The sequence below is a fragment of the Drosophila novamexicana genome, unplaced genomic scaffold (genome assembly GCF_003285875.2).
Source record: "Drosophila novamexicana strain 15010-1031.04,08,12 unplaced genomic scaffold, DnovRS2.1 tig00000739-arrow-arrow-pilon, whole genome shotgun sequence".
Taxonomy (NCBI): domain Eukaryota; kingdom Metazoa; phylum Arthropoda; class Insecta; order Diptera; family Drosophilidae; genus Drosophila; species Drosophila novamexicana.
This window is the reverse complement of record NW_020824819.1, coordinates 322,703-455,000: the sequence shown is the minus strand read 5'-3', so window position 1 is coordinate 455,000 and position 132,298 is coordinate 322,703. Positions and strand designations below refer to the sequence as shown.

Sequence of the window (132,298 nt, the reverse complement as noted above, 5' to 3'; positions counted from 1 at the left end):
TTCATAAAAGTTTGAGATATCTCCACAAAAGGGACAGTCAGTCGACGTCTGTGACATAAAATTTCCCATACGTAAGATTTTGCAATCAAAACAAACAGGCTTTTCGCAGCAGATTCAAAGTTTTTGTGATTTTGTTTTTAATACACTTTTCAGCAGATTGAGAGATTCAATTCTCTTGAAGACATTTGCCTTATGTGAGCACAGTAAAGCTCGTAAATGCTAGGGCTTAAAAACTATCAGAAAATATTGGTGTCTACAAAATTAGTATCATTATTTTAAACAACGTTGTTTCGGCTGACTACATTTCCTTTAAATACTATTTTAATAAATATGTATTATCACTAAAGCTCTTTTTATACCCTTGAAGAGAATATTATAATTTTACCATAACAGAAGGAGATATCTCTAACTCCATACATATTATTGAACAATAGCAGCAGACAAGTCGATTTAACCATTTTTGCCCATCTGTTTCTATGTTTCTCTGTTTTAAATCTGCCGTCTTTCTGTTGTAGACAAAACATATAGCTACTTAGTAACGATCGGTCGATTAAGAATCAAGTTCAAAACAACTTTTTTGTTTTTCACGATATCGTGACTAGTTTACATGTATAAATGTATGCCCAAAATGTTATAAACATCAGTCGACTATATCATAGCATATTGTATCCATTTTAAACGTTTCGAAAAAGTTTGAAAGGATAGTTTATGGTGCTACTTTCTAAACGTATTTAACTAAAATCCATCATTTCAAGCAAGAATGAATTAATATCTTCCGGGTTTCGAACACTAAATACTCTTGCAGGCAAGGTACGATATAATATTCAAACCTTGGCCGCAAATGTCTGATTGTTTTGTGATAGGGGTATATGTTTATATATGATTGCTTAGATGTAATTGGCTAATTTGATAGTTTTTACTTTCAAAGTTTCAAGATGGCTAAAAAAACAGAGCTGAAATTTTAACATCAGACTGACATGACTGGCTTTGACTGATTAGGAAAATAGGACATACTTTAGTGTATCTGACCTTTATTTAGTGCTAAAACTATAAAAAATAAACTGCAAAGGTCTTCTGGCTTTGTCTTAACTATGTTTGGAACTTACCCTTAAATAAGGGGCATAGCTGGCCCAGTGCTCCGATGGGACCTCGGCCCGTGTATTGGCCCACAGATAACTCCATAAACAGCAGGGGTATGCTGCATATGAAGAGTATTATGCAATAAGGTACTAAAAACACACCTGCAAATGACGATAGAATAATCAAGGAAAAGAAAAAATTAGACTCAAGAGACTCTAAATGGAACAGCTAAATAAACAAATTAAATTAATTATAAATATTTGAGATCAACAATTGCAAATTGTGTAAGACAAACAGTCACATATTCTCCAGTTGCCAGTTGGGTTGCTCATTATACTTATGTGTAATGTAAATGGGGCCTCTGGCTTCTGAGAGTGAGAGCGTGTAAATGAAGATGGACGTAGGCCGCCAAGTGGCTTGCGTGTTTCGTACTGAAGGGGGGCTGTGGGGGATTGTGGGACAGTCGAGATACTGTACAGATGACAGTGACCGCTTTATTTACGTCGGGCTTTCATACTTTTGCGCTGAGCTTGAACAAATTTTAAATTATGACTTTGTAGCGCTTACAGCGGAAATGTCGCATAAAGCACAAAATTTAAAAAAATAAAAATTCCTTTCTAGCGCAAAGGCACACGTCGAACGTCGCGTTAAAAGTTGTCGCATGGAATCAAAGTATTTGACGTAATGCTCCACACGCCCTTGTGACTTCCGTTAAGATTTGATTGGGCCTTTCAGGGGAATTTCACTTACCGCCGCCGCTTTTGTAGCACATGTAGGGAAAACGCCAGACATTGCCCAGGCCCACCGAATAGCCGATGCAAGCCAAGACAAACTGCATTTTGTTGGCCCAATGCTGTTGGCGCGGCTTCAAATGGGCCGCCTCGTCGGACATGTCCATGAAGCTGTCATCGTCATCGATGCCCAGCGGCCTGCAAATACAAAGCATACACATAGTTTACACATAGGCATATCAAGAGGTGCTTTTCGCTTTTCATAGTCATTTGCATTTTAGTCAGCGAGCCGCATCTAATTGCTGTCAACACTCGCCCAATGCACGAGATGGCATTGTCTGGCCCGGCACCAAACGGAACCCCAGACAGTATAGTCGCACAGATTACATGACCATCGCCACGACACGACCCCATCCAACATTTCTGGTGCGTCAAATAGTTTAATTGTAGTAATCACATGCCAAATGCAACAATAGCTTTGTCCGAGGTGCCAAATGCCAGTTCATTGTTAGAGGTATGATTAGAGATTATGGGGATGTTTGTTTATGTTGGGGGACGGCTGGTTTGATGAGGTGTACGGTTGTGCAAATTGAGTTTTATGAATTATGTAAACTGCAAAGAATAATAAAAGTGCTAAAGATACTTAGTTGACCGCAGTTAAACATTTTATTGTAACGTTGCTTTGCATAGACGAAAATAATAACAGCTCCTTGAATTTAATGCATTATGCAAACTGTAAAAATAAGTAAACAAGATGGTAGTGCTAAATAACAGGTTTTAAAGTCTAACTTATTCGTTGCTAATTCGACTGTGAATGTTTATTCTGTGGTGATGCTTTGGGGTGATTCAAACTGTCGCATGTTTATAAAATGCTAATTTCAATAAGTTTTTCTACGAAGTATAAAAAAACCAATCAATTTAAACATTTTGTTTCTATTCACAATAGTAATTGGCTTGACCAAAATTCAAAGAAAAATTAAACATGAAAGACCATTTTTAGCATGGTTTACAGGAGAAAATAAAATATTTTCCATAGTTGATTCGATCATATTTCGGCATAGATAGTATACTGCCTGTAACAAGAAGAGGTAGAAGAAAATTGGGGACAAGCATATCAGCTGTTGCTACTGCATACGAATATATATATATATATTCCTTTACCTGGGTATAAAAATATATATAGAAATAAAATTGTATAAGTAATCCTAGAAATATATTCATCAAAACAACCGTGCCCATGTAGCCATATCTGTTCGACCGCTTTTCTGTTTCTATGCAAACTTATCTCTTCATTTTAAAGCTATCTTTAAGAAAATATAAATAGAATTGCCTTTTTGCTGGACGCAGTACATTTTTTGTTGAAGTTCTTCAGATCGGACCACTTTTGGTCACACACATTTTTTTTCCAAGGCAGAAGTTTTATTCTTCATGATATTTGCATGATTTTTCAATTATTCATTTCATAATGTTCCGACCATATAGTTAATCTTTTCTCATTCATTTTGTTAATAATATATAAGATTTTAATTTTAACTTATTAAAACGAGAAATACTACTCTAGTCGGGAGTGTCCGACCAGTAAATTCCCTTAGCCCATTACAAATCTTCCAGCTCTTTAATGTACACAAAAACGCTGCGCTATTTGGTTTTTTCCCGGTTTTAGTCTTTTGTTCTTACGCACATTTCAATGAATATATATGGCATGAAAATTTCAAAAATAGCCGTCAAAAAGTGAAATATACCCTGTGCAGGTAATAAGAAGGTCAACACATCAAAGTAGAGGTTTCCCGTTATTGAAAACTGGATTTCAATATCGATTCTGAGCGATATCGTCAAAAACAGATTCGTTTTGGGCAGGACGAACAGACAGACAGACGGATATACATAGCTAGATCCGATTAGCTTGGCGTTCTTATCAAAAATATATATAATTGTTACATACATTTGCACAAAACCATAATGCCCTTTTGCCCATTTTCAATGGGTTTAGGGTGCAAAAAATGTCTTTTACACGTGCCGCATTTGCATGATATACAGTGAACATAAATAAATTGTATAAATTATATGGTCAGCACAAGTTTGAACAGGCTACTTATCCATTAAATAAACGTTAATATTCAATCAGCGGCGTTTCGCTAATGACCAAAACAAACACGACAATCATAATGGGCCATCAAAATTTGAATTGAAAGCTATTAGCTTGGCACTTGGTCAAAATGAAATGGCACGATTTATTGGTTACATAAGAACGAGGGCGCTACGCTTACACTTTGGCCACGCGATTGAAGCGAAAAAAGGACTGCTCCGAGTGCTTGGAGGACTGCGCATCCGGATCGTTGCGATAGGGCATCTCGCTGAATTATTATAATGTACTCTCAGGATATAGGCGACTATATGCGAGCTAATAATTTAAGCTTGTTACACGTTATCCATGCGTCCATTGATGATATGCACTTTGGTAAGGATTCGTTTTAAGTCGGATCTATGGAACAACTGCACCGATCGTAGGTCGCTGCTTAACTGACTACTGTCGGGCGCTTGGAGCTTGGGACTAATCTTGCGAATGGAACTGTTTGAGCACTGCGATAGGCGTAAATTGTAAGAGTCAATAGTTATACTTGGCTACTTATGTAGATCTATTGATCTCGTTAAGGAACATTGCTTAAAAATAGCTGCGATCCGTCCCAACTTATTCACGTTTCATGTCAAAGGCATCATGTGCCCCACGCACAGATGGTGTTAAAATTGTATGTTTACCAACACGTAAATATGTGTGCGTGTGTGTGAGTGTGTGTGGTTGGGTCTGATAACATTTGCCTTTTATGCTCCGGCGTCGAATGGTGCCAAAATTTGCGATGAATATTTAAGCGTTTTATGTGGGTGTCAAATGGTTTGTCAAGGGGCGCGTTTTTGAAATACTAATGGAGAAAGGAATAGAAATTGTGTGAAAGAAAACCCGATCGATGTTAGCTTAAATGGTTTAAATAGACTAGAAACTGGAAGATCTTTTATCTTTTATTGAGCACAAAGCTGAGGACTTAGCTAGGCTAAATTATCTGCGATATGGGGAACCCTTATTTTATTTTGTAATGAACCGAACATTTAACTAAGCCAGATGTCAAACAAATAGCCGAACAGAAACCCAAGCTCATTAATTTCGGAATGCAGGAAAAACAGACCCTTGGTACAACTTGAACCCCAGGGATTAATTAAATGTTTTATCGTTTAATGCAAGTTTCGACAATGTTTCTAAGGCAGAAAACTAAGTTCACGAACCCAACCTAAGGGCAGGGAGTTGATACAGGTTCTCCAATCTGTTATCTATATTGTTGAACTTACGGTGGCGTTTGAGGATTGACCATGTCGAACAGCTCATTAGCTGTGGTCGGTACGCGTCGTATGACCAGCTTTCGTCCGTCGGTGGAGCCAATGCCAATTGAGGCCAGCGAACGCACCGATGTCACATCCGAGTAGATCTGATTGCTGGCCAGGTCGTGAAAGTGGGAGGAACTGCCGCTGAGCGAGGCCTGCGGCTGCATGTAGAGCGGATTGGGTGGCTGCAGTCCGGTTGTTGCGGCCGTGCTGCCGGCGAGATTGTGACTGCTGTCGCTCAGGCCGGGCAGGTATGCTGTGGGCGTGGCATACAGAATAAAGCCACCTAACAATAGAAGCAACAATTCAACTCACCTGACACCACCGAGCGCATACTGCTGTGATGGCTGCCCAAGCGCGAGCGCAGATCATAGCTGAGTGGGGAGACGGCCAATGCATCAAGACCAGCCATTGTGGTGGTGGTGGTGCTGGTCAGCGTTGCGGGCGTGTGGTGGATTACTGGAGCAGCCGCAGCCGCACTCCCACCCGCTGTATCGTAATCGTCAATGGTAAAGGTGACCGTTGATGTGGACGCCGCTGGCTGTTGGAGCGGCTGCAGTTGCAATTGCTGCTGCAGCTGCGCCGGCTGTATGACATCCGAGTTGGGACGCGACTTGACCGAGGGCTGACGTGGCGGCTGCTTGTGCATTGCCGCTGCCATTGCCACCAGTGATGTGCTGGAGCTTGTCTGGCGAAATGGCAGCTGTGGGGCTCCAGCCGTCGAGGTCACCGGCGCGCCGGGCGTGGCTGGTATAATGATATATTTGTGTGGCCGCACGGAAGGGCCGCGAATAAGTCGCGTCTGCTCGTCCCCATCGCCGCAGCTCTCGGCGCCGCTGTCCGACAATTGACTTAGCCGCAGCGGCGATAAAGTTGTTGCCGTGGTGCGCTTCGGCACGAGATGAAGGGCAGTGGGTGAGGAGGCTCTCTTGGCCAATGGCGGCTGGTCTTCGCCTTTTGGGGCCTTGGCGCTTGCATCTTGGGCAATTTTATCTGCCATTTTGGCCTTAGGCTGTTGCTGCTTTTGCTGTGTTGCTTGCTCTGCTGCTGAAATTCGTTTTATTTTTGTTGTTGCTATTGTTGGCTCAATCATAAAATCATGTTTGCCTTATGTGGTTGTTGTGTGCACTTGTTTGTTATGGCTGCTATTGTTGTTGTTGTATTTGATGCTGCTTTCATATGCGTATTTATCATTTTAATGCTCATAATTTGTAGCCGGTGCCGCGAAACTTGTTGCTGATAAAGTACGTTGTTGTTGTTGTTGTTGCTGCCGCTACTGCTGATGCTGCGGTTGTCATATTTTTAAATCACATTAAAGCCTTGAACATCACAATGCCATTATTATTATGATTGTTGTTGTGTGGCTGTGTGCGCGTTAAAGCTTTTAAATCATAATAAAATGAAATTAAGAGAAAACCAAGAGATGATATTTCTTTTTGTTTATTATCACTGTATTTTATATGCTCTATCTAATTTTAAATTTTATCACACTTGGATGTTGTGCAATTGTATCTAACTGACATCGGGTCGATCACAATCAAAAATGTTGCAAGAACTTTCGATCTTTGCTTTGCCTGCATCAGCGCGATGATCCTGAAGACTTTAAAATTTAGAGACTTCAGTTTCTATCTCGATAATTCTAAAATCGATAAATATGTATGTGCTTTCTTTTAAAGAGATTTATCCCCCTTGTGCGTTGTTTAAAATACAAAAATAACTATTAAGCAAAATCTTTATGCACTTATTAAATGTTTCTGATTGAGCTTTGTTTTGCATTTTTTTTCTCCCTCGAATCCGATTTTTCATTAATCATGCATTGTACTGCCAAATTTTATGTGTTTGTATCTGCTATCACATTATATTGCAAAATATAATTGTGTTAATAAATATTAAAAAACCTTAAGATTTTTAATTATTAATCAAAACTGTTTTAAGATTCCTGAAAAGCTGAGAAATTCGGCTATATGCCTACATATATTACCAGCTGTGCAATATAATTCTTAAGTATGTATTTGGATATAAAATATCTTCTTTTGTTGGGTCTTTAATTTTTGATAAACACCTGCACAAATTATCGCTCATAATTAATTTTGCGCTTTGCTTTGTATCTCGTCTCAACAATTCATTAACTTTTCTCATGCTATTTACTTTTGAATTTTAAATATAAACAAACAAGCACATGTTCCATGTACCGTGCTTCGTTTTCTTTTTATTTTATCATTGTGACAGAGAGATAAACACTCATATCTGACCGAGTCACACTTCAGACCCCATCAAAGTCACTCGCAATTCACTTACAAAACTGTATCTTATCGGGTTGTGCTACACTTTAAAGGTTAGCCCCCTCCACATTTCATTGTTGGCTTTCATTTTTTATGGCTGTTAGTGTCTTGCTTATTTTTGGCTGAAATATACCTCGCACCGCTCAGAAAATTTTCATAAATTCCGGCAGTATGTCATGATCTTGGCGATGATCAATGCTGATGGCGCTATGCTCTAGTGACTCTTTGAGCGGGCGCAAAGGTCATTGAAATGGGTTCAAAATGATTAATTACGCATCTTATAACGACATACTACTATCGACTACAGACAACAAGTAACTTGTATGCATTGCACATGTCATTTTATGGGGCTTCATTGTAATAGAACAGCCCCATTTTCCGACCATGTGATATGTAAATTTTTATACGCTCTTAATGAGCGCGACTTACAGAGAATTGCATGAGCTAAGTTTTGAAAATTGTGTACCTATTTTAAATTTCATTTTTAACGATTATCTTAAAGAGACAGAAATGCTGGGGAAAATCAATAAAATTTCAACTATACCAGTTAAATGGTTGTTAACACGCGCACAATTTATTAATAATTGTTTGTAAGGGTATTTTAACTTCGTCACCTTAAAGTTGTCTGTGTTCTTTTTGTTTTTAACGAATTATAAGGTAAGATGCATGGGTAAGAAATGCATTCCCAGGTCTTGAGCTCCATATTACCATAAAGTTCTGATTAGATTAGGCACTTTATAAGCTGGCAATACCTTTCATATAACGTATTGAATTGAAAGCTCCCAAATTATTTATTTTAACATATTAAAAATGCATCTACTGAACACTTTTTGCGGTTATTCTATTCTACATAAAAGTTTATAATTTCATGAAATATTTAATGGCTCATTTTAAGCAAACGGCTTTCGCGTTAATTAAAACCAGCGTCCATACTTAGCAAATATTCAAGGGAAGCGAAAAAAAATATAAAATTTGCCATTATACAACGTAACGTGTTTTTATGTACGCGTTTTGTGTGTTTTCTCAGTTGTTGTTTATCAGCGGCAAACACAAACAATAACAATGAAATAAAAAATTAAATTTGTTGAATTTTTTGTTGCACTTTCTGACATTGATTATCCGCGCGAACAGCCAAAAAAATTTCACGAACACAAAAACAACCAATAATTGTCAATGTAATAATGACAGTGGTTATTTAAATCATTTTCTTCGCTTTGTAATATTTTATTAATATAATCAAAAATTTGCATTGATTTTGTGGCACTTTATTTGTTCTTTAAATTGAACTTTATTTGCAATTGGCTTAATTCAGTTTCGCTCATTGCAGTGGGCATCCCTAACAATGGCCCAAGCTCTATTTCAATTTTAATCATAATTCATAATCGTAATAGCATAATCAACACTTGGCACGCGATTGCTATATCAATTACCCGGTGGCTCAGATATCGCTACGCATACGCAATGCGTGGGCCGAATGCGCCTTTCGCCAAATTGAATAATTTAAACTATTTGCAGTTTTACAAAAACACGCATTTCTGTGTCAAACATGTTTTTAATGAGCGCACCAAATCCACGATTTATGTTTGCCAGCGTTTCTCCACGTTTCTCCAATCGTCAAGCCGTCGAACTTTAATGCCGCCAGAGCTGTAAGCCGTTTAGCCCCCTGAGAAACGTGCAAGCACGCGCGCTGTCAAATGTCAACTGATCCACGTTTGTGAATATCGTTTACACTTGATGTCGCTTGGGGCTTTAGAGCTTGGATGCCTGCGGCTCACGGCTTGCTCGACCGCTGGTCCGCTCGCTCTCTTTCTCTTTCTCTCTCTCGTTTGCTCAACCCGGCGTTTATTCGTTTGTTTCGAGTAAGTATTTGCGGGTTTTAGTTTTTTTGTGCGCTCGCCTGGGCTTTCCGGCGCGGCATCTGATAGCAGTTTGTGGCAATCACCATAACCGCAGCCGCGTATTCTACATGCTGATAGACTGCTTTATACCCTATGGCTGCTTTTAAATAAAAACAGGGGACAGAAAATTTGCTCAGATTTTAGATCGCTTTAGTTATTTAATAAATTGGTCTAATTTGATATATTCCTACATATGCCTTTTACAAAAATACGATGGTGTGAAGGTAATCTTAGGGCTGAAAGAATGTTCAAGCAATCTTAACTTCTACAATTTTAGTTTTTCATAATATTTTAAAGTTCAAAGAATGAGTTAAGCATTCTGAACCCATTAAAGTTTCGCTTAAGCTAGTATTTTCTAACTTCCTGTCTGTTTCCTTATATATTTGATTGTCACATTCGCTGTCATAATAAATTTACCCTTTAGCCATGGTTCACAGGGCATTGCAAGAGAACCCGAAATCAAATGAAGCTCTAACTGCTCTCATATTACTACAATTTTTGAGCTGTTTATGTTAAGTGTTCCTTTTTTTCGTGATCGCCTAAAGATGATTGCATTTTTTATTACTTAGCGGGGCAGACGCTGTGATAAGCTGATTGATATTGACTACGGGGAATAGATTTGCAGCGGCATATGTCAAGGTAAACGGGCAATATGTGAGACATTTTTTATATGATCATCAAACAGAATATAAATGTCACAATGTAAATCATGCTACCTGTTTTAATTTAAAATTGGATTTAGAGTTTTTATGGATATTAATGTACACTGACTGTCGTTAGGGTACGCCTGATTTGAACATAAGCAAGAATAAATACAAAGAGCAGAGTTCTTAATTTTTAAATTCATTTTTGCTGATTCATTTGATTTGATTCATATATAGATAGATGCTGCAATCTGGTTCGCTTCGCGATATCAAATTTCAATATTTTTTTACATTTTCTTTATTTATATTCATTTAATTTTTATTAGTTTACAATAAGCGATTAAAATTATATGTTTTTTCTTGTTTCGTTTTAAATACAATTTATTATAATTACAATTTAACTATTGTTTTCTTTTTACAATTCTTTTTTGTTTCCTTTATCAATATTTGCTGCCAGTGCAAAAAGTTTTGTCAACTTAATTCTAGTTGTTTGCGGGATACTTGTTAAGCTAAGCGGTTTTATAAAGAAAAAATAAAAGTTTTTATTGTTATTTGCGAGCAAAATAGTGTTCAAGTTTTAATATTTTGATTGTTTTTTTTTTTTTTTTTTTTTTTGTGATTGAAATCAGAAAATAATTTTATTTCTGGCATGTTACTATTGCTGGACAGAAGTGTCTGAAAGTTTAGAAACCTATACACAAAAATGCGCTATTAAAAATACCGTCGATTTTTTGCCTGTATTGTATTATTTACAAGTGGTTTCTTACTGTGGGTGTGTGTGTAAGTTGTGCGAGTTCTCATGGTATTTCCACTGTAAAAAAGTGATTTCACGTTCGGCTTAAAGTAGTGACTATACATTTTGTTTATGTTTAATAATATTAATTTAAAACTTCATTTTAGATAATTTAAATATAGCGGCGTGCATCTCGCATCCCCCCAAGCGACAGTTGCGCGCTGTGAACAGGCGCCAGAAACAAAAAATTCGCTGCATAATTTCAGGCGCGTTAACAGCTGCGTTCTGTGCTTGGATGGATGCGCGGGTCAGAAAACACGCCGATTCGTTGCCTTTTTAAAGTACTTGCTATACTTTTCGCGTTATTAGTTATTTAGTGGAAGTATTTCGTTTGCATTTTAAAACAATCACAACAATTTAATATTAATTGACTAAAAAACTACAAAAATAATTGGTTAATCATAGTAGTATGTAGTAGAGTTATAGTCATAGTTCAAATCCTCCATTAGTCGGCGTTGCATTTAAAATTAAAACAAACCTTAAATATTTCTCCTATGCATTAATCTTTTGTGCGCTTTTGACGCCTTCGTGGCAGTTTTTTTTTTTGTTTTTCATATATTAATTTTTTTTGGAGCAGCCTTAACTATGCCCAAGTTCATTTGTTTTTTGTGGTCTATCTGTGTGTGTGTGAATGTGCTGAACTTTTTTGTTTCAATATAATCCGTGAAAGACAATCGTTGACATATTGTCCTGTGATTATATTTTTTTGGCTGTGGAAATTCACTGCTCCATTTTAAGCTTACGTTTTGCTAAGGAGTATTTTTTGTTTTGTTTTTGGGTGCATTGTTCGTTTAGTGTAGTGGAAAATTAAGGCAGTTTTCAATTTTGAAGGCGAGCTCATTTCCTAAATTACACAGGAAGTAGTAGTGTGTGTGTGTTTGTGTTTACGTGTGTATTTGTGCTATAATACAAAGTGTTGTTGCTACTACCCACACCCTAAACATTTATAGGAAGTCTTTAGCTATATTTATAATATGTCTGTGTATATGTATGTATATAACAAAATATCAATATGTAATTGTAATCGACTAATGAAGAAGTTGTCGTTAGAGGACGAGAATTCGTTTGTAGCTGCTTTTTTAATCTAAACCTTCTCTCTGTATTGATCTGTTTCTCATAATTACTTTTGGCAGTATCGGTTCTAAAATTCTGTTGCATTTAAAAAAAAAATTACTGTTTTCGTGCGACTACGCGAAATTCTCATATTAGTAAGGAAAAAATACTAAAATGTTAATACAAAATAATAAAATTATTTTCTTAAGTTATTAAATAAATTTCTGCAATGCCTTTTGTGGCATTTATCTTATTGTCGTTTTTCTTTTTACAATTCATTTAATGCTTCGTTTTTCGTCAACGTTTCATAAACGCCAACGAATATATTTTCTGCTCACAACTTTACTTTTGTTTTTTCTTTCATATCATTGCATTTTTTGCGCGAAATTTAATTTCGTTTCTAGCTTTTTGCACGTGCTTTTCAAATATTCATCTTTTCTGTTTTTACATACTATTATTATAGCTAGGTGTTTTTGTTTTGTTTTGTCTGTGGGTGTTTTGTTTTTAGTTACATTACGGTTTAGGAGATATAGTCCGGTGTTGGTTCGGGTGCCGCGTCTGCATTGGCAAACAGTGGATTGGGGAACTCTGGCGGGTGTGGCAATGGCGCCAATGTTTTGGGCCTTCTTCTGTAGGCCATGAGCCAACAGGAGACCGCCACGGCGACTGCGACAAGTGCAAGCAGCGCCGTGATAACCAGAGCTATAATCAAGCCCACCATTGAGACACAAATATCCTCAACGCGCTGGGCCGCCGGTTTGACTGCATTTGAATAAAGAAATATCATATTAGAAATTGGGCCTTCTGAATGTGTGACTGGGTAGAGGTACTCACTGTTGGCATCATTCAGACCTGAACCGCTGCGTTTCTCGAATGTCAATATGGCATTGGAAGAGATAGTTATCTCCTCGCGCAGCTGACCCTCGACACCTGTACTGGTGGCAATGGCTGTCGTATCGGTGGAGTTGTCCGTAATGGAGCGACGTCTGCGTCCAAAGGCATTATAGCCACCACAATTAACTGGCTGACATTTTCCAAAGCATACGCGAATGTTACACTGGAAACGTATGTTGTCACTGGAGGGAAACTTAAAGGCATTGAAGCTGGCCAGCAGACTGTTGGTATCCGGATTGTACTCCCAGTTGCCAAAGATGCTTGTGTCTGTGGCACAGCCGTTCTCATCGGTTACAAGATATTCGTTTTGCACATTATCCTCCATGGTCTTAGCTATGCAAGAACGCGCGAAGCCGCCATAAATAGCTAATGAAGAATGTAGAAAAATTTAGAATTAGGGTCTAGATTACAGTCATAACTTTAAGCTACTTACTTGCTGGCTCAACGTCCACTTGCAGACGTAGATTGTCACCAATCTCGGCTGAGTTGATCTCCTCTCCCTCATTGGTTATGATTCGCATTTGACAGATGGGCGGTGGTCCAGTATTGGCAATTGTTCCGGCAGTTGTTAGCATGGATACGTTAAAGCCTAGGGTCACATTCTTCTCGCCAGTCTGGTAGACGCACTTGATGTTGTAGGCCTGCGCCTTATAAGTAACTAGCTTGGGATGCTTCTGTATGACCAGCACAAAACTGGCAACATCCTTTACGGCTTGCATGCCGCAGCTACCAAAGTGGACACGGAAGATTTCGGTGCGTGGCACCGTCTCGCCAGCCAAATTGACAACGCGACGGCACTCCTCATCCTTGCTGTGTCCCTTTACATATAACACGCCATTGAAACCCGGCTCGGTGATATGAATCTCAACTTGAACACCATCAGCTAAGCAACTGACAACCATGTCGGGTCGGGGGAAGTCGGTACGGAAATTGGTGTGATTGCAATGCAGCTCCGGATTACCTGTATAGCCGGTGATGCACTGGCACTGGGCCCGATGATTCACCGCATTGCAGAAGGCATTGACACCACACGTTTTGGTTAAGCAGGGATCCTCGCAGGTCTTTGATTCTGGATTACAGTAGCGATTATCCGCGCACTGCTCATTACTCACACACTCAGGTTGCTCCACGGGCTGGCACTCACCCAGAGGTGTCAGGCGATAGCCCAGCTCAATTGGACAAGTGCAGCTACCACGCTCATCAATTACCATGCCACGTTCCAATGCGCATACGCAGTGGCCGCTTTCATCGATGCGATAGCCCTGCTCAACCAGGCATGGTGTGCAGTACTCATAGATATCAAGGGCGCTGCCCGGCGGGCATACGCACTGACCATCGACATCGCGCACAAATCCTTTCTCGATGACGCAGAGCGAGCGCTTGTCGCACTGTACAGCTGCATTTCCGGTGTAGCCTTCGAGGCATTCGCAGATCATGGTGCGCACGGGCAGCGTGTCTAGGACTCGGCATTCGGCATTTACTCCGCAGGGTTGCGTAGAATTGCAAGGATTCACACACTCGCCGCGCAGACAGGCGCGTTGAGTTGGGCAATCGGCATCGCTGATGCAGATAGGCACCACTCGTTCCTGTTCGCAGCCCCTGCGACCAGGCACAGTTCCTGGTGGGCACGCGCATTGAGGCTTATGTTGATAGACCAAGCAAAGCTCATCGTTGGCGCAAATGGCCGTAGTCTCGCAAGGATTTGCGCATTTGCTATTTACACAAGCCTTATCCGAAGGACATTCATCGTCGTTGCGACAGCCAAGCGGTGTGCAGCCCAGACGTGCGTTTCCGCCATGTCCAGGGGCGCATTCACAAACGGCTCGATGATTGATAGCTAGGCATTCGGCATTGGGTCCACAAAGCTCGCCCTGGCAGGCGGGCACGCAGAGCTGGTTACGGCAGGCATGTGTGGCCGGACATTCTGAATTAATGGTGCATTCGATCTTGGCGCACTCGAACTCGGGATTGCCCTCGTAGCCCTGACGACAGGTACAAACTGGCTTGTGGTCCTTAATGCGACACTCAGCATTCAGACCACAGTTGCACGGATCTCGGCAAATGCCGCTCACGCAAGACTTATCAGCGGCACAGTCGGTATCTGAGATGCAACCGCCCACCTTGACCACGCTAGTGGTAGGCTTGCAGCTGCCGCTGCCACTGCTGATATAGCCATCGGGACAAATGCAGATCATGGTGCGTACAGGAGCCGTTGGTGTCACCTGGCACTGGGCGGGTCTTTGACAGGGCTCCAATACTAAGCAGGGATCGACGCATTGCTCGTTAATGCAGGCCAGGCGCGCTGGGCAGTCCGTATCCAGTTTGCAAACGGGCTGTGGTTGTGGGCGACAGTCCACATAGGGATTACCCAAGAAGTTCGACGGACAGCGGCACACGGCCATATGATTTTGTGGGCGACACTCAGCGCGTTGTGCACAGACATTGTGATACACGCATGGATTAACGCATTGCTCATTCTGGCAAGTCTTATCTGTGGGGCAGTCGTTGTTACTACTGCAACCAATGACGCGGCAGCGCTCGTATGGATTGCCGCGATAGCCGCTAAGGCAGCGGCATTGGGCGCGACTGGACTGTACATAGCACTCGGCGTTGGGGCCGCACGGATCCTTGAGTAGACAAGGATTGATACAATTGCCATTGATGCAGGCCTTTCCAGAGTCGCATTCGCCGTCGACACGACAACCAATGGAGCGGCAGGCGGCATAAGGATTGCCCTCGAAGCCATCCTGGCAGCTGCACACGGCGCGATGTTGTTGAACATGACAAATAGCGTTGGTACCGCAGTTGCAAGGATTGCGGCATTGACGATTCACACAGGCCTCCTGTTCGTTACAATCCAAATCGCTTTCGCAGCCGGGAGGACTCTGTAACACCAGCTGGCGACACTCCCCGCTGGCATCCGGTACTTGTGACTCAGGGCACTCACAAACCATGGTGCGCACAGGCACGCTGTCCAGCACGCTGCAGTGGGCACTGCGTGCACAGGGTGAAAGTTCGGTGCATGGGTTCTTGCATTTAGCATCGATGCAGGCCAATCCGCTGGGGCAGTCACCATCGTCGCGGCACACTGGCTCAATTGGTCGGCGTTCGCAGAAGGCATATGGATTGCCTAATGGCATTTGCTCTGGGCACCGACAGACGGCGCGATGATTAAGCGCCTGACAGATAGCATTTTGAGCGCAAGGGCTCTGAGCGCAAGGATTCACACACTGGTTAGCAACGCAAGCCAAGTTGGAGGCGCAATCGTGATCGGAGTGACATTCCAGTCGTACACAACGCACAAATGGATCACCCTCGAGGCCGACGGGACAACGGCAGCTAGCGCGATGATTACGGCCATAACACTCCGCGTTCAAAGCACAAGGATCGGAAACGAGACATGGATTGATACACTCACGATGAACGCACTGCTTGTCGCCCAAACACTCATCGTCCGACTGACAGCCAATAGGTACGCAGCCGAACTGCGCATTGCCTGAATAGCCGGGCTTGCAGTAGCATATTGGATGATGATTCTTAACAGTGCACTCGGCATTGGGTCCACAATTGCAAGGATTGATGCACTGCGCATTGATACACGCCTCCGAAATAGGGCAGTCGGAATTCGACTTGCAGCCTACTGTGATGACATCCGAAGCTGCAATTAATTGAGAATTAAAAGTTTGTTTAAGGTAATAGACTACTGCATCGACTTACGTGGCAGACACCGTACGCGTGCATCACCAGTATAGCCAGGCGGGCAACGGCAGACGGCGGCCCGATTTTGTACATGACAGTAGGCGCCCAGACCACAGGCATCCGCTGCGCATGGATTCACACAGCGTTCGTTTTGGCAGTTCTTATCACGAGGACAGTCATCGTTGCGTGTACACTCGGCGCCCGGAATTTTCGGGATGGCTATGTCTGTTGTGTAGCATTCGATGCGTGGATAACCTTGGTAACCAGCCGGACAACTGCATTGCGCGTAATGATCACGCGCGTTACATTGAGCGTTAACGCCGCACCGTTCCAGGCGACAGGCGTCCAGACAGCTGCCATGCAAACATACCTCGGAGCTAGCGCACTCTGCATTATGCTGACAGCCGCCGGGGACGATGACAGTTTGGATAGGCACACAGTTGCCAGAGTTATCGGAGACAGTGTCGCTGGGACACTTGCAGATCATGGTGCGCAGTGGCAATGTGTCCAGGACTGCACAGCTTTGCTGTGGACTGCAGACATGTGGTGTGGCGCATGGATTTTCGCAGCGCTGATTAATACATGCCAATTTCGATGGGCAGTCGGCGTCCTGTGTACACTGCGGCTGTGGATCACGCTTGGGTTCCTGGCATAGCACGAAGGGATTGCCTTGGTAGCCTGCACGGCACTCGCATTGTGGCTGATGACGACGTCCCACACAAAGGGCATTCACGGCGCAGGTGTCCTGCTCGCAAACTGGACGGCAAACGCGATTCAGGCGATCGCAGGCCTCATTATCGGCACAATCCTCGTTATACTGACAATGTCCAGTAATGCAAGCGATGAAGGGACTGCCCTGCGTGCCGGCGGGACAGCGGCAGACAGCCTGGTGATTCTGTGGTAGGCATTCGGCACCGCTGCCGCAACGCACCTGACCATGAGTACACGGATTGACACAGTTTTCATTAAGGCAAGCCTTATCATAGGGACAATCAGCATTAATCTTGCACTCCGCTGAAAATTTTTAGAGACGATTAGACAGGCTTACTAAATATAGCTCGACAGTATTTACGTTTGAAACATTGAACTTGGGGATCACCACCCCATCCAGGGGGACAGTAGCAGGTAGGTCGCGAATTTTGCACGCGACACTCGGCATTGCCAGCGCAAGGATTGGCCTCGGCACAAGGATCCTGGCAGCGTTTATTGATGCATGCCGTTGTGGGCGTACATTCCGAGTCGTGGGCGCAACCAGCTGTAATTTGTGCTGTAGCAAATGAGTAAAAAACTGGCTTATAACAGAGCTATGTGGGATAACGTGAAAGGGACATACGTGGCTGATAGCAGTTGGTGAATGGATCTCCTTGGGTACCCTGTGGACAGCTGCAGATGGCGCGATGCTGTTGCGCTAAGCATTGAGCGGTGCGCGCACAGGGTGATGCATCCAGGCAAGGATTGACACAGTTGCCAGCGCGGCAGGACTCTGTATTTTGGCATTGATCATGTGACACGCACCCTTGGTCATGTGTCGGTTCTAAATAAAATGAAAGCGATTAATTAAATATGAGTTGAATTAAATTGAATAAGACGCTTTATGGTGATAGTGCTATAGTTTCATAAAGGTTATAGAGTGCATATACAATATACGGTGTAAAAGAATAAATTGTGCAACTCTGTAAACGGATAAAAGGGGGGAGCATATTGAACATAATATTTATATTTAACTATTTTCAACTTAGCTGCAATGAAATAAGCAAACTCGACATAAAGCAAAAATAGGTACAATCCCAAATGGAATTTTTTATTGTTACCCACCTTTGCGACATCCAATGTCAGCATCACCAACGTAACCAGGCTCACAGCGACAGATCATAGTACGCAAGGGCAGTGTATCGACAACCTCACAGATGGCATTGGCGCCACATGGATGGGTCACATCGCAAGGGTTCTTGCACTCTCCATTGAAGCATGCCAGTTTGCTGGGGCATTCGGCATCCATAGTGCAGCCTTCAGGCTTGACGGGCAGCAATTCACAACTTACTGCTGGATTGCCGCTATAGCCGGCCGGGCATCGGCACTGGGCGCGATGGTTATCTACACGGCACTGAGCGCCAATACCACAATTGCAGGGATCTTCACAGCGCTCGTTGCGGCACGCCAAACGGAAGGTGCAGTCGTCATCGCTTCGACACTCGGGTCGCTCGCAGCGCAGTAGAGGATTGCCGCGGTAGCCATCGGGGCAGTGGCAGCGGGCTCGATGATTGAAGTCGGTGCGACAGATGGCTCCTGTGCCGCACTGGGTAAAAGTGCACGGGTCCACACACTGCTCATTAATGCATGCCTCGGTTGGCGCGCACTCACTATCGGAGCGACAGCCTAAGAGGTAACAGTGTTGCAGGGCGTTGCCAGTGTAGCCTTCATTGCACACGCAGAGCGGACGATGAAGCTGCACATGGCAGCGTGCTTGCTGTGCGCACAGATTTGATTGCTCGCAGGGATTGCGGCAGACCTGATTGATACATGCTTTGTCGTTGCTGCATTCGCCATCACTGGTGCATTCGGGCCTTGGTGGATCCAGTTGAGGCACTTGGCGCACGCACTGCGCGTACGGTGAGCCATAGAAATCTGGAGGACAACTGCACACGGACTTGTGATTAATAACACGACAAATAGCGTTGAGACCACAGGCGTGCAGACATGGGTCATGGCATTTCTGACTGACGCAAGCGCGATCCCGGGAGCAGTCTTCGTTAGTAACACACTCCGGATAGCTGCATGTGGCAGCGCCATTTTGTACGCGGCAGATACCATTGCTGCGACAGGGCGATGGTTGACAGGGATCGACATCGACGGTACGTGGCGCTTCGCATTGCACGAACGGATTACCAACCATGTTGTCAGGACAAGAGCAAATGGGACTGTGATTGATTGTCTGGCAGACGGCGCCGTAGCCACAAACTCCAGCACAGGCGTCAACGCACTTGTTGTTCACACACGCACGATCCTTGGCACAGTCTGAGCTGAGTGTGCACTCAGGTCGACAGCCCTGACCCAATGGATTGCCAAAGAAGCCGGGCAGACATTCGCAGACAGCCTGATCCCGCTGCACACGACACACAGAGTTGAGGCCACAGGGCGATGGATAGCATGGATCCGAGGGTGGCAGTGGTGTCACCTGTCGCGAGCATTGCATAAAGGCATTACCCGTGTAACCTTCCGGGCAGGAACAGATTGGTATGTGGTTGTTGACATTGCATAGCGCATCTTGGCCGCAGGTACCCGGGCAGGGATTGGCGCACTTGTTGCGTATGCAGGCGCGATTGGCTGGGCACTCAGAGTTGCCAACGCATTCGGGACGGCAGCCTTCATAAGGATTGCCAATATACTCCTGAATGCACTCGCAGACAAAGCTTTCGCCACGCAAACGGCACTCGGTGTTACTGCCACATGGTGATGGATTGCAGGGATTCTTTGGTGTAGGCAATGGTGTTGGCAAAGCTGTAAATGAATATGTAAGATTAAGATTATATATAGTTGTTGCGGTGGGTGGGGGAGAAAGGTTGCCCTGCCTATATACAATATGCAAACTTGTTGGGTTGGCCGATTTGTTCTTACTTTGGGGTACTTGCTGGCAGAGTCGGAACGGATCACCCGTCATGCCCGCTGGACAATGACAGTTGGGTGTGTGCAGGGTAACTAGGCACTGGGCATTTTGGCCACAGCTACCGGGGCATGGATCGCGACACTTCTGACCGATACAGGCTAAATTATTTGCGCACTCATCATTGTAGGAACACTCAGGCCGGCAGTTGGGCGGCTTCCCTTGGAATTCAACCAGGCAACTACAACGCGCTTGACCATTATCGTTGTTGCACTGCGCATTTGATCCACATGGCGAAGGGTAGCATGGATCGTGGGCTGTTTCCGGTTTGCGCTCCACAACGATGGGATTGCACAGGCTGTAGGCGTTGCCAGTGTAGCCAGCGATGCACTCGCAGTGGGCACGATGCTGCACAGCCTGACAAACAGCGTTGAGGCCGCATTGTCCAGGGCAGGGATCCACACACTTGTTATTGATGCACGCGTGTTGTTGGGAACAGTCCGAGCTGGTGTAGCACTCTAAACGGCAATTGGGCGGCTGACCCAAATATCCAGTGATGCAGGAACAAATCGCATTTCCATTGCGCTCAATACACTGTGCATTGGTTCCACATGGCGATGGTTGACATGGATTAATTGGGGGCTCGTCGCGCACAGGTGTGCAGGCAACAAATGCGTTGCCCGTCATGCGCTCAGGACAGCGACACATGGCAATGTGATTGATCGCATCGCAAAGAGCGTTCTGGGCACAAGTTCCGGGACAGGGATCAATGCATTTGTTGCGTACACAAGCGCGATTTCTTGGACACTCGGAGTTTAGCACGCATTCCGGACGACATCCAATGTAGGGATCGCCCTGATATTCCGGCAGGCATGAGCATTGGCCACTGCGGCACTGCGCATTGCTTCCACACGGTGAGGGATTGCAGGGCTCGGCGGGCGCTGTGAAATAGTTGGGGTCAGGGTTAGGAGAAAGCAACACCTTATGTAATAGAGGGGGCATACTCGGTGGTGTTGGTGGCGGTGTGGGCGGCAACAGCCGACAGCTGCTGAATGGATCGCCTGTGTAGCTAGCGGGGCAAGAGCAACTAGGCGTATGGTTGATTACATTACATTGTGCTGCAAAGCCGCAGGCACCTGGACAAGGATCACGACATTTCTCATTGATACACGCCAAATTGCTGCCGCACTCTGCATTAATGGTGCACTCAGGCCGGCAGTTGGGTGCTGCACCAACAAAGTTTGGCAAGCAACTGCAACTGGCGCCGCCATTTACTTCACGACACTGGGAATTGGGTCCACATGGTGACGGCACACATGGCATGGCTGGCTGCGTAGGTGGCTCTGCCTGTTTGGGTGGTAGCGGCAAGCAGCGGATAAAGGCGTCGCCGGTGTAACCAGATTGGCAGGAGCATAGCGGACTATGGTTGCGCACATGACATTGGGCATTGACACCACATGTGCCTGGGCAGGGATCTTGACACTTCTGATTTATGCAGGCCTTATCCGCGCTACACTCGGCACTGATAACACACTCGGGACGACAGGCGGGCGGAGTACCTATAAACTGTGGCAGGCAGCTGCAAATTGCCTGACCCTGCGATTCTCGACACTGTGAATTGGCGCCGCACGGTGATGGCTCACAGGGATTTACATAAACAGGGGGCGTGGCTAAACGGAGTGAAAATTAAGATTAGTTTCTGTACATATTTGAGGGTAATTGCGAAGCAAAGCGTATTCTAAAAGCACAAAGCAATTCAAAAGCGTTTTTAACTAGTTTAAGCAGTCTTGAAGCAGTCTTGCGTTTACGTGTTGGATAATGTGGTGGTTAGCTATAGTTTATTACTGTCATGTGGTTGCAACTCCTGTATAAGTTTGGTGACGCAATAGTTGTAAAAGGACAACTCGAGAGAGAAAGCACAACCAGAGCTTAGATTACAATATTGAATAATGAAATGGTTGTAGAGTCGATTTGTAACAAGGTAGGGGAAAAGAAAACAAGTCGTAAATTTGTTGATGGTCAAAGAGCAAAAATATCACTAATATCTAGAGCTTATGTAAAGTGAGCTTTGATGGACATCTTTAGTTTTTAATAATGAGACCTTATAAATAGAACTCAGAAGAAAGGGTAAATAGTGGAATTGAGTACTGCATTGTTGCTGATTACTAAGCAAAGAACTCGCGGAAGGGTATTTGGTTTTAGTGGCATAGATTTAGTTTGCATGTTCTTATAGTTTTTCTTACGTTCTTGCGTCATTAGATGACAGCTGTGATAGGGATTGCCCACATGATATGGTTGGCATTCGCAGATGGGCGCATGATTGACAACTTGACAGTATGAATTAATGCCGCAGACACCGGGACAAGGATCGCGACATTTCTCGTTCACACAAGCTCGATCGCTTGTGCAGTCCGAATTGCGAGTGCACTCGGGTCGACAAATCTCGTAGGGATTACCATAATAGTCGGGCAGACACTGACAGACGCTTTGGGTATATTGCGGCTGGCAAATGGCATTCACACCACAAGGATTCGGATTACATGGTATGGGCTTGGGTAAAACTGGTGCTGGAGGTGGCGTGGATCGCACGCACGTGGTATACGCATCGCCCATATAACCTTCGGGGCAGTAGCAGTTCGGGCTGTGAGCTATGACGCGACACAAGGCCAGCTGACCGCAGCTACCGGGACAAGGGTCGATACATTTGTGATTATAGCAGGTCTTGTCACTTGCACAATCGGCGCTGCTAACACACTCGGGACGGCAATGCGGTGGTGTGCCTATGAATTCTCCGAGACAGTTACACTGGGCGCCTTGTGGTGTGGCCACACACTTTGAGTGGGGACCGCAAGGTGATGGGTGACAGGGATTCACTTCGACGGGGTCTTTTGTGGGTGCTGGCGGCATAACTGAAAGAACTGCATTAGAGATTGCTAACGTGTTGATGTTTTGCGGCATACCTATGGGTTGACAGGCTACTAGGGGATTACCCGTAAGCGGGGGTGGACACACGCATATGGGACTGTGGTTCTGCGCGTGGCATACAGCGCGTAAGCCACAAGCGCCTGGACACGGATTTCGACATCTGAGGTTCAAGCAGTACTTGTCAAGAGCACAATCCGAGTTACTGCTACACTCCGGACGGCATGAGGGTGGTGTGCCCTGATAACCAGGCAGACAGTAGCAAATGGCTTGCTGCTGATATGTGCGGCATTGTGCATTGGGGCCGCACGGCGAGGGCTGGCAGGGATTAATTGGTATGCGTGGTGGTATAATGGCAGGAAGTGTACTGGGAGTTGAGGAAGGAGTTGTCATTGCCGGTTTCGGTACTGGCATTGGGTCACAGCGCACAAAGGCGTCACCGTGCATTTGAGCTGGACATGTGCAAGAGGGAATATGATTATAAGTATTGCACACAGCATTTAATCCACAAGTGCCCGGGCATGGATCCTCGCACTTTTGCCTCCTACACGCCTTATCCTTGGTACAGTCCGTATTCAGCACGCATTCCGGACGACAGCTCACATAAGGATTTCCATGATATTCGGCCAGACAACTGCAGATGCCATTATTGCATAAAGCATTTGCTCCACAAGGTGACGGATAACAAGGATCCTTCGCTGCAGTTGGTTCGTGTTCCACGATGGGAGGCTCCGGCGTCCGTTCGCATGAAACGAAGGGATCGCCGGTGTAGCCAGCCGGGCAAATACAGTTAGGCACATGGTTGTGCACTCGGCATAGAGCGTTGTAGGCACAAGAGCCTGGACAAGGATCGCGACATTTTTCATTAATGCATGCCAAGTGAGCAGGACAGTCGGAGTGCACGACGCATTCTGGACGGCAATTTGGCGGGGTTCCAATGTAATTGGGTAGACAAATACACGCGGCTACTCCAAAACGATTGTGGCATTGCGAGTATGGGCCACATGGAGAGGGATAGCACGGATTAATCTCTGCACTTGGTGTCAAAATATTATTGATCGGACGTGGGGTGTTAGGTGTTGGCTGTGCAGCTGATGGATTGTTGATGATTTCTGGCATGGAATCTGGTTGTTTTACTGGGTAGTTAACATCATACGCCGGAGTTATAGGAGTAACTCCCACTGGAGTTGGAACGAATATAGGAGGCTGTGGAGCTGGAACCACTGGCTGTGGATCTGAAGGAATATTTAAAACTTCAGGTTTTCGAGAGGGATGAGGCGATGAGGAAATAACGTTGATCGGAGGTTGAGGTGTTGGGTATGTTGGTACAGATGGTATATTGATAACTCCCGGCTGTGGTGTAGGTGTCAAAGATACTGCAGATGGAATGAATATAGGAGGTTGAGGAACTGGTGGTACTGGCCGTGGGATGGAAGGAATGTTCACAGCTCCTGGCGTCTCAGACGTTTCTGGGGTTGGATGGTTCACATCATACTGCAGTACTGTTGGATACGTAGGCTGAGCTACTGAAGGAATGTTTATTACTGCTGGTTGAGGAGCAGGTGCAAAAGTTGCTGGAGGAGATGGAACGAATATAGGAGGCTGCGGTACTGATGGGACTGGCTGTAAAACTGAAGGAATATTCACAGCACCAGGTATTGTAGCTGGTTGTTCATTCGGGTAGTTTACATCATATACTGGAAGCTGAGGTGTCGGATAAGTTGGTTGTGGTATAGATGGTACATAGATAACTATTGGTTGTTGAGCAGGCGTTGAAGCTGACGTTGCAGGTGACGGAATATGAGCAGGAGGTGTAGGTGTTGATATAATTGGCCGTGGTAATGATGGAATATTTATAACTCCAGGTATTTGTGGTGGCGGTGGATAGTATACATCGTATATAGCTGGATGCGTTAGCTCAGGAGTTGGGACTGGTTGAGGTGCAGAATGAATGTTGATAACTCCAGGAACTGCTGGCTGCGTAGGTTGTGTTGGGTAGGTAACATCAAAAACTGGAATCGGCGGTGATGGTTGTGGCGCGGAAGGTATATTTATTATCCCAGGTTTTGGTGCTGGTCTTGAAATTGGAGGTGATGGCTCAAATATAGGAGGCTGTGGAGTTGGTGTCGCCGGTTGTTGAACAGAAGGAATATTGATCACTTCTGGCTTATGAGTCGGTTGCGGTGTTGGGTAGTTCACATCGTAGGTTGGTGGCTGAGGTGATGGATAAGTTGGTTGTGGTATGGATGGTATGTTGATAGTTCCCGGCTGTGGTGCAGGAGACGTTGGACTTGATGAATGTACAATAATGGGCCCCTGTGTTGTCGGATAAATCGGTTGAGGCGCTGATGGAATATTAATGACTCCTGGTTCGGGAGGTTGTGGCTGCTGTGGTGGATGGCTTATATCATGTATCGCTTGTTGAGGTGGCGGATATGTAGGTTGAGGTACTGATGGAATGTTAATTAATCCTGGTTGCGTTGCAGGTGTGGAAGGTACTGAAGGTGAAGGCACGAATATGGGAGGCTGAGAAGCTGGTGGCACCGGTTGTGGGAACGATGGAGTATTCACTACTCCTGGCTTATGCGTGGGTTGTGACGTTGGGTAGTTCACATCGTAGACTGGAGGCTGAGATGATGGATAAGTTGGCCGTGGTATGGATGGTATGTTGATAGTTCCCGGCTGTGGTGCAGGAGACGTTGGACTTGATGAATGTACAATAATGGGCCCCTGTGTTGTCGGATAAATCGGTTGAGGCGCTGACGGAATATTAATGACTCCTGGTTCGGGAGGTTGTGGCTGCTGTGGTGGATGGCTTATATCATGTATCGCTTGTTGAGGTGGCGGATTTGTAGGTTGAGGTACTGATGGAATGTTAATTAATCCTGGTTGCGTTGTAGGTGTGGAAGGTACTGAAGGTGAAGGCACGAATATGGGAGGCTGAAAAGCTGGTGGCACCGGTTGTGGGAACGATGGAGTATTCACTGCTCCTGGCTTATGCGTGGGTTGTGACGTTGGGTAGTTCACATCGTAGACTGGAGGCTGAGATGATGGATAAGTTGGCCGTGGTATGGATGGTATGTTGATAGTTCCCGGCTGTGGTGCAGGAGACGTTGGACTTGATGAATGTACAATAATGGGCCCCTGTGTTGTCGGATAAATCGGTTGAGGCGCTGACGGAATATTAATGACTCCTGGTTCGGGAGGTTGTGGCTGCTGTGGTGGATGGCTTATATCATGTATCCCTTGTTGAGGTGGCGGATATGTAGGTTGAGGTACTGATGGAATGTTAATTAATCCTGGTTGCGTTGCAGGTGTTGAAGGTACCGAAGGTGATGGAACGAATAAAGGATGTTGGGAAGCTGGTGGCACCGGTGGTGGGAATGAAGGAGTATTCACTATTCCTGGTTTATGGGTGGCCTGCGGTGTTGCTGATGGTATATTAATAATACCCGGTTTCGATTCATGTGTTGTTGGCACTTGGGAAGTTGTGGTATATGTTGTAGCTGGGTACGATGGGGATACCGGCTGTGGCCCAGAGAAAATATAAACCACACCGGGTATGACAATTGGATAGGGTGGTGCTGGTGTATCATAAATTGAAGGTCTCACTATTGGGGGAGCTACATTTTCTGAAAGATGATTATTAAATGGACTGTTGCAGTTGACAGCTGTATCACATTGGATCTTACGTCTTTGACTCTCATAACAGCGAGTAAATGGATTTCCAGTGTGCGTTGGCTTGCAGAAGCAAATAGGGCTATGGTAATGGACTCGGCATTCGGCATTAAAACCACAGGCTCCTAAACATGGATCGGTACACTTAAACTGCACACAGGCCCTATCGAAGGCACACTCAGAGTTTAAGGTACACTCGGGTCGGCAATAAGGTGGGCTACCATAAAAGTCAGGGAGACAAGAGCAAATAGCTTGCTTATTGCTTTCAAGGCATTGTGCATTAGGACCACAAGGGGATGGATCGCAAGAATTGATTTGATCTACGGGTGCTACAAGGTTAGAAAAAAATATGTAATGTTGACACATGATATAGGAATTGTTTGGGATGTTTCGCTTACATTGCTGTATCGCCGGCAGAGGGGCGCAGTGTTTCAATGGGTTGCCGGTGTAGCCGCTGAAGCAGCTGCATTGGGGCAGGTGGTCGACTACAGAACACACTGCATTTAAACCACATGTGCCAGGGCAAGGATCACGGCACTTCTGTTGCACACAAGCTCTGTGCGAGAGACAATCGCTGTTGAGTACACATTCTGGACGGCAGGCTTCATAAGGATTGCCATAATAATCAGGCAAACAGATACAAGAGCCAATGCCGTGATGCTGACTGCAGAGCGCATTGGCGCCGCAAGGATTGGGCTCACAAGGATTACCCTCAGTCTGCTCATATTGCGGTGTTTTTATAACAGTCGTTATAGGAGTCGGCGTGGGTGGGGGCGGTAATTGACAGGCAGTAAACGGATTACCAAGTAAACCTGGTGCACACACACAAATTGGCTGGTGGTTGCTGGTGCGGCATATGGCATTGAAGCCGCACAGACCAGGGCACGGATCCTGACACTTCCGATTAATGCATGCACGATCGCTGGGACAGTCGCTGTTGGAAATGCATTCGGGACGGCAATAAGGAGGCACGCCTATATGCTCTGGTTGGCAACGACAAGTTGCTACACTTTGATCACTGCTGCACTCGGAGTGAGGGCCACAAGGCGAGGGGATGCAAGGATCAAGTGGTTCACGTTGGACTACAGCCGGAGCTGGTCTAATAGGCTGGCATTGTGTGTATGGACTGCCTGTGTAGCCTGTGGGGCAAACACATTGGGGTCGGTGGCTTATCACATGACACTCAGCCTGATGGCCGCAGACTCCCGGACACGGATCGCGACAGTTTTGATTCATGCATGCCAGGCTCAGAGGACATTCTTGGTTGGTGGTGCACTCGGGGCGACAGGTTGGTGGACTGCCATAATAGCCTGGCAAACAACTGCAGATCGCTTGATCTCCAACTGAGCGACAAAGCGCGTTCGCACCACAAGGCGATGGCTGGCAGGGTTGCACTGGTGGTGCTGGCAATGTCTGCAATGGCGGTGTTTGGCATAAAACGAATGGATTGCCCTGCAGACCGCCGGGGCAATGGCACATGGCCACATGGTTGTGCACTTCACATATGGCGCTATATCCACATGTGCCAGGACAGGGATCAATGCAGCGATTGCGCACGCATGATCTGTCTAAGGTGCACTCTGTGCTTAACACACATTCGGGCCGACAACCCACGTACGGATCACCCGTGTATAGTGGCAAACAGCTGCAAATGCCGCCCGCACACTGGGCATTAGCACCACAGGGCGATGGCTGGCAGGGATCTTCGGCAATTGGAGTGGGAACAGGTGTTGCTGGATAACAGCGATAGAATGGATCGCCAATATACCCGCTGGGACATGTGCAGCTGGGCACGTGATTTAAAACACTGCATTGAGCGTATAGCCCACAAGCGCCCGGACAGGGATCTCGACACTTTTCATTAATGCACGAACGATGAGCGGGACAATCGGAGTTGAGTATACATTCGGGTTGACAGTGTGGTGGCGTACCATAATACTCAGACAGACAGCTGCAGATCGCTTGGTCATTGACCACACGGCATTGCGCGTATTGTCCGCAGGGTGTGGGAACGCACGGATTACGATATGGTTCGCGCGCCACAACGGGCTGAGGTTTGGGTTGACAACGCACCAACGCATCGCCAGTGTGGCCGGGGATGCAAGAACAATAAACTCGGTGATGTAGTGTTTGGCAGATGGCATTGTATCCACAACTACCAGGACAGGGATCTCGACATTTCTGATTGACACAGGCCTTATTTATAGGACACTCCGAATTTGTAGTACATTCGGGTCGACAGGCGGGTGGTGTACCAAAGTAGTCGGGCAAGCAACTGCAAATTGCTTGATTATGAGATTCCTTACACTGAGCATTAGGACCGCAGGGCGAGGGTTCACAGGGGTTGACGTAAACCACTTTAATGGCTGTGGGAGATGTGCAAATGGGTGCAAATAATATATTGTTGGTTGGGTTAGTGCAAATGTCTGATAACATCTGGAAAGAATGCTTACGTTCTGACTGGTGCAGCCGGCAATGGCGATAGGGATCACCAATGTGGCCGGGATAGCAGCTGCATATGGGAACATGGTTGACGACTTGGCATTGGGCGTTGGGTGCACAGCTGCCAGGACAGGGATCACGGCAATGTTGATTAAGGCACGCCAAATGGCTCGAGCAGTCGGAGTTAAGGACACATTCGGGTCGGCAGCCTTCATAAGGATTGCCATAGTAGTTGGGCAAGCACTGGCAGGAACCAACTCTACCCTGTTGCCTGCAGACGGCATTGCTGCCGCAGGGACTAGGTGCACATGGATTAATTTGATCCCGCTCGAGTGTCGGGCGCGGATAACACTTGGTAAATGGATCTCCAATATAATCAGCTATGCAAACGCAGGATGGCACATGACTGATCACCTGGCAGATGGCGGCCTGGCCGCACACACCAGGACAAGGATCGCGACACTTTTGTCCAATACAGGCCAATTGGTTGGAGCATTCCGATGAAGTAATACATTCAGGCCGGCAATTTGGCGGGGTTCCAATGTAATGTTCCAGGCACTTGCACTGCGCTTGGTTGCCATCTGGTGTGGAAGTGCACTGTGCATTGGCACCGCACGGTGAGGGCTGGCAGGGATTGACTGGATCACGTTGCAAAATTTGGGGCGGTGGTAGACGTTGGCACAACGCATATGCATTTCCCGTGTAGCCTGGCGGGCAGCTGCAATGGGGCGTATGACGTATAACCTGACAGAGCGAGTGTTGGCCACAGGCACCAGGGCAGGGATCGCGGCAGTGCTGATTCTGGCAGGCCAAATGAGGCGCACAGTCCGAGTTGATGCTGCATTCTGGTCGACATAGCGGTGGTGTGCCAAAAAAGCCGGCCAGGCAGGAACACACTGCCTGGTCATTTGCCACAAGGCACTGTGCATTGCTTCCACAGGGTGTTGGACGGCATGGGTTAACGGGCACGATTGGATCAGCTAAATGATTGGGTACACAATTAAGTTTTGACAATTTTGAGGTACTACAGCAAAACCTACGTTGTACTAAAGCACACTGTACAAATGCATTGCCGGATGTGCCCGGGGGACAGTGGCACATGGGCACATGGTTGCGCACCTCGCAAATAGCGCCTACGCCACAGGCGCCCGGACAGGGATCTACACATTTACTGCGCTGGCAAGCCTTGTCACGTGCGCAATCCGTGTTAAGCACACATTCGGGTCGGCAGCCAATGTAGGGATTGCCATGGAACTCAGCAATACAAGTGCATTGCCCATTGTTGCAAATAGCATTTGAGCCGCATGGCGAGGGATTGCAAGCATCGCGTGGCGGTGGGTCATGTGATGGTGGTATTGGTGCGCAGCTAACGAAAGGATTTCCTTCATAGCCTACGGGACAGCTGCAAATGGGCGTATGATTGATGGCGTTACATCGTGCTGAAATACCACAGGAGCCAGGACAGGGATCGCGACACTTTTCACCTATGCAGGCCAAGTGAGAAGCGCAATCGGAGTTTATTAAACACTCCGGTTGACAGTTAGGCGGAGCACCATAGTAACCGGACAGACAGCGACACACGGCTTGACGGCTTTGAGCATGACACTGTCCAAAAGTGCCGCAGGGTGACGGCACACAAGGATCATGGTTTGTATCCTTTGGATAGTCGTAGCTAATGGCGTGTGCTAAAAATATTGTTGTGTTTAGATAGTTGTAAGCCAAACTCATACTGGCGGCAAGATCTTACTTATTGTTCGACAGCCACTGAAAGCATCACCCGTAAAACCTGGCAAACAGCTGCAGTGGGGACTATGGTAAATCGTATGACACGCGGCATTGCGGTCACAGACTCCTGGACAGGGATCAACACAGTGGTGATTTTTGCAGGCTTTGTCAAGGGAGCACTCGCTGGAGATGGTACATTCGGGTCGACAAGCTGGTGGAGTGCCTATAAAGTCTGGCAGGCAACTGCAAACCGCCTGCTGATTTGCTTCATGGCATTGGGAGTTAGATCCACAGGGTGAGGGCTGGCAGGGATGCAGCGGAGCAGGTTCATGCAGGGCTATTATAAAAACGTTATGTAAAAACGTCGGGTAAATACGATGAGTGGAAGATATACCATATTTGAGTTGCTTACGTTCAGGTATGACATTGCAGTAGCTATAGGGATTGCCCTCATAGCCATTGAGGCAATTGCAATGCGGCAGATGATGGCGCACATGGCATATGGCATTGGGACCGCAGATACCCGCGCATGGATCGCGGCAGTGCTGATTGACACAGGCCAAATTGCTTGGGCAATCCGAATTCAAAATACATTCTGGTCGGCAGCCGTCATAGGGATTGCCAAAGAATTCAGGCAAGCACTCACAGGCGCCAGCGCCATTCAATTCGCTACAGATCGCATTTGAGCCACAAGGACTTGGTACACAGGGCGAAGGTGATTCAATAATATCACGCTGTACATCGCAATTAATGAAGGGATTGCCAGTGTAGCCTTTTAAGCAGACGCACATGGGCGTATGATTGATGACGTAGCATTCGGCATTGTTACCACACACGCCCGGACAAGGATCACGGCATTTTTGGTTAAAGCATGCCAGATTTGTAGGGCAGTCAGCGCTGCTAGCGCATTCAGGCCGACAGTTGGGCGGTATTCCCATGAAACCAACAAGGCAGTTGCATTGAGCATTGTTTCCAACGTTGCGGCATTCGGAATTCGGTCCACAAGGCGAGGGCTTGCAGGGATCAACCACATCGTGTGTAAGAGGCGGCGGCGGCTGTGGATGGCATACTATGAAGGGATTCCCAGTGTAGGAGCTGATGCAACGACAGTTCGGGCTGTGATTAAGAACTCGGCATTCAGCGTTCTGACCGCAGGCACCCGCACAAGGATCGCTGCAACGCTGCTGCAGACAAGCCAAGTGCAGTGGACACTCTTCATTGCTAATACATTCCGGACGACATGATGGTGGCACACCCACAAATTGTGGCAGGCAGGAGCAGACAGCTTGTCCATTAATATTTCGACACTGTGCATTGGGTCCGCAAGGTGATAGTTGACAGGGATCGGAAACAACACGTGGAGGCGGCGGAGGCAATGGCAAGCATTGCACAAAAGCATTGCCCGTCATTTCAGCTGGGCAGTGGCACAAGGCCACATGGTTGTGAACCTCACATATTGCGTTCGAGCCGCATGTGCCCGGGCAGGGATCAATGCATTTTTGGCGCACGCAGGCGAGATTCTGGGCACACTCCGTGCTCAATATGCATTCCGGACGACAGCCAACCGATGGGTTTCCATGGAATTCGGGTAGACAGCTGCACTGTCCCTGGCTGCAAACACTATTGGGACCACACCTTACATGTAGGCATGGATCGTCATTCATCAAAGATGGTCGGGGTGCTGTTGGTGGGGCTTGACACGACACAAACGGATTGCCAGTCAATCCCGGTAAACACTGACAAACGGGGATATGATTTATGACCAGGCACTGAGCATTGAAGCCGCAGGCGCCTGTACAAGGATCACGGCAGCGCTGGTTTTGACAGGTCAGATGAGCGGGGCAGTCAGCATTGATACTACACTCGGGTCGACAGTTAGGTGGGCTGCCAAAATAGTTTGGTAAACAACTGCAAATAGCAGTGCCTTGAGTATCGTGACACTCAGCATATTGACCACATGGCGATGGAACACAAGGATTCGTATATCTATTCAACTGGACAATGGATGGGGCTGTAAACAGGGTAAGAAAATATGATTTGGAGCTTATATAGACCACATGGTAGCTCTTACGTGGTGCAGGGTAGCAGCGCGTGAAAGCATCCCCTTGGAAGTTTGGACGGCAGCTGCAAATAGGCGCATGGTGGTAGACACGACAGTCGGCATTGGTACCACAGACGCCAGGACATGGATCCCGACACTTTTGATTAATGCAGGCCTTATCTAAAACACACTCGCCACTGGTCACACATTCAGGTCGGCAGTTGGGCGGTGTGCCCACATACTCCGGCAAACATGAGCAGACAGCTTGGTCGTTCTTCTCGAGGCACTGGGAGTTTGGGCCACAGGGTGATGGCTGACAGGGATTTGCATACTCTCTCACAATGGCTAAAGGACAATAGGTCTTGTATATGATTTTTTATGGGATTTCTGTTAGTTTTACACTTACGTTTCTCGGGGAGCTGACAGTATCGATAGGGATCACCAACGAATGAGTTTAGGCAATGGCATGTAGGTAGGTGGTTAAGAACGCGACAAGCAGCATTTAGACCGCACACGCCCGGGCAAGGATCGCGACATTTCAACTGCTGACATGATTTGTCCGACGGACAGTCGCTATTGGAGACACACTCAGGTCGACAAGCTTCATATGGATTGCCATGGTAGTCGGGTAGGCATTGACAGGTGCCTGCATTGCCCTCCTGACGACATTGCGCATTGGCACCACAGGGATTTGGGTAACAGGGCTGCGTGCTTTCCTGTTTTTGAGTTATAGGGGCTTGCTGGCAGTTGGTGAAAGGATCGCCTGTATAACCAGGAGCACAATAGCACATGGCAACATGGCTAAGTACATGACAAACGGCATTGACGGCACAAGCGCCCGCGCAGGGATCCACACATTTTTGATTAACACACGCTTTATCGAACGTGCACTCCGAGTTAGTGACGCATTCCGGTCGACAGTTAGGCGGGGCTCCAATGTAAGTGGTTAGACAGCTGCATTGAGCTTGGTCTCCCACAGCCCGACATTCCGCGTAGGATCCACATGGCGAGGGTTGACAAGCGTGCTTTACAGGAATGATATCTCTCTGCGGTGGTGTTGGTAAACAGCCAAGGAAGGGATTGCCAATGTGTCGTGGTGGACAACTACATATGGGTGCATGGTCTACCACATGGCAGAGTGCATTGTATCCACAAGTGCCTGGGCAGGGATCGATGCACTTTTGCTGCTGGCATGCTAGACTAGGCAAGCAATCCGAGTTGCGTGTACATTCTGGACGACAGCTAGGTGGGCTGCCCACATAATCTTCAATGCAGGAGCAAACGGCGTTACCATTGAGCTCACGACAACGACTGTTAGGACCACATGGTGAAGGTGCACAAGGATTTGACGGTGGCAGGAATTGCTTTGGCGGTGTTTCACATTGAATGAACGCATTGCCTATCATGGGTGTTGGACAACGGCACATGGCAATATGGTTAAGTACATCACATATGGCGTTGGAGGCACAGGTTCCTGGACAGGGATTGATGCACTTGTTGCGGACACATGCACGATCACGAGGGCAGTCGGCGTTAAGCACGCATTCTGGACGGCAACCCACATAGGGGTCACCTTGGTATTCGGCAATACACGTGCAAATACCATTTTTACACTGGGCATTAAATCCACAGGGTGAGGGATTGCAGGGATCGTCGGTTACAATGGGCTTGGCTATAGGTAAGATATCAAAATTGATGAAAGTGGACCCAAACATTTGTGTTCTTTTTCTTACGTGGTTCAGGTTGGCAGAATGTAAATGGATCCCCTACATAACTGACGGGACATTGACAGCTGGGCACGTGGTTGCGCACCGTGCAGATCGCATTGTAGGCACAGGAACCAGAGCACGGATCAACGCAGCGCTGGTTTATGCATGCCAGACTGGGTAGACATTCGGCACTCTGTGTGCATTCGGGTCGGCAACTCGGCGGTACCCCAAAATACCCAGACAGGCAGCTACATATGGCCTGACCATTTACCTGGCGACATTGAGCATTAGCTCCACATGGAGACGGCTGACAGGGATCACGCACAGGTTCATGTAGCATCTGGGTGGGCGGTGCTAAATTTACCGAATGATTGGGTCAGTAGATGTGGCACAGAGCATAGACCAATTGACTTACGAGGTACGGGATAGCATCGCGTGAACGGATCTCCGGTATATCCTGACTGGCAGGCGCACAGCGGAGCATGATTTGTGGCATGACATAGCGCATTGCTGCCGCAAGCGCCAGGACAAGGATCAGCGCATTTGTGCTGTACGCAGGCCATGTCGAAGTTACATTCTGATGACAGCGTACACTCAGGACGACAACCAGGAGGAGTGCCTACGTACTCGGGCAAACATGAGCAAACAGCCTGTTCATTAACCTCTTTGCACTGACTATTGGGACCGCAGGGTGAGGGATGGCAGGGATTAACATACTCGCGAATGGCTGGAACAAATTAAATGTGTCCAATAAGGGTGGAGAGCAAAGCCAAGAGATGCTTACGTTTCTCTTCAAGGCTGCAGTAGCGATAGGGGTCACCCACATAGTTGCTAAGGCAATTGCAAGTTGGCAAATGATTTCTCACATAACACTCGGCATTGTGGCCACAGCTGCCAGGGCAAGGATCGCGGCACTTCTGATTAACACAGGCTCTATTAGATGGGCAGTCTGAATCAAGCACACATTCGGGACGGCAGCCTTCATAGGGATTGCCATAGTACTCGCGTAGACATTGGCAAGAGCCAATGCCATTTCGTTGATGACACTCGGCAAAAGTGCCGCAGGGATTGGGATTGCAAGGCTGTATCATCTCAGGTGGCTCATGCTGAATTGGTAAGCAGAGAACGAAAGGATCACCGCTATAGCCTTGTTGACAGTAGCACATCGCGCTGTGACTAAGCACATGGCATACAGCACCGATGCCGCAAAGGCCTGGACAAGGATCCGTGCAACGATTGTTTCTGCAAATCCGGGATGAAGCACAATCAGAGTTAGACAAGCACTCGGGTCGGCAGTTTGGTGGAGTTCCAAAGAAGCTCTCAAGACACGAACAGGATGGTATATCCCCATTACGTTGGCACTCACTGTTAGGACCACAAGGGGACGGTTGGCATGGATCCCGGGTCACAATATCCCGCAGTGGTTCGACTGTAGTTTTGACAGTTGCATCAATTAAGTTGAATTGTGTGGAATTTGGGAACTTACTAATTATATGGCACTGCACAAACGGATTACCCGTATAGCCAGGCTGACAGCTACAGAAGGGACTGTGACTGACCACCCTGCATTCGGCGTAGGCCCCACATGCGCCTGGACAGGGATCAACGCAATGTTGATTCTGGCAAGCACGACTGGGAGCACAGTCATAATTGGTGGTGCACTCGGGTCGACAAGATGGTGGTACGCCATAATAATTTTGTAGACAGCTGCAGATGGCCTGACCTTGCCTTTCGCGGCATTCAGCGTTTGCACCACAGGGCGATGGTTGGCAGGGATTCTGATAGACGGTCACTGAAGAGCGGTTTCAGTAGATTAGTTATTTGTCTCAAGGGTGGAACTATAAACATACTTTGTAGGGGACTGCATTGAATAAATGCATTGCCAGCCATGCCCCCCGGACAGTGGCACATTGCAATGTGATTGAAAACCTCGCAAGTGGCCCCGACGCCACATGTGCCTGGGCAGGGATCAACACATTTTTGCTGTACACAAGCGTGATTGCGAGGGCATTCAGAGTTGAGGACGCATTCTGGACGACAAGCGATGTAAGGGTCGCCCTGATATTCGGCAATGCACATGCACTGGCCTTCTCCCGAGCAGACTGCATTGCTCCCACAGGGACTGGGATTGCAAGGATCTCTGGGTTCTTCATAGGCTCGCGGCGCTGTATAAATCGTAGAAGTGTTGATGTACTGAAGGTCGAAAGCTTTCACCCAATTGCTTACGTGGTGCAGGCTGGCAAGCCACAAAGGCATCCCCAACGTAGCCGTGCAGGCAAACACAGCTAGGCGTATGATTGATCACACGACACTCAGTGTACTGACCGCAGGCTCCAGGGCAGGGATCAAGACACCGTTCACCAATGCAAGCCATGTGACTGGCGCAATCAGCATTGATGGTACACTCAGGTCGACAATGCGGCGGTGTGCCTAAATAATTGGTCTGGCAGGAACAAATCGCTTGTTCATGATGACTACGACATGTAGCGTACAGGCCACAAGGTGAGGATTCGCAGGGATCCCTATAGGGCGCCACATCTCGAAGCGGCGGTGGTGGAGCTAATATTTCGACAAAATCGTGTTACGTCGACTGATTATAGATATTTGCAGACAGATTTCTTACGTGTTGGTCGGGGTAGGCAGCGTACGAAAGGATCGCCCATCAGGCCTGCAGGACATATGCAAACGGGACTGTGATTGTGCACCTGACAAGTCGCTTGATGGCCGCAAACACCCGGGCATGGATCGACGCACTTGCGATTAATACATGCCCTGTTGGCTGGGCACTCAGCGTTCGAGGTACACTCGGGTCGACAATTGGGTGGCGCTCCCTTAAATTCGGAAAGACAGGAGCAGACCGCTTGACCCAGCACCTCTCGACATTGGGCATTCGAGCCACAAGGCGAGGGCAGACATGGATTAACATACTCGTGAACAAGTGCTAGAGTTAGGGTTAGGCAAATAGATAATACGCTTGGAATTAGTAACTACAACAGCTACGCCAAGTTAGATAGGCAACTCTACTTAATAGATTGAAACTAGCTTACGTGCTGCAGGCTGGTTACAGTAGCGATATGGATCTCCAACATATCCCGCGACGCAGGAACACATCGGCGTATGATTGACGACATTGCATTCGGCATTCTGTCCACAGCTACCTGGACAGGGATCGCGACACTTTTGCTGCTGACAGGCAAGATTCGATGGGCAGTCCGAATTAAGAATACACTCCGGTCGGCAACCCTCATAGGGGTTACCGAAGTAATCGGGCAGGCATTGACATGCTCCGGCACCATTGCGCTGTATGCACTCGGCATTTGCACCGCATGGCGATGGTTGGCAAGGATTAATAATCTCCACATCCTTTTCAATTGGCTGGCACTGTGTAAAAGGATCGCCCGTCAGTCCAGCGTCACAAACACACATAGCTGTATGTGAGACAACGCGACAAATAGCGTTTGCGCCACAAAGGCCGGGACAAGGATCGCGACACTTTTGATTAATACACGCCCGATTACTAGGACACTCGGAATTCACGACACATTCCGGCTTGCAGTAAGGTGGCGACCCCACAAAGTCTGCAAGACACGAACAAGATGGTGTCTCCCCAATGGCGCGGCACTCAGCGTTGGCTCCACAAGGTGATGGACGACAAGGATCTTCGGGCACAGTGTCACGCTGTGGTGGCTCGATAATTACCTGGCAGCCCAAAAATGGATTACCTGTATAGTGTGGCAAGCAGGTGCAGAACGGATTGTGATTGACTACACTACACTTCGCACTGCGACCACAGGCGCCGGGGCAGGGATCGACACACTTTTGATTCACACAGGCAAGCTGAGCGGAACACTCCGAGTTGCTGGTGCACTCAGGTCGACATAATGGTGGTGTGCCTACATATCCCGGCACACAGGAACAGACTGCCTGTTTATTGGCCTCTCGACATTGCGAATTCGGTCCGCATGGCGAAGGCTGGCAGGGCTGTACGGCGGCAGCTGCTGTCAAGTGAAAGATTCAGAATGGTCACTCCAATTGGTAACTTTAGAATTGTGTCATATTTACGTGGTATAGGGTGACACTGAAGGAATGCGTTGCCAGCATAGCCTTCGGGGCATGTACACATCGGTATGTGATTAATCACAGTACACAAGGCGTTGGTTGCACATGTGCCTGGGCAGGGATCGAAACACTTGTGCCGAGCGCAAGCGCGATCTCGCGGACAGTCCAAGCTAGTCAGGCATTCGGGACGACAACCGCTGTAGGGATCACCTTGATACTCAGGCAGACAGGTACAGGTGCCAGCATTACATATGGCATTGGGACCACACGGTGAGGGATTGCAAGGATCGTCGGCTTCCACAGCTATAGAGCAAGAGATTATGGTACTGTTGGCATTGTTTTTAGTACCAAGCTTACGTTTTGGTGGTGGTTCCGGCTGACAATGGCTGAATGGATCGCCGGTATAACCTGCTGGGCATGTGCAGCTGGGTGTGTGATTGATGACACTGCAAATGGCACCAAAGCCGCAGGAACCAGGGCAGGGATCCCGACATTTTTCATTTATGCAGGCCTGACTGCTGGGACAGTCTGAGTTAATACGACACTCGGGACGGCAGTTGGGTGGCACGCCCAGATAACCATTCAAACAAGAGCACGATGGGGCCTCGCCATGTGGACGACACTCGGAGTACGGACCGCAAGGTGAAGGTACACAAGGATCAATCGGTTGCTGTTGCACAACTGCAGTAGGCGGCGCGGCTTTACCCAAATCGGAATGTTTAAAATTATATATTGGAAGACAAGCGGAGCACTTACGAGGTATAGGTAAACAGCGATAGAAGGCATCGCCAGTATAACCATTGCGACACGAACAAATAGGACTATGGTTGACCACACGGCATAGGGCATTCTCGCCACAAGAACCTGGACAGGGATCTACACACTTCTTTGCTACACACGCCTTGTCCACCGCACACTCCGATGATATGGTGCATTCGGGTCGGCAGGCTGGCGGTGCACCCACATACTCGGGCAGGCAAGAGCAAACAGCCTGCTCATTGCTCTCCCGGCACTGGGAGTTGGGACCGCAGGGTGAGGGCTGGCAGGGATTCACATACTGCTTGATGGCTATAAAGGAAAGCAATAGACATCGATGTCTATATTGTTTCAATTGCTGGGGTTTGAGTATCCTTACGTTGACGATCCTGTTGACACAGGCGATATGGGTCACCACTGTAGCCAGTTAAACAGCTGCAGCTGGGCACATGATTGAGCACATTGCACACTGCACTGGGGCCACAGGTACCGGGGCAGGGATCTTGACACTTCTGTTGTTGGCAGGCAAGGTTCGACGGACAATCGGAGTCGAGCACACATTCAGGTCGGCATCCTTCGTAAGGATTGCCGAAAAATCCCTCAAGACACTGACATGAGCCAGCATCTTGTCGTGATGTGCAACGAGCATTTATTCCACAAGGACTAGGGTTGCATGGGTCCAACTGATCCAACTGGTGAATTTTTTTCTCCACACACTGCACGAAGGGATCACCGTCCAGATTGTCAGGACAAAAGCAACTCGGAGTATGTGATAGCACGCGGCACACAGCCGCTTGCCCACACAGGCCAGGACATGGATCCCGACACTTCTGCTTTATGCAAGCCTGATGTGTTGGACACTCCGAACTAGTCACACACTCTGGACGGCAGTTGGGCGGTGTGCCGCTGTAGTCGGGCAAGCAGGTACATGAGGGTGTCTCGTTTATCTCGCGGCATTCGGCGTAAGGTCCACAGGGTGAAGGTTGGCAGGCATGTCGCGGTGGCGGCGCTGGGGGCTCGATAATCGGTTGACAGCTAACAAACGGATTGCCAGTATAGTGATCCAGGCAACGACAGAATGGACTGTGGTTCGTCACATGGCATTGGGCATTGCGGCCGCAAACACCAGGACATGGATCACTGCACTTTTGATTGAGACACGCCAAATTTAAGGGGCATTCTGAGTTTGATGTGCATTCGGGTCGACAGAATGGTGGACTGCCGATGAAAGACGTAATGCAAGAGCAGATGGCTTGTTGATTTATCACTCGACACTGAGAATTTGGTCCACAAGGTGATGGCTGACATGGGTTGTGCACGACGTCGAGTTCTACAAAAGGTTAAACACTGTATAGTCGAACTGGAAACAGGTACAACCGCATATTGCTGATGGCTTACGTTTCACGGGGTTGCACGCTACAAAAGCATTGCCTTCCATGCCATCGGGACAGCGGCAGTTGGGTATGTGGTTGAGCACTTCGCAAATGGCAGTAGACGCACAAGTGCCGGGACAAGGATCAACACACGTATGACGCACACAAGCGAGATTGCGGGCACAATCCGCGTGGAGAACACATTCCGGACGACAGCTGACAAAAGGATCTCCGTGGTATTCAGATATGCAGGTGCATTGACCGTTATGACACTGGGCATTAGCACCACATGGCGAGGGATTGCATGGGTCTTGAGGTGCAGGCGGGACTTCAACTATTATGTAAACTGAGGATTAGTTTTTGCTATTGAGTGTAATCTAAACATAGTTCTTACTTTTTTGAGGCGGCTCTGGATTGCAAACAATAAATGGATCACCGGTATAACCCACTAAACAACTACAAATTGGAGTGTGGTTGATTACATTGCACTGTGTGTTAAGCCCGCAGGAGCCGGGGCAAGGATCGCGACACTTTTGATTGATGCATGCCTGATGACTCGGACATTCAGCATTGATGGAACACTCGGGTCGGCAGTTAGGTGGCGTGCCCAGATAATTGGGCAGGCAGGAACACAATGGTGTTCCATAAATGTCACGACATTGGGAGTTGGCACCACAAGGCGAGGGGACACAAGGATCAAGAGGCTCACGTTCAATTGCCACAACAGATGGAGCTAAAAATATCATTCAATAGTCAGTCAGATTCCATTGCGACTTCATTTGTATTCATTGGCTTACGCGGCATTCTATAGCAACGAGTAAAGGCGTCGCCTGTAAATCCATTTAGGCAGGTGCAGATGGGACTGTGGTTTCGAACACGGCACTCAGCCTGTTGGCCACAGACATTAGGGCACGGGTCAACGCATTTGCGATTAACACAAGCCTTATCAGCTGCGCATTCGGAGCTACTAGTGCATTCAGGCCGACAGGCGGGTGGGCTGCCAACAAATTCCGTTAGACAGGAGCAGACCGCTTGCGTGTTGACTTCGCGGCAACGCGAATTGGGACCGCAGGGTGATGGTTGACAGGGATTCACATAGACAAGTTCGGCTGTAAGAAATGTTGTGTAAGCATTTCGCTCCATAGTTTTGGTCATCAGGACAGTCTTACGTGGTTCGTTTTCTACAATGCGGCAGGAACTATAGGGATCGCCAGTGTACCCGTTTAGACAATTGCAAGTGGCCAAGTGGTTAATAACTTGGCACTCGGCATTCTGGCCACATGTGCCTGGGCAGGGATCACGGCACTTTTGTTGCTGACAAACTCTATTTGATGGACAGTCTGAGTTGAGCACACACTCTGGTCGGCAGCCCTCGTAGGGATTGCCAAAGTATTCAGGTAGACACTGACAAGAGCCAGCACCGCCACGTTCCTCACACTTTGCATTGACGCCGCAAGGACTCGGATTGCAGGGCTGTATCTGCTCGACTGTTGCTTCAATAATGGCATTGCACTGGGCAAATGGATCACCTGTGAACCCTCTATCACACAGGCACATGGCCGTATGGCTGAAAACACGACAATTCGCGTTAAGACCACAAAGTCCTGGGCAAGGGTCTACGCATTTCTGATTGACGCAGGCTTGGTTGGTGGCGCACTCCGAGTTGGATATGCATTCTGGTCGGCAATTTGGTGGAGCACCCGAAAATTCGGGCAGGCAAGAGCAAGATGGGGAATCACCTGAGACACGGCATTCAGAGTTGGGGCCACAGGGTGACGGTTGACACGGATTTTGTGGCGTAACATCACGTTGCGGAACTACTGTAAAGAGTTGTTGTTGTATCTCTGGCAAGTTGCTTACATTTAGAAGTGGCTTACTAATCTGTTCACATCGCACAAAAGGATTGCCCGACATACCCGTGGGGCAACTGCAGAAGGGGCTGTGATTTACCACATTGCATAGAGCATTAAAGCCGCAGGTGCCGGGACAGGGATCACGACACTTCATATTTTGACAAGCTTGATTGGCCGCGCAATCCGAGTTGGTAACACATTCTGGTCGACATTGTGGCGGACTGCCGACATAGTCGACCAGGCAAGAGCAGACAGCGGTCTGTTGCACCACACGGCACTGGCTGTTGGGTCCACATGGTGAAGGTTGGCAGGGATTCTGTTGCGCTGGTGCTGGTACAGGGCGGCATTCAAAGAATGCATTGCCTGACATTTGATCTGGACAGCGACAAATAGGCACATGATTGTTCACCTCGCAAATCGCATTTATTCCGCAAGTACCAGGGCAGGGATCAATGCACTTATTTCGTATGCAAGCACGATTATGGGGACAGTCTGTATTGAGAACACATTCCGGGCGACAGCCGACATTTGGATCACCTTGGTATTCGGCTATGCATGTGCATTTACCACCGTTGCATTGGGCATTAGCACCACACGGTGATGGGTTGCACGGATCGTCCCTTATAGGTGGCAAAGTTGCTGCAAAACGGTGAAAAGTGTCATGTTGGAATATATTGGGGTACAAACTAAACACCTACGTTCTGGTGGCTTGAGATTGCAGGTAGTGAATGGATTACCAATGTAACCCTCGCTGCAGGCACAGAGTGGCGTATGGTTTATTACGCTACAAATGGCATTTAAGCCACATGCACCTGGGCAGGGATCGCGACATTTCTGATTAATGCATGCCTGCTGGCTAGGACATTCCGAATTAATGATACATTCTGGATGACAATTTGGTGCCTGACCAATAAACGTTGCTAGGCAGGAACATGCTGGAATTCCATTAATGTTGCGACACTCAGAGTGCGGGCCGCAGGGTGTAGGCACGCAAGGATCACGCAACGGTTCATGTTGTACTTCAATTGGCGGCGCTGCAGGACACGAATAGATTTGGGTAGAGTTCAGCTATCGAGTATTAGATAACTTGGCTTACGTGGCATTGGGAAGCATTTTGTAAAGGCATCGCCTGTGAAGCCACTGACACAAGTGCAGATAGGACTGTGATTGCGTACACGGCACATCGCATTGCTGCCGCAGGTATTGGCCACGCAGGGATTGACACATTTCTGATTCAGACAGGCCTTATCAACAGTACATTCCGATGAGATTGTGCACTCGGGTCGGCAGGCAGGTGGGGCGCCAATGAACTGGGGCAGACACGAGCAGACGGCCTGCTCATTTGTAACGCGACACTGTGAGTTAGGACCGCACGGCGTGGGCTCACACGGATTCGTGTATTCGTTACGTATAGCTACAGCGAATATATATGTGCAATGGTTAAGAGTGCCAATTGGACATGTATGTGATTGCTTACGTTCGACAGGACGTGTACAACGTTGATAGGGATCCCCTATGTACCCGGGTAGACAATTACAGGATGGCAGATGGTTAATAACCTGACAGGCGGCGTTTTGCCCACAGGTACCGGGGCAAGGATCCTGACACTTTTGCTGCAGGCAGGCACGATTCGATGCGCAATCAGAGTCTAGCATACACTCGGGTCGACAACCATCGTAGGGATTGCCAAAGTATTCCGGCAGACATTGGCAAGATCCAGCTCCGTCACGCTCGCGACAAATGGCATTTGCTCCACAGGGACTGGGGCTGCAGGGTGTACGCACTTCGATATCGCGTTCAATTGCTGGACTGCACTGGACGAAGGGATCCCCAGTGAAACCTTGCTGGCAGATGCATTGCACCACATGGCTGACTACCCGACAATCAGCATTCAAGCCACAGCGCCCTGGACAAGGATCTGCACACTTCTGGCTTATGCAGGCCAGTTGACTGCTGCAGTCTGAGCTGGTGACGCACTCTGGTCGGCAGTTCGGTGGACGTCCTATATAGGTTTCGAGACAGGAACAAGCGGGCGCGTCGCCAATGGTACGACATTGAGCGTAGGGGCCACAGGGTGATGGCCGGCATGGATCAGTTGGCTGAATGTCACGTACAGGTTCAACTAAGAATGGCTTATTATAGAAGTATTTTTCAAAGATTTCTTAGAAAATGCCCTTACTTTGGGGTTGACAACGTATGAAGGGATTGCCAGTGAAGCGGGTAGGACAAGTGCAGAAGGGACTGTGATTGACAACAGCACAGTTGGCGCCCACCCCGCAAGTACCAGGACATGGGTCTCCACAAAGCTGATTGAGACACGCTTGGGTAGGCGCGCATTCGGCATTAGAGGTACATTCGGGCCTACAGGTGGGTGGGGCACCAATGTAGCTTGGCAAACAGGAGCACACAGCTTGCTGGTTGACTTCGCGGCACTGAGAGTTTGGACCACAGGGCGACGGCTGGCAAGGATTGGTGGTGATAACATTTTCTGTAGACGAATGTCGAATATTAGTAAGAAAGGCAGAAATAGTTCTCCACATCGACGTACTCGGAACGGGCGTGCAACGTATAAAGGCGCTGCCAGTTGTACCATCGGGGCACCTGCACATGGGTATGTGATTAATGACATCGCAAATGGCATTCTCGCCGCAAGTGCCCGGGCATGGATTAGAGCATTTGTTGCGCAGACAGGCCTTATCGCGCGGACAATCAGAGTTAAGCACACATTCCGGACGGCAACCGGTATACGGATCACCATGGAACTCGGGCAAACAATTACAGATACCGTCGTTACACTGGGCATTTGGACCACACGGTGAAGGTTGACAACGGTCAACATATTCGTCTAGAGATTATAACGAGTTAGAGATACTTGACCTTTGGTATTTGAATGGGAAACTCACTTATCACGGGTTCTGGTGGTGCCAGACGACAACTGCTAAACGGATCACCTGTATAACCTAAAGGACAAGTACATATCGGTGTATGGCTGATGACACTGCAATCCGCTCCAAAGCCGCAAGACCCAGGGCAGGGATCTATACACTTTTCGCGTATACACGCCATGTTCGAGGCGCACTCTGCACTAATAGTACATTCTGGTCGACAGTTTGGCGGTGTGCCAATGTATTCTAGTAGACATGTGCAGGATGGAACGCCTTGTACATTGCGGCATTGGCTATTAAGGCCACAGGGCGTCGGCACACAAGGATCACGTTCAACGCGGTCAATGGCCGGGGTGGGTGCTGGGTTGGGAAAATCAATATCGCTATGATATAATCTATTTGGGATAGGACTAGTTTGCTTACGTGGCAGGGTATAACAACGTGTAAAAGGATCGCCCGTGAAACCGCGACGACACTGACAAAGAGGACTGTGATTATGAACGCGGCATTCGGCATTGATGCCGCATGTGCCCGGACAAGGATCCTGACAGCGTTGACTAACGCATGCTTTTTCGGTGGGGCACTCAGTGCTCAACACACACTCGGGTCGACAGTTCGGTGGCAAACCGATGTAGAGCTCAAGACAGGAGCAAACCGCTTGGCCATTTAGCTCGCGGCACTGGGAGTTGGGACCACATGGTGAGGGACGACAGGGTTGAGTGGGTTCGGCCAGACGTATAGCTGTAAAGGGTATCTTGTAGTTGTTTTTCAGGTGCTGAGTTAGGTGGGGCTTACGTTGAACTGGTTCCACATGGCAGTAACGATACGGATCACCAGTGTAACCGCTGCGACATGTGCACGTAGGAAGGTGGTTCGTTACCCGGCAGTCGGCATTTGTGCCACAAGTGCCAGGGCAGGGATCGCGACACTTCTGTTGTTGACACGCCTTATTCGATGGACAGTCGGAATTACGTACGCATTCAGGTCGACAGGACTGATAGGGATCGCCAAAGTAATCGGGAAGGCACTGACAAGAGCCAATTCCATTGCGCTCACGACAGACGGCGTTCGATCCACAAGGATTTGGTTCGCAGGGTGTGACCTGTTCATTGACTATCCGTTCTGTTCTCGGGAAAGATTGTTACAGATAAAGAGGTTGGAAGAGAAGAGAGTTTTGGCAAAAACTTTAATAGTTGTTCCTTAGTATTTCAATTTTAGTACGAACGAACACACCTGGCAGTGCCTTTAGCTTAAGCAGTTTGCAATTTATTAGTCCAATCGGGGTTTTGGTTTTTGGCGGTGGGATTAGAGCACGGATTAGGTGTTGGTTTTCTTCAATTAATATTTTTAAATTTCTCACTTAAAGTGCTTTCGGCGCGTTAGGTTTAGTTTTTAGTGCTGTTAAACGCTGTGCGTTGCGTATTGTGATGCTGTGCGCAGTGGTTTTGTGCAGTGTTGCATAACGTAAAATGAATATTTTGTTTTCATACGTGGCATGACGTAATTAAAACAAGTGTTTCGTGTCATCTTATATTCATCGATTTATTGCATTTGTTAATTAAATTAAATATTTGGCACTACAGAGTTATAGATCTAAGTACTTATTCATATAATAACTAATTGCTAATAATCATTATGCGCTGATTAGTTTCATGTTTTTGTAATTGTTTATAGTCCTTTGGCGAACCGTTGTTACAATTAAGGTAAAAAAGGCAAAACACTTTGGTCGATAGCAACGCAGTACTCAATTTGGGAGAATTTTTGGGTATTTTTAGAGTTTCCAATTGGGGTTAGGGTCCATAATTCAGAGGTTAGGTTGTGGATTTGTACGATTTTGGGCCAAGCAAAACAAATAAGTATAAGCATTTCATGGGTTCAACATTGATTCGAAAAACTGGATCAAAATATTACTTTCCAAAGCATTAAAATAACAAAGTCAAGGGTTAGGTCTGCTCAAGGCGGTCGACTGAGGCAGATATATATAAGGCAACAAAAAGGCGAGGCAAGTTTGCATATTGTGTTCAGGCGTTAAGGGCGTTTAAAAGCAAATATAATATAATATCAAAATATCAAAATAATATCTTAAATTAATTAAATATGTTGACTACTGCCACACACAAACACTTCCAAAGCCAACAACAGTTCAGACAACTCGTACAGAACTGTGTAGATTTAAAATCGCATTTTGCTCAAGTGTTGATAAATAGGTGGAATACTTTGAGTATTTTGAAAACACTTCTTTTGCAATGCATTGTGCGTGTGTGTGCGATAGCCAAAAATTGTAATGCAAATTCGTGTAAATTGTTTGTGTAAATATCTCAATAACTAAGCGCATTAGAACAAGTTGTGAGTGTGTAAAGTGATTCGGTGCACGTTGGTTGTGAAATACACGTAATTAGTGCTAAAACATATATAAAGCGAGGTTGCTCGATGCATGAGCATGTTACAATTTCTAACATTTGGCACGTTAATTTTAAAAAAGTTAATATTCAAAATAAATGTTCGCAGAAAAATTAAAAAGTCTAAGAGAAATAGTCGAAGAAATCAGTCGAAGCTGTATATATTACCCATTTAGTTCTTCTTTTAGTTTGGTTTTGATATTTGATATTGTTTATATGCCTCTTACTTCCTAAATTTCTTTGATCATATAGGCGGTCAACAATCAAGACTGACGGACAAATTATATTTATATTACAGGATCTGTAATTTTACTTTATTTTATTTAGAAGAAACTTAAATCAAACAGTCAGTGTAATTGAAACAACTCCAATTTCATCACTAAACACATCAAAAACACCTTTGCCAATAATTCTAATGCGCATTTAACGAATGTGAAACTGATGGGTCGTATGGGTATAACATGTATCACTTGAGATCAGGGGAGATTTATAATAACAATAATTGTATATGATTAATTTGATTTATTTTAAGAAGCACTGGGTGGGTGTCAGTTTCACATTCAGCTTTCTCTATTAAGGCGTAAACAGTTGCGAATACATGTAATTGCAGTGAATCTTCAGTAAAGCTGTGACTATTAAGCAGGTATACAAGTAGGTGGGCGATAGACGTCCATTAAAGCAACCAAAACCAAGCAAGTTTACGCCTTGACCTAACAACTATATTGTGTGTGTAATAAATAAAAACGGTTTCCTACCTTGTTCCGGTTGGCAGCCCGTGAAAGGATCTCCAGTGTAGCCTACATCGCATGTGCAAATGGTTTGATGATTGGCCACGTTGCAGCGGGCATTTAATCCGCAGGCGCCCACACAAGGGTCGGCACACTTCTGCCGTATGCATGCTTTAGTGGGTGAACATTCTGGATTGATGGTGCACTCCGGTCGGCAGTTTGGCGGAGTGCCAATAAATGTAGCTGCGCACGAGCAAGCTGGATTTCCATTCAACTCCTTGCACTCCGAATTCGGTCCACATGGTGATGGTACGCAAGGATTGCTCGGACTCACTGGCGTGGGTTTGCGTTCTTCCTGGTAGCAGCGAGTGAATGGATCACCCGTATAGCCCGTATTGCAAGAGCAAGACGGATTATGATTAATCACTTGGCAGCGCGCAAACTGGCCGCAAGCTCCAGGACAGGGATCAACGCACTTCTTCTGTATGCAAGCTGTTTGCAGCGAACACTCTGAGCTAACAATGCACTCGGGCTTGCACGCTGGTGGTGAGCCCAACATGCCCGGCTGGCAGGCACAGACAGCACCCTGGGCAGAGACATGGCATAAGCTATTGGGTCCGCACGGATTTGGTTGGCATGGATCCTTGGCCACAGGAGTCTCTTGGCGACAGTGGACAAATGGATCGCCCGTGTACCCTTGCAAACAGCTACATATAGGTATGTGATTTGAGACATCACATTGTGAGTTCTGGCCACAGGTGCCGGGGCATGGATCAACGCATTTTCTGTTCAGGCAAGCTTTGTTTGGTGAGCAATCGGTACTGAGTGTGCATTCTGGACGACAGCCGCTATATGGATCACCCTGGTATTCAGGCAGGCAGCTGCAAATGCCGTTGCGGCATTCGGCGTTGGCACCGCATGGCTGCAGGTCACATGGATCCTGTGATGGTACTTGTGGCTGTGTTGTTTTTTCAATAACCTCAACACATTGCACAAACGGGTCGCCAGTAAAGCCATCGCGGCACGTGCATATAGCCAGATGATTTTGTATCCGACACTCAGAGTTGATACCGCAGGAGCCCTCACATGGATTGCGGCACTTTTCTGCAATGCAGGTACGATCTGAGGCGCAATCTGTATTCACAATGCACTCTGGCCGGCAGTTGGGAGGTGCTCCAATGTAGTTTGGCAGACAGGAGCAGGATGCCTGGTCGCCTCGCGCACGGCATTCGGAATAGAGGCCGCAGGGTGAGGGCTGGCATGGATTCTTTTCCTTGGGGGTGTCCTTGGGCTCGGCAACTTCAGGTGCTGGATAACAGCGAGCGAACGGATCACCAGTCATGTCTTGCGGACAGCTGCAGATGGGATTATGGTTGATCACCTCACACTTGGCATTGATGCCGCAAGTGCCGGCGCACGGATTGGCGCAGCGGAACTTATGGCACGCCTTATTCTGTGGACACTCGGCATTTACTGTACACTCTGGTTTACAATTGGGCGGTGCGCCAATGAATGTCTCCAAGCAGGAGCATACGGCCAATCCATTGGACAAACGGCACTTGCTGTTAGCGCCGCATGGCGAAGGGCTGCACGGGTCACCAACTGGTGCTGGTATTGTTGGTTCGACGCGTCGACAATTGGAGAACGGATCGCCAGTGTATCCATCGTTGCAAACGCAATTTGGCACATGGTTGAGCGCATAGCATTGAGCGTTTGATCCGCAAATGCCGGGGCAGGGATCTTGACATTTATTCCTTATACAAGCCTTGTCCGTGGGACAGTCTGAGCTAAGCACGCACTCTGGTCGACAGCCATCATAGGGATTGCCCTGATACTCGTCAATACACTTGCAGGCTGCGGCGCCATTGCGCTCGATGCATTCGGCATTTGCACCACATGGTGAAGGCTCACATGGTTTCGGCTGCTCCTCACGCTGCAACACGCACTGTACAAAAGCATTGCCGGCATAACCAGGCGGGCATGAGCAGGAAACGGAGTGGCCGATAACGCGGCACTCGGAATTAGTGCCACAGGAGCCTGGACAGGGATCGCGACACTTGTTGTTTATGCAGGCCTGTGTGGAGGGGCAATCTGGATTGATGATGCATTCTACACGGCAGTTGGGTGGTGATCCAAAATACTCGGGAAGACATTGGCATACAGGTCCCTTATCATCGGCTTTACATATTGAGTTGGGTCCGCAGGGGGATGGCACGCATGGATCACTTGGAGGTTGCTCTTGATCTACGTCCTTTTGTGTGGGTATTTCAGTGCAGCCCTTAAATGGATCACCAGTAGTGCCTGGTGGACAGCCACATATAGGACTGTGATTAATAACCTCACAGCGTGCTTCAATGCCACATGCTCCAGCGCAGGGATCCACGCACTTCCGGTTGACACACGCTTGCACTGCTGAGCACTCACTAGACACGACGCATTCAGGTCGGCATTGAGGTGGTGCTCCAATGAAGCCTTCCAGGCATGAGCAGACCGCATGTCCATTAACATCGCGACACTGACTATTAGCACCACAGGGTGAGGGCGAGCAGGCTTTGATCTCCGGCGTAGTTTCAATAGTTTTTGGACGGCAGTTGGTGAACGGATCACCCTCATAGCCTTGTTGGCATGAGCAGACGGGTATGTGATTCATAACCTCGCAGACAGCATTATTTCCGCAGGTTCCTGGGCAGGGATCCACGCATTTGTTGCGCATGCAAGCCTTATCCCGGGAACAATCCGAAGACAGTGTGCATTCGGGGCGACAACCCTCGTAGGGATTACCCTGATAATTATTCTGACAGCGACACTCACCGCCAAAGCAGTCGGCATTCGGTCCACAGGGGTTGGGACTGCATGGATCATCGGGTCGCGGTACAACCTTTACTTCTGGCAGTTTGCTGCAGCGTACAAACGGATCACCAGTGAAGCCGTCGATGCAGTTACAAATTGGTAGATGATTAAGTACATGACATTTGGCCTCAAATCCGCAGGAGCCTGGGCAAGGGTCGCGACACTTCTGATTGATGCACGCCTCAGTGGATCCACATTCCGAGTTCAGCACACACTCAGGTCGACAACGCGGTGGAGCGCCAATAAAGTCTGGTAGGCAAGAGCAGGCCGGACTACCGCCAACAACTTGGCACTTAGAGTTTGGGCCGCAAGGTGAGGGCACACAGGAAGGTGCAGGCGGTTCAGGTGTGGTCACATCGTGCGTAATCGCTGCAAAGGGTCAAGTGTTAGTTTTAAGAATTTTCATAAAATTCCGTTGAATACTTACGTATTTTGGAACATTGCACGAAGGGATCACCAGTCATACCGCGTGGACATGTGCAAATAGGGCTGTGGTTCTTCGTGCTGCAGATGGCACGTATTCCGCACGTGTGGAGGCAGGGGTCTACGCATTTATTGTTTACACAGGCACGCTCTGAGGCGCATTCTGCGCTGACAACGCACTCGGGTCGGCAGTTTGGTGGTTGGCTGATAAAGCCTGATTGGCAAGAGCACACCGCTTGGTTGTTGATACTGCGGCAATTGCTGTTCGGACCGCATGGCGATGGCACGCAGGGATTTACTGGCGGCGGAGGTGTAACCGGTACTTGTCGACAGCTAAAGAACGGATCACCGCTATAGCCCGCCGGGCAATTGCAGGTGGGCACATGGTTATCTACGGTACATATGGCATACTCTCCGCACATGTTAGCGCACGGATCAATGCATTTAAAGCGCACGCATGCCTGTGCTAGACTACAGTCATCGTTGGTTTCGCATTCGCGACGGCATCCTCGCTGAGCATCGTAGGGATTGCCCTCAAAGCCATCGTGACAATAGCACGCGCCGGCACCATTGCGTTCTCGGCACTCTGCGTGTGGACCACAGGGCGAGGGCTCGCAGGGTGATGTGGGTAGTTGAGTAGGCAGTACTGGAGCAATGAGCTGACAACCAAAAAGAGGATCACCCTCGTAGCCATCGGCGCAGGAGCAAACCGCATTGTGTTGGACAACCTGACAGACGGCGTTGCTGCCGCATGAGCCGGGACAAGGATCAATGCAACGTTCCTGTTGGCAGGACAGATGATTTTGACATTCATCGTTGTTAGTGCACTCTGGTCGACAGCTGGGCGGACGTCCAATATAGTTCGCCTGGCAGGAGCAGGCTGCCTGCTGTCCAATCTCACGGCAAATTGAGTTCGGACCACAAGGTGAGGGTACACATGGATTCTCGGTACTTTTTCCCACATCAGTTACACATCCCGAGATTGGGTCACCGGTCATGCCTGGCACGCAGCTGCAGATGGGGTTGTGGTTAACCACTTGGCATTTGGCATTATCTCCGCAAGCGCCGCGACAGGGATCGGCGCATTTCTGATTGATACAGGCACGATTTTGTGCGCACTCAGAGCTGACCACACATTCGGGTTTACAGCTGGGTGGTGCTCCAATGTAACCTTCCAGGCAGCTGCACACCGCATGGCTGTTAGTTTCATGACACTGACTATTGGGTCCACATGGTGAAGGCTGGCAAGGATTCTCCGGACGCCGGGTAACGACTTCAGTAAGTGCGCATGAACGATGTGGATCGCCTGTGTAACCATCGAAGCACATGCAATTGGGTGCATGGTTTAATACGCGACATTCAGCATTGATGCCACAGGCACCGGGGCAGGGATCCTGGCATTTGTTGTTGATGCAGGCACGTGATCGATCGCAATCGGCATTTTGTACACATTCCGGTCGACAACCACTGTACGGATCACCAAAGTACTCAGGCAAGCATGCACAGGAGCCGGCACCGGTGCGTTCACGACAGATAGCATTGGCACCACATGGGCTCGGATTACATGGATTACGAGGAGCTTCCGTTGGCGTGACTATAGTAAATAAATGTGGACAAAATAATGCAAATATATATTAGAAATATGGGTTGCATAAAGACTAGAATGATTTATACTTTGTTGTATAATAGCACAGCCTGAGAAGGGATCTCCGGTGTAACCAAGCTCGCATTGGCAGTTCGGATTATGCTTGATAACGGTACACTGTGAGTGTATCCCGCATGCACCGATACATGGGTTAGCACAGCGCTGATTAACGCAGGCCAAGTTGGCTGGACAATCGGGACTAGACATGCACTCGGGTCGGCAGTTGGGTGGCCGTCCGAGATAGTCGGGTAGGCAGGAGCATGCAGGTGTACCGCGCACATCGACGCATTTGGAGTTTGGTCCGCAGGGTGAGGGCACACAGGGATTACCAGATTCTTTGGGTGTTGGTTCCACTACATAGCCAAGCCAAGCCAGACATGCCAGATAGTTGAAGTAGGTGGATACACAAACACATATACACATGCACATAGTATAGTTGGGAAATTCAGATAGTGTAGAGTAATTGGTAGAGTGTACATAAAATCAAAACATAAATTAGAAAAAATAAAGAACATTAAGGTGAAGGATTTATATACATGCAGGAAAGAAACAGATAGCCTCCGCCAGCTGGACAGGAATATACACAAATTTAACTTTAACCCTATCACTCACTGTCCAACTGGCTTAAACATCAGTTTGTGCTACTCATGCTTACATAGAACGCGAGTGCATCGATTGAAGGGATCTCCAGTATAGCCTGGTGCACAGGAACATGCAGGATAGTGGTTAATAACCTGGCAACGCGCTTCAATGCCGCAAGTGCCGGGGCAGGGATCGACGCACTTCTGATTTTGACAGTTAAGATCTTGTGCGCAATCCGAGCTAACAATGCATTCGGGCCTACAGTTGGGTGCAGAGCCAATGATACCGGGCTGACAGGAGCAGACGGCATGGTTGTTTATTTCGCGACATTGACTGTACGGACCGCAGGGTGAAGGCACGCAGGGATTTTCATTGATTACAGCTAGGAGTGGTAAAGGGTAAGATGTAAGTTCTGTGCAAGATCCTTGATTGGTCTGTAAACCTACGTGGTTCAGGTAGTTTTGGTATTTCACGACATGCACTCGATGGGTTTCCAGTATAACCAGCTAAGCAGAGGCAGCTGGGCAAGTGATTAGACACGCGACACTCCGCGTTTAAGCCACAAACACCCGGACAAGGGTCCACGCATTTCTGATTGATGCAAGATCTTTCACGTGAGCAGTCGCTGTTCACTACGCACTCCGGACGGCAGCCACTGTACGGATCACCAAAATATTCTGGTAGGCACGTACAGGAGCCAGCCCCATTGCGCTCTCGACACTCCGCATTCGGACCGCAAGGTGTAGGTGCGCAGGGTGTTAAATGTTCTTCAGGCGTGGCGATAGCTAAGGGTCATACATAGCAGACAAGAAATTAGAACTTCTTTCAGGGAGAACTCGACGGAGCTATAGGCTTACGTTGCGGGTTGCACCCAGCAAATGGATCGCCCGAGTAGCCGCTTTCGCAGGTGCAAACTGGTGAGTGATTAACCACGTTGCAAAAAGCGTTAAAGCCGCACGAGCCGGGACATGGATCCTTGCAATGCTCGTTGATACAAGCCAGATTACTGGGGCATTCCGAGTTTTGTGTGCATTCCGGGCGACAATTTGGTGCACGTCCAATATAGTTGGGCAAGCATGAACAGACGCCGGTTTCGTCAACCACGCGACATTGCGAGTTTGGACCGCAGGGACTTGGTACGCAAGGATTCTCATTGGATTTAGGAGCTTCGGGCTCTTGCTGCCAGGGTGCGCAACGCACAAACGGATCGCCACTATAGCCAGCTGGGCAGGAGCAAATAGGATTGTGGTTGGTCACCTTACAAACGGCTTCATTACCGCAAGTGCCTGGACATGGGTCTACACAGCGCAGATTAATGCACGCCTTGTCTTGTGAGCACTCGGAGCTAACCGAGCACTCGGGACGACAGGCAGGCGGTGCACCAATATAGTTAGCAATGCACGAGCAGACTGCATGTCCATTCACCTCGCGGCACTGGCTATAGGGACCGCATGGTGATGGTTGACATGGTTGCACAGGAGGCGCCACTATAAAATTGGGGTGAAATATTACTAGACTGATTTTATCGGTTTTTTTTTATGAATACTCTACATTTGGGTATTTCTCGGCAGTACTGTGACGGATTGCCCGTATAACCGGATGGACAACTACAGCTGGGCGAGTGATTGATGACGTGACACTCGGCGGCAATGCCGCATACGCCTGGACAGGGATCTCGGCACTTGTTGTTAAGGCAGGCTCGATTTTTGGAACAGTCGCTGTTAAGCACACACTCCGGGCGACACTCTGTGTATGGGTCGCCACTATATTCAGGCAGGCAGGTGCAGGAGCCGACGCCGTTCCGCTCTTTACAGAGAGCATTGACACCACAAGGACTGGGATTACAGGGTTCAGCAATTTCGGGCGGTACAATAACTGGGAAAAATGCATAGATTTAACATAAGGAATTGGCTCTTCACAGCTTGTTAAACTCTTACTTTGTGGACTACACTCAGAGAATGGATCGCCGATGTAGCCATCGAGGCAACGGCAAATTGGTCTATGATTATTTACAAGGCAGGTTGTTTGAATGCCGCAGGTGCCCACGCAGGGGTCCTGGCAGCGTAGATTGATGCAGGCTAAGTTCCCAGCACACTCGGAGTTCGAGGTACACTCGGGCCGACAATTTGGCGCCCTACCCACATAATGTTGCAAGCATGAGCAGACGGGCTGCTCATTAGCCGCCGACACCCTACACTGCGAGTTGGGTCCGCATGGCGAAGGCACACACGGATCGACGCGATTGCTTATGATGGGGCGTTCTACATTTACCAATACACCATATATGATTACAGCATGCACCACAAAAAGCCATATTAAATTGTACATAAAGGAAAGAAAGATTTATAGATATATATATTAATATATATATATAGTATGGTTGACAGATATGATTCTTCGCATGAGATGAAATGAGGCAAGCGAGCCGAAGCAAGCTTGTATTTTATGAAGAAACGCAATGATGTTTTCTTACTTTCTTCGAGTAGACAGCGTACGAAAGGATCACCACTGTAGCCGGGGCTGCAGGAGCAAATGGGATTGTGATTTACTACGCGACAGAGCGCATTGTTCCCGCATGTGCCAGGGCAAGGATCTTTGCAGCGCTCGTTAATGCAGGACTTGTCCTGGCTGCATTCCGAACTGCTCATGCATTCGGGCCGGCAGTTAGGTGGTGCGCCCACATAATTTGGAATGCATGAGCAGACTGCATGACCGTTGAGTGCGCGGCAGTTGCTATATAAACCGCATGGTGAGGGTTGACATGGATTTTCGGGCACAATAGGATCGGGATCTAGACACATTAAAGAGTGTGCTATTAATTAGGATTGTTCTAAACGTGCTTCTAACGTATGAGGTCAGTCTTACATCGTGGAGATTCGGGTACTAAATGACAGCCCACTATGGGATTTCCTGTATAGCCTGGTAGGCATTCGCAGTTGGGCGCGTGATTAAATACGGCACATAGCGCACTATGGCCGCACATACCCGGACATGGATCGACGCACTTCTGGTTGACACAGGCTCGCGTTTTGGGGCAATCCGAGTTGATCACACACTCGGGTCGGCATTCGACGTAAGGATCGCCAAAGTATTCGGGCAAACATTTGCAGGCTGCGGCTTGATTACGCTCCTCACATAGAGCGTTTAGACCACAAGGGCTGGGTCGACAGGGTTGTGTGGTTTCTACGGGTGCTGTGTAGTTAACAGACAACATGATTGAGTGCATTGACATAAAAGGTTCGGGGAAAGTGTGTTTAAGGAACGGGACGTACTTTCTAAGATTTTGTAGCAGCTGGAAAATGGATCTCCTGTGTAGCCTTGTTGGCACATGCACACGGGCGCGTGGAAGCTGACATGGCAGATCGCGTTATTGCCACAGGAGCCAATACATGGATCGGCGCAGCGTGCATTCATGCAGGCCATACGAGCCGGGCACTCAGAATTAATACTGCATTCGGGCCGGCATGCAGGAGGACGTCCGATATAGTTGTTGAGACAGGCGCAGACGGCACCGCTACTTGCGACTTGGCACTGTGAGTTAGGGCCGCAGGGCGAAGGCACGCAGGGATTAACCGGTTGTATGGGATCGGGAATGGGTGCTGGCTCTACAAGCATGGCAAGGTTGAAATATATTAAGTGATGCTGTCTAACAAGGGGGCCTATGGAAGACATACTTTGTTCGGGCACGCACTGATGGAATGGATCACCAGTATAACCATCATAGCAGCTGCAGATGGGCGAATGATTCGTTGTCCGGCAGCGCGCATTGTAGCCACAGGTGCCGGGGCAGGGATCGCGGCATCTCTGATTAATGCAGGCCCTATCTGAGGTACACTCTGCACTTGTCAAACACTCCGGCTTGCAGTTGGGTGGATTGCCCAAATAATCTGGCAAGCAAGCGCAGACTGGACGACTCCCAACAACATGACAGGTGCTAAAGAGGCCGCAGGGGGACGGTCTGCATGGATCTTTGGGCAGTGGCAGGTACATATCTACAATCAGGCATGTGAGATCATTTTTAATCAGAGACTCTATATCGCACTGTTGGGAGTGCATACTTGTGGGTCGCTCCACGCAGGCGCGTAATGGATTTCCTGTGAAACCTGGCTCACAACTGCAAACGGGTTGATGATGAGTAACGCGACAAACCGCATTAAAACCGCATGCATTCGCACAGGGATCGCGACACTTCATATTGATACAAGCCTTGCTACCGGGGCAGTCGCTGTTTTGCACACACTCGGGTTGGCAATTAATGTATGGATCACCAAAATAATTTTGAATGCATCTGCATGAGCCAGCACCGTTGCGCTCGCGACAAATGGCATTTGCACCACATGGCGATGGATAGCATGGATCAGTGGGTACATCGGGCACCACAACTGGTATAAACATGGACATGTCATAGGAATAGCAAGCAGGTTGATGATGCATATAATAAATTAAAGATATAGATAAATGTACAGAATAGACTTACAAGCTAGACATTGACATACATAACAAATAGCTAAACAATATCTAGTCGAGAGTGTTGAGCTGTAGATAATACCCTGTACCCAGGTCTACGAATTTATTATTATATACTAAAAAAATGCAATATATTAATAATATATTGCATATTAATAATATGTTGCACTTTTTTTTATTATTCATTTAAAATGAACTTTATTCAAATTTAGACTTGTAAAATAACTGTTATCAGCATGCATGATACATTTTTGATATTTTGCCATAAGCACATTCAAATCTGTCAAACTCTTTATAGCATAGAAAATGCTTAGTAGTGCTTCTAAGTTTCATTTTCAAATTTTTGTGGGTACAAGGTAAAGGTAGATGAAAGAGTGATGAAAGGATATATACACAATACAAAGAACATGCATGAAATGAGATCCATAAGCCCTTAGTCTATAATACCACTGAAAAAAACATTTAACATTAACCAGGCAAATGGGCGGTTGAGGTGCATCACAGTAATGCAACCGACCGCGTCGAATGGATTGCAAATAGTGAAATAAGATGTACTCACTTTGATGCATGTTGCAACCCGTGTACGGATCGCCTTCGTAACCGTCAAGACAACTGCACTTGGGCTGATGATGCTGTGTATTACACAACGCATTAAAGCCGCAAGTGCCAATGCAGGGATCTTCGCAGCGCTGGCGTATGCAGGCGCGATTCGAGGGGCAGTCTTGGTTAATAACGCATTCGGGTCGGCAGTTGGGTGGTGCACCGAACATGCCCTCCAAGCAAGAGCACTCTGCACGATTGTTCACATCGCGGCACATGGCATTTGGCCCACAAGGATTTGGTAGGCAGGGATTGACAGCGGGTCGTGACTCAGGCGCTGTAATAAGAATCATAAGTTGAGTAAAAGCTGACTTGAAAGTTGTTTGGTTTCCATTACTTACGTTTAGGAACACATTGTTCGAATGGATCTCCTACATATTCATTTGGGCAAGTACAGATGGGATTGTGATTGTTCACTTGACATTTGGCATTGAAGCCGCATGTGCCACTGCATGGATCGGCGCACTTTTGATTAATACATGCCAAATGCTGAGCACACTCTGAGCTAACTACACATTCTGGGCGGCATGTGGGTGGTGAGCCAAAGTAACCAACCTGACAGCTGCATGTTGGATGACCCTCAACTGTGCGGCATATACTATTCGGTCCACAAGGGTTGGGCTCACACACGCTGATGGGTCCAATGGGAGTGCGTTTGCAGCCTACGAAGGGGTCGCCCTCGAAGCCACGCGTGCAACTGCAAGTGGGTAAATGGTTGATCACCCCGCACTCGGCATTGGGACCGCATGCGCCTGTGCAAGGATTTCGACAGTGCTGCTTAATGCAGGCCAATGACGATGGACATTCCGAGTTATAAATACATTCTGGTCGACAGCCGGTGTTGTATGGATCCCCAAAGTAGGGCTCAATGCAGCTGCACCGAGCGGCGTCATTATGCGGTGTGCACACTGCATTCTCTGCGCACGGATTTGGATAACAGGGGTTGATGTGATCGTGTGGTTCTGTGGTTGATTAATAAAGATAGTTACGTATATCCATTGAAAATAAAATTTTCAACTTACTCTGTTCTATGACCTTGGAGCAGCCCACGAAGGCGTCGCCCTCGTATCCTGCATCGCAGCTGCAATGAGCTGAGTGCGCAACTACCGTGCAGCGGGCATTGTGTCCACATGTGTTAGCGCATGGATTCTGACATTTTTCCTGTATGCATGCCTTATCGGTGGGGCATTCACTGCTTAGCGTGCACTCGGGTCGGCAGTATGGGGGACTGCCTATATAATTGGCAACGCACGAGCACACTGGTCGGTTCTGTTTGATCTGGCATATGGAGTTGGGACCGCACGGCGATGGTACGCAAGGATTTGCTGGTGATTTGCCATCTGGTTGCGGTTCAGGTACGCGCGAGCAAGACACGAATGGATCACCCTCAAAGAGTGCCTCACACGAGCAAATCGGATTATGATTCAGAACTTCACACCGCGCACCAATGCCGCAAGTACCTGGGCAAGGATCGGCGCAGCGTTGATTGATGCACGCCTGGTTGGGCGCACACTCTGAGCTGACCACGCACTCTGGCTGGCAAACTGGTGGAGCACCCTTGAAATTGGGTAGACAGGAGCAAGCGGCATAACCGTCAGCTGAAGCCAAGCAACGCGAGTTCGGGCCACAAGGCGAGGGCTCGCACGGATTACGACGATCGGTAGGCGGTAGCACCGGTGGCAAGTAATAAGGATTGCATGCCACGAAGGCATCACCACTGTAACCATCGGCGCACACACAAACTGGTGCATGGTTGACGACACGACACACGGCATTGACGCCACAGACACCGACACAAGCGTCCACACACTTGGAGTTCACACAAGATTTGTCCGCAGAACAGTCACTGTTGAGCACGCACTCGGGTCGACAGCCAAAGTAGGGATTCCCAAAGTAACCCTTGCGACAGACGCATGCCAAACCTCCACTTTGGCGTTTGCAGTCGGCATTGGGACCACACTGCAGCTTAGCACAACTAGCCGAAGGTGTTGGTACAATTGGTGAGGGTGGCGCACATTGTTCGTAGGGATTGCCATAGAGTCCGTTAGGGCAAGCACATACTGGGTTATGCTCGTACACGTTGCAAATAGCGTTGCGTCCACAGGAGCCCGGGCAGGGATCCAAACATCGCTGACCCAAGCATGCACGATCAAAGGGACAGTCTGAGTTTGCAATACATTCTGGTCTACAGCGGGGATTCTGCTGGGCATTGGGTCCAAAGCAGGGATCACATAGTGCTACACCATCGCCAAACACGGAGCACACATCATTTGGTCCACAAGGCGAGGGTGCACAAGGATCACGTGAGATGTTCTTCAAAATACCAACAGGTACACACTGCAGGAAGGCATCTCCAGCGAAGCCATCAAGACAATGGCAAACAGGTGTATGCTGACGCACTTTGCAAATAGCATTAATACCGCAGATGGTGCCAGCACAAGGATCTAAGCACTTGTGATTTATGCAGGATTGAAACTCTCCGCAGTCCGAGTTAATATCGCATTCCGGCTGACAGCCGGTCTGAGGATCGCCGAGATATCCAGCTAGGCATGAGCAGACAGCGCGGTTATTTAGCAATTTGCACTCGCTGTTCAAACCACATGGACTAGGCACACAGGGGCTGGCCTTTGGTAAATCCAAGGCAAAGCAGCGCACACCAGGATTGCCGGTTAAGCCAGCATTGCAAGAACAAACGGGATGATGCTGTTCCACGCGGCAATTGGCCCCTTGACCGCAGGCACCAGGGCACGGATCGTAGCAACGGAAGCCCATACAGGCCTTGTTCTGAGGACAGTCGGCATCCACTTGACATTCGTAGCCATGGCAGCCGGCGACGGATGTTGGATCGCCAGACAAACCTTCGGGGCACACACAAGCTGTTTGACCATCACCAGCAACAACGCAGTTGGCATTCGGCCCGCAGGGATTCGGATCACACACAGTGCGACTTGGTTCCATACAGCCCAGGTAAGCATCTCCAACGTAGCCCGAACGGCAGAAGCATTCCTCGCGATTTCCGGCCACATAGCAGTCAGCATTGCGACCACATGGACCGGGCTGACACAGCTCAACAGAGACCGCTGGCTTCTCGCAAATTCTGAACGGATTTCCAATCTTGTTGTCCGGACAGTAGCAGACAGGCTGGCGCGATGAGTCGCAGATGGCACCTGTGCCACAAGGATTAGGCTCACAGGGATTGATTGGCTCCACGCAGCCGCGTATGGTGTTGGGACTCTCCACATAGCCTGGGAGGCAGGTGCATTTGGAGAATCCATTGCTCAGTACTGCACACTGCGTGTTGGGCCCGCACGGCGAGGGGTCGCATGGATTTGAGGGCAACTCACAAGCTATGAGTGGAGGTTGTCCTTCATATTCTGGCAAACAGAAGCAAACGGGAGCACCGTTGACGCGACGACAGCCAGAGTTGGGACCACAAGGATTCGGTGTGCATTCATCGCCCTCAGGAACTGCGATTTAGCGATGGCTTACATTTGTTTTTAATTAAAAAAACTCAAAAGATACTTACTGCAATTTTTGAACGGGTTACCCGTTAGTCCTTTGGGGCAGAAGCATATGGGATTTCCGTTGTCCAACTCACACTGCGCATTCAGACCGCATGGGTTGGGATCGCATGGATTCTGCGGTGGACTGCAACCCACCTCTGGATTACCATTGTATCCAGGTGGGCACTTGCAAACGCCACGATGATTGATGACATCACACAGGGCATAGGCACCACACTGACAAGGCGATATACACTTGCCATTAATGCATGCCTGGCTGACATCACACTCGGAATTAGAGCGACAACCCTGGGACTGCTGGCATAGAACATACGCATTGCCTAGGTATCCGGGCAAGCAGCGACAATCGATGCCATGATTAACCGGAACACACTCGGCGTTTTCGCCGCACGAATCCTCTTGGCAAGGATTAATACAGCGTCGATTAAGGCGATCGCATAGCTTATTGGGTGGACAATCCTCGTTGTATTGACAGACGTGGGTGCGTGCTATGGTTTTGGTTAAGGTTACGGTGCGGGTTGTTTCGTGTATTTATAATTCGATTCGTGTTGTTTTTGTACGTGAGTCAGGGCGGTACAAATTTTATACATGTGTTGACAGGTGTACGGGGAATTTATACAGTGTATGAAAGAGAGAGACATTTTGGGAAATTAAACATTTTGTGTCATATTAGCATTGAATAGCTTGAGGAAAGCAAAAGTGCAACAAGTGCTGGTTATAGCTACTAACCTGGCTGGCAACCGACAAAACCGTTGCCCTGATAGCCGTCCAGGCAACTGCAATCAGCTGCATGATTGGCATTGATACAAACCGCGTTCTGGGCACATGGATCATGCACGTCGCAAGGGTGCTGGCAACGCTCATTGATGCAGGCTTCCGTAATTCCGCAATTTGAGTTGTCCGTACATTCCACTGTGAAAGATACGAGACAAGATGAGTAATTGATCTTGTCAGTCTCAAAAGGCCGCACCAACTGTTCTTAGTTGTATTAAGTTAAATGTATTTGATGAAATCGTTGGTTAATTAATTAGTTGCTTACTTGAAGTTTGAGTTGGCACACACTTGACCATTGGGTTGCCTTCATGACCCTGCGGACAGCTGCAAATTGGTCGGTGACTCTTTGCTGTACACTTGGCACTCGAAGCACAAATTTTGGCAAATTCGCAGGGATCGTGACACAAACCCATGTAACAGGCCTCGCTTTCAATGCAATCATTGTTTGATTGGCATGGCTCGGGTGTTTTAGGCGTGCCAGGTGGCTCTACTTGTTAGAAATTATTGATTTGGTTAACAATTTTATTACTAATGTTGACTCATTAACTTATGATTGAAATGTAAATATGTTAGACTTATTTTTGGAGGGTACTCATATATACAGGGTATGTATATCATATATTCGTTATATTATGTGCAGAATGTAAAGCAATTATTCAATTTAATTTTTTTGCAGACGGTTTGTCCTAAAGTATTCACTATAAGACGCAAGCTCTCATAATAATTGACTATCATAAAGAGCTGAGTCGTGAAAGGCTATTTTAATTCAAGTTTCAGAATCAGTTCTTAAGCTGTTTGTTATAATACTGATATATTTTGTAATATGTGCAACTAACAAAAGTGCTGGACATTTCTAATGGCATTTTGACCTAACTATACAAGAGTCATCAAAATGATGTATGCCTTATGGAAATATAACTTTGTTGAAATGTAACAAAATGTGTATTTTATGTTATATAGCAATCATAAGATTGGTGAAGTGAGTTAAACAGATAAGTTAAATTTTGAAAAATAGTAAAGCCTACAGCTATTAATGCAATTTGTCTGCAAGGGTATTTAAACTTCGGCAGGTTTTTGTTCTTGTTTTGGAAACTATCATATTGTAAAATTACGGAATGTGAAATGCACACTAGTCACTTTGGTACTTAAACATGTGTATTGAAATTATTTAAATTTTTATATATATTTACAAAAGGATACAAAAGGAATAGAAATAAAATTAGAATATTACAACATTTTGGGTACCGAAAGTGACAGCATAGCCAATTGTATAGACGAATGTATATACCTTTGGGTTTGCAACGCCCCAGTTTACAGTGCTCGTTAGGAGCACAGTTAGTATCTACTGTACATGGGTTAATAACTGTAATATCTGTGGTGTTCGGTGGTGGTGTAGATGTTGTTGTGTACACCGTGATTAGATCGTTGATTTCCGTTGTTGTGCCTGCTCTAGTTGGTAGTTCCGTGGGCCAAGGCGTTGTGCTGGTCATGGTTGTCGTCTCTGGTATCTCATTTGAGGTATCAAGTCGAGTCGTCTTCATTTTCGGGGTTGTAGTGCGCCTGCCACCATCTTTGCTAGTCAGTGTGGTTGTTGTAATCACGGGTCTTGGTGTTGGCGTATCGGTTATATTGTTTTCACCATCCCGATAGCCTTTCGTGTGCCCCGACTTGATGGTTGTAGTCTCAATGGTGGGTTTACTTGTGCTGGTTTTGTTAGTAGCGCCTATGACTGTGCTCGTTTCTGTGCTAGTAGTGATGATGGTGGTGCTAGTGGTGGTACCCTTGCTTAAGGTTGGAAACATATCATCACCAGTGTTTGGGTTAGCTGTTGTTGTTGTTTGTGCTGTTGTTGTCGGTTTCACTGTGGTTTTCTTGGTAGTACTAGTTGTTATTGTTACATTAGCTAGGGAGAGAGACATATTTACATGGGTAAAGGGTAGTTATTTTATAATACAAATATATACACAATATTATATTTACACTTGTTAGTGTTTAGGAATTGCCTAGTATGATTAATGCTGAATTCACCACTTAATTTTGGAAAAAATTGAAAACTCGTACATACCTTTAATACAAGCACCAGTTGTGGGATCACACTTTGCGCCTGGTGGGCAGTGCTCACAGCCAGGAGTGCGACCTGTTGCTGTAATATTTAAATTTAATAACACAATCTAATAATTTGGACTAAATACCATTGTACTTACTGTCACGACAGTGACAACCATCACATTCGAAACCATTCCGACAATCGGATTTGCGCTGACACTCGCAGTCTAAAAATCGAAAAATATAAATAAAAACATTGTTTTTATTGAATGGGACCAAAATTTGTGACAAAACCCACCGTTGGCACAAACTGGTTGATGAGCAACAACGCGACAATCATCACTGCGACCGCATGGATTCTCATAGGCGCAGGGATCGACGCAAAGTGCATTCACGCATGCTTGTTGTGTTGGGCATTCGTCGCTGGAGGCGCAACCGATTTCTGTTTGTGCGATTTGAGGTTCCATGGTAAAGTAAATTGTTTGCATTAATTGAGGCATAAGGTATGGCTTTCGGTTAAGACATTCGTTTTAACATGTTTAATTCATATTATCAGTGTTTATATTCTTTAAGGAACCTGTTTGATAGGCAGTTTTTCTTGTGTTGTTTCAATACTGTTAGTAAATTATTATAATTTAAATATGTGTTCTAATGCTGCCACTTGAGGCACCTTCTAGCACATCTAATACTATAAAGCTTATAAGTAGATAATATAAAATGTTGTTACATTTTGTTTAGCTGTTGTTGCTGTTGCAAAACAACATATACACATGCAGGCAAGCAAGCAAGAAATATTTGAATATTTGGGGTTAGTGCATTCTTAGAAAAGCATTAGCATATACAACACCGATTAGTACTGCCACCTGGCATGCCATGCAATTAAATAATCATATTATATAAAGATAAGTAACTTACTGCACGCGATTATGTGAAATTTTCTATAAAGTGTATTAATATATACAAACAAACATATGTACTAAATACAACAAAAATCAACACAAATTTTCTTATATAACACAAAGATGATGTGATCACAACGCTGACATATGACATGCACATCGATCGCTTTCCGTAAGGAATCAAAGGACATTCCATATGACGTAATATGATATAGGGCTTGATGATACACGTAATTGCAGCAGGCAGGCAGGCAAACGTAAAGCAGGCAACTAACATGAACGAGAACAAGAACTAGAACGAGTGATCTCTACTTAATCGGCATTCAAACTTTGGTGAATACATTTATTGCTCCATTAGCGAACACATACATAGTGTTCGAGAGCTAGTCCGAGTGGTGTTTTCGTGATGGGTGATTGTGGTGAGTGCAGGCATATACATACATATACGAATAACAGCAGAGGAGCCAGTGATAAGAGCCGGGGGAAGAAGTACAAATGCAGTAGAGTTTGAAGCGTTTTGATGCCCATCTTATTGGCACACAGAAAACACTGGGATTGAATTGCTAGGGACAGAACGAAAAGAATAAAACATGCACGTGCCAGCCAACAAGTTCGGCTGGTCATTTATGGCATAAGTGGGAGGAGATATGATAAGAAGTCCATAAAAAAAGAAGAATAGGAAGACAACATGACATCAAATTGAAGTTGGCTGCTACGTATTGCCAGATGCATTGGCGATTAAAGTAGTTGGAGCCTCGGATGCCAATAAGATTCTTTACCGCAACCCTGAGGTTCTTTGCAACTCATTCACTTTTAAGGAACATGTGGATCGATATAAAGTCTTAACATTTACAAACACAGCTTTAGTTACCTGCATTAATAGAGCAACCGGGTTTATTTACATCTGCGTCGGTATCACAATAGCACATAGCGGTGTGGTTCAATGTACGACAAACAGAATAATTCTGAGCATTACAAAGGTTTTCGTAATACTCGCAGGGTCTAATGCAGAATGCTTTCAAACATATCTCATCGTCAGAACAATCGTTTGTCATGATACAAGTTGGAAATAGTTGTGTTGGAATAGTTGTGTGTTCTTCGGTTCGAGTCATGTCTGTGGTATTTGGCTCACCAAAATAAATACGCGTACCTTCCGTTATGGGTGTCGTTTGTTGAAAACCTAAGCCTAACATAGTTGTTACTGTAACGCTTTGAGTAGTTGTGCTGCGCGGATAACCCATTGATGTATAAAAGAAAGGGGTCGTGCTATTCGAAGGTTCTTCAGCTGTAGTCGGATATTGACTAACAAATGATTCGTCAACCAATGAAGTAATTCCGTATGTAGGCTCCGGTGTAGTTCCTAGATCATTCGGCGTTATTGTAATAGGTGTTTCTTTTAAAACTGGGACTGCAGTGGGGACGCTGGGACTCTGCATAGGTATTTTTTCATTTGAAATGTTTTCTTGATTATCTTGGGCTGTTGGTTCTTTTAAAACTGTGGATTCTTTAGGGACTGTTGGTACATAAGAACTAGGAAAAGTAATTTGGGTTGTTTTCATGGTCTCAGGTGGAAGTGCCGTTTGAGTAACAGCAGATGGAATAGTAGTCACTGCGGGCATAGCTCCATGCTGAGCTATTGTTGATGAAGTGGTAGTTTCCCCGGATACAGTCACTAAGGTGGTAGCCTCTGAAAGTATTCTTTCGGTTTGAGTAGTATTTGAAGTTTCAAGACTAGTCGGTTCTGTTTGAGTTATTAGAACTGTGGATTCTTCAGAGACAGTTGGTAAAGAAGTGCTAGTGAAAGCTGTTTGGGGAGTTGTCGTTATATCATTTGAAGAGGAAGTTTGCGAAACAATTGACGGATATTTCTTTGTTCGAATGGTAGTCAGTACAGGAGTAGTACCTTGCTGAGTTATTGTTGATGAAGTAGTAGTTTCCCTTGATGTAGTCACTAAGGTGGTAGCCTCTGAAGGTATCCTTTCAGTTTGAGTAGTTTTCGAAGTTTCAAGATTAGTCGGTTCTGTTTTAGTTATTAGAACTGTGGATTCTTCAGAAACAGTTGGTACAGCAGTACTAGTGAAAACTGTTTGGGTAGTTTGAGAAACAACTGACGGATATCTCTCAGTCGGAATGGCAGTCAGTCCAGGCATAGTTTCATGCTGAGTTATTGTTGATGGAGTAGTAGTGTCTCCGGATGCAGCCACTAACGTGGTAGCCTCTGCAGGTATTCTTTCAGTTTGTGAAGTTTTCGATGTTTTAAGACTAGTCGGTTCTGTGGATTCTTCAGAGACAGTTGGTACAGAGGTGCTAGTGAAGGCTGTTTGGGCAGTAGTAGTTATGTCATTTAAAGAGGACGTTTGATAATCAACTGACGGATATCTCTCAGTCGGAATGGTAGTTAGTCCAGGTATAGTTCCATGCTCAGCTAGTGTTGATGAGGTGGTAGTTTCTCCGGATGCAGTCACTAACGTGGTAGCCTCTGAAGGTATTCTTTCAGTTTGAGTAGTTTTCGAAGTTTCAAGATTAGTCGGTTCTGTTTTAGTTATTAGAACTGTGGATTCTTCAGAAACAGTTGGTAAAGAAGTGCTAGTGAAAGCTGTTTGGGAAGTTGTCGTTATGTCATTTGAAGAGGACGTTTGAAAAACAATTGGCGTATATTTCTCAGTTGGAATGGTAGTCAGTACAGGCATAGTTCCATGCTGAGTTATTATTGATGAAGTAGTAGTTTCCCTGGATGCAGTCACTAAGGTGATAGCCTCTGAAGGTTCTTCTGTGACAGTTGTTTGGATTGTTGTCGTGACGTCATTTGAAGAGGACGTTTCAGAAACTATTGATGGATATTTCTCTGTTCGAATGGTTGTCAGTTTAGGCATAGTTCCATGCTGAGTTATTGTTGATGGAGTGGTAGTTTCCCTGGATGTTGTCACTAACGTGGTAGCCTCTGAAGGTATCCTTTCAGTTTGAGTAGTTTTCGAAGTTTCAAGACTAGTCGGTTTTGTTTGAGTTATAAACACTGTGGATTCTTCAGAGACAGTTGGTAAAGAAGTGCTAGTGAAAGCTGTTTGGGGAGGTGTCGTTATGTCATTTGAAGAGGACGTTTGAGAAACAATTGACGGATATTTCTCTGTTGGAATGGTAGTCAGTTCAGGCATAGTTCCATGCTGAGTTATTGTTGATGGAGTAGTAGTTTCCCTTGATGTAGTCACTAAGGTGGTAGACTCTGAAGGTATCCTTTCAGTTTGAGTAGTTTTCGAAGTTTCAAGACTAGTCGGTTTTGTTTGAGTTATAAACACTGTGGATTCTTCAGAGACAGTTGGTAAAGAAGTGCTAGTGAAAGCTGTATGGGTAGTTGTCGTTATGTCATTTGAAGAGGACGTTTGATAATCTACTGACGGATATCTCTCAGTCGGAATGGTAGTCAGTCCAGGTATAGTTCCATGCTCAGCTAGTGTTGATGAGGTGTTAGTTTCTCCGGATGCAGTCACTAACGTGCTAGCCTCTGAAGGTATTCTTTCAGTTTTAGTAGTTTTCGAAGTTTCAAGATTAGTCGGTTCTGTTTGAGTTATTCGAACTGTGAATTCTTCTGTGACAATTGGTACAGTAGTACTAGTGAAAGCTGTTTGGGTAGTTTGAGAAACAGCTGACGGGTATCTCTCAGTCGGAATGGCAGTCAGTCCAGGCATAGTTCCATGCTGAGTTGTTGTTGATGGAGTAGTAGTGTCTCCGGATACAGACACTAACGTAGTAGCCTCTGAAAGTATTCTTTCAGTTTGAGTAGTTTTCGAACTTTCAAGACTAGTCGGTTCTGTGGATTCTTTAGAGACAGTTGGTAAAGAAGTGCTAGTGAAGGCTGTTTGGGCAGTAGTAGTTATGTCATTTGAAGAGGACGTTTGAGAAATAATTGACGGATATTTCTCTGTTGGAATGGTAGTCAGTGCAGGCATAGTTCCATGCTGAGTTATTGTTGATGGAATAGTTGTTTCCCCGGATGTAGTCACTAACGTGGTAGCCTCTGAAGCTATTCTATCCGTTTGAGTAGTATTTGAAGCTTCAAGACTAGTCGGTTCTGTTTGAGTTATTAGAACTGTGAATTCTTCTGTGACAATTGGTACAGTAGTACTAGTGACAGTTTCGGTAGTTTGAGAAACAATTGACGGATATTGCTCTGTCGGAGTGGTAGTCAGTACAGGATTAGTACCATGCTGAGCAATTGTTGATGGAATAGTTGTTTCCCCGGATGTAGTCACTAACGTGGTAGCCTCTGAAGCTATTCTATCCGTTTGAGTAGTATTTGAAGCTTCAAGACTAGTCGGTTCTGTTTGAGTTATTAGAACTGTTGATTCTTCATAGACAGTTGGTACAGAAGTACTAGTGACGGTTGTTTCGGTAGTTTGAGAAACAACTGACGGATATCTCTCAGTCGGAATGGTAGTCAGTCCAGGCATAGTTCCGTGCTGAGCTATTGTTGATGAAGTTGTGGTTTCCCCGAATGCAGTCACTAAGGTGGTAGCCTCTGAAGGTATTCTATCCGTTTGTGCAGTTTTTGAAGTTTCAAGACTAGTCGGTTCTGTTTGAGTTATTAGAACTGTGGATTCTTCATAGACAGTTGGTAAAGAAGTACTAGTGACAGTTGTTTGGGGAGTTGTCGTTATGTCGTTTGAAGAGGACGTTTGAAAAACAATTGGCGGATATTTCTCAGTTGGAATGGTAGTCAGTACAGAAATAGTACCATGCTGAGTTATTATTGATGAAGTAGTAGTTTCCCTGGATGCAGTCGGTTCTGTTTGAGTTGTTAGATCTGTGGATTTTTCTGTGACAGTTGGTACGGTAGTACTAGTGATAGCTTCAGTAGTTTGAGAAACAACTGACGGATATCTCTCAGTCGGCATGGTAGTCAGTGCAGGCATAGTTCCGTGCTGAGCTATTGTTGATGAAGTGGTAGTTTCTCCGGATGCCATCACTAACGTGGTAGCCCCTGAAGGTTTTCTATTCGTTTGAGTAGCATTTGAAGTTGCAGGATTAGTCGGTTCTGTTTGAGTTATCAGAACTGTGGATTCTTCAGAGATAGTTTGTACAGTAGTACTAGTGACGGTTGTTTCGGTAGCTTGAGAAACAACTGACGGATATCTCTCAGTCGAAATGGTAGTCAGTCCAGGCATAGTTCCGTGCTGAGCTATTGTTGATGAAGTTGTGGTTTCCCCGAATGCAGTCACTAAGGTGGTAGCCTCTGAAGGTACGCTATCCGTTTGTGTAGTATTTGAAGTTTCAAGACTAGTCGGTTCTGTTTGAGTTATTAGAACTGTGGATTCTTCATAGACAGTTGGTAAAGAAGGACTAGTGACGGTTGTTTCGGTAGTTTGAGAAACAACTGACGGATATCTCTCAGTCGGAATGGTAGTCAGTCCAGGCATAGTTCCGTGCAGAGCTATTGTTGATGAAGTGGTAGTTTCTCCGGATGCCATCACTAACGTGGTAGCCCCTGAAGGTATTCTTTCAGTTTGAATAGTTTTCGAAGTTTCAAGACTAGTCGGTTCTGTTTGAGTTATTAGAACTGTGAATTCTTCTGTGACAATTGGTACAGTAGTACTAGTGACAGTTTCGGTAGTTTGAGAAACAATTGACGGATATTGCTCTGTCGGAATGGTAGTCAGTACAGGATTAGTACCATGCTGAGCAATTGTTGATGGAATAGTTGTTTCCCCGGATGTAGTCACTAACGTGGTAGCCTCTGAAGCTATTCTTTCAGTTTGAGTAGTATTTGAAGTTTCAAGACTCGTCGGTTCTGTTTGAGTTATTAGAACTGTGGATTTTTCTGTGACAGTTGGTACGGCAGTACTAGTGATAGCTTCAGTAGTTTGAGAAACAACTGACGGGTATCTCTCAGTCGGCATGGTAGTCACTGCAGGCATAGTTCCGTGCTGAGCTATTATTGATGATGTGGTGGTTTCCCCGAATGCAGTCACTAAGGTGGTAGCCTCAGAAGGTATGCTATCCGTTTGTGTAGTATTTGAAGTTTCAAGACTAGTCGGTTCTGTTTGAGTTATTAGAACTGTGGATTCTTCATAGACAGTTGGTAAAGAAGGACTAGTGACGGTTGTTTCGGTAGTTTGAGAAACAACTGACGGATATCTCTCAGTCGGAATGGTAGTCAGTCCAGGCATAGTTCCGTGCTGAGCTATTGTTGATGAAGTTGTGGTTTCCCCGAATGCAGTCACTAAGGTGATAGCCTCTGAAGGTATTCTATCCGTTTGAGTAGTATTTGAAGTTTCAAGACTAGTCGGTTCTGTTTGAGTTGTTAGATCTGTGGATTTTTCTGTGACAGTTGGTACGGTAGTACTAGTGAAAGCTTCAATGGTTTGAGAAACAACTGACGGATATCTCTCAGTCGGAATGGTAGTCAGTCCAGGCATAGTTCCGTGCTGAGCTATTGTTGATGAAGTTGTGGTTTCCTCGAATGCAGTCACTAAGGTGGTAGCCTCAGAAGGTATGCTATCCGTTTGTGTAGTATTTGAAGTTTCAATACTAGTCGGTTCTGTTTGAGTTATTAGAACTGTGGATTCTTCATAGACAGTTGGTAAAGAAGGACTAGTGACGGTTGTTTCGGTAGTTTGAGAAACAACTGACGGATATCTCTCAGTCGGAATGGTAGTCAGTCCAGGCATAGTTCCGTGCTGAGCTATTGTTGATGAAGTTGTGGTTTCCCCGAATGCAGTCACTAAGGTGATAGCCTCTGAAGGTATTCTATCCGTTTGAGTAGTATTTGAAGTTTCAAGACTAGTCGGTTCTGTTTGAGTTGTTAGATCTGTGGATTTTTCTGTGACAGTTGGTACGGTAGTACTAGTGAAAGCTTCAATAGTTTGAGAAACAACTGACGGATATCTCTCAGTCGGAATGGTAGTCAGTCCAGGCATAGTTCCGTGCTGAGCTATTGTTGATGAAGTCGTGGTTTCCTCGAATGCAGTCACTAAGGTGGTAGCCTCTGAAGGTACGCTATCCGTTTGTGTAGTATTTGAAGTTTCAAGAATAGTCGGTTCTGTTTGACTTATTAGAACTGTTGATTCTTCATAGACAGTTGGTATAGAAGTACTAGTGACGGTTGTTTCGGTAGTTTGAGAAACAACTGACGGATATCTCTCAGTCGGAATGGTAGTCAGTCCAGGCATAGTTCCGTGCTGAGCTATTGTTGATGAAGTTGTGGTTTCCTCGAATGCAGTCACTAAGGTGGTAGCCTCTGAAGGTATTCTATCCGTTTGTGTAGTATTTGAAGTTTCAAGACTATTCGGTTCTGTTTGAGTTATTAGAACTGTGGATTCTTCATAGACAGTTGGTACAGAAGTACTAGTGACGGTTGTTTCAGTAGCTTGAGAAACAACTGACGGATATCTCTCAGTCGGAATGGTAGTCAGTCCAGGCATAGTTCCGTGCTGAGCTATTGTTGATGAAGTTGTGGTTTCCCCGAATGCAGTCACTAAGGTGGTAGCCTCTGAAGGTATTCTATCCGTTTGAGTAGTATTTGAAGCTTCAAGACTAGTCGGTTCTGTTTGAACTATTAGAACTGTGGATTCTTCAGAGACAGTTGATACAGAAGTGCTAGTGAGAGCTGTATGGGTTGTTGTCGTTATGTCATTTGAAGAGGACGTTTGAGAATCATCTGACGGATATCTCTCAGTCGGCATGGTATTCAGTGCAGGCATAGTTCCGTGCTGAGTTATTGTTGATGAAGTTGTGGTTTCCCCGAATGCAGTCACTAAGGTAGTAGCTTCTGAAGGTATTCTATCCGTTTGAGTAGTAGTTGAAGTTTCAAGACTAGTCGGTTCTGTTTGAGTTGTTAGATCTGTGGATTTTTCTGTGACTTTTGGTACGGTAGTACTAGTGATAGCTTCAGTAGTTTGAGAAACAACTGACGGATATCTCTCAGTCGGCATGGTATTCAGTGCAGGCATAGTTCCGTGCTGAGCTATTGTTGATGAAGTTGTGGTTTCCCCGAATGCAGTCACTAAGGTGATAGCCTCTGAAGGTATTCTATCCGTTTGAGTAGTATTTGAAGTTTCAAGACTAGTCGGTTCTGTTTGAGTTGTTAGATCTGTGGATTTTTCTGTGACAGTTGGTACGGTAGTACTAGTGAAAGCTTCAATAGTTTGAGAAACAACTGACGGATATCTCTCAGTCGGAATGGTAGTCAGTCCAGGCATAGTTCCGTGCTGAGCTATTGTTGATGAAGTTGTGGTTTCCTCGAATGCAGTCACTAAGGTGGTAGCCTCTGAAGGTTTTCTATCCGTTTGTGTAGTATTTGAAGTTTCAATACTAGTCGGTTCTGTTTGACTTATTAGAACTGTTGATTCTTCATAGACAGTTGGTATAGAAGTACTAGTGACGGTTGTTTCGGTAGTTTGAGAAACAACTGACGGATATCTCTCAGTCGGAATGGTAGTCAGTCCAGGCATAGTTCCGTGCTGAGCTATTGTTGATGAAGTTGTGGTTTCCTCGAATGCAGTCACTAAGGTGGTAGCCTCTGAAGGTATTCTATCCGTTTGTGAAGTATTTGAAGTTTCAAGACTATTCGGTTCTGTTTGAGTTATTAGAACTGTGGATTCTTCATAGACAGTTGGTACAGAAGTACTAGTGACGGTTGTTTCAGTAGTTTGAGAAACAACTGACGGATATCTCTCAGTCGGAATGGTAGTCAGTCCAGGCATAGTTCCGTGCTGAGCTATTGTTGATGAAGTTGTGGTTTCCTCGAATGCAGTCACTAACGTGGTAGCCTCTGAAGGTATTCTATCCGTTTGAGTAGTATTTGAAGCTTCAAGACTAGTCAGTTCTGTTTGAACTATTAGAACTGTGGATTCTTCAGAGACAGTTGATACAGAAGTGCTAGTGAAAGCTGTATGGGTTGTTGTCGTTATGTCATTTGAAGAGGACGTTTGAGAATCATCTGACGGATATCTCTCAGTCGGCATGGTATTCAGTGCAGGCATAGTTCCGTGCTGAGTTATTGTTGATGAAGTTGTGGTTTCCCCGAATGCAGTCACTAAGGTAGTAGCTTCTGAAGGTATTCTATCCGTTTGAGTAGTAGTTGAAGTTTCAAGACTAGTCGGTTCTGTTTGAGTTGTTAGATCTGTGGATTTTTCTGTGACTTTTGGTACGGTAGTACTAGTGATAGCTTCAGTAGTTTGAGAAACAACTGACGGATATCTCTCAGTCGGCATGGTATTCAGTGCAGGCATAGTTCCGTGCTGAGCTATTGTTGATGAAGTTGTGGTTTCCCCGAATGCAGTCACTAAGGTGGTAGCCTCTGAAGGTATTCTATCCGTTTGAGTAGCATTTGAAGTTTCAAGACTAGTCTGTTCTGTTTGAGTTGTTAGATCTGTGGATTTTTCTGTGACTTTTGGTACGGTAGTACTAGTGATAGCTTCAGTAGTTTGAGAAACAACTGACGGATATCTCTCAGTCGGCATGGTAGTCAGTGCAGGCTTAGTTCCGTGCTGAGCTATTGTTGATGAAGTTGTGGTTTCCCCGAATGCAGTCACTACGGTAGTAGCCTCTGAAGGTATTCTATCCGTTTGTTTAGTATTTGAAGTTTCAAGACTAGTCGGTTCTGTTTGAGTTATTAGAACTGTGGATTCTTCATAGACAGTTGGTACAGAAGTACTAGTGACAGTTGTTTGGGTAGTTTGAGAAACAAATGACGGATATCTCTCAGTCGGAATGGTAGTCAGTCCAGGTAGAGTTCCATGCTGAGCTAGTGTTGATGAAGTGGTAGTTTCTCCGGATGCCGTCACTAACGTGGTAGCATCTGAAGGTATTCTATTCGTTTGAGTAGCATTTGAAGTTGCAGGATTAGTCGGTTCTGTTTGAGTTATCAGAACTGTGGATTCTTCAGAAACAGTTTGTACAGTAGTACTAGTGACGGTTGTTTGGGTAGTTTGAGAAACAACTGACGGATATCTCTCAGTCGAAATGGTAGTCCATGTTCCATGCTGAGCAAGTGTTGATGAAGTGGTAGTTTCTCCGGATGCAGTCACTAACGTGGTAGCCTCTGAAGGTATTTTTTTAGTTTGAGTAGTTTTCGAAGTTTCAAGACTAGTCGGTTCTGTGGATTCTTCAGAGACAGTTGGTACAGAAGTGCTAGTGAAAGCTGTTCGGGTAGTTGTCGTTATGTCATTTGAAGAGTACGTTTTAGAATCAACTGACGGATATCTCTCCGTTGGAATTGTAGTCAGTTCAGGCATAATACCATGCTGAGCTATTGTTATTGGAGTAGTAGTGTTCCTAAGTTCTGTCAGTAAAATGGAACTCTCTAAAGTTGTGCTTTTAGTTGGAATAGTTTGTGTTGTTTCTTGGGTTATTAGTTCTGTTGGAGCTGTGGATTCTTCGTCGACACTAGGAACAGTAGATCCAGGGGAAGTTCTTTGATTTGTTGTGGGAAATGAAGTAAGCAGTTCCCTCGATGGAAATGTGGTTTCCATTGTCTGAGGAGCAGACGATGTTTGAGTAACGGAGGATAGAGTTCTTTCAGTTGAAACGGAAGTCAGTCTTTCTGTAGTTCTATATTCTCCTTCAACTAATGGTATGGTTTCGGTGGAACCGTCTAAAGTGGTTGATTCAGTATATGCTTCTGAGGTAGTGTGTTGTTCTGTTTTACCCTGTTGCACAATGTCTTTTTGACTCAACGAATTCACAATGCCTAACTGTTTCGTGGTTTTGAACGATTCTGTTGTGCTATCGTATGAGCTAGTAGTCTCACTGTCAGCTTCTATGTCGGTATAACGAGTACGCATTTCTGTTTGGTTTGCCAAAATCATCACTGTATACTTAATGGTTGTTGGGTCTGTTGTCGTCTCGTTTGATTCCGATTCGGTACTGTGATGTAAACAGTTTAAAGTCATATTTTTTGTTGAATTTGTAGAGCAAATGCATGTCGTAATTTTGTGAGCTTTTGTTATGCACTTAACTGCACCCACGCAAGCTGTGTGACAGGGATCGATACATTGACCAGACGATCCGCATTGATGTGCATCACTGCAATCTTCATTTGTGGAACAGTTGCCACCTGGCTTAGCTGCTTGTTTTTGAAATTTTTTTAAATTTTGGGATTTGAGTATTTTTGTACATATTTCAAATAAAAATATAAAATTTAAAAAATACAATGCGTTAAAATATTTACATATTAATTCGATATAAATAGGTAAGTGTATAGCTACAACAAAGGAGGAATGTGCACTATATATACAGGGGTACCTGGGGATTACTAAATGTTTGAAGATTTAGCTAAATATTTCGTGTACAGTCGAAGCTGTGGAAAAAATTTTCAGTACATAATTTTAGTACAAATTATTTTACGGTTAGGTGTATTCGAATTAGAAACGTTTCTTTTTTACTATTAGTTAGCTACATATTGAATATATATTTTTGTTTTATACCATTAGTATTACATCTACCGTTTATTTAGAGTCATGGGTTAAGATATTTATAGTTTTCAAGAGGCATTTTGATTAATTTTTATTTTTTTTTGATTAATATCATTGTGAGCATGAGCGTGTGTGAATGTTCAGAAGAGTTTATTTGTATTTCTATCTGTTATTTTTGATTCGTCCCCTTATTGGGAGGGGGTATGATCACAAATGATCATAATAATTTTGATAACAGTTTTTCTTATTTTGTTATTGCGCTTTGGTTTGAAGCTATACGGGCATTAAGAGTATTCCTCATTTGATAGTTGGGTTCGTGGTTTGGCTTTCAAAATTCATATTCAGATATTGATTTAAACCTAATATAGTCAGGCAAAAGCTTAATACGAGAACAGATTGTTAATTCCTCACTTTTATATACATTTACACAATATATAGGGAAATACATTGACAAGGCACGAAATTTTGAGTATTGGCTTTGGTCAATATATTTCGCCAGCAAATAGTTTGTGTGTGTGTTTGTTGTTGAGGGGACAGACAATAAGACAGATCTAGCAAAAGGTGAGAGCGTGTGAGAGGCAGGAAACAGAGATAAACGATAAACGAGACAGAGACATAAGGTACTTTCACTTGACAGAGTTGTGAGAGAGAGTACGTTTGTGCTTTACCTTTTTGACATCCGTATTTGGCATCGGCTATAAATCCAGTTGGGCAGAATTTACATATCGGCTTATGATCCTCGACAATGCATGGCGAGTTGGATGCGCACGTGGCAAACTTGCACGGATCGACGCACTGATAATTACGACAGGCCAAGCCCGCCGGACAACCAGCATCACGCAAACATATTGATATCGATGGCTGGCAATCGCGCATGCAAATACATACAGGCTTATGATCTTGTACCTCACAGGATTTATTTTCGGCACAAATAGGGGCACGGCCCAGTGGCACTATACACGGGTTTCGACATTTGCCATCCGTGCAGGCCATATTCGAGGCACAGTCATCATCGCGATAGCATTCGCGCTTATCCGGTGCACAGGTCAATTCACCATACTCATTGACAATAAAGCCTGATTTGCATATGCAAACGGGCTGGTGGCGTCGTGTCTCGCATTTTTTATTACTCTCACAAATAAATAGGGGATTGTTGCAAGGATCTGTGCATTGGCCGAATTGACCGCACTGTAAGGTCTCTGGACACTCGGCATCACTGGCGCATGTTATTTGCTCCTTTGTCTTGGGGTCTGTGTCTTCTGGCACACATTTTGGATCCGGCTTGCACTCGACCTCGGGTCGACCTATGTGACAGCTGGGACAGGAGCACCGCGGACGATGCAGCACTGTCTGACATAGCGCATTTATGCCACACGCGCCACGCATTGTACAAGGATCGGTGCAGTGTCCTTGCAGGCATGATTTCTCACTGGGACAATCCGTATCTGAGTAGCATTGATCGGTGTCTAAAACGTAACGTTACAGCAGCAGCGAAGAACGAGAGAGAGAGAGAGAGATAGACAGGTTGTTGGTTGTTTATACTATGTTAATCGTTGGGATCACTCAACTATTCGGTGGCATATACGATAGAGGTACCCTAAAAAATGTACTTGTTGTTTGCTGTTTTTTTTTTTGCATTGTTTAAATTACTAAACATTGAAACTCATTTAAGTAAGAGTGCAAAATCGAAATCATTTAGATATAGTTGTTGGAATTAGACAGAAAAGCGAGTGTGTTTCGATTGAAGCGTTGGGGAGGGGTACGTGGTGTAAACAGACAAAATGGTATGCAAACATGGGGTCAGATAAGAAACTTAATACTAAAATTTTCTAAAAACAAAAATAGAAAAACTTAAACAAGACAATATATTAATAGTATAATCCAGTATTGGTTGTTTCGATTGATTTTTTTTTGGTTTGTTTCGGTTTGATTTGGTTTTGTTTTGAGTACTAGTGTTTGTGGTGGGGGTTTGGGGGTGTGTGTTCAGAAATATGTCAGTGGGATTGCTGTGGTTTTGAGTTTGGATTTGGGTATTGTGCACAGGATTTGTTAAAGTAATAAAACATATATTGGGGGTCTTTAACGAATTGTTATCAGAAAAAGACAAAAGAAATTGTAAAAGAAATTAGAAAAAAATGTTTAGATAAATTATATTCAGTTGGGTGCAGTTATCTTAAAGGTAGGGGGCAAAAGTTTTTAGTAGACACTGTTTAAGATTTGTTGTCAACGTCAACATCAATTGCAGAACTGTGAAGGGAACATCTCACATTATTTCAGGTTGCTTCTATATAAGCTTCTATAAAAGCTTGAAGCTTATATTATCATATATGTATATATAATTGTATAATAGGTTGCTGTATTTGATTGGTATGGTGATTAATTGCTTTTGTTGGTTGGTATGAATTTGGTAAGTCTTCGAGCAGCGGGCAAACGAGCGAGCGAGCAGCCTTATATATAATAATAAGATCGAGTGAGCAATAGTTACAATCCTTGATGAATAACCAATTATTATATAACGAGTGTGTGTATACTGGTGTACAGATAGAGAGACTTGCGCTTGATTTGCCCAATTATTTGCATTTTTATATATGGACATGTTTATTGTTTTTTTTTTTTTTTAGCAATGATCTCTGTGGTCTAAAGCGAAGATTTTCATATATTTCTTGAGTTATGGTAAAAATTACACGACATCCAACACATGCGCTCTGCCCTCACGAGAGACACGTTATTGGTGATTGATTGGGTAAGTGAATAAGGCATGATAGAGGTAAGATAGAGAGATATAGAATAAGACGAAATTAGCGAGATAGGTAGAAAAACTGAACGCAGGCATACGAATGATATATATCAAACTGCAAGATGTAGAAGGTACAACTTTTGACTAAAGCGATATTAGCGGAAAGTAGTAGAAAATCGATGAGTACAATTTGGAAAAGTACGTTAAAGTAGTTAGGTAGATTTACTGGATTTATTTTTATGTTATGTTATTCATAATTCACAATTGATAAATTTGGTTTTTAAATATTTACAGGTTGTTTTATATTTTTTCTTTTGGGTTAGTTAGACGGCCGCAAAGACACGGCACATTTGTATACGCATATATGTACATTTGTGATTAATCACATATACAAATTTCTGTATATACAACTTAAAGACTAGTCAAATTTACCAAAATATATTTGCATTGTTAGTTAAATTTAGTTACAGTTTTTTGTTGTTGTTTTTTAAAGATTTGCATCTGTTCAGAAGCGATTTTTAACCAATAGACGAGCTAAAGTGTGCTATGTAGGCGGTAGAAGCTATCAGAGCATAGGATCTTAAAATTTACGAGTAATTTAGGAGTTTTGTACAAAAATGAACGGCCTTGTTTTCGGTTAATGCAAATATTGTAAGACTTGCTTTGAGAAATGAATTGAAAAGTAGTAGTTGTAATTTATCTATACATACGATTTTATGAGACTTATATTCAGTACTATAGTACACTTGAACTGACAATAAAAAAAATTGATTTTAAGCATATGTGAACCATGTGTGAGAATTGTCCCGTCCACAGTTCCCAATCTGAGACTTTGTTCATTCGAGAAATGTAATAATAGATTTGTAAAATTGTTTGTATTTGTTTGTTGTTTTAGCGAAGGAAACGACAGAATGGCGCAGGGGGCAGAATAGTGGATAACAACGTTGGTTTATTTTATAGGGTACATTTTGGGGTCGGTCGGATAGAGAATAGGAGTCACAGGATGGGAATAACGGGAGCAAGGATATCGATGATAATATTTTGTTTACCGTGGGTAGCAAGGATGTGTCTAGGATTTGTTGTTTTTTAAATTATTTCTTTATAATAAGCGTTGCATTTAGTGTTGTTGTTTGTTGTTACTTTCTGCACTTTCAGTGCCCGGTTTCGGCTGTGATTAATGGCTACATATCGCTATCGCGGCATTCGATATTAACACTATACGATATTTATTAAAGATGAACCAACTTTGCTACTGATCTGTGCGTTAAACGGTTTCATAAACTTAAGGTGATGTATGCCGCAGAGCTGAGTGTGTTGCCACATGCAACACTCCAAAACATGGGTTATTAAAAGCCAATTATACGAAATTATGTGTCTGAGGCGTTGAGTATATGCTGAATGAATGCTAAATGATAATTGCAAGCCTTAAAGCTTTATGAAATTGGGCTGTCAAATCTTTAACGATAACGAAAGTTGAAAAATGCACTAAATGTCGTTTTTAATGTTTTCCGTATAGTTAATCAAAATTTGCTTATATTATTAAAATAAAGTTTTGCTGCAGTTATTTTGCGAAAAATGGGTTTTCATAAATGAATTCTAAGCACAGATTGGGTAACCGCGATAGCGACAGCAACATTCCACGATCTCCCATATGCGTTGATCTTAGCAGTGGTGGGTAGAATGTCATAAAATACTTATATATGATTATCATATGGAAACCTTCCTTAAAAACTATCACACACTTTTAAGCAAGTGCGTTGAAACTATAACTATTTAGTTTTTATTTTTATGAAACTGTTTTAAATAATTGTATTTGAGTTGTGTAGCTGTGTTTTGTTTGTGTTTTTTGTACTAGTGGGTGTGTGTGTGTGTTTGTCTATTGTGCGCGGGGATTTGATTAAAATAATCTTTTACACTTGAAAACTTGGAACATGTGTATAGGTTGTTAAATATTTAATTAATAAATTCATTAATTTAATTTATCATTATTAAAACACACACTACACTGGAACTTTGAATTAAGTTTGTTGTGGCAGCTGTAAAAGCTGTTAAATTAGTGAAATTAGCTGGTTTTAAAGTTTTTATAAACAACTCATAGCTAGATAATCAAACCAAATACATATTATAACAACAATATCGGTTTTTGTTACTGACTGAACTCCAGTTATATGTATGTCAATAATAACGGCAACAATAAACGATAATAACGCTAACTGATTACTCCAATAAAATATAGTATTAACCAACGATAACTTTGTCGGAAACGCTGGCTAACATTATTAGAATTAGCTGTATTCTAGCTACTAAAGGTACTTCAAATGACATAGACTTGGGCCACTTACCCTGCTGGCAAACATAATCATAGCCTTGGCGCACACAGTCTCCAATATCACAGCCTCGCGTGCGGCAGTCCTCTTTCGGTGGGGTCAAATGGCCTGGAAGCAGGGGATGTATATTTATTTTACTAACCCGTATTAAGTATTAAGTCACTTACAGTGCACATAGGCATCGCCGTTGGGGAAGTCCTCGGGGCAGTAACATTCGGCCTGATCGTTGCTCAGCACACGGCAGGCGGCATTTAGACCGCAGGGTTGTTCATGACAAGCATTAACCAAAGTACCTTCGCATAGACAACCCTTGTGGGCATCGCCCATGCAGCCATCCATGCAGGCACATTCGTAGCCTCCGGGTAGCTCAATGCACTTGGAATTCACGCCGCAGGGATTGTTCGAGCAGCCGCCATCTAGTGGCTGACATTCGCTGGCGGGATTGCCAAAGAAGTCCGGTGGGCATGAGCATTGGGCCTTACGATTGACCACACGACATTGCGCATTGGTGCCACAGGCTCCAAACTCGAGGCAGGGATTGCGACACTTGCCCTGATCGCAGCGTTTACTCGACTCGCAGTCGTTATCCTGTCGACACTCAAACTGTACACACTCCTTGCTTGGTTCGCCCTCATACCCGTCAGGGCAGTAGCATAGCATACGATGCTCCGACACTGTGCACAGCGCATTGCGACCACAGGCTCTGTCATCGGCACAGGGATCAACGCATTTGCCATTAAGGCAGCTCTGGTCAGCAGCGCAGTCTCCATTCGATTTGCAGCCGGCAATGCAGGCACCGCGTTCGCACAGCTGTCCCAGTGGACACTGACGCTTCGCGCCGCACTTGTTGCGGCACTTGCCACGTGCGCACTGCTGTCCACAGTCGCAGTCCTCAGTGCGGCTGCATTTTGCGGCGCAATAGGCCCCGCTTTCGTCACATTCGCAACCTGGATGACAACGCTCGGGCGGTAGCTGACAGCCGGTTAGGCCATCGCCAATAAATGAAGCTGGACACTGGCACTGGACGCCGTGATTGATGACAAGGCATTCAGCGCATTGCCCGCACTGGCCGGGTGCTTGGCAGGGATTTTGGCACTTCTTATTAACGCAAGCCTCTTCGCTGGCGCAGCTGAGATCGTTGCGGCATCCCGTTTGGCATACGCGATTCTCGCAGATCTGACCTTGAGCACAGGCGCTATCCGTGTTACACACGGTGCGACATGTGCCGCGCATACAGCGTTCATCCGAGAGGCAGTTCTGATCGTTACGGCATTTTCCCTGGCAGCTGCCCGCATAGCAAAGCTGATTTGAATCGCAGTCCTCATTGCGACCACAGGCAGTACGTGGTGCCTTGCATGCCACGTTGGCATTGCCACTGAGTCCCTCGGGGCAGCTACATTGCTTTTGATGGTCGATGGCCTGGCAAAGTGCATTGGTGCCGCAGGCAGTGGGCTCCGAGCAGGGATCTACGCATTGCTGGCCAATGCAGGCCAAATGATTGGGGCAGCCTTGGTCGGAGCGGCAGCCCGTGACGCAGTTAAGACCCAGACACAGCTCTCCATTGGCACACTCGTTATCATGGCGGCAGAGCGGCTTGCAGACACCCTGTTGGCAACGCTCATTGGTCAGGCAGCCGGCATCGTCGGCACACAGTGGACGACAGACGGACTCAAAACATGCCAGGCCATTGTTACAGTCGCGGTTCTCATGGCACTCCAGAGGAGGCGTTCGCACACAACCCACCTGGGGTGTGGGGTTGGGCACCATATTGTCCAGACAGCTGCAGCTGGCGCGATGATTTGACACCGAGCATACGGCGTTGGGTCCGCAAGGATTCTCAACGCAGGGATTAACGCACTTATCGTTGCGACAGGACTCGGAAGCGCTGCAATCGTCATCCACATGGCAGCCATAGACGCACTTGTTATGCAGACACACATGGCCCAGGAAGCAGTCGTTGTCGACACGGCAGGTTACTAGAGAAAGATGATAATTGGAGGAGTATACTTCGGCGTTTAGAAACTACTTACGCATGCAGTTGCCACGCAGGCACTTTTCATTGGAGGCGCACTCCAGATCATTGTGACAGATGGGCAGGCACATGGAGTCGCGGCAGGTGTAACCAAGCGCACAGTCACCATCGCAGGCCACCGGCACACGCACGCACTCCTTGGCTGCGTCGCCAGTAAAGCCCTCCGGGCAATGGCACTGTTTCACATGGCTCAGCATCAGGCATTCGGCATTCTGGCCACATGCCTGCGGTTGCTGACAGGGGTCGAAGCATTGACCGCCCTGACACACTTCCGATGAAGCACACTCGGTGTCAAGCAAACAGGCAGCTGTTGGTAGATTCGATAGAATTAGCAAAGATACAATTGGATGTGGCTGCCTAGCTTTTGGTTGGCGTTACGGTCTTGCCTTGTACGTGTAGTGTTGTTGTCAAGTGTATATATTGTTGTTTAGTTTACAGTTAGTCTATGCTACGGGTAGCACTGTGATCAAAGCCCGTCCAAAGTTAGACCAGAGCTGCGAGAACAGCTCTTGAAGTTGCTGCAGTATTAAGTCTTAAGCCAAAGGCTTATTATGTTCAACACCTTCTCAGGAAGAAGATATTCTTCGCTAAGCTGGCTTTGTATGCATACCTTTTGACTAGGAACACAACCCACAACAAGTATTTGTGCTAGTTTGTAAGTGAGTAAGTAGTTAATTAAGTATGTGGCTAGTTGGTAGCTGGTAAATGTCTAGTAGTCGGTTTTAGCCACTCGGGTTTTTGCTCGGGTTGGTGTTTGGTGTTAGTACTTACGTTTACAGACGCTATCTGAGCAGTATGTGTTGGTGGGGCAATCGCTAGTGATTTGGCAGGGCATTGGCAATGGCTTGCAACCGGCCAGCCGGTCAGCGGGTTGGCCGTCGTAGCCATTGCGGCATGCACAGTGCGCCACATGACCTTTCGGAACACATTCCGCATTGGGGCCACACTGCAGCTGAGCGCACACATCCTGGCATTTGGGTACTCCGTTAGTCTTGGTGCATGCGGCATGCGGGGGACAATCGTCGTGCGTCTCGCACTCGACGGAGCTGCGGCAACCCTCGTTGTAGGGATCGCCGACGAGACCAGGTGGACAGGTGCATTTGTAGGAACCACGCGAATTACGACAACGGGCGCCGGGTCCGCACGGTGCGTCCTTACAAAAGTCAATGACATCACAACGGATGCGCGGATCACCACTGAAGCCGGGCTGACAGTGGCACACCTGATGATGATTCTCGGTAGTGCAAAGTGCATTCTCGCCGCACGGCTGCCCAATCAAGCAGGCGATCTTGCACATGTGATTGTCGCAGCTTTTATCGTTGGAGCAGTCAGCATCGGTGCTGCACTCGATCTTGCGGCAGCCTGAGCGGGCATCCCCAAAGAAACCCTCCTTGCATATGCAGTCGGGCTCATGGGAGCGCGCAATGCATTCCGCGTTGCGTCCACAGGCAGAGCGTCCAAGGCAGACAGATTCACATCGAGCACGTCCAAAGGCATCGACAAGGCAAGTTTCATCCTCGCCGCAGTCGCTATTAACACTGCACTCCATTTCTTTGACGCAAATGTTGTTTTGGCAGAACTGGAACTGTGGACAGGTGGTGTTCGTCTTGCAGGTGCTCTTGCAGACGCCCTGCAGACATAGCTGTTCCGAAATACAATCGCGATTACTGCTGCATAAAGGACTGCAGATTCCGTGCGCACAGATGCTGCCCTGTGGACACTGAGTGTCTTGTTGGCAGTATTGAAGCGGCACACAGCCTTGTTTCGCATCTCCAGTACTGCCCGATTCGCACGCACAGACTCCAATATGATTCTGCACCGAACATCGAGCCAGTGCACCACAGGCATTCGGGAGCGAACAGGGATCAATACACTTGGCATCTAGGCAGGCCTTATCAGCGCCACAGTCGCCATTGTCAGCGCACTCGATGTGCACGCATTCTACTTGCGGATCACCACGCGAGTTGGCGGGACAGCTGCAAATGGCATTGTGGGACTGGGCTAAGCAGTTTGCATTTAGCCCACAAGCGTTTTGGCGCTCACAAGGACTACGGCATCGGGAGTTCTGGCAGCTGGCCGTGGTCGGGCAGTCAGCATCGCTGAGGCATTCGCTGGGATCGCGACAGCCCGCCTGCAGAGGATCACCAATTAGTCCCTCGGGGCACTTACAGTTGTAGCTGCCGGGCAGATTGTCGCAGAAAGCTGTGCTATGACAAGGCTGGTGTAGGCACTCGTTGATATCCTCACAAGCTCCATTGATAAGCTGGTAGCCTTCGTTACATTCACATACGGCTTTGTGATCTGACACCTGGCAGCTGCCCTTACCGCAGCTGATTAGGTCACATGGTTTGATGCATCGATTAGTCTCCGCATCACAGGCGCGATCACTTGCGCAATCCACATGATCAATGCACTCTACTTTAAAACAACCGACACCGGTGTCATTGGGATCGCCCAGATAGCCAGCAGGACAGGTGCACACTGACTCATGGGCTTCCGCCTGGCATTGGGCATTGGCTCCACATACCGTGTGCAAACAAGGATCCGTGCACTTGCCATGAATACAGGACAAGCTATTGGCACAATCGTCAGGCTTGTTGCACTCTCTTGGCTTTGTGCAACCCTGTTGTGTGTAACCATCTCCAACGGTGCCCTCCGGACAGACGCAACGATAAGAGCCAGGCACATTTTCACATTTCGCGGTGGCATGGCATGGCTGCTCCGTGCACTCATCAATATCCGAGCATCCAAAGGGTGTGCCAATAAATCCATTGGCGCATTTGCACTTTCCACTTAAACATAGCTCGGTAGGTGGACAATCCGCATCCGATTCGCAGCCAGGCTGGCAGGTGCGATCGCTGTTGCAGATCTCGCCCGCCAGACAATTGTTGCTAGTGTAGCAGACCTTTCTGCAGACCTGCTGGTAGCATCGTTCTCCCACGGCGCAGGCGGAGGTCTTGGTGCAGGGCAGATTACACTGATTGCCAATGCACATATGACCGCTCGGGCACTGGTTACTGGCGAGACACGGAGAGGGCACCCGCACGCAACCCTGTTCGGGTGTTGGGTTGCCCTCAAAGCCATCCGGGCAGGTGCATTGACTGCGATGCTGGGCAATGCTACAGAGCGCATTGGGTCCGCAGCTGGTGCTTGATTGACAAGGATCCATGCACTTGTTGCCAATGCACGACTGCTCCTGCTTGCACTCCTTGTTGCTGCGACAGCCGATAGCGCAGTGACCCTCCATACAGGCCAAGCCCTTGGCGCACTGGCTGTGATCCAGGCAGGCGACAACGCAAACATTCCCAAAGCAGCTCTCACCATCAGAGCAGTCCTGTGTGTTGCGGCATGCCACGCGGCACTGGCCATTGTAGCACAGCTCTCCTCCACAATCGACGTCTGTGAGACACTTGGACGCACTACGTGCGCAGCCGTTCTTTGCAGAGTCGGAGATTGGCTGGAATCGCAGCGGACAGCTGCAAACCGCTTTCCGATTGACCACCTTGCAGTCCGCATTGGCTCCACAGGCATTATCGCAGGGATTTAGGCAGCGCCCTCCAGCGCAGATGGTATTTACCGGGCAGTCAGCATCGCCATTGGGGCACTGTCCATCTGGACGGCAGCCTCTCGTATTGGGTTCAGGCTCGCCCACAAATAGGGGTGGACACTTACAGCTGGCGCCGTCGGGCGTGACCTCACAGATTGCCGTGGGATGGCAGCTTCCAGGCGCACAGCCATTTTGCTTAACGCAAGACACCTCAGGCAGTGGGTTTCCACGGTAGCCGGGTGGGCACTGGCAGACGGCGCGATGATCTTCGGCCAGGCAAATAGCATTTTCACCACAGGATTCCTCATCGCACACATCGTAACAGGTGTGCGTCATGCGGTTGCACATTTGATTAGTTGGACAATCATGGTTGTAGACGCAGGGCACGCTCTGGCAGCCGTTAAAGGGATCGTACGGATCACCTGCGTAGGGGCCTGGTGGACACTGGCACTGAGCCTGATGATTGTTCGTGATGCAAACGGCACGTGGTCCACATTTGACGCTGTCACAAGCGGAACGGCAGCTCAACGACTGCGTGGACTCGTCCTTAATGCACGCTTCCGATTCGGGACATTCAGCATTACTACGGCACTGATGCTTGCGCTCCAACTGGCAGCCATTGCGATCGTTGGGATTTCCCACAAATCCGCTTAGGCAATCACAGCGTCCTTGATGATGGCGGGCAACGCAAATTGAGTTGGCCGGACAAGTGAAGGCATCGCAGATGGCAACACACTTTAGCACACCTAGTACGTCAGGGCGGCAAGCGGAGCCATCCGGGCAGTTCTCATCACTGGTGCAGTCGGGTAGCGAAGGCTTCTCGCATGAGGAGACAACTGGATTCCATACGAAGCTATCCGCACAGTTGCAAATGGCGTGTCCGGCTGGATTGATCTTGCAAAGCTCGTTGGGACCACAGACAACGTTGGAGCACAAATTAATGCATTCGCGACTGCCTAGTGCGTCGGTTTGACAGCCAAAACCACGTTTGCAATCCTTGTCCGTCTTACATGTATTTTCAAGATCGGGAACCTTGCGTTCCGGCTGGCAGCCTACTTGTAAATTGCTCGGATTTCCAAAGTATCCGTCGGCGCAAATGCACGAGGAACGATGATCATCAGCCACACATAGCGCATTGGGACCGCATTGAATCTTGGAACAGGCATCCACGCACTTGCGCAAGCCCTTACCCAGCTGGAAGCAGATCTCCGTGTGGCGGCAGTCCGCATCGTTGCCGCACTGACCGCGTATACTGCAGCCTTGGCTCAGATCAAGCGGATCTCCCACATAGCCCAGCGGGCACAAACATTTGCCCGCATCGCAAATAGCACGCGGCCCACACGCTGTGTTGGAGCATAGATTCTTGCACTGGCCACCTTGACAGCTGTAGCCATCGGGGCATTCTACGCGCTCGCTGCACTGACACTGGCTGGCATCCTGACAGAATTTGCTCTCAATAGGCTGGCAGCTGCTGTATGGATTGCCGGCATGGCCGGATAGACAGAGACACTCAAAGCTACCCGCTGTGTTAAGGCAGGCAGCGTTTAGACCGCACGGCTTGTTGACGCACTCGTCCACATCCTGGCATCCCACATAGGGGTTGCCGTTAAATCCTTGTGGACATATGCAGGTAATCTGATTATCCGCACCACGGCACTCGGCATTCGGTCCGCAGCTGTTTGGTTGGCAGACATTCTTTTTCTGGGCGCCGCATCCCTCGTAGGGATTACCAAAGGTGCCTGGGTTACAGGCGCAACGGCTCTGGCCTAGTCCATACTCGCAATGCGCATTTTCGCCGCAGCTTGGCGAGCATTTGGCTTGTTCGATGGGTGGCATGCATAGCAGATCAGGATTGCCCACAAAGTTAGGCTCACAGACACATTTACCGTTGTTCTTATCGCAGGTGGCGCCAATGCCACAGACAACGCCCTCGCAGCGTTCCTTACAGCGTCCATTAATGCAGATCTGACGCTCATCGCAGGGTCTAGAGGCAGTGCACTGATCAGTGCTGCAGCTTCCGCCCGGGAAGGGATTGCCTAAGTAGCCCTGTGGGCACTTGCAGGTGGGTCCCTCGCTGGTGGGTATGCAGAGTGCGCCATCACCGCAGATGATATCCTGGCACTGCGATACACAATCGCCATCGGCATTCTTGACGAAACCTACACGACACCGGCACCAGCCTGCATGCTGTTCCGTCTCGCAATAGGCGTTGGAGCCACATAGCAGACTGGCGCAGGGGCTGAGGCAGCTGCCATCCAGACAGGCTAGATTGCTAGCGCAGTCTTCGTTGTTGAGGCAGGTGCTCTTTGGCACGCCGTTCTCCAGTATGCAACCACTCTTGTAGGGATCACCGGTGAATCCCTTGGGGCAGACGCACTGGTAGCCGCCCTTTTTGTTGACACAGTAGGCACCATAGGCGCAGGGCAAGTGGGCGCACTCATCTTCATCGGTGCATCCGAGGAGCGGGTCACCTTTGAATCCCGCTTCGCACATGCACTGCGGTGGATCGGAGGGCGTGCACTTGGCATTGATGCCACAGGCGAACCGCTCACAGGGACTCTTACATTTGTTGTTATCCTGTGGATCCAGAAAGTAGGGCGGTGGGCAAACACATTCGCCTGGCTGTATACATTTCTCATTGCTGGCGCACTCCTTGTCAGCAGCACACTTTCGCTGTGCCGGCGCGCAGAGTCCATTGTACGCATCTCCTTGGTAGCCCTCGGGGCAGTGACAGCTGTAGCCGCCCTGTTGGTTGACGCATTGAGCGCCATAGGCGCATAGCTGAGCACCACGTTCCTCGCACTCATTGACATCTATGCAGCTTCCATCCGGCTGGGTTTGGTAGCCCTTGGGGCAGGCGCAGTAGCTAACACCACCCGCTATAGAAATGCACTCCGCACCGCTGGGGCATGGCTGTCCACTGGAGCAACCAGCCAACACGCAGCTGTTACCGAGCAGCTTATACGGTGCTTGGCATTGGCACTCGGGACTGCTGCAGATCTCGCACATGACGAAGGGATTACCGGTGTATCCTTGTGGACAGCGACACTCGTAGCTGCCTGGCAGATTTTTACAGAGTGCATTCAGGCCACACGCAGGCTTTGCGCGCTGTGCTCCACACTCATCAAGATCCTGGCACTGGCCACTTTCGGGATTACGCTCATATCCTTGGCGACAAATACAAACACTGCTGCCTGTAAATGTATCCTGAACACAGCTTTCGCCTAAGGCACACGGACTGGTGTCGGAGCAGCCTACAGTCTTGGCTGTGGCGCAGCCTTCGCCATAGGCATCACCAGTGGATCCACCTGGGCATTGGCACAAATACCCGCCGGCTGTGTTGCTGCAAATTGCATTGGCAGCACAGGGATTGGCGCGGCACTCGTCGATATCACTGCATCCTCCTGGTAATGCTGCATTACCCGTATAGCCTGGCGCGCAGAGGCATTGTGCTTGTCCATTGGCCAGCATGCACTGAGCATGGGCGCCGCAGTCGCGCGTCTCGCAGGGATGTCGACAATCGTTGCCAATATTTGGTTCCGGGCACAGACAGCGTTTGGTCTCATCGCAGATGGCATTTCCGGGGCACTGCTCGTTGGTGGCGCAGCTAACGATGGGAACGCAGCGCACTGAAGGATCCGGGTCTGGAAGTGTGCCCTCAGGGCAGCGGCAAGTATAACCGCCTCCTGGCATATTGACACAATCAGCACCAGCTCCGCATTTACCACCCGCTCGGCACTCATCCACATCTAGGCACTTGCTGTGTGGATCACCCGAGTAGCCGGGTGGACAAGCGCAACTATAGCCACCTGGTGTGTTGGTGCAGCTGGCATTCTGGCCACAGCTACCGAAGGGTCCGTGCAGCACATCGCACTCATCAATATCCACGCATCCGGCGGCTACATCACTCGGATTATAGGTCCATCCATCCTCGCAGACACAGTACGCTTCGTTCTGATCCGGCTTGCAGTAGGCATGAGCACCACAGTGCACATCCTCGCAGGGCTGCTTGCAAGCCATTCGCGGAGGGCTGCCAACGTAGCCGGCTTCGCAGTCGCATCGATAGGAACCGGGCGTATTCAGGCATTGGGCATGAGGGCCGCAGGCCTCTGCGTGAGTGCGACACTCATCAATGTCTACGCAGCTGGATCCAATGGGTTCGAATCCGTCCAAGCAGAAACACTGGTTCTCAATGCACTCAGCATTGTTGGTGCAATCAAAGTTGCTGTGACATAAAATGTTCACATCGACTTGTTCGCAGGCCACTTTTGGATCGGGCTTTCCATCATAGCCCTGCGGGCATTTGCAATTGTAGCCCGGCACGGTATTTTCACAGATCGCATGCTGTCCACATGGCTTATCCAGTGCGGCGCATTCATCGATATCCACACAGCCGCGGAACGGATCACCGGTGTAGTCCGGTTTGCACGAGCAAACGAAGCTGCCGACGGTGTCCGTACATATCGCGTTTTCTCCGCACGGATTATCCTGGCATTCGTTGATGTCTGCGCACGTTCACGGTCATGTTGTGCAGGGGGTGAGGGGTTGGTGTTTTTGAGGGGAGTAGGCAACGCGTGTTTATTGGCGTGTTTTGTAGCGTTTTTGTTTCGGGTCAAGAAGGGAGGCGTTAAATATATTGTAATTAATTAAATTAGTAATCAAATCAAACAATACAATGTTATGAAATATGTGAAATTATAGCGTGAAAGTCGGGGGAGCTGGTGTTGGAAAAAGTTTGTGGATTGGGAAATAGAAGACTGAAGGAAGCTGTCTGAGTAGCAAAGGAAGCGGAAATAAAAGCGAGGTTTGGAAGATCTCAATACTTGTAAAAAAGCAGCTGAAAGCGTATGACGAAAGGAAGCACAGAGTAAAAAAGAGTAAGAGAGCAGCTGCTAAAGCTTACAAAAGCCATGCGAAATTGTAGTTGCGTTTTGCAAGCCTAAGCAAAGCTGTGAAGCTCTTTATATTATAAAGTAGAGATGAGCGCTTGCCAAAATACAAAACAAACAACATTTGGATTCTAAACGTAAAAATTTGAAGAAATTGCAATATCAAGTTACATTTAATTTAATTATTTTCATTTAATAATAGAAAATTGCTCTATTTTTATTCTAATTATGATCGTGTGTTACTTTATCGTATCTTGACGCGCAGCCATCTCTGAGCCGATAGCCAAATTCTCAGTTAATGAGAATTGAACTTTCTGACTTTCTGGCAAAACATGCAAACAGGCAAATACTAACTCTCGCAGTGCAAATAGCCCTGTCCTTGAAATCCGCTTGGACAGAGACAGCGATATGAGCCTGGGAAATTTATGCACTTGGCATTGGTACCACATTTGGCCACACCATCCGGCTGATTGCACTCATCGATGTCCAGGCAGGCCAAGCCGGCGCCCGATGTTGGGGCTGGTGTTATCAGTGTATCGCCATCGGCATAGCCCAGTTGTAGTGTGGGTGTGGCCACCATTGGCGCCTCAGCGTGCGGATCATGCTCAAGCACAAAGCCCAGTGGACAACGACATTGAAAGCTACCGCCCAAGTTCACGCATTGAGCACCCATACCGCATGGATTGTTAATGGCGCATTCATCGACATCTGCTGGCGTTTATTCGTGTTAGGCATTAATAATATTAATGAATCAAATTGCGGTGCATTTATGTTGCATGTATGTATGTGCGTGGTGTAGTGCATGTGTGCGTATTCGGCCAAAACAATAGTGCAAAAATTTTCAAAACATGATGGCAATATGTCAAATATGATAATAAATTTTTCAGCGTATATATTGTACTCACCCTCGCAGCCGTGCATCGGGTCACCGCTGAAGCCATCGGGGCAAAGGCAGCGAAAGCTGCCATCCGTATTTAGGCAATCCGCATTGCGTCCGCATGGCGTGCGTGCGCATTCGTCCAGATCGACGCAGCCCTGTTCGGCGCGTCCATCGCCATCGTATCCCGGCGGGCAGTTGCAGCGATAACTGCCCTCGAGATTCGTACATATGGCACCTGGTCCGCACACGTTCGGATATGCGCATTCATCAACATCCTGACAACCGTCATAAGGATTGCCCACAAAGCCTTCGGGGCAGGCGCACGTGTGGTTGCCGGGCGTGTTGATGCACTGGGCATGGGCACCACAGGCCAGCGGATTGCTGCACTCGTCGATGTCCGTGCACAGCACCTCGCCGTCTCCCGTATAGCCGTCCTTGCACTTGCACAGGAAGTGCGCCGGCAGATTACAGCATTCGGCATTCTCCACGCAACGCAACGCTATCGCCGGATCTTGGCATTCGTCAATGTCTGCAACAACAATCATAATAGAAAAGGCATGATTAATCGAGTGTGCTTGGACACAAATGAGACGCAATTAAAAACTAAAAGCCCTACCAAACGAAAGACTTAAGCTACAAACTTGCTATCATGGCGGCGTTCTACGCATTTGCCGCTCGACTGCGCATCGCATGTAGCTGCGATGTTGGCCCATCTGAACGACCCACCACTAAGTGGCTTTGGCATTTGAAATTTGCATGTTACGCATGACATTTCAGTGTCATCTATATGACTGTATATATTTATGTGGAGCTAAGCCAAACCAAGCAGCAATGTCAATTCGCACAGGATGCACCAGTTGCATACATTTACCAAACCAATTAGATCTCCAGCCTGCAGTGTGCACAGTGCAAGGCCATTGACAACGAACCGCAATTTAGTTTATTCGAGCACAAATTATGTTTAATATTTATTTAGTTTAATTAAATATCATAATTTGCCTTCAAGCACATTATGATTTAAATGAGCTAATTGTTATCTTCTTTTATAGTTTTCATTATAAATTTAAGTACATACTGTTTACTGTTTAATACATTTTTTTTTTGTAAGTTAGTTGTGAGTCGAGATTAGAGCACTAGTGATTAAGATACACTCAAAATCTCTCATAATTAGATAAATCATTGATCAAATTTTCCTTTTTCCCTTTCAGATGGATAGTGAAGCTTAATTAATTTGGGAACTTAATTGGGTAAGTGATCGCCAAGATCTTAATCAATTATTAAAATCTTTGCTTTTGTTTTTTTTTTTTTTTAATTGGGAATTTTGGTTTGTTTTGAATTTAGTTGCTTGATTTTGCTTGAGGACGGTGCTTATTAATTGAACGTATCCATAGTCACCTCATGCGGAAGCACCACATTGAGCTTTCCGATACAAAAGCATACAGAACATTGAGATTCAATCGAATACCCCTGAAGCCATTGAAGCGGCAACTGGCAAAGGGCTAACTGTGGGCCATTGCTAACTATGGGCCATTAATCATTGGGCTTATGGATAAGAGATGTTGTACATTTATAGCTAATATGACATAAGTACAAAAGTTGGCAAAAGCCAAAGACAAGGACGTGTACAGAGAGAGAGATGTGTGTGAGTGGAGTGCCTTGTAATTATGAGCAGTCGAGCATGTTGCGCAGTTATAATTACTAGTTTTTAGCTTATAAATTAAGAGGATCATCACTCTAAAACTGGTATTCCCCCCACCAACTCTATCTCTCTCTCCGTATCCAACTGATATGGCTGCATTCCATGATTTGCTGCTGCAACGCCAGCAATTGCTAACTCTGATTACTCAATGTCATCGTCTTCGTTCGCCTGTCTGCCAGTTGGCAGTTGGCAGTTGGTAGCGTTGGCCAGAAGTTTAGCCAGAAGCAGGAAGCATTCTATGTTCTTCTAAGTTTCAATGTCAGCTTAATTACTTTATGCAATGCGGTTACTGAAGGCTGAGACAGAAGGTTGTCCAGGCAGCCCAGTCCCAGTCCCAGTCCTAGGCCCAGGCTTAGGCCATTGACCAAAGGCCATTGGCCATCTGGTTATGGCTCCTGCTGCCAGCTTTCATATTTTACAGTACGCTAGACGTCAGGTGCAAAATTCAATTTATTTGCGCCTCAGCAACTAATTATAATATAGATTTTTGGGGCAAAGTTCTACTCCATTCGATGTGGGCGTGGGCCAGCCTTGGGCTAAATGTTGTAGCTCTCCGGTTGAAAACCAATCAAATATGCGTGACTAAATGTAATTAAGTTGAATGCATGTTGAAAACGATGCTGACATAATTCTCTCGTATTCTCAGCCATACGCGGCTCAGATTTCCGGCTGGCTTCGGAATTTGAGGCTTGATTAGAACCACTATTTTTCGAGTGGCATTTGAAGAAGTTAGAAATTGTTTCACTGGGAACTGACAGTTTTAATACCCTTGGTAAGGCTATTTTAACGGTGACATGAAATGAGTAACGTTGTTTTGTACCTTTTAAAATATGATACTTTTACTTTAATTTACTTGCCATTAAAGCATTTGGCCCCCCCAAGCCAAGAGGGTATGTGAACTAGGAGACTCAAGGCTATATGTCAAGCCTCTCTGTAATATGAGTTTAAAATTCGATTATTTTACCACATAGCTGACAGGGTCGCCTAGAGTATCAAATATTCGTCATCTCCTATATTGCCATTCTGGTTGAATTATATAACAATCAAGTTTAGTCGGCTTGGCAAACATTCTGCACTTTGTTTAACTGCACTAATCAACACTTATTAGCAGTCGTCGCTGTTCGAGTATTGTAAAATGCTAAACAAAAATCTACATAGATGATAAAGCATGGTCTGGCCTGTTATATGTCGTCTGGTCTAGCTGGCGTCCATCTAATAAATCTATGTAATTGTTCAACTAATTAGCATTTGCAATTTGTTGTTGCTTTTTTATTTGAGTTATGACATTCGTGCCACAAATTTTTGCACTATTTTTGCAGATACCAGTCGCATATTCGAGTATGTGTATTCGCTTATAGAAAAGCAGCAATTTACGAGCGGACATGACTTTCATGCTCGACTGCTGTACGCTGATGGGTTGCTCTCAAAAAAAATAGAAACAGACAGAAACACACAAAACTCAAAAGTCTATGTGGCTAATTTATGGTAAAGCATAACTAACTAACATTTGAACTTGAGCAAAAACTGAAGCGAATAAGAAACAATTTAAAATGCTCATGTCGCGAGTGCTCGACTAGCGATACCCTCAGCAAAGTTTTGAAGTTACCTTGTTACATGTTCCTGATCATAAGCACATACAAATGGAAAAAACCTATGCACACTTTTAAACTAATTAGTATCAAGATTCAAACATTTTAAGTTGAGTAATAAATTGGATTTTTTGTTATTGTATATGCTAAAGAAAAATGGCGCAGATATCTTGACTGATCTAAGATAAATATATATAGGGCGAAAACGCCATCTAAATAGCGCGTACAGGGTATTAAACATGTATAAATAGTGCATAACATGAGGGCAAAATAAAATTAGCTATTAAATTTGTGGCGCAATTATGCGTTAAGTATGTAAGGCAAAAAGATCAAGGTCGGGGCCGACAGTCGGCCCAGTCAAGTGATGTCAGCCGGCGTCGAAGTTGAAGTCATGGGTGGCTCAATTGGCAGCGCCGCCTACTGGCTGCGTAAATGTGGCAACATGCTGTGATGGACGGGCGATGAGGAGCGAGGGGCTTCAGCTATAATGAGGCGTGTCAATGCCGACGCCTTAAGACATTTTCTTGGCTTATCAGCGGCAGCCACGACACGGCAATTAATTGCTGCCATTTTTGATATGCAAAAAGTGCAAAGTACCAAAAGCAAATATACATACATATATATATATTCTCTATACCCGATATATAGGTCTATACTGCAGATTAAACACGTTCGTTTTATAAAAGCTAGCGACTCTTATCAGCTGACGTTGATCAGAAACTGTGCGTCGAACTGGCTGTAGCTCTTGTAACTGGGAGCTGGAGCTGGCGTTGAAGGCAGTGCTGTTTGCGGCTTTTGAGGACAGCATTAAGCGCCGACAATGCTACCGCCTCATGCGTTGCCAATGCCGCTAAAGCTGCGCTACGTGGGCCACAATCTATTTTATCCGTTTTAATGATCTGCCCCAGTTAGCGAAACGAAAGGGAGCAGCCGCCTCGTGAACGTGGCAAACAAACTAAAAAAATATCAACAAGAACAACACATAACAAACACAGCAAGAGAACAACAACAGCTGCAACAACTTGTAAGATTATTTTGTGTTGTTGCTGTTGCTCTTGCTGTTGCAGTCTCTTGACTGCCGCAAAAATGGTTATAAATTTAGCACTCAACTCGAGGTACTCACTCCATTTTTCTGGTTGGCGCGTTGCAAGACAAATGCATTAGAAACAGCTATTGACTTGCCACAAACTAACAAACTGGCTGCCAATGTGTGTGTGTGTGTGTGTGACTTTTGTGTGTGTGTTGCATTTTTGTCTTTCCCGTCTTCAGACTTAAGGCTTCATTGCATAACTGGACTTTGGCGTTGCGTTAACGAAGCCATCGCCAAATGCACGCATCTGAGTTATGAACATGAAATAATGCGAATGTGCCACCAGGTCTGCAACAGGTGGCAGCCCCACTTCATACCGTTAGACCTGGCAGCCAAACAGGTAGGCGCATAATCTCCTGCCACGCAAAATGTGTCCCCAGCTACACTCAAATGTGGGGGGAGAACTGGCTAGGCTAACTTAATGCTGGCCATGATTTCTTGCAAAGTTTATTGGGTGAACTTGAGAAAGCAATGAAAACTGGATATATACGAGTATATAGTCAACAACAGGCGGCTAAATATGTTTGCCAGTGCCATAGAATATAGATAGTTGTGGACTGCCTAATTTATTAATGCGCTGGAATCTATTTTAGCTATAAACCTAGTATAAGCATAATGAAGAAGGTATTTTTGCGATTATGCCGAAATATTCGTTTCATATTTCATATTTTATTCAAACAACGTAATTTTTGTGCAATAAATCCGTTGACTGATTGTCCCTATTTATGTGGTATATGAAGCCGATCCGATTGAATTTAACTTGTTCAAAAATTGACAGACTAAAAACAGAAAGCCGTACGACATGATTTTATTGACTGTGCTTGTTGGCTTAGCTTTGCATATAATAACTTTAAAAGGAGGTCCTTTTTTCGATATGTGAAGAAATAATAATAGAAGGGTGACAAACGGCACATCATGGAAAATGTGATTAACTTTCCTTAAAGCTATAATCGCGTTTAGTTCAATAATAGTTATAAAGCTGTGGGCACTGGAAATTTTTAACAGTGGGAATTCTAAGTCAACTTGCGAATAATTTAAAGTAATTAAGTACTAATGTAGCGTCGTTTTGAAGTCAATTCATCAAGATTTAATTAGATATACTCGTAGTGGCGCTGATTCGCTGCAGTTGGTGGGAAAGCCGAGAGTGCGTGTTAGTGGCATTCAAGTGGGGTTCAAGTACTTATTCCACGCATATGGGTAGACGAAACTTTCTCAGCATATTTAAAACAGGTTGATTCAAATGATTACAGACAATTTGAGATGTTCTGTAGAACTCAGACTGAGGCTTCGTTCTGGCGTAATGAAATGCATCATGAATACGTGTAATAGGTGAGAGAAGAAACGTTGGGGAACGGAAAGGAATTAGATAATGCTCGTATGACTGAAATGCGATGCTGGCGTCACATGCCACTGGCCAGAATTTATGCATGCCTGCCGGTCGTTGCAAACTGTGACTCCACCCTACTTCCCCTCCCGCACCAGTCGCCTGACAGTCGCTGCGAGAGCTCGTCACATGTAATCTAGAATCTCGGCAACGTCTTCATACTTAGTGGGGTAATGCCAGAGCGTTTGTGAAATTTGCGCTCGTTATCGCATTGTATCGTCCGAAACGGGAAGCGGGAAGAGGCATCAGCAGCAGCCGCAGCCGCAGACGTAGCCGCAGCTAGACACATGCTCTTGAGTGTTGAAAGTTCTGGCGTGTCCATGTTTGGGGTCAGATTACATGACACTGATTCCACGTCTAACAGACGTGTGTGCTCGTAGGTACGATTATGTCTATGTCTGTTCCATGGCGCGAAAGCATTGCTACAAATGTTCGTGGTTTTCTTTCCTGCTGCGGCCACCGCCACCGCCACCACCACAGCCACCACCATCATTACAATCATCATCATCAACCTGGGCGGGAGCAGCAGCAGCCGCTATAGGAAGAGTTTCGCGGTAAGTGGTACCTCGCTTAGAATCTTCTGCTTTTCAAGTTATTATTGTAGTTTTTAGATTTTTTCGTGCTCTTTTTCCTTTGTGGTTCCATAATGTGTTTTCATTACGCAACATTAGGCCCAGTCCAATTATGGCTGCCAGTTTTTCACTGTCGAATAGGTAAGGCAACAACAGGTGCGCCGAAGGGTTTTCGGACCCACGCTGTGAGCAATTTAAAGAGAACAAGTAGATGAATCAAGCTCATTAACCCGAGACCTGTATTTGAAACTATATCAGTCTGGAGAAGAGTATGTGGGGACTCCAATAGAAGCAGAAAAAGGAAGCCAGAAAGGGGAATTTATCAATGTTATAAGAAGAATATGACATATATATACTCTATAATATTAACATTTAAACATTGAAAATGCTTAAAATCAGTGAGTAATTCAAAGCACAAACTGGAAGTTCACGTAAGGACCAGCAAAAGCCATATCAAATTCTTGCACTTTGTCATAGTAAAATCAGAAGAGGGCATTTATTTATCCTATAGGAATAATAAAATATATTGATATATAACATAAAAATTTAAAGCTACTTGAAAGTTGTAAAACTCATCTAAAGTGTTTTTATTATTAAGCAATACTCTTTGGCACTCAAAGGTTAAAGCTGAAAGCTCCATCGCATTATTGATAAAGAGTTGCAATTCTATTGGACCATTAGAAAGCCTTAAACTGAAACTTGGATGATATAATACTGGTTCTAACGGCTTCGTTTCCCTGCGTCTCTTTAGTTTCAATGCTCGCAACTCGGACAATAACAGACTCATAACAAAGACGCTATAAGGTACGCTAGTGTAATCGCTACACGGTCGTTATTATTGCCTCGCTGGATAAGTATACAGAGGAGATTCCATTGCTGGGCCATTGTAAGCTGAGGGAAAAGCTTTCATGTTGTTATTGTTGTTGCTGTTTTGATGGCCGGCGCGTCTTTTGTTACATTTTCAAATAGAGGCTGGGTACTTGAGACGATTGAAACGGCTTGACTTGAAGAGATTTCCAGCGAAATAAACCGTTAACATTAAGATCTATGAGTAACCTAGACTAAATCATGGTCTGGCAGGCAGAGTGGCAGCGGCAGCGGCAACTAACCAGGCACAAATAATATAACAGACGTTGACGGAAGTACAAAACGGCAACAACAATCATTTGTACTGTTGTCGGGTCTCGGTGGTTGTTGGATCTGGTCGGTCATTAAGCTTATGCTAACAACATGGCTGGCACTTACCTTCACAATGGAAACCATCGCCGCGATAGCCCGGAAAGCAGGTACACGTGAAGCTGCCCAATGTGTTTGTGCAATGGGCAAACACATCGCATGGACGCTGCTTGCATTCGTTCTCATCTGTGAAGGAGAGTGGGTTTACGGTTATGTAAGATGAGACAAGCCCACATTGTTCGAGGAGTGCAGTTGAACTTACCCGGATCGACGCAATTGCAGCCGCCAAAGCCGTCATTGCAATGGCAAACACCATTCAGGCAAACACCATTTGTGCACTGTGTGCCATCCTTATCACAGTCATCTGTGGAAGAAAATCAGTTTATCTTTCAGTAAACCCATTCCATAAGGTCGTGGTGTGGCGGGGTCTGTTGATACTTACTTGTGCATTTGAGCTCTTTGCTCAGCTCATCGGAACCAAGAAAACAGTCTTGATTACCGTCGCATATTCTCGATAGATCGTATAGTTGCAAATAGTCTGTAGACTCATTAACTTGGCAGCCAAAATATCCATCTTCGAGATTCAGAAAGAATACTTCGCCTCGAAATCGACTATGCTTGTTTGGATTTGTCTTAAAGGGTTGTGTTTGTTGGTGTTGTGAATGTACCTGGCAAGCGAAAAAGTATTTTTGATTAATGAAGTGTTTAGTAAAACGAAAGAGATTAGACTCAAATTTTTGGTTGGCTGCTCAATTTTGTATTTTGATGTATATACTTAAAATATTCCGGATAAAGAGCATATTTTTATCCCAGCTCACAATTGATACATATAATTTTAAATAGAATTGTGATCCTTGACATGGCCTATCGCCGGTTATATAAACAGTACTAGCTACACCGCTTCAAAATGGATTTATACGCGGAAAGGAATAGTTCGCCATTGTACATTTGCTTCAAAATTACTTCATCTAGGACATTAAAGTTTGTTAGATAAATCTGGATACTAATATATATACTGCCCAGCCCCAGATCAGTAAACTGATTTTGTGTATTCTGAGTTTCAGTTCATTTCGAAGCTCAGGCTCATCTGGAAACTGATATCGTATATTTTAGATTTCTAAAATAAAGTTGTCAAATTTCGGACAGTTCTCGCCCCAAAGCTTAACCTCATTTTCAAAAAGGCAGCAGCAACCTTCGGATTGTTTACTAAGTTTCGTTCGAATTTTGTGCTTTTAGTGGGACTCGAAACTAATTTAAATTCAAATTAGATACAGTAAAGTTAGCAGGCGTATCAACGTCAGAGCTTCTTCAACGAGATTTCCTAACCAACAGCGGCAGCTTGATGCGGTCCATATGGGCAGCATGTTCATACAGGTTTGCATTCAAAGCTACGTAGATATATCGTCTTGTGCTGTGTGTTGTTTTGCCAACGCTTAATTGTTACACTTGGCTGATTTTACTTTTATAAACACACAAAACCAAAAGTTGTTTGCCATATTTTCTCAGTATGCTTGTATACCTTTGTCTAAGTGTGTGTGTCTGGTGCCTGAGTGACTGACTGACTGACGGTACGGTTTGTTACTGTTACCAGCGCTCAACATTAGATGGCTATGAAAACGAGTTTGTCACTTAAGACCTTTTTGCGCTACTGCAAAAGGAATTAAAACAAGTTTCATTTGGGTAACACATTGTGGCTCTTATATTTCGCATAATTTTTTTGTCCGATTTGTACTCGCAGCGCGATCAATTTTTACTTCCTACGTTTCGGCGTTCCATTCCAATGTAATCATTTTATGGCAGAGTCGAGTTTGAGTTCCTGCTACGTTTATGATGGCATCTGATTAAAGGTTCCACCTTTGATACCATATCATATAATTTTAATAACTATACAAAATGTCATTAATTTGCGTTGGAAAGCAAGTGAAAGGTGAATACCCATCTGCAGAAACACATGACTAAAGTCAAAAACTTGAACTTGTCGTATGATTAACATAACTAAGCTCGCCGCTTAATAATCGCTTAACATATAAATAAATTTTGACAAAATGTTCTGGTTGCCTTTATTTACAAAAAATTCTTTCTAGTAGTTATCATTTACATAGATTTCTTGATAGATAGTAACTGTTATTTAAGTTGGTTTAGAAAAACTAATCGGATATTTCTCGAAAATGTGCTATGTATTTACCTTACCATTGTCATAAAAGCTTCCATTTAGTACCTACTCGAAAGAACTCTTCGAGTTACCAGCACACTTTTCCTATTTAGTGTCGCGCTGTAAATATATTGTGCACATCTGGCCAGTAAAAAGTTTTAGGGCACAACTGGAAAGCAATCTCAGTCTAACAGATGCTCAGGAAATTGCAGATCAAACCAATTACTGCGAGGCTGGTCTGTGCTCCTTCCATTTTAAAGCCAAGACACGTGAGTTGCTTTAGCACCTTTCTAGCTGGCTAATGAGCAGCAATCCCGGCAAGTAAAGAGTGCAATAAAAACTAAAGGTGTGAGCATGAAGCACTCGCTGCTGCTGTCAAGCTCAAGTTAAGTCTGAGAATTGTTTTAGGTAGATTTTTATCAAAAAACATTGTACCGCACAGTTGTGTGTGGAAGTTCTAGTCGTCGTATGTGCGCTGGGTGTTGAAGTTTTTCAATTGGTTTGGCTTTGTGCTCGCTTTACGCCATGCAACGCTAGCGGCCTTGCTAAACAATAGATGCCAGCTATCAGCAGCCGGCAGCTACTCGCTAGCAGACGACTGCCGCCCGCTAACCGCTGCCTGCCGCCTGCGACTTTTATCAATTGACAAGCCGCACAATGAGCAGCGCATGCACTCAAGTGCAGCAATAGCAACCGCAGCAGCAGCAGTCGTATCATCACATGCAACAATTAAAGGTGTGAGTGTGTTGCAGTAAAGATGATGCTGCCGCAGCGGAGCTCCCATGACATTGAGCGGCGCGCCGCTGCATACAATGCAATTTTTGTTGGCAAGTTGTTAGCCAAGTTAACTGAGACAATGACAGCAACCGTCAACGCTCAAGTGCATCCGTTATGATAGCTAACTGTCGATGGGCATTTGCTGTGCGCACTTGCATTTTGTGTATCACTAAGTCAACGAGCAAGTTTGTTACCTAAGTCGTTTGTTTTGTCTTTGCCCGCCAGCCTAATCAATTAAATCAAAGCTCTGCGGCGCGTTCGCACACATATATCATCAAATCACAACGCGCAAACAGAAAGCAAGACATATAAAAAAAAAAAAACTCTCAAAAGTTCCATCCATTGAGCGAGTGTCGCGAAAAGCCAACAAATGCGTGCGCTGGTGAATGTCAATGAACTTGTGGCTTAGCTTAAGGCTTAGAGCATTCTTTTGGCCAATTTCCAAAGCACCGGTTCAGGTTCTTTTTCACTCTCTTTCTCTTATTCTTTCCCTCTTTTTAGACCACTGCATAAATCGATGACTATCAAAGCGTTTTTACAGCTAATGCGGCTATTTTTATTCATTACGTTTTTGGCTTTCTTCGAACGATTTGTGTCCCGGGTCTTCTTCGTTACCCATTTCTCTGTTCCATTCAGTCACCTATCGTTGATCCGGTGTCTTTTTTTTTTTGTATATTTTGTGAGTAGTGTTCGATATACTCGAATCTCGTTCTAAATAGCTTAAAAATCTAGTAAGTGCTTAAGCTAGATGAATTGTTTTATATTTTCTATATTGTTTTAAAGGCATTTACATTTTTTAAAGAGTCAAACTCCCAATTGAGCAATCAAGCTTTTTCTTTAATTTTTTTTATTCTCCACTTGTTCTTCAATTCATATCATTACACCATCTACTCGCACGAGCATGTTTTCTCGTTTCTCTCTGTTTAAACAGCTATTAAATCAACTACCAAATGCTATTTGCAGGTTTATTGTCCGGACTGCCATTTTATTTGCTTACCATCAAGTCTCAAATCTTCAAAAGTTCTTTCTTTTTTCGTGACTCTTCTTCTTCTTTAATTCACAGCTTGTTGTAAAATTTAAGAAATCTCTTCTTGGCTAAGCCTTAGAATCAAAAAAAAAAAACTGTTTGGTAGTAATTTTTGTTAATGGCTCATTTGCATGGCCGGGCGAGTACCGTTAGGCCATGAAACCTTCGACGCGCAGGGTTGCATCATAATGAACATTTGGTTCTCTGCTACTCGGCGAGAGCTGAGATCATTTTTCATTAGTGTGTATTCATATATATATATATATATATATATATATATATTATTTAGTGCTTATATAAAACTTTTTTTTTCATAATAAGCTGTCTGCTCGTAAATTTGTCAAGATTCGTGGGCATTGTGTGATCTCTGTTTGAAAAGTGTTTAAAGTTCTGGACAAACTCGTAAATTAATTATTGTACAGCTCTCATCCAAGCCCATAAATATTTACGGCTTGATCAGAACTGGTCTCCCCTTTGAACCCGGAGCAGCTACACCTTTGTAAGCCTGAAGAATTAATATGCTTTGGCTTCAGAGGTGAAGCTAATTCGCGAATAACGCAATATTTGTATGCAAAAATTAAAAGTTATTTTCAGTAATATAAATTTAAGAAAGATGTTAAGAGAAGAGGATAATAAATCTGCTAATTTCTAGACATCACGAATATCTGAAAACGAACACTGTATTGTTTTTGTTAGGCTAATACTTACTGTACTCGAGAGTAGTAGCACTATCCACGTGACTAGTGGCAAAAATATTTTCATTTTTGCTGAAATGACATAAATAAGAATAAAACACATTAAAAATCATTAAAAAGACAATTAAAAGCAAGTTAAGTAAACATAATGTGCTGGAAAGGTATACTTAAATATTGTAATGCGATTTCCTGCTTAAGAGCGCAAAACAAAACAAGAAACACAAACACAAATAATTAACTTAAAATTTCAAACACGCAGCTGAAGAGCCCCGCAAAAATTGGCCTGGTCATCAGGGACAGGTGCCAAAAACCAAAAAAGCGAAACAATCGTCAAAAGGCAAATAAAAATACACTTACAAAAATGTGCGGCAAGTGCGAAGACGGGTAAATGACACTTGAAATTTATGCGCAAACATGAGCAACGTCTGCGTTTATCTTTTAGCATTTTCTCTGAAAAATTTATACAACGGCACTGCAAACACAGACCAGCATAAAAATTACAGAAACCAGGGAGAAAAAACAAAAAAAAACAAATATATATATTTATGTATATACATATATGTGAACTGGCCATAAGCCATTGTTGTTGTTGTTGTTTATTTTCTCACGCATTCATTTTCCACTTTCAGTTTTCAGTTGCTTCGCTTGATTTTCATAAGGTTTTGGCCGGCATCGGACGGGCGGCCACAAAATGGGCAAGGCAAGGCCTGTTAATTGGTAGAATAGCCGTAACGCAATACAAAATTGTCACGACGGTTGAGGGAAAATGTAATAATTTTGTATGAAAATTGATAGCATCTTTATATGGCACTCAGCCGTCGGATAGTCAGGTAGGTGGTCACATAATTATGACATAATCAACAGCTGGTACCGGAAGTTGAACCGAGACGGGCACGCAGACATTATATTAGATAGAATTTACAAGCGGCAATCATAAAAAACAGAAACTATCCATTACTATGCACATACAGATGGACCTGGGCAGGGTTTGAGGTCTGGAGTTTGGGGGCATGCAGCCAGTTTGCCCTTTCATCTGGGCGTTAACAAACAACTTTCTTAACTTGGCGTGAACGTTAACGTGTGCATATGTTAAAATATTTTCCATTATCTGCGTGTATTCTGCAAAAACATATATAAATTGCGCCCCAGGCACACAATAAAAACTTCAACGGCGTCCAAGCAATGTGCTGCAACCAGCGGCTTCTCCTTTGCCTTGGTTAAGGTTTGGGCCTGGCCCTAGTCTTGGCCCAGCCTGGTCGTACGATTTATCTATTTCGGTTTATCAGCTAATAAACGCTTAAATAAAATACACACTCTAAGCTAAATTACATGCGCTTTGCACGATTGCCAGCCAAAGGAAATAAACCTTGAACAAGTTTGATTTCGCTGACGAGTCAGTTGAACTACGGGATGATACTCTGTACGCAGTGCTATAGAGACAGATTTATAAAATCAATTTTGTATTTATTAGGAATTTGTTAGAATATTCAGTCTGACCCGTATCACATTGCTTACATTTGGTAATACATAACATCAACGATTTTTGGAAGGATGGGGAAAAGTTATTAATTTGTTAGCGGACAATTAACTTGGATTGATTGACTCAGCAAATCAAGAACAATTCTCAAAAGAGCGGTAATGTCCTATATAATGAGCTCTGTATACCCTTTAAAACGTTTACAGGGTATAACTACTGCAGTGCAGTGCAAACTCATCTCAAGCCAATAGATTCGCTCTCTTCTAACGACATTTGAAACTATCCAGGCCTAGATTCTGGCCGGGCTTTGGCTCTGGTCTCTGCTCATGTTGAAGGCCATCGCCTTTTTGGTTAATCTTGTTTGGTCGTTTATGCCGTGGCCTTTGGGCGCTTTTGTGTGTTGTCCATGTCCATGATCACTTAATTAAAGCAGGAACCGTGCGGAGTACTTTAGAATTTCTCGATCTCTCGCTTGCATTTTATGTGCACTCACAATGTAGTTGCGAATATAGTTTTAGTGATGCTTGATAAATTTATGTTGCCCGCGAAATGAGCGTAATTTGGTTGGTTGCTTGGGTTGAGCACCAATTGGTATGAGGGTCGGGCTGTTGGCTCAGCTGGGGATTAGTAGCTGCCTTCCGGCTGACAAGCTGATAAATGTGCGTGATAAATGTGAATGCTCTTCTGGATTTTGTTGTTGTTATTGCTGCTGTTGCTGTTCGTTAAGTCTGATTGAAGATCTAACAATGCTGGGCAAATGCCAAGTTCTATAAGCCCAGGCCCTACAAATAACATGGAATAACTCAATTGGATAACATTTGAAGTGCCTGCTAGTCGTTAGCTTGATGTATATATTTATTTTAATCAATTTATAAAACTTGTTTCTAATTTATCTAAAGGTCATACAAGCACTCAATATGTCTTGAAATGATGCTTTGCATAGCTAAAACTCGAACCAGAAATATGCATTTCGCCTATAATTCTCAAAAGCTTCGCATTCGCAAGTAAAATAAGTTTAAAAGCATCTTTAATTTTAAAGCAGATGATTTCCTCGAATGTTGATACAACATTTTTATTGCCACACCTTCTATGCCCTCTATCAACAGGTGATTGGATGGATATTATGTCGTAGTCACAAGCTACCATAACACAACTACATGTTTGAGATAATACGTCTTTTCAAAACAAGTTTTCTTTCTAAAAAATATATATTATTGCTCTTAATTTCAATTATCATTAATTTCCAGTTTCGATTGAACTAACGGCAATTTTATTGTTATTTGAAATATATTTTTATAGCGGACAAATTAAAATATATGTACAATGTCAAAATGTTGAACGAAGGCCGGCGGCTACTTGAGCAAAAGCCGAGCTAAAAAATCAATAACAGTTGCTTGGAACCCGCTCACTCCTCTAGTAGCCCCCCTACTTCGCCGCTGTCGGCGTCATCGAGAGCGTCGCCAGCGATGATCTCATCTTGTATTAACCTGTCTAGCCACTAAATCAAAGTCAAAGAAGCGAGTGACACATTTTTGCCTGTTCGTCCGAAAACACAACACATACACGCCCCGATATATACCCACACACACACAGCTGAGCTGATCGCATCTTTATTCAAAATAAATGCTGATAGCTTGAAAAATGTGTTTCTGAAGGCAAACATTTCATGTGCATTTGCTCGCAGTTTTGAGAAGGTATGTGCGTGTGTGTGTATGAATGAGTGTGAATGAGTGTGTGTCTCTAAGGTTTTGCTGAGACTAAGACACGTCCACATACGCACCCAAAAATCAATTGCTCAACCGGAAGCTGACGCGAGTTGTTCTCTTTTAGTTTGAACTGATTTAACAGTAGTCGGTTTTTGTTGTTGCTGTTAAACATTTCGTATTTGCATGTCACGACTTATCATTTATTTATTAAAATTGACTGATTTCCAAATTGCAATAGCCCTAATTTTTTGAGTGTAGTCATAACTCTGGGCCAGATGCCATCGATCAGCGTGCTTCGGCTTAGCAGATGCCGGCCACGCCCACCTGCTGGTGGGCTGATCAATTAATTATGCTTTTTCAATGTCAAAACTGTCGGGAAGAGGATCTGCGGCATTCGCCGCATAAATCTTGTGTGGCAAGCCTGCGCCTCCAGGCTGCAAACTTATCCTGCGGCTGGGCTGATGCAGTTTGTCTAATTGCAGGTTGACTGCCGCCAACTGAAGGTCACTGACAGCGCCGTAGACAGCACTTTACGCCTGCCTGACGACGTCGCTGCCGCCGCCGCCGGCTTGTCTCCACCAGCTGCGGGCTTATTGCTTCAGCGGAATTATCGTCTCACCTGCCCGCATGGCCCATGAACAACTGCAACAAGTTGCAAGTGGCAACCAGTTCACATGAAAATGCATAATCAATCACACAAAACGACAACAAAACCAGAGAGGCAGAGAGAGATTGAAGGAGATAGAGAGTGTGTGTGAGAGAGAGACTGAGAGAGATAATTCTGCCAATTTACAACGAATACTGCATGCACTTATTTATGATAGAGCTGGTATTGCAATTTGTTGAAGCTTAATAATTTTAGATTCTTTTTTCTTACTTTATTTTAATGGATTTATTTAGCTAATTGAATGTGGAAAACCCAATTTTCTTCATGTTTATATGCCAATATCATTCTTGGGACATTAAAACAAAACATCAGGAACATCAAAGAGCTTACTTGTCACTAATCATCGCTATTTATTTTTATGATCAGAAAGTGACGATACAGTCAATTCCAGGCAGATCATACAACGATAGTTGGAAAACGACTATTTTAATTTTACCAACCCATAAATTACACAGCACTATCAACAAATTTCATCTCAGAAATGTTTTTAACTCTCGCCATATTAACTTTTTCGCCGACTGGATGACTTAGCTATTATGCCCGAAAATGTGTATAAAAGGGTCGCGGTAAAAAATTGCCCATGCGCATTCCAACGCCCATTGGCGTATCATTTGCGCATCTTCATCGCGGAGACGACATTTCGCACGGCTTAAATGTCAGGGTGCGGGTACGTGTCGACCAATGACCGACGACTGGTTAAGAGTAGCTACTTTATGACATTACATTGCAGTCGACAGTCGAGAGTGTTGTTAACAATTCGTGTAAAGTTGCCGCTCATTAAAAACTCATAAATCAGTGCAACAGCAACGACAACAGCAGCAATAATTGCCGTTGCGAGGGCAGTGTCAAAATAAGGAACCCAGCTAAAGCCAGCGGAAATGGCCACCTGGCCGGCAACTGTTGCCGTTGTCCAATGCCCGGTGTCGGCGTCGGCATCGGCATCGTCAGCGGTACCGGTGTCGGTAGCGGGCCTGATGCCCGCTATGCGCAATGCAGTTTCCGCATTGGCAATATTGACATCTGCTTGGGCTTTTGATTAATGATAAATGCTCTGAGCATCCGCCGCTATGACATTTAGCTGAGAACTCTCTCAGCGATTGGCCGGAGTAGAGCCATTAGCTCGGTAGTTGGCCGCGTACGGGTTCGGGTAGTGCAGTCAATTGGTCCCTGCTCGGGCGCACAATTTAAGTCAAAACTAACGCAGTTAGACAAGAAACCACTTTCAAGAGTTGCTGCTGTTGTTGCTGCCGCTGCTTGGCTTGACTTGGCCAGCTTGGCTAACAGGGAAAACGGCTTTCAACTCGTTTCGTTAGTCGGCGCTCTGCGGTTAGCAGTTGTGCCGTGGGTGCAGCCGCCGTTGCATGTTGCATGCTGCAAGTACGTTCAACTTTTCAAGTTAACAGTTAGATTTTGAAATAGCCAACGGCAGCCAGCATACCAGTTTGCTGTTGCCGAAGCCCAGGCCTGAGAACGCACTAAGCTTCATTGCTTCTAAAGTTTTTATTGCGCCTGCTGTACTAACAGCTCTCTGTTGGCCGCTTGGTCCGTATGGTCAGATCAAGATGCGCAGTTCGACGGTCGACGGAAGGAAATTGCAGTCGAGCGACGCCGTTTGTGGTGCACATTAAATAAATACTTGGAAATTTTTGTGTGTTAAAATCAAAGTAAAGCAATGCAAATGCCAACAGCAAAAAGAAAAAAAAACAACAACAGCAGCAACAGCAGCAGTAACAACAACAGAAGCATTTTTGCTGTGGTTTTGTGTAACATTAACCCAAATACATAAAATTCTGGTGAATCGCAACGAAAGACTTAGGCAACAAACTGGCTGCAGGCTAACCGCTCACTCGGCATCGCCAGGCCAGGATCTAATACCCTACATTGGCCCCATAATTAATCAATCCAGCTGGCTTCTCTCTCTTATTTTTTTTTTATTTTTTTTTTTTTGGGTTTTTAGGTGAGCCTGCGCTCAAGCAGGAACTCATTAGTGGGGCAAGGAATTAGTGTGCAACCTGGCCATAAATCTTGTCATATGAAACAAACTGAAGGAAACCACAAAATCTAACCAGTTCTTGAATATACCAGGGCCATTAGATAGCAATACATAAGATATGAGGGGTTTTCTTGGTATAAAATATATTTTTCCATTATATAATTTATGAATAACATATATTTTATAGAATTTTTAATGGTCTATGGTTCCAAATTAAATATTGGCTGTTAAATTAGGTCATAGAATCGTGATCATGAACGAATTATGCGTTTGCAGATACTCTAATTAATACAACATTTTATTTAATTACAATCTTTTAAATCTTAGATCCCAATAAAATTAAATATCATTGACCCCCATTCCATTAAAATAAAAGAATTCTAAAATGTTGCTTTTGGTGAAGTCAAGAATTCGATAAAACCTTTATAAAATCATTTAACACGTTCACGCCTAATATAGAAAATATGTATAATAAGAGGACAGATCCAGAAGACTTTCCAATTGGACTACCACAACAGGGAGTCTGCAAGTCAAGAAGCTTCTTAATCCGGCTTCCAGGTGAGCCTCAAGAAAAATGCCCATATGGAAAGCAGTTCTCTCATAAAACTAAAATAATTCTCAAGTCCATTTATATACGTATTGCATAACCAGGTAGATCGGAAAACCATAACGAAATTACTTAAGTCAGCAGATTCCACTAGCTATGATCCAACGTATTATAATAATGTATATTATTTTATTTTAGCCCAGTTAAAAAATCGCTATTTGATGATGATGAAATTAATGTGAAGAAATTTCTGTCGCTTCATCACCTGTAGAACTTTATTTTTAAAAAAGTATTTATGTACCCCACAGCTAGTTACATATTATTATATCAGATCTTCATAGATTCACCCAGCTGCTCTGAGTCTTAATGCATGCAATGAAGACATTACAGATGCAGAAACAATGCGAATTTGTTGTCAGCAGGCGATTGGATGGGTTGGGATTGGATTGTTGACAAGTTTTTGATAAGATTAATATGCGGCACTGGCTTAAAGCTTAGGCATGCAAAACAGTTGTTGAGGGAGCATTGCACGCACAGAAGGACAGGACAGGACAGAACTGGACAGGTTGGGGCTGGGTGGTGGTGCAGTCGAGGGCGCAGCAGGACACACAAAGAGTGGCTGGCAGTTGGGCTGGGTGCTGAAATCTTAAACCTCGATCTGTGCCTAGGCAAAGCTACTAAATCTCTTTATTCCATTACAATGGAGCAGCAGCCCGTGTAGTCAACTTATTTGTAGTAGCAATGTCTTGATATATTGCCTGCTTGCCGAATGGCCGAGAGGGGTAGTTGAGTGTGGGGAGCAGAGGCTTTGTTTATGGTGTGCTGACTGTTTTGTTTATGTAGCTGTTGGGCGCGTTGTGTGTATTTTTTTTGAAAATCAATTGCGCCGCATTACAACTTAAGATAGCTAAAAAGAGGGTGCCAAGATTGTGACAATTGCTTGACATAATTGAGACATTGCGAAATGCGTTTAATTGCAACTGCAGCAGTTAGCTGTGGGTGCAGTCGGTATGTTGCTTAAAGAACTGGCCAATGGCCAGTGGAAATGTCAAGGTTAAGTGTTTAACCTTTACAAAGTAGCTGCACGACGTCTACTGTCTGCGACGGCAGTCGCAGCAAAAACAATTTAAATGCAATTTTTGCTTAAATAAGAAATAAAATCTGCGACGCGTTGCTGAAACAACAACAACAGCAAAAACAACAACAATAACATCAGCATCAACAACAACAGCACAACTGCAAAACAAATATTTGCTAATTTATCCTGTACGTGTCCTCCAACTAAGTGCACAGGTTTAGGCCTTAAGCCATGCCACATTGGCCATGATGCCCAAGGCAGCGATCCCTCTCGCTCTCGCTCTCTCTTTCACTCTTGCCCCGCTCTTTACCCCGTGTGGCCAGTCGTGTTGATTGTTTGCATTGGGACGTTCAGCGCATGCTGTTAAAATGCCTTTGATCTTCTGATATTTTCTTGCTGCCTCCGTACGGGCCAGGCCCAAAGTGGACACGGCGGGCGTATTTAACTTGACTGCGCTGCGTTACCAACTCTCAGCCGAGCAGCAGACCCTTTTCAGGTCTTGGTCAACGGGCAACTTGTTAAAAAGAATGTCGACTGCAAGCGACGCATGTTTTTTTATTTCGTTTTCTTTTTCTTTTATTTTTATTTTTTACGAATGGTCAGTAGTCGGCAGTTAAGAATCGCAAATCGAGAGTCGAGTGTCGGCAATCGACTCGTCGGAAAACGGGAGTCTGAGGGGCACTGAGATTTCGCTTTCATTGCTTGCGCTGACTGCATGACTTTGTTGTTTTTTGTTTTTTTTTTTACTTCTGTTGCCTGTTGGCATAGCTTTCAATATTTAACCCAGAAATTAGCTGGCAACTCTGGCGGCCGCCTCTTAATGCCAAAGGTGTTAATTAGTATATATTTTTTTTATAGCATTTCGGGAAAACAAGCCCAGCAAAAGAAGTTGAGCAACGTTAAACATAAATGTCAATATTTATTTATGTACATTGAGGGATTTTAAATTGAAAAGCGTTGGCAACTCTGAGCCTTAATTTATGACACAATGTGTCTAAGCTGCGCCTCGTAAATGTCCAATATGCCGTAAATTGTCTGCACAAACTGCAGCACCAGCTGTTGTTGCAGCTCACACTTGTACATATGTTTGTTGAGTCTCTGAACTTTGCCCCCCTGCCCATTAGGTTTAGTCAATCGACATGTTGGCGCCTTTTGACTTTCCAATTTTCGCCTACGCCCGGCGAGGCGAACCTCTTGGAACTGCAGAGATTGCTGTTGGCGGCATGTCGGACTTCCATATATGGACGCCGTCTTGACTGCAGCCGACTGCACCATAAATGGCATGGGGGCAATAGAAAGGCAGCTGAATAAGTTTGTTGCTTAAGTCTTTTGTTTTTGTGCGGAAGGCACAATTGCAAGTGTCGCCTGAGTTTAACTGTACAGCTAAGGGTGACTAAGCAGTGCCTGAATCAATCAAACCTAACGGAAACTTATTTAAATAAACGCTAAGACAGCACACACACACACACACACATACGCACAGACGCCCACTTGCGCACACACACGCATGCATAGTGCACAGTCGCGTTAATGGTCGTTTGCTTACAATTCTAATTTATATGATTTTTACGTATTTATCCGGCGGAAGTAAACCTTTGTCGTTGCTGTTGTTATACTCTTTATGTGCTTCTTCTTCTTGCTGCCGCCACTGCCAGTTCTTGGCCAAGTTTATTTGTGTTGTAAATTGCAAATGCGCGCGAGCAGCGAGAGAGTGCGGCGGCGGCAGCGAGCAAAAACATAACGCGCACTGGCATATACTTCAATAAATAACAACAACAACAACAGCTTATATACTTGGGCATTAGTTGCTGCTGGCAGTGCGTACGTGCCCGGACCCGGCGTCGCCGTCGCGATCCTCTTTGGCTCTTTTGGGTTTATGCCACAACTGACAACGACGACGATGACGGCGACGCATTGTAAAAAGAGTTTTATGCAATTGCCGCTGTTGTTGTTGTTTGCTTGCCTATTGTATAATAGTGCCAAGTATGCGTTTGTGTGCGTGGTATGTGCTCTGCATAATTTTTTGATACGCCTGCCAAGTCGCCTTTACCTTTACGGCCATGTTATGAAAAGTGCTGTCCAATGCTGCCGTTTGACCATTTTCAATTCCCAATTCAATGCCCAAGCCCAATAACCTTTGTGTGTCCCACACTGTCCCTTCGCCTGTGTCTTTAAACGCGTGGGCGACTCTCCTGCGTGTGTGTGTGCGTATTTTTATGCATTGATTGAATCGAACGCTATATCATTTGGCTGCTCTTGGCCAAGGGCCAGACATGAGTCAGTAGCCTCGCACAGTCGATGACAAAAGCGCATATAGTTAAGTATGTGACCAGCATGGTCAACACACTTGGTTACGAGAAAGAAAACCATGCTTCCTACTCGAAAATAAATTCAAAAATGTATATACACTGAAAAACATGAAAATGTGCTCCAAGAGCTTACCAAGCACACAAAAGTTGAAGTATGTTAAATTGTATAATACTAAAATGCATACAACAAAGCTGACGTAATTTGTTAAATTGTAACGAATGTCTACAAAAACGCTGATGTATTTTTTAATTTTTCCATATTAATAAATTGACGCTATGAAAGGAATTTTTAACTTTTTTTTAGTTTTGTGATTCAATTGTGTACGTTTGACAAGGGCAAAATTGTAGTAAAATATATAAGCCCGTTGGCTAAATATTGTATTGCACAGTATGTGATTGGATCATTTCACAGATATGCTCAAATCCAATTTAAAATTTTGGAACAGGAAGACCTTATGCAAATTCTGAATAAGATGTTAGATCTTTAATGTGTGAAAGACTAAATGATTTCTCGAAGACAAATTATTAAATCGTATTTGTTCTATTAGCTTGCATTTTTTTACCCCCTCATTGGCTACAAAAATAATCGTTACAAGACTTGAACATCAGCCAAGGGCTAAGATTAGGATTTCTGCATTTTTTCAGATTTGCAAGTTGGGGTGAATTGTAAACTTGTCAAAGCACAAGACCTTGGAATTGGCTGCTAACTAAAAAATAAACAACAAGGAGCAATTTAAATATACAAAAATAGCAAACTGTGGACAGGAACAAGGAGTCGCTTGTAAAAATGCAAATCAATAAGCAAAGTTCCAGTTTGCTATAGCAATAAAATAAATGTAAAATCGACCATTAAAAAAAACGCGACAAGTTTTTTCTTGTTGTTTTTGTATTTTTTTGTCGCGCGCAGCAGCAGCTGTCCCGACTTGGCTTTCAATTTGGTTTAGGGCTCGTAGCGAGGTGTTAATTATCGCTAAAAGTCAATGGCAGACAATCGGCAAAATCTGCGCACGGGCAACATCGAATTGGCCCGGTTCGGCTACTGTCGCCATATCGGCATCTGCTAGGCCAGCACTTTGCATCTGGTTCCCTGGAGAATAGATGGTGACTGGGACTTGGCAGGAGTTGAGGCTGGACAGCTGTACAAGTGGCTGGCTAGGATAATTAATATGAAAATATGTGGCGACTCGAGCCCGGGACACACAGTACAAATGTTTGTTTCTGGCTATTTTTAGCGCATGCCATTTTTAATGAGCATAGGCCAAAGGAGCAGTCGAAGTCGTGCCGCGGGCCCACCCAAGCGTCCTAATTATGCGCTTATTTTTATGAATTATTAAAATAAGCAAAGTGGAGCGAGTCGCCAGCATTAATTGCTTTATAATGGAGCACTTGAGAAATAAAAAGGGACAGACAGAAAAAGCGAGAGAGCCATAGGACATCAGGGGTTGAGAGAGGTCGCTCAAGCTGGAACTCATATTTCTATATAATTTATTGTAATGCACTTGGGGCGTGTTTCATTTCTCGCTTTAAAATGGCATAAATTTCATGTGCCCTGCCTTGCAATATGCCAACAATTTATTCGCTGTACAAAACTGCAAGCATACACATATATATAGATATAAATATATATATTTTTTATTTATTTTTTTGCTTTCTGGACCTCCTCGGATGCTGTCCATGTCCATGTTCATGTACAAAGCAGGCGGCCCGGACAATTTACTTTTCATTGAGTTGAATAACAACGGAAAAAAAACCCGAACTGCTGTGAACTGTAAGCTGCGTCCATTACATGTTGTTATTTGTTGTCTGGCGGTACATTATTGGTCTTGTTCGCTCTTTTGCTCACCAATTAGCTGGCCAGGCTGACCACCTTCTCCGAAACGAAAGACTCAGGCAACGAACTTAGCTGCACGAGGTTGCGCTGTTGATTTTCTAACTATAATATTAAAAAATTAAAAATAAAGTAAAAAGGCACTAGGTAGGTGCTCTTAACTCGGAGATACCCTGTTCAATTTAAAAATTTGTTAATCATTTGGATTGAGGTATATGCTGATTGTAGACTAATACTTAAAGAGCTCGCCTAAATATGCTAACCTCGGTATCAAATCTGCAGAGCACAGGAAAAAAAGAAAACTGTTTAGCTAAACAAAAGACCCATTAAGTCTAAGAACAGCTAGTTCATGAGCCTCGTTGCGACCATGGCACATCAATCAAACGAAATCCCATGGCTCATTGTTTTCACACACTTTAGGCGCGCTCTTCAATCTTGACATTCGTGCGTAAGGAAGTGACTCGTCCCTTTCTTTGGCTACTTTACGGCCGAGCCCAAAGCCTCTTCAATTAGTTTTCAAAATCAATCAACGCTACATTTGCGTGTAACAGCTTTTAATTACAAAGTATTTTTTCTCTTTTATGTGTGGGCCGTTCGCTAAGTGTGGCTGAGTGTGGATATTGAAGGCTGTTCAACAGCCCACGCCCCCAGGTACGCCTCTGCAAATGAGTTAGGTATATAATGTTGTATATTCGCTTGTTAGAATCGCGCTTTGATTCATATGCAAATCGAGTTTTTCTTCTCTTAGCTCAGCTTATTGGTAATAAGCCAATTGACGTTCGCCACAATACTTTTTAATCAAGCCAACTGAGTCGTAAAACCTACGCACGGCCTAAGGCCAAACATTGTGTGGTACGGTCTCAGTGTATATGTGTGTGTGTGTTTTTAAAGCACACAAATTGTCGCCAGTGTTTTGACTGCGACAGTTGTTGACCTTCGCAACGTTGAGTCATGATATTTTTGTGCGTAACTGTAGTGCCCGATCAAATTGAAGCTGGAGTTGGGTTAAGGCATAATTTTTAAATTGACAGATTGAACGGAGAAATATTCTGAGGTTATTCCTTTAAAAATAAATAATGATTTAAAAGAAATTTCTCAAGTAATTATTTCTAATTATAATCTATCAAGTTTTATTTTTTTAACATTCCAACCTATATATATTATATCCGTAATTGACTAGGCGGATATAATTTAAAGATTTTAAACTGAGTTTGTTAATTTTTCTTCGGGCATGGAATCTACTTAAAGCGAGATAATCTTTAGAATAGCTGATGCTCTGAAGTACACTTGAATCTTGAGCAAATGCAATGTTCACAGTTGGCTAAACTGGCAACCACACTTTCCTCAAGCAGCTGGGGCAAGGCTTAAGAGTAGAATAGTGAGGCTTGTATGTAGATAATAAGCTCCATATCTAGTGGATTGTGTTGTGACCGGCTATGATATACGGGAATCGTCTTTTGTAAGTGCTGACACGGCTATGAAGCTTGCAGAAAGCAGTATAAAACGGGGGATCGCCCGTATCTACACTTGCCCAAAGATTAACTTCTTTAAATGGTTGCAAGCAAACCTGATGGAAATATCCGAATGACAAGCGAATATGTTTCAATTAAGAAAAGCCTTTCGTCCATGCACTTTGTCAATCAACAATTATCAAAAAGAAAGAAATTAAGGAGAACTATTAAGATAGTTACAATCAATTGTGTCAAGTAGTTTCCACAGTTAAATTCAAACTCCGTGCAACGCACAATGGACTCGTTGTGTAGGCTAAAAGAGCAGCTTAACTGACAGTTCGTCCCGGATTCTCTCATTAACCAGAAATAGTCAACACTTAAGCAAAGTTCTTTTGTCTTTCGCCCTTCTAGCGGTTAATTATAATAAATACATACATGTACTTCATTCGTATGTATTACAAACTACCGCAAACGCCTGTCAACCCCCATTAAAGCCCAGTCGGCTCAATTAGCGAGAAGCGTCAAGAGCTGCTACTGCTGCTGCTGTTGTTGTCTAGTATTGGTGACAGCGCTGCAGCCAGCTACTGGGTATTGGGGAAGAAGCGACCCTCAGACTTCATATGGCAATTCGATTAGGCCGAGTGTGCATAGGCATGTAAATGTAGTTTAATAATTGCGGTTTGCCCCAGCCTCTGTGCCAGTTGATTAGCATATGCGGTTTTTGCAATTTACGGCCGGCTTACAGGATATGACGGGCTGGCGACAGGATGTTGCTGCCACAGACTCACACATGGGGGCCACATGCAAATTGTTTATGTGGTCGCAACTTCAAACGCAGCGGCAACTGTAATTGAATTTTAAATTGCTAACATACGCACCGAGGTGATTAGCTAGATTAATTTAAATGAAGTTATTAGGCAGCCCGATTGCAATTGACAGGCGGTAACCAAAGACTTAGGTAACGAACTTGCCAGAGCTCCCGTTGCAAGTAGCAATTGCAGCGGGATTTTTGCGATTGTTACTGGGTTTGAAAGTTAAATGACGCCATTAATTGGGCGCCAATCTTAAGTGTCTGAACGGGTTTTTAGTTTTTGGTGCTTTGGTGCTTTGCCGTTGCAGCGAAAATTGTTGCAAATTGCAATCTAAAAGGTTCCGTGTTGGTTTCTTTTTTTTGCAGTTGCTGTTGCTTGTGGCAACTAATATGAGTCATAAATTTAAAGGCTTGTTGTGGATTTCTTAAAATGAAATATAAAAACGGCATTACAGCTAGTTATATGCAGGCGTCGTTTCGGCTCAGGGTCTGGCACCGGCTTAAGCTCATGAAAAAAACAAAGTAGTCTGACGTTGGCGTTTGTACCGATCCGAAACTGTAACTGGAACTGGGCTGGGCCAAAGTCGTCTGGTTACTTTTGCATTTGTTTCACAGTTCAGTTTCAGTTTGCATGATTTTGCATAAAACAAAACAGTGTCCGTCCTTCAGTCCGTTCTGTACCTTTTCATTGCTACAATTTTGGGACCTGCAATTCGCAGATGCAGACAAGACAGGCCACAGAAAAAGCTTAATTTTTGGCAATTCCTTTTTAGTCATGACATCATTTCGATCCGGCAGCCCTACAAAAAAATAAAAAACCAGGAAAAAAAACTGGTCGCTGTTTTACTTTCGCTTTTGTTGCTTTTGAGCGCATATTTCTTTCTTTATTTTTTGCAGATCGGCTGATGCTCGTTTATTTTAGTTGTTTTTTTCTGGTTTTGTCTGCGGCTGGAAGTGGCTGACAGCTTGCTGAAAGCCCAAGAGTTTTGGGACCAACACTCATATAAGGCATTGAAAACGAAACCAAGTTCTGGTGAAAGTAGGTTGCCCTCTTGTCCAGAAATCGAAAACGCATAGCAAGTGCAAGTCAGCCACGAAAAACACACTTCAAGTGGCTTCAGCTATGAACGATTGTGTCATGAGGCAGCCCACGCAACAAAATCTTTTCCAATCAGCACTACGCCCACCACACGCCAATTTAGCCAAACTACTCGTAAAAGCCGACTACAGCCTTGGCTGGCTCCGACTCTGACTAATGATGATGCGACTGCTGCTGGTACTGCTGCTGTTAGATGAAACTGTGGCACCATCGTCTGCTCCAACAATGATCTGACGCTCGTTGATCTGCTTGTGGGCGCGCACACATTTTGACTTTTTTGGTCGTACACAATTTATGAGAATTCTTGCCGTAAAAGAAGACCGTGCAAAAAAAAATTGATTTGGTTTTTCTGCAAAATTTATTAGAATTTGCGGCTGCTGCGGCTTTTCGTGCGAGTTTTTGCGCTGGCGGTGGGAATGGCCTTGAGCCGCAGCCACTAAAGTTCAACAGACTGTGTGGGGTGCACAATACAAGTTGATGTGGCCAAAGGTGGTGCATGAGTCAGTTTCTGAAGGCTTTTTGTAGCTCAAATCGATTAGTTTTTACTGTGATCAACTTTCGAGTTGGACTCAACAAGTTTGTTGCCTAAGTCTTTTGTTTTCTAGAAACTACATAACGTTTTTTTAGGATATATTTACTAGAACAAATGTCTGTTAGCTTGCAAGCTACTGAGGTATACTTTTGTCAAGTTCTTCTTTTATGCACCATCTAAAGGAGATGTGATACACGTATATATAATAAAATAAGATAATGGAAAATATGTGCAAAAAAAGTTGTAAGCAAGCCTTATGCACAGCTAGAAAATATGGGTCTAGCATATATTGACATAATGTATAACAAATTTTTGATTAATTACAAATTAGGGCAGCGATTAAGGCCCACAGCTTGATAATACTAATGATCTAATGATATATTTTTTGAGCATAATTGTTTTTGAATGAAGATTGGAAATGCTTTGAAATGAATTTCACAATGTCAATTCAACGTAAAAGAAAAATAATGTTCAAGCTTATGCAAAAAAAAAAAAATAAATAAAATAAAAAATAACAAATTGGGTGAGGCAATCGAACGTATAGTCGTGACGTTTGGAGAAGCTACTAGTCAAAAAGAAGTTACACTCATGGGTAAATCGTGAAATAGATTGGTTTGGTAAAATTTTTTATTTCTTTCGGATAAGGCATACACAGAGAAATAATATTATTGACATATTTTACAACTTAAGTTTGTATCTTAAGTCTTCCGTTTTAAGATTCTCTACATTGTTGTGCAGCCTATGTCAGACTTTCTTGTATTTGCGTAGAATTACATGCCAAGCTCCACGACCTTTTCGCCCTTTTAATGGCGGCAATTTCAGTCTGAGTCTGGCTCATAATTTATGGTCATTAATATTGCAATTTCTTTCTGAGTTCCGAGGCTGCGTTGAGCCGCAGCTCGCACGCAAAACAATAATACATAAAGTGAAAGTTTTGCACCTTCGCTTCAGCTTCACAACGCAACAATTTAAACAGCTGAAGAAAACAAAACAAAGCAGCCAAAGCGAGTCAGTTAGTTTGTCAGTCAGTTGGTTGGATGAATCTTCCCGCCGCGGCCCACAGATGAGCCACGAACTTGTGAAAAAGTAAAAAAAATCCCAACACACGACTGTGAAGATTGCTAAACAATGAATTTTACAAATGACTAGCAGCAAGTCCGAACTGGCGCCGACTGACAAATGAGCTCAGTTTGCAGCCTGTACCAAGCAGTGGCAGTTTTTGCATTTGACCGAAAAAAAACCAAGCAAAAAAAAAAGGAAAACAAAGGCCAAGATAAGCTCAAAACTTCGTCAATAAACTTTGCCGAAGTCGTGGGTACTAAAAATCTTGCCAATGTGCGTCTTTGAGCCAAAGCACTTGAGCTTTCAATCAGCAATCCACAAGTCCATATTAGACAACGCCGCATCATTCAAAGATTTTGGTGCGGCGACCTTAACGCCAAAATTTTTTTTTGGTTACTTGTAAATTTATTATTTTTTTTTGTTTTCTTTCGCCATTTGCTGGACAAATATTTTGAATTTCTATTTGGTGACGGCTTTAAAGTGTGTCAAGCGGGCATTTCGAGCAATTATTTGTCATATTTTCCCCTATTTGCGCGCTGCAGAGAAAACAAACAACATTAGTGACAAAGCAACTACACAATTATCTTCATCCTCATCTTTATCTGTGTCGCACAATAACAATTGACCAAGGGAAGGGAGATTTGCACAAATGAAAGTGAAATGTTTGCTTGTTGTGCGTTTGGTTGGGGATTTTCAAACTTGGCAACGGTCGTTTGTCATTTAAATTTAATGGATTTTTTTTATCAGTTACTAAGTGAGCTCACAAATTTTTAACTAGAAAATAAGTTGGGCCTTTTTAAAAAAATTTATTTAAATGATTCACATTTAGCTTATAAAATATTGAAATTATTTGCTTAAATTATTACTAAAGATGCTTTTTTTATTACGAAAAAATATTTCAAAGAATGTTTATAGTTTTATTATCAAAAATAAACTATTTTATAAGCCCGTGTGGTATTTTTATTTCACAAAAAAACATGAAAATAGTTATTTAAATTAAAATATTATTAAAATAATATAAAAACCTTCGTCTCAATTCTGTAGTTTCAGCTCCAAATGAATTTTATTTGCAAATTTTATTTGCTTCACTTAAATTTAACACCATGAAAAGAGTAAAAAACATTTGCTCACCATTTTCTTCATCAAAATTCGGTCAAAATCAGTTCATACTGCCAACAGCTGCCAACGAAAAACAACGCCAGCAAAATTTGTTTCGAGACTTTGATTTTTGGCTGCGGCACAGCTGCCAAATGCGCTTTGAAACACACGCACACACAGGCACACTCAGGCAGTGCGCACACACAGACACTCGCACACACTCTGAGTTGTGCACAGACACTTGGTATTTTCGTTGTTGTTATATTTCAGAAATATTGACGCTTTTCTTTTAACACTTGGCTGGTGCCGTTGATTTGCGCGCGTCGCGTTGCGTTTTAGGGGTTTTTCTTGAAATTTTCACTGGTAAAATTTGAAAAATTTATTTCTGCGAACGCCTCACAAAACTTTCACTGTAATTAAACGGTGCAGATTTTTAAAAAACCAAATTAAATTTGCCTTGCGATTGGCTGACAGATGCTGCTGATGATGGTTAACTGCAGACCTCAGAGCCCCGCACACTGTTCAGCTGTTGATCGAGAAGTTGAAAGCCAGTTGAATGAATGAGAGAGAGAGAACCGCACCGCACGCGCGCTAAAAACGAACTGAAACACAATTCGAATTCGCCTTTGGTTCGAGCTGAAGCTGGAGCTGCAGCCCGATCCCGAAGCGTCGAAGTTGTCGTCTTTGACGACCAGTGGAGACTTGAGACTAGTGCTCGTGCTGATATTGTTCGTGTTGTTGGTTGTTAGGCAACTTTGCTGCCCACACGCTGCGCTGCTGCGTCGCTGCTAACTGCGCTGCTGCTGCTGCTGTGGCTCTGCATGGTCCATTTTTGGCTTGGACCGCTCAGCGGCAAAAAAAAAACAGAAAAAACCAGGCAATATTTTTTTCTTTTTTCACATTTTGTTGTATGGACGCCTTTGCAGAAAACATTTTTTCTTAGCTTTAGCTTTGATATTTGCTGGCTGCGGCTGGCGCGCTGCCAGTTGCTGGCTGCTGGTTGCCAGTTGCTTTGACTTTTGATTGACGTAATTTTTGCGCTTGATATTCACTTGAATTTCTTGTATTTCCACATTTAACTATTTTGGTGTCAGGCGCACATTACACGCCTACAACACCCACACACACATCCACAGGTTGATAGCATTTGTAGGCGTCTTAAACATTTTATTTCTACACATGTTTCATGGAATTTCTCAAGCTGAACTTTCGCTGGCCGGCACCGAGCGGTGCGAGTGGGCTAATTTTATAGGCGTCAGCTTTGACTCATTCGATTTGCTTGGTTGCTATGCTAATTAAACGCCTTAAACTTTGCCCTTTAGGTGGCTGCTTTTTTGGTAGTTCTTGGAAAAAACCCGAATAACTTAGGCAACGAACTTGTTTATGCAGCTTGGCCTGACCTTGCTCGTGGGTGTCTAATTATTTGGGCCATTCAGCAGACACTAGAAACGTCCATGTGTCCAACTCTAGCAAGCTGTTGCGGCATCTTATCAGACAGCTATCGCTTATTTATGCTCTGCATGTCCGTCCAGTCAAACAAAAGGCTTGTGCTTTGGCAATTTATTTCTGTAATTTTGTTTGTAATAAAGTTATTTCCGCATACACCCTAAAAAAAGGGCAGATACCAAAAGTGCTCACTGTCTGTTGGCCCATCTTACGGTAACTTTTTTTAACTTCTCCATTTTTTCCTTTCTCTCTCTCGTTTTTGGGAGCGTCTTGTCCGCACATTAATTTGTACGCCCCGCAATTATTGCACGCTGCAAATGAAGTATGAAACAACATAAGCGCAAAACGTGTGCCACATACAAAGTACCTGTAAAGTGAGTGTATCGCTCCAACTGCATAATTAAAAAAGCAGATGGTTAAGCGAGGAATGCTCGGTGAAGATGACGTTTAGCTGTTCATTAATTGCAAATTAAGGACGTTTAATAAGCTAGCAGACTATTTTGAAACGTGTCAAATCGATTCGAAACTAAAACGTCCTAAAAATTTTTATTAAACTTAGAGAATAATACAGTCAAATCGGCTAAAATGAGTGCCACTATTTATATAACCAACTCAGAAAGTTCAACAAGTTAGCTATTTAGCAGTCAGCTGCAGTAGCAGCAACCTGTGTAGACCGTTGCAAACAAGTGCAACTAAATAAAATGAGAAAAACCCACACGCGTCGTCCTACACTTGGCATATTTAACACATTTAATGAAAAATCAACAAAACATCAACATTTACGACGGGGCAGTGCCTCCGATCTCCGAACTACTCTGGTCTCGATTCTCTGCAAGTTGATGGCAGCCGCTGGCGCCAGCAGCTTGTTGGCTTTATTAAGTTGTTGTTGTTGCCGTTCGGGCCCTTAGTTGCTGCTGTTGTCTGTTTTTATTAATAAGTCATATTTTTATATACTATGAATACTTCGTAGCTGTAGGAGCAGCCGCCTTGAGCCGCTCATAATTTATGTTCTTTGCTGTAACATGTGAGGCAGCAACAGCAGCAAGAGCAGCAGCGCAGCAGCGCAGCCGTTGCAGCCGTCGCAGCCGTCGCAGCCGTCGCAGTTCTGAGGCAGGATGACAAAAGTTAAAGTAAGGGCAGGGCCCCACAATAAGTCACTCACTCATTCACTCATATTCACTGATTCACTTCGCTCATTCATAAATGCAAAAGCTCTTTTTGATTAATTAAATGCAGCGACTGTGCGCTTTTTTTCCTGCGCATTCGTTGTTGTTGCAGCTGCGAAAAGTGTGCCAGCAACTTGCGAGCTGCTTGTGATGTAAGTGGTTGTTTTATTTTTTATGATTATTTACGATTTTTTTTACTTCTTTATTAGCATTACACTATGGCAAAACGCTGAGCGACTTTTGTAGCATGAAGAAGGGGAAAGAAAAGTTAGTTGCTTAAGTCTTTTGTATGCACTTTGCACCTGCTGCTGTTGTTGCTGCTGAGCTAGAAAGCAACTCAAACGTGGCTGATGACGCCGGCAATTTGCAATTTACTTATCGCCAGAAAATATAAATGCTCTGCCCCAAATCACAAATAAAATTGCTAGAAAATCGACGCAGTCATTTGCAAAAATTCGCAAAACAAATTCGCAAAAAATATATTTGCAAAAAAAAATGGAATAAATTCGCATAACAACAGCCAAAAAGCAAATAGTTTATCCATGTATTACGTAAGCGCAGATCGTTTTTAGTGTTCAGTTTGTTTTTTCTAGCGCAAATTGCATGGCGTCAACAAATTAAACAAATAGCAATAGAAATTGTTGCTAATTTTGATGGCTTTTGCATTGGAATACAATTATACCAACTACACATACACACACACACATCACCCAAGAAACTCGACAACAGCTGTGCAAATGTGTATTGTACAATAGTTTCTAGATATGGGGCCAGACAACGCGTTGAGGGGGGTATCGCCACTGGAAAAACCAACCGTTTCACAAAAACTTTTGTCGAGGTGCACACAACGCGACGTGCCGGCTAAGACTAACTGAGCGAGCTGTCTACGCTCCGCACTGCAGCTAAGCGTTTGAGCCAAGTGTAGAGCCAAACAGCTGACGGTAACCGTTGCCCCCCCGCTGACGTCTCTAACGAACACGCACACAAAAGGAAAACTAGTTTCGTTTGAATGTCTCTGGGCATTTGAAAATCAGTTTCTGTTGGCGTGTATAACAGTTGCTTGCAAACTGTGCTATGCCCGAGAGAAATAGAGATGTATAGAGAGAGAGAAAGGCAGTGAGAGAGAAGCTGCTGCTCGAGAGAGTGCAGTAAGAGGCAACCGTATTTGTCGCCAGGTAATTTGTATTTGTTATTGTGTTTGTCAAGTCAACTGATAAATTGAGTTGATATTGAAAATAAATTAATTATGGTTTATAAACTGGAACAGTGACGCGCTTCGAGATTTGGACAAAATAAATGTTTTTGTTTAGATAAAGCACATAAAAAAGATCAGCTTATATAAAAAATCAATCAAACTTGTTTTTTGAACATCATATGATCATAAATTGAAAGTCATATAATAAATGGATTTCAAATTGCAAGACTAGTTTTGTATTCAAAACACATTCAGTCCAATCAGAACAATCATGATAAACTATTTTTTGCAATCTTTTTGTTGATCTATGACACTGGCATACAAATCGCTTTATATCTTGCGAAACATTAATTTTACTTGTATATTATTCTGACCTCAATCTCTTTCTTACAGTAAATGAAAAAGTTGGGCTATTAGGCAATTGACAGATGGGGTGTAAAATAAAAGACTAAAAGACCCAACCCAATCCAGGTGAATAATTTATTCAATAGTCCAAATCGAACTTTAAGACCAGGGTTTGTACCGTGAACCGAACCATCGAAATTTACTTTTTACATTTACTTTTTAATATATGTGTTTTTATTTTCCGCCAAATTAAAGTTGGAAGACTGAAATGTGCTGCAGATTCGCTTCGCTCATTGCAAGTGGCCGCTCACGTTTTGGCCTTATGGGGGGAGATCTTTGATACATCTTCTAGATATGTTGGGCGTAATTTCGGTGCAGTCGGTTTATTTAATTTATGCTATATGTTTGAGCTGAAAGTCACGTTGCCCGACGCTTGTTAATGCCACGTAGGCATCGTAAAATTTAAATGCCGGTTGTTTAAATATGCTTCGCTTAAGCCAAAAAAAAAGTACAACGTTTGTTGTAGTTTGTTGAGACTTTGGCCACGTTTATGCCGATTTTCACTATTTGTTGTACACAAGCTGGCTAAATATCTACGCGCCTTGCATAATTGGTCAGGCCAAGGCACATACGCACGTCATATAACTTATGCTCGTTTGTTGTTGTTATTGTTGCATTTATATAAGCGCCTATGCGAGGCGCGTGCTGATGCGGCTGACCCAAAAAACAACTTTAGCTACGGTAGTTGACGCCAACGCAGCGGCAGATGCGGCAGCAGTGGCAGTGGCAGCGGCAGCGACTGCCAACTGCATTTAGCGTAAACAAGTTGACTTGACAGCAAAATGCAGTTAGACATTAGATGGCCAAGTGATGAGCCTGAAAATGCCCCCAGCGCCTACCCCTGCTGGCTGAGTGCGCCTCGCTTGGCAGCTTTGCAAATTACCTGGGATTCAACCAAAAACCGCCGGCAGTCGCTTGCAGTTGCAGTACCGTTGCTTGCCACACCAACCTACATAAGAGCGAGAACTCAAACTCGCACTCGCACTCGCATTCACACTCACATCCGCACTCGTACTTGCACTCGCACTCGAACATGCTAAGCAGCCTAATGCGCCACGACGCATGCGTGCGTGGAATGTGGTTGCGATGAGATAACTGAAAGCTAGTTGCAACCAAGTATCAGTATGCCATTCGCTATAATATACCCTGTAAATTTTACATATTCCAAGTGTGCTAATTAGATTGTGATGCTGCCAATGACAGATCAATCTGTGGATTGATGCGGAATTTCCACTATGCAACGTTTATATATGATATCTACAAGCTGTTTCCATTGACTCTAATATACCCTGCAAGTGTGCTAATTAGATTGTGATGCTGTCAATGACAGATCAATCTGTGGTTTGGTCCGGAATTTCCACTGAGCACAATATAAATACGGTTGATTAAAGTATCGCTGTCGCTTTGTCTTTTGTAATTAGATCCTTGCTTGACTTTCCATGACAAGTCTTTTTTTTACGGAAATCAGTTTTATTTTATGCAACTTTTCTACCAAATCGCAGCTCTATCTGACTTGATTCGTGGAACTGAAATTAAGCAAAATGCTCGAAAGTATTTCGAATCTAATCCGTTTTTATATTGTGGTTATATCAGAAACCTATATACTACTTTACTTGGTCGACTTTTGGTAATAGATACAAATAAATTAAGCTAGAAAATAAACCAATTATGGTTTTTGTCTTGTTTCCTACACTCTTGTGCAGGGTATAACAATTATGTTATGAAATGTGTAAAGCTCAGAAATAGACTTCTACTTACTCAATTAATTTTTTTTTATTATCAATATATTTTAAGGCCACATAAGCAAAATTCGTTCAAATTTGGAATCGCATAGCTCAATCGGTCTTATAATGTGTTTTTAAATGAAGTAGTTTTCTGGCTTGCAAGATATCTTCCCTAAGCTCATCAATTACGTGCTTTACAATTTTCTTCACATAATTGCAAAACAGCCGTACGTCTTCAAGGGCATTTAAGCTTCGGCTTAGATAGCCGAACCTTCTTGCTTTTATTTTGCAGTTGAATTGTGTCAAATAGTCCGCTGAGGGTCAAGCGCGGCCAATGCACATCTAAGCGCTGGCGAGTTGCGGTCAGAGAGTGGAGCACAATTGTGCTGCGTCTCTCTTTGCATTTTCCACAGTTTTCCACGCACGCATCTTCGGGCTGCCCTGAAAACCTGTTCGTCTTGTTGCGCATTTGGTATTTGTTGTTTGGTTGTTTTCTGTTTTTCCTGCCGCTTTTTCATTATGGCTTGCGCTCATTTTCGTTACGTACAGCCGCAGAAAGCAAAAGGCATTGAAAGAAGGAAAATGAGAGAAAGAGAGAATTATGTATGTGTTTCCTCTGTTGTTGTCGTAGTCTTTGGCCATTAGGCACATCAGCAGCAGTACCAACAACACACATGGAATGCTAGCGGTTATGGAAATTCCTTTGATGTTACAAGCACAAGCACAAGCACACACAGCCGAACACTCTTTGTGTTTGCTGGACAACTTGTTGGCCTAAAGGATGCCAGAAAACAAAAGCAGAGAATATTTTTTACGTGTTTTGTTTTTGTTGTTGTTGTTTTTGGCAATGAAAATTGGCCGTGTATATCTGACATAGTTGGAAACTCCGACACTTGCGTATAAGGGCATCATCATCGTCATTGTACGTTGATAGTTTTTGGTAGCCGGTACCGACACTTCGAACATGACGCTGCCGGTTTTTATTTTTCTCTAAGGGACGTGGCCGAAACACCTACAAAACATCGCGCTGTGAAGACATTCAAAATATACTTTCCTGGAGTCCATGTGAAAAGTGCCTAATCAGCCATTTACGTGAGCTGGTAACCAGCAGAGAGTGAGAAAAGTAGCCCGCCTTGCAAGTGGCGTCACTTTTGATATATATTTCGAAATGTGCTCCTAATTAGAATATAAATAACAGCATTTAGTTGGTTATCTGAAGAATGTAATGGCGCGCATGTTTATGAGTCCGTATATGATCTGGTTGCTCCAGTAATTGGTAACTAGAACTTTGACGCTGTATTTCCTTATTACATTATGCTTCTGAAATGGTCCGAGCGAATCTCTGAGGCAACAAGATTGGTTATGCCCAGTAGCACAGTGGAATGTAAGCTATATATTATATCTTCAATGTTCTTAATATTCGGTCATATTAGGCGGCTTACAGCAGTGTTATTTACTAAAATTGCCATGCATTTAATAAATATATAATTGTATAAATGGTACGTTAAGTTGCCGTAGATACTCTTATGCTTTGAAGGTCCATATCTTTCTCTTATTAGGGGAACAATAGGTGAATACTGTTTGACTATAGCTGGTAAGCTGATAAATAAGAAACTAAGCTTATCTAGGGCTGCATAAAGTTTTGCAATTTTCCAGCTTTTTCGTACGTTTATGGCTCTATTTGAGAACCCAAAATTAATGATCTTCCCATACCTTCTGATGTTTGTTATACAGTTTCATTCAAGATGCAAGTCATTTTGCCTTAAGCTACATTTTTTTACAATTTAATCTCATCGCTTTTGTGGCCACTGTGCCACAGCTGCCAATAGCATACGAAAAATTAGCGGGACATTTGCGCAATTGCATTTAGAACAGTTAGGCAGACAAAAGACTTGAGCAACGAACTTGCATATATTTTCAGCTGGCTGCGCATTCAAGAGAGACAACGTTCACAGTTGTTTTTGTAAATTAATCAAACGGCCACACAACGGTAAATGAAATTATGTAATGCAAGCTGCAGGTAACACGGCCCCCTCCTCCATCCTTCTTCACACACTCGCTCCGCCCCTCGAAATTAAGCTCAGCGAAGCGTTTGAATCTGCTAAACTGTACAAGATTTTAAACACTTTGTTCTCGGTGCCCCTTTGCGCTTACTCGGGGGTCGTTCTGGACACTTTGGGCCAGGGCTATAAGTATAGCTATAGCTCTAGCCATGGCTGTGGCTGTGGCTATAATAATGGTAAGCGATATGCATGCGCGGAGCGTGTAAATAATTAGACGCGAAGAGCAACTGGTA

The 132,298-nt window shown here is 45.0% G+C and overlaps 2 protein-coding genes across 2 annotated transcripts in view; both read right to left on the bottom strand.

Moving 5' to 3' along the window:
* Nucleotides 1–9,126, bottom strand: part of LOC115763344 (sodium- and chloride-dependent GABA transporter ine) — a 13,829-nt gene extending 4,703 nt beyond the window's left edge. Inside the window, exons 1-5 of the mRNA XM_030705856.1 lie at nucleotides 8,896–9,126; nucleotides 5,499–6,564; nucleotides 5,151–5,439; nucleotides 1,831–2,009; nucleotides 1,107–1,241 (exon numbers count right to left, since the gene is read on the bottom strand). Coding sequence (XP_030561716.1) covers nucleotides 1,107–1,241; nucleotides 1,831–2,009; nucleotides 5,151–5,439; nucleotides 5,499–6,276 — 1,381 coding nt within the window. The 5' untranslated portion in view covers nucleotides 6,277–6,564; nucleotides 8,896–9,126. The remainder of the gene's footprint in view (nucleotides 1–1,106; nucleotides 1,242–1,830; nucleotides 2,010–5,150; nucleotides 5,440–5,498; nucleotides 6,565–8,895) is intronic.
* Nucleotides 9,127–10,605: 1,479 nt separating this feature from the next.
* LOC115763502 lies at nucleotides 10,606–106,475 on the bottom strand. The gene is made up of 70 exons (XM_030706099.1): nucleotides 106,422–106,475; nucleotides 102,200–102,425; nucleotides 102,020–102,121; nucleotides 101,827–101,943; nucleotides 94,273–94,776; nucleotides 93,722–94,075; nucleotides 85,703–92,983; nucleotides 84,930–85,238; nucleotides 83,067–84,875; nucleotides 82,915–83,007; nucleotides 65,827–65,970; nucleotides 65,548–65,625; nucleotides 63,438–63,620; nucleotides 62,711–63,196; nucleotides 60,207–62,651; nucleotides 59,526–60,146; nucleotides 59,144–59,461; nucleotides 58,176–58,499; nucleotides 57,792–58,109; nucleotides 57,390–57,722; nucleotides 56,983–57,309; nucleotides 56,591–56,908; nucleotides 56,055–56,378; nucleotides 55,669–55,992; nucleotides 54,975–55,604; nucleotides 54,564–54,902; nucleotides 54,191–54,499; nucleotides 53,565–53,888; nucleotides 51,895–53,484; nucleotides 48,645–51,836; nucleotides 46,286–46,612; nucleotides 45,914–46,231; nucleotides 45,509–45,850; nucleotides 45,154–45,450; nucleotides 44,785–45,093; nucleotides 44,083–44,727; nucleotides 43,702–44,019; nucleotides 43,304–43,639; nucleotides 42,630–43,244; nucleotides 41,922–42,572; nucleotides 41,550–41,861; nucleotides 41,147–41,485; nucleotides 40,778–41,086; nucleotides 39,765–40,709; nucleotides 39,380–39,691; nucleotides 38,981–39,322; nucleotides 38,627–38,926; nucleotides 37,612–38,562; nucleotides 37,188–37,505; nucleotides 36,791–37,123; nucleotides 36,415–36,729; nucleotides 36,051–36,356; nucleotides 35,349–35,993; nucleotides 34,980–35,291; nucleotides 34,589–34,918; nucleotides 33,262–34,527; nucleotides 32,886–33,200; nucleotides 31,227–32,825; nucleotides 30,837–31,151; nucleotides 30,130–30,774; nucleotides 29,101–30,069; nucleotides 21,052–21,717; nucleotides 20,062–20,988; nucleotides 18,262–19,944; nucleotides 17,780–17,980; nucleotides 17,519–17,713; nucleotides 16,465–17,460; nucleotides 13,181–16,405; nucleotides 12,688–13,113; nucleotides 10,606–12,615 (listed from the first exon to the last, which is right to left on the bottom strand). The coding sequence occupies exons 1-70, from the start codon at nucleotides 106,473–106,475 to the stop codon at nucleotides 12,374–12,376; spliced, it is 47,973 nt and encodes a 15,990-aa protein (XP_030561959.1). The 3' UTR covers nucleotides 10,606–12,373.
* Between the last annotated feature and the right edge of the window lie 25,823 nt (nucleotides 106,476–132,298).

Excerpts from the sequence above, each read along its gene's own strand:
- LOC115763502 (XM_030706099.1), bottom strand. The coding sequence starts at position 106,475 with ATGAAAATATTTTTGCCACTAGTCACGTGGATAGTGCTACTACTCTCG. Across the intron at positions 44,728-44,784 it reads CATACGTTGTCAACCCCAAA|TTGAACCTGTACGTGACATT; the intron begins GTAAGGGCATTT and ends AGCCATTCTTAG. Across the intron at positions 32,826-32,885 it reads GCGCTGCTACCCTGCACCAC|CCCCATCCATTGTCCAGTTG; the intron begins GTAAGAGCTACC and ends CCCTGTTTACAG.